The sequence below is a fragment of the Salmo salar genome, chromosome ssa14 (genome assembly GCF_905237065.1).
Source record: "Salmo salar chromosome ssa14, Ssal_v3.1, whole genome shotgun sequence".
Classification (NCBI taxonomy): Eukaryota; Metazoa; Chordata; class Actinopteri; order Salmoniformes; family Salmonidae; genus Salmo; species Salmo salar.
Window position 1 is genome coordinate 16,001,779 of NC_059455.1, and position 121,896 is coordinate 16,123,674.

The window sequence follows — 121,896 nt, forward strand, 5'->3', positions numbered from 1 at the left end:
TGTCCTTATCAGAGTGAGTAAACAAAGAAGCGTACCTAGTCAGATAAAGGGAGGTGAGAGGTTGGGAAGGAACTTGGTAATGATGTTCACCTCTGATTAATGCTGATTCTGCCTCTGCCTAGACTACTGGACCTGAATACAGTAGTTTACAACTGTGCTCTAAAAAGTAGTCTGTTTGGTTCTCTCTTCAAATCCTATTGAGGTGATATGAATGTGCGTGCCATTGTGTGAGATAAACAATGCCAATGATCATGCAGATAATAATGTTGATGACAATGATGATAATGATGAGGACGTGATAATGATGATAATGGTGAAGATGTATTTAACCTTTATTTAACTAGGCAAGTCAGTCAAGAACAAAGTCTTATTTATGACGGCATACCCCGGCCAAACCCTAACCCGAATGACGCTGGTCCAATTGTGCGCCGCCCTATGATGAAGACGAGTCCTGTTGAGCAACAGTTTATGTAACCCCATGGTGCTATTACACCCATATTACTGCACTAAGCTCTCCTGATGAGATCAGCATGCCAGATGAAACCCCGTAATAGTTGTTATTTCATATAAATGAGTTATTTTTCCTGGAGCAGGGGAAGCTAGTAGGCCAACAAGCTGGGTAGATGAAATACTACTGTGCTACAATATGGCTTCCAATGCCCCCTGGTTCCTAATGTCATTATATTCTAGAACCCTAATGGAAATCTCTGTGGTTGGATGGAAATAATGGTATGAACCAAGAGAAAAACGTTTAAACTAACTATTACTTTGTGACCTACACTGTTTTTTTATATAATTTATTTCTTTCAACTATGAACTTCAACCTCGATCTTTAAACTCAACTGAAATGGTTATTGCATTATTTTTACAGTTTTTGAGTGTAATTTTGCCATGTATGACAGTCCACTCCAATCCAGTGATATCTGATTTCTAAACTAATGTCATGGGCGTCATAAGGATTGGACCAAGGCGCAGCAGGTAAAGTGCTCATTTTTCTTTATTTGAAGTAACGTGAACACTTAAACAAAATAAACAAAACAGTTCCGTAAGGCAACACAGGCTATACAGGAAAACAACCACCCACAAAACACAAGTGAAACAAACCCCAACTAAATATGGCCTCCAATTAGAGACAACGACAACCAGCTGCCTCTAATTGGAGGTCCTACCAAAACCCCAACATAGAAATAGAAAACTAGATTTAAACATAGAAATAGAAAACAGAACCTAAACCAAAAACACCAAAACACACAAAACAAACACCCCCTGCCACGCCCTGACCAAACTACAATGACAAATAACCCCTTTTACTGGTCAGGACGTGACAACTAAATACAGTGTAGCTCAACCCAGTGTGATGTGTGAACATTAGTAGCATAGGAAATCATTGTTAAGCCTTTCACAAATATTTCCACTGTACAAACAAGCCATCCCTGATGATGATATTCAAACACATCCCTGTTTATCTCTGCAACGTGTGTTCACAGCATCACAGGAAATGATTCTCCTGTCAACACAGCTTGTAGGAACCTACTCAATATGCGGAGTCTATTAGTTATTGGAAGTAAATACTCTGAAAGTATCCCAAATGGCACCATATTCCCTATATAGTGCCCTACCTTTGACCAGGGCCCTCTTGTCAGAAGTAGTGAACGATTTAGGGAATAGGGTGCCATGTGGGACACACCCAGAATGACACCATGCTAAACAAGATCAGTTATAATATTTTACTGCATATCGTGGATGCTGAGCAATTATAACAATGAGCTTTTTTGACTACCATGTCTAGAAGAAGAGATATCAGTGACTTTAAAAGAGAGGTCTCAAGGGAGCATAGGGAGTTCAAAGTGTGTGTGTGCGTGTGTGTGTCAGTCACCAGATCTCAACCCAATTAAACACTTATGGAAGATTCTGGAGCGGCGCCCGAGACAGCTTTTTCCATCACCATCAACAAAACACTAAATGATGGTTTCCCACTCCTATGGAAATGATAGATCATGTTATATGCCTAACACATAACTGTCAGCCTCTTTTGTCTCATCATCATTTTCATTATTGTCATCTCTTTCTCTCTCTCTCCAAATTGCCATAGTAGAATGCTACATTGTTATCAAAACAATACAAAGATGCATCATCCACCACTAAATTAAACTGTTTCTCAGAAAGATGCTATACGGCATTCATGTGAGTGAATGACTTTTGTTGAAGTTCATTACGTCAATTCCAGCTTATTATTTCCTTTCATGATTTTCTCTGTCCCTGTCACCCCTCTCTCATTCTCTCAGTAGCTTGATTATAAAGTATTCACACTTTTAAATAAGCTACAAGAAGAAGAAACACAGCGTCTCTTGCAATCGAACTGTGAGACAATAGTCAGGTTCAAATAAAGTGCAGCGGTGGCCTGAGCAAGCACGCTTCTAATCATCTCCCATTTCCTGCTGTGTGGGAGGAGCATGGGGTATCGGCCTGGTACTGGCTGTGTCAGTCACACTGGAGCATGGAAAGATGACAGGAGAGTTAATTACTGTAGAACCCTGTCTCGCTCTCTCTCTCTCGCACACACACACGCATACACGCACTCCCGTACAAAAATGCTTGCACACATGCATGCGTGCACAGGCGAATGCACGCAAAAACGCACACACAGAGACTCATTGTTCACAGATTAGACAGACGTGTCAGGTGTAATCTTAATCTCACATCCCTACACTGAAGAGACAGCAGGGCGCATGTAGGATCTAGTGCACTGTAACATTTACGTCTACTGTACTGTGTGTACAGGTAACTGCCAAAATGAAGGAAACACAAACAAAGTGTTTTAACAGGACCACGAGCAGCTTCAATGTGCCTTGGCATGGATTCTACAAGTGTCTGGAACTCTATTGGAGGGTTTTGACACCATTCCTCCACGAAAAAATCCATAATTTGGTGTTTTGGGGATGGTGGTGGAAAACGCTGTCTTAGGTTATTTTTTAAAATGTTATTTAACCTTTATTTAACTAGGCAAGTCAATTAAGAACAAATTCTTATTTACAATGACGGCCAGTCCAGAATCTCCCATAAGTGTTCAATTGGGTCGAGATCTGGTGACTGACTGACTGACTGACTGACTGACACACAACACACACACAACACACACACACACACACACACACACACACACACACACACACACAAACCATTTAAACCCCCTACACTCCCTTGAAACCCCTTGTCACTGAGATTTCTTCTTCTAGCCATGGTAGCCAAAATAATGGACAACTGGGCATTTTTATACATGACCCTAAGCATGATGGGATGTTAATTGCTTAATTAACTCAGGAACCACACTTGTGTGGAAGCACCTGCTTTCAATATACTTTGTATCCCTCATTTAGTCAAGTGGTTCCTTTATTTTGTCAGTTATCGGCACATACATGTGATGGATGAGATGAGTCACAACCCCTGAAGGTTGGTTCATTACAGTCCATTATTATCATTACACTAAAGTGTGTAGCTGCACATGTACAGTGTCTTCATAAAGTATTCACACCCCTTGACTCATTCCACATTTTGTTGTGTTACAGCCTGAATTCAAAATTGTTTACATAGATGTTTTTTCTCACCTATCTACACACAATACCCCAAAATGACAAAGTGAAAACATGTTTCTAGAAATTGATTGAAAATGAAATACAGAAATATTTTATTTACATAAGTATTCACACCCCTGAGTCAATATGTGGTAAAATCCTCTTTGGCAGCGATTACAGCTGTGAGTCTTTCTGGGTAAGTCTCTAAGAGCTTTGTACACCTGGATTGTACAATATTTGGACATTCTTCTTTCTAAATTTCTTCAAGCTCGGTAAAGTTGCTTGTTGATCATTGCTAGACATCCGTTTTCAAGTCTTGCCACAGATTTTCAAGCCGATTTAAGTCAAAACTGTAACTAGTCCACTCAGGAAAATTCAATGTTGTCTTGGTAAGCAACCACAGCGTATATTTGGCCTTGTGTTTTAAGTTATTGTCCTGCTGAAAGGTGAATTTGTCTCCCAATGTCTGTTGGAAAGTAGACTGAAACAGATTGTTCTCTAGGATTTTGCCTGTGCATGGCTCTATTCCGTTTCTTTTTATCCTAAAAATCTTCCTACTCCTTAACGATTACAAGCGTACCCATAACATGATGCAGCCACCACCATGCTTTTCACTCTGTCAATTGGGTTAGTATTGTGGAGTAACTACAATGTTGTTGATCCATCCTCAGTTTTCTCCTATCACAACCATTCAACTCTGTAAATGTTTTTCAGTCACCTGAGTGGTTTCCTTCCTCTCTGGCAACTGAGTTAGAAACGGTGGTGTAAAGTACTTAAGTAAAAATACTTTAAAGTACTACTTAAGTAGTTTTTTGAGGTATCTGTACTGTACTTTACTATTTATATTTTTGGCAACTTTTACTTTTACTTCACTACATTCCGAAATAAAAGAAAGTACTTTTTACTACTTATTTTCCGTGACACCCAAAAGTACTGGTTACATTTTACAGGAAAATGGTCCAATTCACACACTTATCAACAGAACATCCCTGCTTATCCCTATTGCATCTGATTTGGCGGACTCACTAAACACAAATGCTTTGTTTATAAATGATGTCTGAGTGTTGGAGTGGGCCCCTAGCAATTCCTCAATATATCTTTTTTGAATGGTTCCGTCTGGTTTGTTTAAAATAAGGAATTTTAAATTATTTATACTTTATCTTTTATTTTTGATACTTAAGTACATTTTAGCAATTCCATTTACTTTTGATACTTAAGTATATTTAAACCCAAATACTTTTAGTCTTTTACTCAAGTAGTATTTTACTATTAATGTATCTTTACATTTACTCAAGTATGACAATTAGGTAGCTTTTCCACCACTGGTTAGGAAGGACGCCTGTATCATTGCAGTGATTGATACACCATCCAAAGCGTAATTCATGTTTGCTGTTTTTATTTTTACCCATCTACCAATAGGTGCCCTCCTTTGCAAGGCATTGGAAAACCTCCCTGGAATTTCTGGTTGAAGCTGTGTTTGAAATTCACTGCTCGACTGAGGAACCTTACAAATAATGAATTGTATGTGTGAGGTACAGAGATGAGGTAGTCATTAAAAAATCATGCTAAACACTATTATTGCACACAGAGTGAGACCATGCAACGTTTTATGTGACCTTTTAAGCACATTTTTACTCGTGAACTTATTTAGGCTTGTCATAACAAAGGGGTTGAGTACTTATTGACTCAAGACATTTCAGCTTTTCATTTGTAACAATTTTTTAAAAAATTCTAAAAACATAATTCCACTCTGACATTTTTGGGTATTTTGTTGTGGTACAGTTAAACTGTACCACAACAAAATGGGGAAAAAGTCAAGGGGTGTGAATACTTTTTGAAGGTACTGTATGTACTAGAGTTGTACGAACTCTTTGACTCCCTCTGACTGAAGACAAACAAGGCAGATACTCTATACACTTCCACCCTCATATAGGATAACACAGAAGAGACTTAGGGCTGGATTCAATCTGTATCGTGGAAGTATCCCGGAAGATCCATATATGTATATTTCCGATTGAGCTGACATACAGCGTTTTCAGCGAACGCGGGAACATTGCCTTTACATTTCAGTCGAGCTACAACGCAGATCTTCCGTGATAATTCTGCGATACGGACTGAATCCATCCCTTATTATCATCTGAGTGTGCTTTGTATGTTAAATAGGGAAAGTTGGACCTCATATCATAAAGAAATGGGTCAGAGGGAACTTTAACATAGTAGATGTATTCACCATTTTCATCAGCAAAGAGCTTCGCTCAAGCTCAACTGTTTTTCCCGAATATGTTTTGTACTACAGATGCGTCATATGGTTAGCCATCAAAGGGTCTGCTCTATCTAACCAACCACTTTACACTGTTCCACTGCCCAGTTTTTAATAGAGGATCCTCTCTGATCACTCTAATGGTACCTTAAATGTCCTGAACACAATCCATTTCTATCGAAGGCGTCTGATTTGTATAATTGTAGTAACCTCAATTGCAGTCTTAATTGGAACCTTATTTAGAAATGCGGCTGTCTGTTGCCTTAATGTATTAATTCAAAGTTCAACATTTACATAAAAGATGCAATAATACCAAATCTGTATGCGTGCAGCACACAAATGTATAAGGCCCTATTGCCACATTTGCATTTGGGTCACCGGAGATGAGGGTCTATGAAAAGGGAAAGTGAAACATTAATTAACAGAAAGAACACGGTTCAGGGGATACTAAAAAGGAGTCAACACGATTTAATGTATGTTTTTTTTAATTCAACTGCCTGTTGGAATTCAGACTGAGGTGGGAAACCTTGCTTTAGAGTCTAGACTCCGGAGCTTTGTCCTAGCTTGACCAGATATATTCAGCAAACCCACTCACAAATAAAGAGAAATGTCACAGTGACACAGAGTGATTAAACTCCCCCAGTCTAATAGAATGTGAAAACAAGATGCCATTTGAGTAAGAGGCAGAACCTGAAGAACATATTTGTTTGAATCCTGATAATTAATTTGGGGTCAGCGACACTTAAAGACAGTTTGTGACTTTGCTGAAGGTTTTTCGGCCACACAGCTCACTCATGCATTATTCAATGTTGGGACATTAAATGCAATCCCAATCAATATTATATAATCTGTTTCAATTCGTAAACAAATTGATGCACACAACCTCTATACAGTATACTAACTTTATTCTGACAGGTTTCCACCTGCATCTCATGTTTGTGAATGACACTAAATGTGGAGATGGATGTTGGCATTAGTTGGTAGAAATATAGAAAAATGGATTGAGAGTTGTGAACTTGAGAGTAGAAAGCCCAGTTTAACAGATTATCCCTTACAGATAAAAGGTCCCCAGGGGCCACAATATCCGCTGCTTTCAGCTCTTGCCTTTGTATAAGTGGTTGCTTTAGACCTGAGAAATTAGGTGAGTTCTTTGCCTTATCTTGTTTCACAATTCCCAATAATGCATCTAAGGCGCAAGTGTCAGTACATGTTTAATAAAACATGTCTAAAACATTGGAACAAGGGTTTTGACCACTAACATGTGTTTGACTCTACATGTACATGCAACAACAAATTAGCATCAGGTTCCAGGTATTCCTGGAAACAGAAATCAACTTCTGTCAAGGCAAATCAAAACCAGGATGACCTTTATGAGATGAATTGGAATAGCAAAGTGCTACAACCTTTAGTTAAATGAAAACCCTCTATATCAGCCACTTTGACATTTGGTAAGGTTACCTGTCAGTCTGAATCCGGGACTGTCCACTGAGCTATGGCTGCCGGATAATTACCACACTGCATAATGTGCAATTAGATTAAATGAAATTAACAAAATCAACACCCACTTGGCACAGACGTCAACTCAACATCTATTCCACGTTGGTTCAACATCATTTTATTGAAATGACATGGAAACAACGTTGATTCAACCAGCGTGTGTCTCGTGGGCAGTGTCTATGATCACAAGGGATCCAATAATAAAATCAATTTCCAAAGTTGAATAACAACGAAGATTCATTGTTGCCTAAGTCTTTTTGCCTTAGTGCTATTTGCTTGAGAGCTACAGATCAACCGGCTGAGGGAAACAGGTACAGTGCCTTCAGAAAGTATTCATACCCCTTTACTTATTCCACATTCTGTTGTGTTACAGCCTGAATTCAAAATAGATTATGTCGATTTTTTTCTCTCAAACATCTACATACAATACCCGATAATGATAAAGTGAAAACATGTTTTTAGAACCTTTTGCTAATGTATTGAAAATGAAATACAGAAATATCTAATTTACATAACTATTCACATCCCTGAGTCAATACATGTTAGAATCACCTTTGGCAGTGATTACAGCTGTGAGCCTTTCTTGGTAAGTCTCTAAGAGCTTTGCACTCCTAGATTGTACAATATTTGCACATTAAACTTTTTTTATTTATTATTCAAGCTCTGTCAAGTTGCTTGTTGATCATTGCTAGACAGCCATTTTCAAGTCTTACCATAGATTTTCAAGCCATTTTTAGTCAAAACTGTAACTAAGCCACTCAGGAACACTCAGGAACACTCAATGTCATTTTGCTAAGCAACTCAGTTTATATTTGGCTTTGTGTTTCAGGTAATCTTGTGTTTTTGGTAATTGTCCTGCTGAAAGGTGAATTTGTCTCCCAGTGTCTGTTGGAAAGCAGACTGGATTTTGCCTGTGCTTAGCTCTATTTTGTTTCATTTTATCCACACAAAAAAAACTCCCTAGTCTTTGCCGATGACAATCATACCCATAACATGATGCGGCCACCACCATGCTTGAAAATATGAAACGTTTGCACCAAACATAGCACTCATTATTCAGGACATAAAGTACATTTCTTTGCCACATTTTAATTTAGTGCCTTATTGCAAACAGGATCCATGTTTTGGAATACTTGTATTCTGTACAGGCTTCCTTCTTTTCACTTTGTTATGTAGGTTACTGTTGTAGAGTAAGTACAATGTTGTAGATTCATCCTCAGTTTTCTCCTATCACAGCAATTAAACTGTAACTGTTTTAAAGACACCATTGGCCTCATGGTGAAATCCCTGAGTGGTTACCTTCCTCTCCGGCAATCTCCAATAGGTGCCCATCTTTGCGAGGCATTGGAAAACCTCTCGGGTCTTTGTGGTTGAATCTGTGTTTGAAATGCACTGCTCGAATGAGAGACCTTACAGATAATTGTATGTCTGGGGTACAGAGATGAGGTAGTCATTCAAAAATCACGTTAAACACTATTATTGCACACAGAGTGAGTCCATGCAACTTATTATGTGACTTTTTAAGCACATTTTCCCTGAACTTATTTAGGCTTGGCATAACAACTTATTGACTCAAGATATTTCAGCTTTTCATTTTTTATTAATTTCTAAAATATCCCTAAACATAATTTCACTTTAATATTATGGAGTATTATGGGTAGGCCAGTGACACAAAATCTCAATTTAATCCATTTTAAATTGCGGGAAAAAGTCAAGTGGGGTGAATAATTTCTGAAGACACTGTCATACCTAAATGATCTATTAAGAGTAATGACAGTCATCCTCAGCTCGGAATGAGACCTGTCTCAGTGAAAACCATGATAATAGGGAAAAGTCAAATGGAACTTTAGATTTGCATAATTCTTCTATCAAGAGTGATTGGGCAAAAAATCTTCCTGGAACATTTCTCTATTCATTTAAGGACATGTAATTGCTGGGTTTGCTTTCTGCAGCCTCAGATGACTAAGTTTCTTTATCTTTCCTCTGTCTTTTCCTCCACTTCTTGAATATGTATGAGGAGGAAAACCTTTCACTGTTTTCTGTCTGTCAAATAGGTACAATTACCGTAGAGACAAGTGATGGCTGAAGGACAGCCACCATCCATTTACTTCTACATTTACACATCTACAAAGACAATTTACACATGTACCAAGACTGAAGAGTTCTTGGAAATTCACACCACTCTCAATTCAACACAAAAAAATAAATAATCATGTTTAAAGAGCAGAGATTACGGCTCGAGTCTGATTTCTTATTTTTAAATAGAACGTACTGGGCTGAGAACATTATTTTGTATATAGTTAACACCTTTTGATCGAACACAAACAACAGTAACAATGACATAACAAATTCAAGAGGTGGAGGGTACAAGGTTATATCTAATAATAATAATTTATTACATTTGTATAGAGCTCATAGTTACATAAAATAAAAACCAAATAGAAAAGAATTATGGACACAACTAGACAGTGCAATTGACACAAAGAACCCAGCTGACACTACAAGGGACAAGGACAGCAAGGAATACAGCTATCAACAGAATGCCTTCCTAAAGAGAAAGGTCTTTAGGCCCGTTTTAAAGGAAACCAGAGTCTACGGTGCCTTCATGTGGTCCGGGAGGCCATTCCAGAGGATCGGGGCAGTCGAGCTGAAGCCCGATCCCCCAGGGAGCATAGCTTGGTCCTGGGGGAGTGGAGGAACAGGCTATCGCTTGAAATTAAGGGTGCGATTCGGGTTACGGAGGGAGAGCAGTTCTTTGAGAGAAGGAGGCGCATTGTCATGAATACACTGGAAAGCCAGCAGGAGGGTTTTGAATTCAATCCATAATGAGACGGGGAGCCAGTGCAGAGATGCCAGGATCGGGGTGATGTGATGGTGTTTCCACACTCTCATCAGGATCCTGGCAGCACTGTTCTGGATGTATTGGTGCTTCTGGAGTCTCCTGACAGAGATTCCGATGAAGAGCGATTTGCAGTAACCCAGCCTTGAGGAGATAAAGGCATGGGCAAGCTTCTCTGCGTCAGACTGATTGACGGTGGGACGAAGTTTGGCAATGTTCTTGACGTGATAAAATGACGCTTTACACAGTTGTTTGATGGGGTTGTCAAAGGTCAGGGAGGAATCAAGCTTTACACCCAGAGTGGAAACTGAGGGGGAGAGAGGGATGTTCTGTCCTGTAACGGTGAGGTATTGGTGAGTGCTGGACCTGGTGGGAGGTGCCAACAAGTATGGCCTCACTTTTGCTGCTGTTCAGTTGAAGGAAGTTATAGTATATCTACACTGAACAAAACTATAAGTGCAACATGTAAAGTGTTGGTCCCATGTTTCATGAGCTGAAATAAAATATCCCTGAAATATTCCAAAGGCAGAAAAAGCTTATTTCTCTCCAATTTTGTGCACACATTTGTTTATATCCCTGTTAGTAGGTCGTCATTGTAAATAAGAATTTGTTCTTAACTGACTAGCCTTGTTAAATAAAGGTTAAATTAAATAAAGGGTATACAAAAGTTTCCTTATCCATCCACCTGACAGGTGTGGCATATCAAGAAACTGATTAAACAGCATGATCATTACCAGTGGCGATTTTAGCAAGTAAATCTTGGTGGGGCAAAAAAAAAAAAGTGGGATGGATGCACAATAACGGTGACAAACGGTGCCCACAAACTGTTAGGGCCTACAAAAAGCTGTCCCACTGTAACTGATGTGAAATGGCTAGCTAGTTAGCGGGGTGCGAGCTAATACCGTTTCAATCGGTGACGTCACTTGCTCTGAGACCTTGAAGTAGTTGTTCCCCTTGCTCTGCAAGGGCCGCGGCTTTTGTGGAGTGATGGGTAACGATGCTTCAAGGGTGGCTGCTGTCGATGTGTGCAGAGGATCCCTGGTTCGAGCCCAGGTAGGGGCGAGGAGACTGACGGAAGCTAAACTGTTACACCAACAGCAGAGTCCCAACAGCAGTCCCAACACCTTATCACTGCTTCACCTGGCTATCAGTGGAGCCTTGTCTGGCAGCGAAACTGTTTATTCAGCCTCATTTCTGCCTTTAAAAAAAACATAGCTGATATGACTGACTTGCTTAAACAAATGTGGTTTCTACTGACAATTGAGATGTACAAACTATGGCACAAGGGGATGACAAGTGGATAAGAGGCAATCCGTAATTTCGATTAAGACATTATTGAGCGAGCTAGGACGGATGTAGTCAATATAATTATTTGTTTAGCATTTTTTAAATGTACAGCGACAGAATTCAGAATGTTCTTACAGTGTTCTCCCTGTACACCAAGTCAGAACCATAGGATAAATAAAGGGGGCATATAAGCAGACAATGAAAGCTCTTACAATATTCGATGATTACATTTCTCAAAAACTGGTTACATGTGCACCACCAAGTCAGAACAGTAGGTGAAATTAAGAGGTGAAAATATACCATATTATTAGGCACATGGGCTACTAATAGTTTACTACACAGCATACACTTAGTATTACTTTCTTAGCTACAGTATACATATCTCCCTGGCATATTACATAATTTATGCAGCAGCATATAAGACATTTTTGGACTCACTTTGTTGTGCTGTGCTCACTTGAACAGAAAGGTGGCGCGGCGGTCCTTCGTGGGCAAATTTTGTCTTCAAACTTTGTCATCAAAGTCTGGTATTCTCTGGATTTATGGTGCTGCCAAGACAACTGGGAACTTGAAGAAAAAAAAAGTTGAATCATGATGACGTCAGTGATCTTCAGGTCGTAGCTGTAGAAAGAGGCCTGAGTTCCCGATTTACAATTCCGAGTTGGATGAAAATTTTTGACGTATTTTCCCAGTCGTAACTCGTTTTCCCCGAGTTCCCAGTTGTCTTGAACTCACTAAAGTCAGATTTTGCAGTTCTGAATTAACAGTTGTTTTGAGAGCGGCACAAATCATGCTTCATTGACAGCCTGGCCAATGTTGAATGTTTATCATTTTAAACTAGAAAAGAGTCCCTTAATTATAGACTTAGACCACACAGACACCACTGAATAGCAGGCTAATGATTACTTTGCAATGCTTGCAGTTAGCCACTGATTCCTTCCAAACCACTCATTGTTAAATTTGCGATTTCCAACTTGTTGTGTAATGTTTATGTCCAATGAACGATGAGCACTGATACGTTTTATTTATAATTTCTCTTCATATGACAAGGATTAAAATAGATTTGCCAGTAGATTGTCGACTTGATTCATGATGATGACTGCTAGCTAAGATTTTGAATGTATGATGTTGACATAATCAGTCCAATCATAGCTACTGTAGATATAACGTGATTTGATGTAATTTTATTTGTGGCCAATGAGCCTTTTTGGATGGGCACTTCTAATGTAACTCTATGGCAGCACCCAAAGGGCTTGAATTTTCGAGCTCTACCCTTAGACTTGACAGTGACGTAGTGTCCCCATGAGTGACAGAACACTGAGCCAATCATGTGGATGTAGGACCCTCTGTGGAAAGGATTCTTCATGTAATCAAAAAAGGTTCTACCTGGAACCAAAAACGGTTCTCCTATGGGGACAGCCAATGAACCCTTTTTGGTTCCAGGTAGAACCTTTTTTGATTACATGAAGAATCCTTTCCACAGATGGTCCTATATGCAACCCAAAAGGGTTCTACCCGAAACCAAAAAGGGTTCTCCTATGGGGACAGCCGATGAACCCTTTTTTCTAAGAGTGTAATGTCTTTGTTCTGTGTAATTCACACTACTCACTCTCAACCATAAAAATATTCCTTCAAGATTAAGGATGTGGAGATTGAGCCCTGAGGGCCTCAAGAGCACCCGAACACTGAACCGTGCGTTGTTGATGTGTAAAACTGACTTGAATAAAGACATAGAGATTCCCAACAGAGCTGAGATTGACAGGTTTAAATTAATAGTATATAGGCTAAACTCCATTTTTAAATCTTACAATCTCATATTAGCAGTTGAACATAACAGTTCTGCACTACACAGTTAAAAGTCTTTCTACAGATGTGGGATCTTAATTTGAGCCAGTTTACTACAGCAGAAAAATAGTAGCAACAGGAAATGTGAATTATTATTTGTATTATAATTAATTGATATTATTGTAAGGGTTGATATATTTTTCCTTAGGACAAATCAAGTCTAAAATGTGTAAGTGAAAATTACAAACTAAAATACACAACAAGTTTGCATTTCCTGCTATGCAGGAAAATCCTCAGGAACAAAAGAATGATCAAGTTAAGATCCTACATCTGTAGCTTATAAACTGTTGCAATACACAAGTAAAGGGACTATGGGGAGACAATTTACTATGTGAAACTTGTGGCTCTGGGTTGTCATATTCAGAAGATAGACAGGTGTCTTAAATTTTGAACATTAATGTTCTTCCTCTCTATATATTGCCATGGTCCCAGTATAGGCTGAGTAAACAAACACCTTTGCTGTCTAGACTCGTTTTTCAAACTTAACAGGACAGAGAGGGTGAACTGTTTGTGTATGTGAGGTACAGACAACATTTATTATCACGTTATAACCTGCCTTTTAACCAAACCTTAAACAAAATGGATTTCAATATTTACGTTGGTTGTCAACTCAATAAAATCTACATCAATCAATATCAACGTTGATGACGTTTTTTCCCGGTGGGATATACGCCACATCAGTTAGTCAGAGTTACAGCCCTCATACTTTCTGAACAAAAGTGTGGCTTTTTGCTTTCAGTGGTATCCAACCCAGAGGAAGGCAATTAAGCAGAGTGGTAATCTACCTTAGGCAACACTGAGCCAATTAACAGTATTCTGTACAGGACATCCACCCTGGATACCTCCACACATAGACCACGGATTAACAGAGGAAAGTATCGCTGTCAGTCTGGGGTCTTAGTGAGATGGTGGAATGTTCTAGACTAGTGGTAATGATTGGCACTGCCAAAGACAAACACTTCTCAACAAAGAACACCCAAATATGTGTGAAAATATTGAAACATATTATAATATAAATAATATATGCCATTTAGCAGACTCTTTCATCCGGAGCGACTTACAGTCATGCATTTATATATTTTATGTACGGGTTGTCCCGGGAATCAAACCCACTATCCTGGAGTTGCAAGCGCCATGCTCTACCAACTGAGCTACAGACGATGTTCGTTTTTGGACTAACAGCAACATTTCAAACGTTCAAGACTGGACACTGGGTATATTCAAACCAGACTAGACATTCTATATCCTGTTAGGGCTAGGGGGCAGTATTGACACGGCTGGATAAAAAACGTACCCGATTTAATCTGGTTACTACTCCTGCCCAGTAACTAGAATATGCATATAATTATTGGCTTTGGATAGAAAACACTCCAAAGTTTCTAAAACTGTTTGAATGGTGTCTGTGAGTATAACAGAACTCAAATGGCAGGTCAAAACCTGAGAAGATTCTGTACAGGAAGTACCCTGTCTGACCATTTCTTGAACTTCTTTGCCATCTCTATCCATTACAAAGGATCTCTGCTATAACGTGACACTTTCGACAGCTCACATGGTCTCTCAGAAGGCGGCAAAAAGCTGAATCGTGGCTTTGCAGGCTCTGGCTGAAACAAAGTAGCGCGTTTGGGTAGTGGCTGGTCACAGTACTGTGAGACTCAGGCTCGTGCCCGCGTCGACCGAAAGCTTTCTTTTCCTTTGTCTGTTTACCTAAAAGGAGATTCCCGGTCGGAATATTATCGCTTTTTTACGAGAAAAATGGCATAAAAATGGATTTTAAACAGCGGTTGACATGCTTCGAAGTACGGTAATGGAATATTTAGATTTATTTTGTCACGAATTGCGCCATGCTCGTAACCCTGATTTACCATTTCGGATAGTTTCTGGAACGCACGAACAAAACGCAGCTATTTGGATATAACGATGGATTATTTGGGACCAAACCAACATTTGTTATTGAAGTAGAAGTTCTGGGAGTGCATTCTGACGAAGACAACAAAGGTAATAACATTTTTGTTATAGTAAATCTGATTTTGGTGAAGGCTAAACTTGCCGGGTGTCTAAATAGCTAGCCCGTGATGGCTGGGCTATGTACTTAGAATATTGCAAAATGTGCTTTCACCAAAAAGCTATTTTAAAATCGGACATATCGAGTGCATTGAGGAGTTCTGTATCTATAATTCTTAAAATAATTGTTATGCTTTTTGTGAACGTTTATCTTGAGTAATTTAGTAAATTGTTAGTAAATTCCCCGGAAGTTTGCGGGGGGTATGCTAGTTCTGAACATCACATGCTAATGTAAAAAGCAGTTTTTTTATATAAATATGAACTTGATTGAACAAAACATGCATGTATTGTATAACATAATGTCCTAGGGTTGTCATCTGATGAAGATCATCAAAGGTTAGTGCTGCATTTAGCTGTCTTCTGGGTTTTTGTGACATTATATGCTAGCTTGAAAAATGGGTGTCTGATTATTTCTGGCTGGGTACTCTGCTGACATAATCTAATGTTTTGCTTTCGTTGTAAAGCCTTTTTGAAATCGGACAGTGTGGTTAGATTAACGAGAGTCTTGTCTTTAAATAGCTGTAAAATAGTCATGTTTGAGAAATTGAAGTAATAGGATTTTTAAGGTATTTGAAAATCGCGCCACAGGATTCAACTGGCTGTTACGTAGGTGGGACGAATTCGTCCCGCCTGCCCTAGAGAGGATATACTGTAATACAATTGCTATTGATGTTCTGTAGCATATCACTAGTATGGCTTTGACCATCATGTACATTGGAATCCTGTTTGAAAACCTGTCCCTGACCTTGTGAGTCCTCTCACTTCAGTCTCGTGAAATACATGAGTTCACTCAACTTCTCCAGGAATCCTTTGTTTTATACCTTTCAGGCATAAACCCAGGGTGGGTTGGGCCTCCCCATCTGCTTCACAGCACATGCAGATGGTTTGGATAATTACTACACTATATGCCTGAGGAGTACACTGACGCATATATTCTACACCAACCTCTTTCTTCCTGCCTTTCTTGTTTCTCTATCTTTCTATGTATGTCTCTCTCTCTCTCTCATATACACAATAAAAAACTAGATCCACACAATATAAAACTACACTGAACAAAAATATAAACCCAACAGGCAACAATTTCAAAGATTTTGCTGAGTTACAGTTCAGGTAAGGAAATCAGTCAATTGAAATAAATGTATTAGGCCCTAATCTATGGATTTCATGACGGGGCAGGGGCGCAGCCATGGGTGGGCCTGGGAGGGCATAGGTCCACCCACTGGGGACCCAGGCCCAGCCAATCAGAATGAGTTTTTCCCCACAAAAAGGCTCTATTAAAGACAGAAATATGCCCAGGAGACAAGAGGTGCAAGGTTTTCTGGCTGTGGTGTATGGTAGTAGGTAGTAGGTCCAGGAAGGGGTATGTTGTACATTTCCAGGCGTAAACGATGACAGAATCTTCCCTTCCTCATCTCCATGGAAAAACAAAGAGTTGACCTGTCCCCCATTGCTAGTATCTCTTTATGGTTCCTCCCTATGAAGAGCAAACAGCAGCACAGGAGGAAGTTAATTACCAGTTGGAGTCAGAGGCCAATAAAGTGACGGACCGGCTATGTAACCTGTAGGATTATCATCTCCAAATGTGTAGCCAGGCAAATTAAAATGTGTGTTTTGACACGATCCTGTGATGATGTGGAAATGTGGGGTGACATCAACTATTGGGTCGGGGCAGAATTGAATTAAGCACAGTTAATATATCAGCACTTAAAAGCTGCCGTGCTGTAGTATTAAAAGGCACATCACCAGACAGATAGGACAGTGTCACTCCTCACTGTGCGAGGCCCTGGTATGGGGACAGTATTGTAATGTAGTCCTAATGAACTGTATTGTATGATAATAGGCAATAGTGTAGGGGCTCTATTCAGTCTGTAAAGCTGAAGCGTTACACATTCGGCGTTAGAAATGTACAGGTTACTCCGATCGAGCCGACATCTGCAGCATTTACTGGGAATGCAGTCTCCGCTAAAGACGGACTGTTGCTTTTCAATTTCAATCCCGCTGTAAAGCTGAACTTTGAATAGAGCCCTTAAGTAAGATATTTCCACTTTCAAATACAGTCACCCACCCAAAGCTCTGCGAATATGTTGCTCAGACAGGACTAATGTTGGATACAACCAAAGAACTGAAAAATAGACCTGACTGTACTTTGGCTGATCAGGTTGCTTATGTGGATCCCAGCAATTCAACAGAACACATACATACCCTGAAACGAAGAGAAGAAACAGGTTACACAGGTTCATAAAGGTTAACACATACATACCCTGAAACAAAGAGAAGAAGCAGGTTACACAGGTTCATAAAGGTTAACACATACATACCCTGAAACGAAGAGAAGAAGCAGGTTACATGGGTTCATAAAGGTTAACACATACATACCCTGAAACAAAGAGAAGAAGCAGGTTACACGGGTTCATAAAGGTTAACACATACATACCCTGAAACGAAGAGAAGAAGCAGGTTACACGGGTTCATAAAGGTTAACACATACATACCCTGAAACGAAGAGAAGAAGCAGGTTACACGGGTTCATAAAGGTTAACACATACATACCCTGAAACAAAGAGAAGAAGCAGGTTACACAGGTTCATAAAGGTTAACACATACATACCCTGAAACAAAGAGAAGAAGCAGGTTACACAGGTTCATAAAGGTTAACACATACATACCCTGAAACGAAGAGAAGAAGCAGGTTACACGGGTTCATAAAGGTTAACACATACAGTAGGTGCTCTTGATGTGTGATTTTATTCACACCAGTTTTGCATGAACAGGTCAACAAGGTCTTGATGGAGGAATGAAGGGTGACTCTTGGCCCTTAGGGAACCAGTAGCAGGGCCAGGGTAGCAGAGTGGAGGTTCTCTGTTGCCCCTCTCCCCCTTGGGCCACAGAAAGCTCCTCCACCCTCCTCATCCATCGGATTCTCCATCTCAAGAAGACCTCACTCTTTGATTGCACTCCCTCTTCAGATAGACACTTGGGGGTATTTCATACTTGAACATTTGAATGTTCTTCTTCCTTGGGAAAGGCCCCCTGAGGAGAAGTAGCGCTCAATGGAAGCACCTATAGCCACTTATGAATGCAGGATAAATAAGCAGTGTTGGGAAAGATACTGTGAAATCATAGTTCACCAAATTACCAATTACTTCACACTAGAAGCAGTTAAGCTACACTAAAGCTACCCTTAAGAAAAATATATTTTACTTAACCCAAGCTACTTTGTGATACATTATCATATCTAAATATTACATTTCATAGACTGCAAACTGCAAGAACATATCACTCTGGAGTCAGGTGTTAACAGAATGTGTAATTTACGCTATTAAACACAAAAACTGTTTCAAGTGAGAATAAGGCAGGTCTGATGCCGAAAAAGAAAGGAAATAATTGCCTATTTCACACATATTGAATTATCTTTTTGCAAAAATAAGTAGTCTGTAGTTCCAGTAGTTAGCTACACCGCTACATGGCTAACAAGTAATTAACTACTGAAAACACCAACATTTGAATTTAATTCAACTATCACCAAAGTACTGCAAAATGTAGTTGAATTACTAGTTAAACTACATGTAGTTCACTACTCCCCAACACTGTAAATAAGATACGATTAATAAATCAAATGCAACACCGTCACAACACCATGCACACTTGGGGCAAAATTGAGACTTGATTTTTGAATCACAGAAAACAAAAACATTCCCTCCCAATATGAGATCAGTTTAGATTGTATGTACATTCATTTGAACTGTTATTGTTACTGAAAGACAGAAGCGCAAGGTGTTACTCATCACTAATGTATATAATCTTACATAAATTGTGGTATTTTTTATTTCTTTTTTTACACTAAAGTACCTCTGGATAGGTGGATGAGATATAGAACTGGACTCAGTCATCTTAGATTAAGTAGATACATATTTCCGCAGCATGTAGCCATTTCATTGAGGAAAATGATAACGAAATGGACTGCAATTACAACAAAAACTCCCAGAATCTAAAGTAATTTGTGGTCAGGGATGATTTCAGTAGCCATAAAAATATATCTGAAAGCATACATCAATGTGCTGACATCAATGACAACAACAAAATGTCAGCGATAGAACAGTGCATGTTCAGTGACTGAAACATCTTTGGGAGCTCTCTCAGCACTAAATTGGATAGATTTAAGCATTAGCTGACAAAGTGACCTGTGTTTTGTTGCCAGGCAACAGATATTCACTCTCTGAGACCAGTCGATGGCTCCACCAGACCAGACCATTGTTCTGTGGTCTCTCGCCGTAGGGTTATAAAAACATGTTCAGGATTGAAACCCTGAAACTTTGAATTAAAGAGCATAGGATACAAGGTGTAACTCTCGACAGAGAGAGAGGGAACGGGAGAGAGACAGAGAGGCAGCGACAGAGACAAGAGAGACAGAGATGGACAGAGACAAAGACAGACGCAGACCGACGTAGAAAGAAGCCTTTTACCGCCACCGGAAAGTTTTGGGAGATGAAAGTTTGATGCACCTTTTTTTTGTTCACGATGTGAACAAAGACACAGTAGCTAAGCTGCTCTTTCAGGGCAAAGAGGGTACGAAAGACCAGGCAATTTAATTCAAGGAATTGATTCACTTAAAAGGAAGTACTCTCGCTCAACTTCAGACACAGCAGGAAGAAAACCACAGTGCTTTTGACATTCACAGTCAATCCATTCCAAGCAAATCCGCTCTATTCATACTTTCGGGCTCATTTTTAATAGGAAAATCTGTCCTCACAGTGGTTACTAATTCACTTTTTTCATTCCAGAGCCATTGAGGAAGCAGAGAATAATTGCACTTAAAAGTGAGCCCGGTTAAAGAGGGCGTGGGTTGGGGTTTGATGTGTAAATTGAAATGAGAGAATACAGTATTGAAAAATGTTACACACTGGGCACATCACGTCATTTCAACGTGGACAGTTGGGCAATATTTGGTTGAGACGTTGTGATCAATGAGATTACAACCTAACCACTGAAAAAGACAGGCAAAAGTTTTTTTAATTCCCAATGTGTTTTCACAATGCTTTCAAACATCTAAAAGCACAACCAAATTCCAATGGAAAAACGATGTCTGAATTGTGGTGTAGTTGTCACTTAAATGTGTTATCGCTGCGCGTTCAACCATTTAAAGGCACAAAAAGTTAAAATGGGAATACAATGTCAGATATTTTGTTTATTTATACAACAACATAAATATGTTATCATTGTGTTTCATCTAATAGCAGAACCAAATGACCTGGACTGCAGTTGAGATTACATCAAAAGTATATACATGGTGCAAGTGATCAATGCTGTTCGAGATTCTGCACAGATTATTGTTGCAATTGCCTCCACAGACCTACAACATTAGCATGCTATCTTGAACTTGCACTCTTTCTATGATTACATAAGAAGACATTTATAGCAACAGTAACCTTATATTGTGGCCATGGATGTATTGCTCATTTTAAGGTAGAAAAAATACTGTTACATTCCTTAACTTCAGGGTATTTACTGTGGGGGAGAGTGGGGTAAGTTGAGCCAAAGGTTTGTTGAGCCACCCCTTGTTTCTAGGAAACCATACAGAAAATGTATCATGTGACCAAATATTTTGGAAGAGGTTATAATTAATGGAGTGTGTGAAGGAAGAAACCACATGGGAAAAGTGGTAAGCAAGTTACACTCTCAAAATTAGGGGTTCAACAAGGGTTCTTCTAAGATGCTCAAAGTTCTTTGAAGAACCTTAGGGTTCTCGGAACTGAAAATGGCCCCCAAAAGGTTCTTCCAAGAACCCCATTAGAGGTGGGGTTCATCGAGGAATCTCCTTAGTTGGTGGAGGTTCTTGCAGGAACCTAACTGCCCAACTGAAACATTTGGATTTGAAAGGACAGCAGGTGAAGGCACTTAACTGAAAAATGTAAAGATCTCCTCAGTTTAAGGTAAGGTTTGTCCCTTGTATGATCTAAATGTATATTGTTTTATGATGATACCATCTATCTTTTCATATTTGTGGAAATCTTTCTAAAATAAAACATGGACACAATTCAGTGGATAACAATCAACAAAGGGGTAAGGCTATAAGAATATGTTGAAGGCTAGCTGTATTGGGTGCAGATGACTGAACTGATCACCTTTGTGTCTGTGTCTGCAGGTATACAGACGAGGAGGCATACAAAGGTATGTCAATTGGTATTGGTATGTAACGCAGATCACATTTACCATCCTCCTCCCTTACCTCTTCAATGAATATCCCATAGGCCTCTACATTATGGACAAGGTATGTGTATGAAAAACATTATCAAAACAGTTTTATTCATTCACATTTACCACAAAAACCAAGGTATGAATACTGTCTTGTGCACGTTTTGTTAATCATCTGTATAATTACATTTTGGGGGATTCAGACTTCACCCTCCCCACACCTCTGACGGAAATAACAGGAAACCTGTTCGATCACCATGCACTGCAAAATCATTCTGGCTGTGGATACAGAGAACATCAACACATTAACATCAACACGCCATTGGACTTGGGGCTCTGCTGGGAGTTTACCTCATATTTAGATTTTTTATTCTGCTTTGCCACTAAAATCCTAATAAACACTGAGAACTAAAATGTTGTGTTATTGTTGTTATGCATATTATTATTAATAATAATAATAATAACTGGGGGGGGGGGGTAGTTCAAAAACTAACCACAAAAGGTTCTTCAAAAGGTTATTTGAGGATCCATTAAAAGGGGTTCTTTGAAGAATTTATAGGGGTTCCCCTACAGTTTCAAGTTGAATAACCCATAAAGGATACTCAAGGAACCTTTTCTTTTTAGATAGGTCCAAAAAGCAGATTCTCACAAAGTCAAATTAATGTTTTGTGTTGTAGGTTTCATGATGCTTGTATCTAAACCAAAGTAGACATGTTATATATCAGTTGGGGTCTCTACACTCTAAAAAGAAAAGGTTCCTGGAGTATCCTTTAGGGGCTCTTCAAATTGAAACTGTGGGGGAACCCTTATAAGTTATCTGAAGAACCTTTTGAGGTTAATTTATTTAACAATAACACAATATTTTTGTTCTCAGTGTTATGATTTAAGTGGCAAAGGAGAATAAAAAAATCGAAATATAAGGTAAACTCTCAGCAGAGCCCCGTCCCTAAAATGTAGGGGTTCAACAAGGGTTCTTCTAAGATCCTCAAAGTTCTTTGAAGAGCCTTAGGGTTCTTGACACTGAAAATGGCTCCCTTGACGTAGTGATGCTGAATGTAAAAAAAAAATGTCTCAACATACCCTACTCCCCCCTACTACAAAAGTAATATTGAATTGTGTTTGGTTGACAAAGCAACCAAATATCAACATTTAAAGGAGATTATCTTCTCCTTGGATAGTTCCATCTGTACAACTGACTTAGTCTGGGTTTAATTCCAGTTTGGCTACAAATGAATAATTGATATGTTGGATTTACGTCTTAATCTCAACCAAAAAGGAAAGTTAAAGAATAGGACTAAATTGAATCAGACCAAACTTGAAATGCACTAGATATAAAGTTTTATTTAAGGCCTATTCTTTATCTTTGGTTTTTGGTTGAGATGGAGATGTGAATCCAACTAATTCTTAACTTGTAGATTAAATTTGAAATCAATCAAAGCTTAAAACCCTAGGCCTATATGTATTGTCTACTTTCATTGTAACTTTTTGAATCCTGAGTTGAATTGAAACAATAGCTGATTACATTCCATTTTCTCTGTTAAACCTACCCTTTCAAATGACATCGATGAATCTATTTCGTTTTTAAGTGGAGATCTCTCAATAGTCAGACAATAGTCAGACAGTGGCATATACTGTATCAAAGCTAAGCAGGGCTTAGTTAAAACCCTGGATGGGAGACCAACGGGATTGCTGTAGATCAGGGCTGTCAAACTCATTCCACAGAGGGCTGAGTGTCTGCAGGTTTTAGTTTTTTCCTTTCAATTAAAACCTAGATAACCAGATGAGGGGAGTTCCTTACTAATTAGTGACCTTAATTCATCAATCAAGTACAAGGGTGGAGCAAAAACCCACAGACACTCGGGCCCTCCGTGGAATGAGTTTGACACGTGCTGTAGATAGATCAATTCTCCAGTGGGAGGTGTTGCCCAGCCTATAGTTATTTGTTTTGATAGTGGATATAATGTTGAAGATCTGACGTCGTTTCAAACGTACAAGTTGTGCCATTGTGTGCCTATAGCGGGTCATGATGACGCCTGTGACTTGAATACAGAGTTCAATCTCCGACAACAAATCGGGTCAAACAATAGATGGACTCCAGTACACTCAAGAGAACTCGGATAAACCAATTTCGTCCTGACGAACAGAATGGCCATGCAAATGTCTCCCTCTTCTGGTAAAACAATACATGTTGTACTGTATTTTGGACTTTTTGAATCTACCTTCATGAGTTATGTACAGTGAACAGACTTGATGTTTTAGGGTTCCACCTTACTTCGACTGGAACTATGGAAGACGTGGTTGGAGCATTCTGCTTCTTTATTTTGCTGTAATCTCTTCAAAGATACATTATCTTTTCAAAACATGACAAGTGCTTATAGAAACGGTTTAAATTAATGGACAGGGACAGCTTTGAACCTGTAATTCTCAACAGCGCAACATACGTCAAACAGAAATTAAATGATCTAGATCACGTATGAAGTAGTCATAACCCAGTCACCGATGTCATGCACACCACCGTTTAATTTAAAACACAAGAGGGGAGTTTGAGAGACACAGCTACATGACAGCTATATGCACAGGCTTAGCAATCACATCCAGTTCAGACACACAACATATGCACATACTGCACAAAAATAGTCCTTTTGAGAAAGCACTGTTGGACAATACAGTTAGTATTCACAGTGTTAGCCAAGGGATATCCATGTATGAATGGTATATTCTGAATGTCAATATACAGTAGGGGTGTTCTGTTGACAATCTAAATCATTACCAAAGATCTCCAATATATTGTTGCTAAATTAGCTTGTTTAGCAAATAAGTATTTCCACTTAACATACCTACAAAAGCATGGTTTCTAGTAGACTTATTTACAAATGCATTGACTAAATAAGCCACATATGGATTTAACACACTGTATAGACTTTTACCAAAAGGTGGAGGCGAAGGAGGCTGCGATACAAAGTGAACTCTGACGATATTCATGAAAGAATAAGTACTGTACATTCACATGCATACAGAACAATCAAATGAATGTGAATCTGAAGGAAGTACCATGCATTAAAGGACAAATCCACTCAAACAATCTTTTGGTATTTTTTCCATTAGTCCACTGTACAATCCCAAAATGTCTTGCGTGTCAGCAGTTAAGTTTTCCAAGATGTAGGATTTTCACGTTGGGACTGTATCAAGCGGACTACTTAGAAAAATAAAGAATGTTTTTTTTTTAAAAGGAAAGATTCACTCAAACTACCATTCCAATATTCAAACTCGATTCGCATTGCAGCAGCCAAAACCCCGCCCCATCACGTAAGGTGTTAAGCTATAGTTAAACAATTTATCCCCTCAAACGGTTAACCTATCTAGCATAACAAACATTAAAAAAATGGTGAAAGGAGTTTGAAAAAGACTGGCGGGCTTTGTAATATATTGCATTATTGTCTTGTCCCAGATCGTGTTGTCCTCTCATCTGTGCTTGTTAGGTCTTCAAGGCTTATGGTCATCTTGTCCATTTGTCTCTGATCATCTGTGTGTGATGTGTGTGTGTGTGCATATATATATGTGTCTGTGCATATATATATGTGTGTGTGTGTGTGTGTGTGTGTGTGTGTGTGTGTGTGTGAGATCCTCAGTGTTTGTCAGAGGAGTCCCATGCCGGCAGTTTGGCCACCAGGTCTTGGTGGTCCACCTTGATGCTGGCCAGCAGACCCTCCCTGTTGCCCGCGGCCCCCGAGTAGTCTATCTCCTCGCCCTTCAGCGTAGTCATGTGACCTCCCAGGGCCGTGAGCAGGGCGTTGCCGGCACAGATGTCCCACTTCTTGATGAAGGTGACGTGGATGTACACGTCAGCCTTCTCAATGTCCTCATCAAGGGGGTCCAGCAGAGCCAGCACCTTATAGCCTGGGATCAATGGAAAATACAACAGCAATAACTGCAAACCATAGTAATAATGAGCTATATAAACTCAGCAACAAAAAAAAGACACGGCCCTTTTTCAGGACCCTGTCTTTCAAAGATAATTGGGAAAAATCTAAATAACTTCACAGATCTTCATTGTAAAGGGTTTAAACACCGTTTCCCATGGTTGTTCAATGAACCATTAACAATTTATGAACATGCACCTGTGGAACGGTCGTTAAGACACTAACAGCTTACAGACGGTAGGCAATTAAGGTCACAGTTATGAAAACTTAGGACACTAAAGAGGCCTTTCTACTGACTCTGAAAAACACCAAAAGAAAGATGCCCAGGCTGCAAGGAGGCATGAGGACTGCAGATGTGGCCAGGGCAATAAATTGCCATGTCCGTACTGTGAGACGCCTAAGACAGCGCTACAGGAGACAGGACGGACAGCTGATCGTCCTCGCAGTGGCAGACCACATAACAACACTTGCACAGGAATGGTACATCCGAACATCACACCTGCAGGACAGGTACAGGATGGCAACAACTGCCTGAGTTACACCAGGAACGCACAATCCCTCCATCAGTGCTCAGACTGTCCGCAATAGGCTGAGAGAGGCTGGACTGAGGGCTTGTAGGCCTGTTGTAAGGCAGGTCTTCACCAGACATCACGGGCAACAACGTCGCCTGCGGGAAAAAACCCACCGTCGCTGGACCAGACAGAATTGGCAAAAAGTGCTCTTCACTGACGAGTCGCGGTTTTGTCTCACATGGGGTGATGGTCAGATTTGCTTTCATCATCGAAGGAATGAGCGTTACACCGAGGCCTGTACTCTGGAGCAAGATCGATGTGGAGGGTCTGTCGTGGTCTGGGTCGGTGTGTCACAGCATCATCAGACTGAGCTTGTTGTCATTGCAGGCAGTCTCAACGCTGTGCGTTGCGGGGAAGTCATCCTCTTCCCTCATGTGGTACCCTTCCTGCAGGCTCATCCTGACATGACCCTCCAGCACGACAATGCCACCAGCCATACTGCTTGTTCTGTGCGTGATATGCTGCAAGACAGGAATGTCAGTGTTCTGCCATGGCCATCGGATAGCCCGGATCTCAATCCCATTGAGCATGTCTGGGACCTGTTGGATCGGAGGGTGATTCCCCCAGAAATGTCCGGGAACTTGCAGGTGCCTTGGTGGAAGAGTGGGGTAACATCTCACAGCAAGAACTGGCAAATCTGGTGCTGTCCATGAGGAGGAGATGCACTGCAGTACTTAATGCAGCTGGTGGCCACACAAGATACTGACTGTTACTTTTGACCCACCCCCCTTTGTTCAGGGACACATTATTCAATATTTGTTATTCACATGTCTGTGGAACTTGTTCAGTTTATGTCTCAGTTGTTGAATCTTATGTTCATACAAATATTTACACATGTTAAGTTTGCTGAAATTAAATGCATTTGACAGTGAGAGGACGTTTCTTTACTTGCTGAGTTTACATACCTAAAGTAATTTTATTCCAAAATTACATAACACTTGAAACCAATGTTCCCTCAAACTTTTTGCAAGTAAGTAGCAAAGTCTTGGTCTTGTGAGTGGAATTTTGTGCAACTTCCGGCACACGTTTACAGTGAACACTAAGGCTGTACCCTTACAGTTTTAGACAGTAGCCAATAGGCTATTGCGGCAATCTGAGCATAATGTAGGCCAACCAACAAAACCAACTGAGCAAATCAGATAACATTTTTGGATGGAAATACATTTTAAATGTACATGATATAGCCTACAGTAGCCTATATGTGGTGTTCAATGCAGGCCTACATTGCATGAGACTTTTAAACCCAATTTTACATTCATTTAAAAAAAAAAAAAAGAAGGTTTTACTTGGTCTAACACCATGGGCCAAATAGATGACAAAATTGCATGGTACTGTGTTGCATGATGCAAGAAACCCCTTTACAAAATACAATTACTATTACCATATAGAGAATTAGACAATGTAGGCTACCCCTCTGCCTATTGGCTTATTTGCATATTCAAGCCGGTCTCAAAATACAACACTACGCCTTTTTTATTAAAGGCAGCTTGAAATGTAGCCTACACGTTTTGTGCTCTTGTAGGAAGCAGTAACTCCCCATTGCTGACCTATACTGATCTGTAACAGGGCTAATAACTCACTAACTAGCAAAGAATGTCAACAGATGTGCACACGCAGCTCTGATATGAAGTGATCTGAAAAGCGTATTCCATCACAGGTGACTGAAAGACCGCTCGTGGGCTACCCCCCCCACTCCGGATCTGCCTATAACAAAATCACAGACTCAATCTTGCAAAGTTAGATTTGTTTTGGTTTGTTGCATTGAAAAGGGGCTGATATAATGCCGATATGATCACAGAAAAAACGTTGATCTATATAGTGCAAATTAATGGGGTGAACTCAGTGAATTTCAATGTCTTTCGTCTACGCGGCAGTCCTGGAGGTGTGCGGCCGCGCACAACTTAAGAGGGAACATTGCTTGAAACTAACATCCGCAGAAATACGTGTGCCTCTCAAAATGTTACGTAATGACTAATCATAGGTTGCATTCAATCATAGGCGACAGACTACTACCACGAGAACAAATGTGGGTGAACGCTTACACACAGCGCCGTACCTGCGCCCCCTGCTGGGAGAATAACTGTAGTGTTGCCGAAGGCCTCCTCGATGAAACCCTTCACCTTCCCGGCGTGCGACCGGGACACGATGACCTTGGGGGGGTTCATGTTGTAGGTGGTGCGAGGCTTCATGTTAGACCCATGACCAACCAAGGCCCAAGCTGTGGACAGGAACATATGCTTTAAATAGCTGGAGATGGACTTTTAGTTTTACACCAACAGGACTGGTTACATTTATGTAATATAGAATGCAAGAAACAGATGTAACTGTCAGGAAAGAAAAGGCCTGTGGGTAGAGGCTAGGCCATGACTTATTTCGGCTGTGACAATAAAGATTAATTGAAATCATTTTCTTTGGGCATGGACTAGACACTGCAAGTCAACACAAACCCACACTCTCCTGACAGTGGGTTCGCACATCCACTGTCTCGCCATTCAATGGAGACAATGCAGCCGTTCACAATCACCAATGAAGCCACCTTATCGTGAGCTCCCCTCCCGGGTGACTTCTCAAAGGAGTGACTTAGCCCCAGCTGTCACCAGTCCACTGACTGGTATATTTTACAGGAGAACAGTGTTGCTCTGTCCTGAGCCCCAATTATGTCTCTCCCCCTTCTCTCCAAAGCTTGCAATCGTTCACTCCCCTAACAGATTTAAAAGCATTAGATTGGTGTAGAAAATATGGTGAGCATTTTGCCTACTCAAAAGAAATCCCATGCTTTAAACCATTGAGGGAGCGTCACACGTACACACCTTGTATACAATCGGTGACTGAAAAAACACACCTGTGTATCCTGTGAAAGGTTTGTGGATCACGCCTATGACAGGTTTCCCGTCCACGGCCACACACACCATGGTCGTGACATACTTGAGCAGGTTCTCTGTCAATAGAAGATAGAAAACAATGGGCTCATTGAAACAGGATACAGCTTAGGAAACAGGACACTGCTAAGGCAACTACTCTGTAGCTGAGTATAGGTAGCCCCCACAGTCTCATTTCAAATCACCCACACAAAGAGGAGGGGAGATCAAACTTAAGCTGTGTCTAAATAGTATTATTATTATTTATTTTTTCCTCATCTTGTCCTACAGTATATATCTGTCCTAAAGTACAGTGCCTTCAGAAAGTATTCACACCCCTAGAATTTTTCCACATTTTGTTGTGTTACAAAGTGGGATTAAAATATTTACATTACATTACATTTAAGTAATTTAGCAGACGCTCTTATCCAGAGCGACTTACAAATTGGTGCATTCACCTTATGATATCCAGTGGAACAACCACTTTACAATAGTGCTTCTAAATCTTTTAAGGGGGGGGTTAGAAGGATTACTTTATCCTATCCTAGGTATTCCTTAAAGAGGTGGGGTTTCAGGTGTCTCCGGAAGGTGGTGATTGACTCCGCTGTCCTGGCGTCGTGAGAGAGCTTGTTCCACCATTGGGGTGCCAGAGCAGCGAACAGTTTTGACTGGGCTGAGCGGGAACTGTGCTTCCTCAGAGGTAGGGGGGCCAGCAGGCCAGAGGTGGATGAACGCAGTGCCCTTCTTTGGGTGTAGGGCCTGATCAGAGCCTGAAGGTATGGAGGTGCCGTTCCCTTCACAGCTCCGTAGGCAATCACCATGGTCTTGTAGCGGATGCGAGCTTCAACTGGAAGCCAGTGGAGAGAGCGGAGGAGCGGGGTGACGTGAGAGAACTTGGGAAGGTTGAACACCAGACGGGCTGCGGCGTTCTGGATGAGTTGTAGGGGTTTAATGGCACAGGCAGGGAGCCCAGCCAACAGCGAGTTGCAGTAATCCAGACGGGAGATGACAAGTGCCTGGATTAGGACCTGCGCTGCTTCCTGTGTGAGGCAGGGTCGTACTCTGCGAATGTTGTAGAGCATGAACCTACAGGATCGGGTCACCGCCTTGATGTTAGTGGAGAACGACAGGGTGTTGTCCAGGATCACGCCAAGGTTCTTAGCACTCTGGGAGGAGGACACAAGGGAGTTATCAACCGTGATGGCGAGATCATGGAACGGGCAGTCCTTCCCCGGGAGGAAGAGCAGCTCCGTCTTGCCGAGGTTCAGCTTGAGCTGGTGATCCGTCATCCACAACTGATATGTCTGACAGACATGCAGAGATGCGATTCGCCGCCTGGTTATCAGAAGGGGGAAAGGAGAAGATTAATTGTGTGTCGTCTGCATAGCAATGATAGGAGAGACCATGTGAGGATATGACAGAGCCAAGTGACTTGGTGTATAGCGAGAATAGGAGAGGGCCTAGAACAGAGCCCTGGGGGACACCAGTGGTGAGAGCGCATGGTGCGGAGACAGATTCTCGCCACGCCACCTGGTAGGAGCGACCTGTCAGGTAGGACGCAATCCAAGCGTGGATTGATGTGTAATTTTCTGTCAACGATCTACACAAACACGAATATATCCCGTGTGGATCAGTTGGTAGAGCATGGCTCCTGCAACTCCAGGGTTGTGGGTTCGATTCCCAAGGGGGACCAGTATGGAAAGAAAGTATGAAGATGTATGCACTCTACTGTAAGTAGCGCTGGATAAGAGTGTCTGCTACGTGACTAAAATGTAAATGTATCTTGATTAGATAAGCTTTCAACCCTCTGAGTCAATACATGTTGCGATTACAGCTCTAAGTGCTTTGCACACCTGGATTGTACAATGTTTGCTGATTATTCTTTAAATTCGTCAAGCTCTGACAAATTGGTTGTTGATCATTGCTAGACAGCCATTTTCATTTTCAAGTCTTGCCATAGATTTTCAAGCCAATTTAAGTTTAAACTTTAACTAGGCCACTCAGGAACATTCCATGTTGTGTTGGTAAGTAACTCCAGTGTATATTTGGCCTTATGTTTTAGGTTACTGTACTGCTGAAAGGTGAATTTGTCTTCCAGTGTCTGTTGGAATGCAGATAACAGGTTTTCTAGGATTTTGCCTGTGCTTAACTCTATTCCATTTATTTTTATCCCAAAAACGCCATAGTCCTTGCCAATGACAAACATACCCATAACATGATGCAGCCACCACCATACTTGAAAATATGAAGAGTGGTACTCCGTGATGTGTTGGACTTACCCCAAACATAACATTTGTATTCAGGACAAAAAGTTCACTTTTTTGACACATTTTCTTTACAGTATTACTTTAGTGACTTATTTCAAACAGGATGCATGTTTTTGAATAGTTTTATTCTGTACAGACTTCCTTCTTTTCACTGTCATTTAGGTTAGTATTTTGGATCTATGTTAATGTTGTTGATCCATCCTCAGTTCTCCTATCACAGCCATTAAACTGTTTTAAAGTCACTATTGGCCTCATGGTGAAATCCATGAGCGGTTTCCTCCTCTCCGGCAACTGAGTTAGGAAGTAGGCCTGTATCTTTGTAGTGACTGGGTGTATTGATACACCATCCAAAGTGTAATTAATAATTTCACTATGCTCAAAGGGATATGTGTGGTTCTTTTTTTTAACCATCTACCAATAGGTGCCCTTTGCGAACCATCGGAAAACCTCCCTGGACTTTGTGGTTGACTCTGCTTGAGATTCACTGCTCGACTGAGGGACCTTACAGATAATTGTATGTGGGTTACAGGGAAGGGGTAGTCATTTAAAAATCATGGTAAACACTATTACAGAGTGAGTCCATGCAACTTGTGAAGCACATTTTTACTCCTGAACTTATTTAGACTTGCCATAAAAAGGGGTTGAATACTTATTAACTCAAGACATTTAAGTTGTTCATGTTTTATGAATTTGTAAACACTTCTAAAATCACAATTACACTTTGACGTTATGGAGTATTGCATATAGATCAGTAACACAAAATCTCAATTTAATCAATTTTAAATTCAGGCTGTAACAATAAAATGTGGAAAAAGTCAAGGGGAGTGAATACTTTCTGAAGGCACTGTATTTCTTATCTTGACAATGGCTAACACTGACATGGTATAACGGGACTGGTGAAAGTAAACCCATCTGTTGGCCTCCTATTGCTTTGGCACATCTACAGTAGGGCTCCATTTTGACATGGCATCTAGCGGGAAAGCTTAGTATAAGTCTGAACATTAATATAGATAATCAAATCCTTGAGAAGGTTCGGCATTGGCCAAACCAGTGTATACACGTGTGGTTTCAGCGCAGGTTTGTGGGTTTGGCCGACGAAAGAAAAGGACTAGGGTGGGTTTCTTAGGGTAGGTTTCAAGCTCTGGTTATGATGAAGATTTGATGGCTTGTAATGCCAGTAGGTACGTTTGAGATACAAGTTATGATAGGAGGTTGTTCTAGAATGTTGTGGTTTTTAGTCAGGTCACGTACAACAAAGGAAAAGGAAAAAGGACTTGGGCCGCCCCATGCCACCAAACAGTAAGGTAAAACAAGCTGCTTATATAGGTGAGGAAGGGAGTGGAATGGTGATTATCAGAGCCAGTTCAGGCGCGGTGAGTTGGCAAGAGGTGGGTGTGTCCAGAGGGTAATTAGGGAATTGGTGAGGTGGCATGACCCTTCAGAACACCGACCATAGTGGGTTTCTACATGACACCATACCTGTATACTCCTGAGTGGCGTCCAGTGGGTCTATCCAGATGGTGATACTGTCAGCGGGCACATCCCTGCCCCCCTCCACGCTTTTTAGGATGTCAGCAGGGATGTCTCTGTTCCACACCCCCAGCTCATTGTTGGTCTCATCATGCTCTTCAGAGTTCACCTACAAAGGGACAGAACACATTTAAACATCACCGTGTAAAACATATTATCAATACTATGAAGACCAAGGCTGTTCTGTTGAACACGTGGATATGTTAGCATGAAAGAGACCAATGCCTATTATGGTGATTGACACTGAACAATACAAGGACAAATAAGGGTGTGCTTTACAATGCAAACTCTCTGGGGCGTAGACAATGGAACTACAATAAGTCATGGTATGTGTTAGTAATACACCGTTCAAACCAATATGTTTTCCCGCCAACTTAAATAAAGTTAACCTTTATCTACTATTTATTTAAATTCTTATTTACAATGACGTCCTACCGCGAACAGTGGGTTAACTGCCTTGTTCAGGGGCAGAATGACAGATTTTTACCTTGTCAGCTCTGGGATTCAATCCATCAACCTTTCGGTTACTGGCCCAACGCTCTAACCACTAGGCTACCTGCCGCCCAAAGGATCCTGCCAACTCTTTGCCGACTTTTCTTTATACATGAAAGGTATTGTCGGCGACAAAGCCTCTAATTATATTTCTGCTAAACGACCTAATCATGATTGCAGTTAAGTTCTGCCTACGGCTTAGTATGAAATGTAGCCGTAATGCAAAGGAGGCATTGGCACACACTACGCTCTTGATGGTTACTAGGCAGCGCCCGCTACTACTATCCTCCTGCTAGTTCTTAACTTTGCGAGGCATGTCACGTCACCCATCTCTTTGCATAGCCCACCATACACATTGTTTTCTTAACCACAGCTGGATGGATTTATAAAGAATAACTGTGGGAATAAATATTACTGAATGATACAAATATTGGAATAAAGTAGACTAATGCCATGGAAGGCATCAAATTGTTGCTTACTGAAACTCCCAGTCATCCAATTGTTATAACACATTTGAAGCAATAGCCCGCCCACGTGTTCAACTATTACAGCACATTTTCGCGCTGCTTTGAGACAAGTGTGGGGACTCGTTTTGATAAATCAATCAATTGTCAGAATGTTTTTCCCCCCACTGAATCTCCGTTTGTACATTGGTTTGGCTACAATTAGGCTGTAGAAATGTTAGCTGTAGAAATTTTGCTTCAAATGTATTACAACAATTGGATGACTTTTGGAGTATTTAGTGACATATGCAGGCTGCATCACATCCGGCCGTGATTGGGAGTTCCATAGGGCGGCGCACAATTGGCCCAGTGTCGTCCGGGTTTGACCGTCATTGTAAATAAGAATTTGTTCTTAACTGAGTTGCCTAGTTAAATTAAAAATGAAATACAAATAAAAATGTTCACTGTAGAAAAAAGTTGGGACCGATACACTGAAAAACTGCTTCTATCTCAAGGTCATCAGACTGAAATAGCCATCATTAGCCAGCCTCCACCCAGCACCCTACCCTGAACTTAGTCACAGTCACTAGCCGGCTACCACCCGGTTACTCAACTCTGCACCTTAGAGGCTGCTGCCCTATAGACATGGAACACTGATCACTTTAATAACGGAACGCTGGTGACTTATGCTTACGTACGGTTTTACCCGTTTCATATGTATAAACTGTATTCTAGTCAAGGCCATCCTATTCAACTATTGCTGTACATATACTATTCTATGCATTCTTCAGATATACTACATATTCTATCCACATACTGTTCATGTTTATCCACCCATCACACACACACATACTCCAGACTCAAATATTGCTCACCCTAATATTTCTAAATTCCCTTATTTTACTTTTAGAAGGGTGTGTATTGCGAGATATTACTGCACTGGTGGAGCTTGGAACACAATCATTTCACTACACCCGCAATAACTGCTACATTTGTGTATGGAGCAATACAATTTGATTTAGCATACAGGCTGCACAGACCAGTAACATTATTCAACTCAAAATATGACATTCTATTATTTAGAATATAAATTGTATTATTCTTATGCATCTGAGGACCTGTGTAAAAATAATTAAGAATGGACTTCTTTGTGATAGTGTATATTCAATGGATCTATTCAAATAGATGCCCAGCCAAATCGGCCCACATCGACTCAAGCTCCTAACCATGCAAGGAAGATATAAAAGGCTTATCCCGGTAAGAATGTGGTAAAAAAATGGTGTGTGTGAATTGGGCACTAAAAAACATTGACAGATGTGTTTTTTTTAATTAGTGTGTGTGTGTGTGTGTGTGTGTGTGTGTGTGTGTGTGTGTGTGTGTATATATTTTGTTTACAGGCAACATACCGTTAAGTCCATCTGTAAAGGGTATAAATAAACAATGTGGTACAGAGCTAAGTGTGAGCCTGATGACGTGGATGTCGATTAAGGCAGCCCCCGAATCAGAGGGCTTGGGTTAAACGGAAGACACATTTCAGTTGAATGCATTCAGTTGTACAACTGACTAGGTACCCCCCTTTTCCATCTACTCATGTACTGATACACATAAATATAATTTCCTCTTTACCTGTACATATGGATAAGTGTTCTTGATAAGATAATACATCTTTCTGTGAGAGTTTAAGTCCCCCTGAGTGAGCTTTTCACTCGCCCCTTCCTTCGTTTTCCCCTTGGTCTTCTCTTCTAACTTGTCCTCTTCTCTGACCCTCTTCACCTCCCGACCGCCCTGGACTGCAGCCTCCACTGACAGTGCGAGCAGGTCGCGGAGATTCACTGTCCTCTTCGACGTGAAAGCAGCTATGCGGTTGGATATAACTCCGGCATATAGGTGGTAGATCACGCCGAGTCCCAATAAGCAAAACACGGCCACTCCAAGTGGCGATAGACGGATTCCCATAGGAGCCATCGGTTTAGTTAATCAGCTAGCTAGCTAAATGTCACACACAACCACTGCCGGGGTTCGTAAATGCAAGACAATGATAATGCTTGCTAGCTAGTTTTCATTTCAAAAGTTATTTACATTTCTAGCTTATGCAGTTGGACAATTTACCTGTGTTTTTTAACGGGTTACCTAGCTAGCTTGCTAGCGACATTAGTTAGCTAGCTAACGTTACCTGGAGTGCTATCATTGGCTGTCAAGCGAATGTAGAAAGCATGACTTCTAAAGATAACATCAGCTTTCCCATATAGTTTGTTAAATAATATACCACCGGTCAGTACCTATTTCTCAAAAATTCTTGCACGACTAAGGACAGAAGAGAAAACGAGCAGCATATGAGTAATTGTTTTGCTCCACGTACACGGTGGGCGGGGTCAGAGTTCAAAGTATCTCATTGTTTCTTTTCCGGGTCACGAATATCACATGGCCTGTTCAATTTAGGTTCACATAAAATGTTTTGGAGTATTTTACATTTTGGCCATTTAGCAGAAGCTTTTATCCAGAGCGACTTTACAGTCGTTGCATTTAACTAAGGTAGGTAAGACAACCACATATCACAGTCATTGCAAGTAAGTAACGTTACTTCCTTCCCCCCAGAAATAGTAGTTTCAGTGAAACTAGTGCTAGTAAAAGACAAGTGCGAGTGTTAGTGCAATAAATACTTTTTTAACGAAATCATTCCATACTTTATATATGTTGTTAATTCCGAATGATCATATACATTGTTGCATTTTATTTAACTGCGTTTACCAACCACTAGATGTCAGCAAACACTACCAGCTCTGGTCTACCCCTGAGAGTCCTTTAGGTGCCTTTTGGCAAACTCCAAGCATGCTGTCATGTGCCTTTTACAGAGGAGTGGCTTCCTACCATAAAGGCCTGATTGGTGGAGTGCTGCAGAGATGGAGGTCCTTCTGGTAGGTTCTCCCATCTCCACAGAGGAACTCTGGAGCTCTGTCAGAGTGACCATCAGGTTCTTGGTCACTTCCCTGACCAAGGCCCTTCTTCCCTGATTGCTCAGTTTGGCCTGGCGGCCAGCTCTAGGAAGAGTCTTGGTGGTTCTAAACTTCTTCCATTTAAGAATGATGGAGGCCACTGTGTTCTTGGGGACCTTCAATATGCAGACATTTTTTGGTACCCTTCCCCAGATCTGTGCCTCGACACAATCCTGTCTCGGAGCTCTACGGACAATTCCTTCGACCGCATGGCTTGGTTTTTGCTCTGACATGTACTGTCAACTTTGGGACCTTATATAGACAGGTGTGTGCCTTTCCAAATCATGTACAATCAATTGAATTTACCACAGGTGGACTCCAATGAAGTTGTAAAACATCTCAAGGATGATCAATGGAAACAGGATGCACCTGAGCTCAATTTCGAGCCTCATAACAAAGGGTCTGAATACTTATGGAAATAATATATATATATATATTTTTTTTAACATTTCTACGGGGTATTGTGAGGATTTTAAAGTAACAAAATGTGGAAAAATTCAAGGGGTCTGATTACTTTCTGTATACCCTCCACAACACCACTTGCCCTTTGTGTTTTACAAAAAGTGCACTCTCCTACGTTAGTGCACTGCTGTCACACACTGAAGTCCTATAGGACAAACATATCTATAATAGATATAAAGGCTGTTAAGATATTCATGTTTCAAGAAAGGAGTGTATATATTTGGGCTGGAGAAGCAGTTTTATGCAGAGACTTAATGGAAGCTGATAATTATGAGTTTTTTACTCCGCTGGTCTCGGTTGGTCTCTGGGAAAAATTACAAGTCCTCACTGCCTGAGACAAAGTCAAGACCGAGTACAAATGTATCCGACACCGAGACAAGACCGAGACACTGAATATGTTGCCTCGAGACCGGACTCGAGTAATACAACACTGGTAGTAGTGGTCCGATTTTGACAGAAAGCAAACACTATGATTCATCATGATCCATATGTAGGCTTACCCCTTGATTTATTCCACATGTTGTTGTGTTACAGCCTGAATTCAAAATTGATACAATATATTTTTTTCTCTCACCCATCTGCACACAATACCCCATAATGATAAAGTGAAAACATGGGTTTTGAAATTTCAGCAAATGTATTGAAAATGAAGAAATATATAATTTACATAAAGTTTTCACACCCCCTGAGTCAATACCTTGTAGAAGCATCTTTGGCACTAATTACAGCAGAGTCTTTCCACATCCGCAGGTAAAGAAGCCGGATGTGGCGGTCCTGGGCTGGCGTGGTTACACGTGGTTTGCGTTGTGAGGCTGGTTGGACGTACTGCCAAACTTTCTAAAACAACGTTGGAGGCGGCTTATGATAGAGAAATGAACATTCAGTTCTCTGGCAACAGCTCTGGTGGATAATCCTGAAGTCAACATGCCAATTGCACGCTGCCTCAAAACTTGAGACGTCTGTGGCATTATATTGTGTGACAAAACGGCACATTTTAGAGTGACCTTTTATTGTCCCCAGCACAAGGTGCACCTGTGTAATGATCATGCTGTTTAATCAGCTTCTTGATATGCCACATCTGTCAGGTGGATGGATTATCTTGGCAAAGGAGAAATGCTCACTAACAGGGACGTAAACACATTTGTGCACAAAATTGTATAGAAATAAGCTGTTTGTGTGTATGTAACATATGTAGGATATCTAATTTCAGCTCATGAAACATGGGACCAACACTTTACATGTTGCTTTTATATTTTTCATCAGTATAGATACAATTCATTTAGAAATTTGTCAAGAATAACACCAAAAAATTATGTATTTCCATTGTGGTCCTAGTTCAAACAATAAACATGTTACACATTTACAGCTAATCTACATGAGAAAATATTATGGTGTACCATGGTCTAAATACTATAGTATTACTATATTTATATACTAGTTTCAAGTTTTAATATCACGTGCACAAGTACAGTGAAATGCCTTTTTTGCAAGCTCTAAACACAACAATGCAGTAAATCAATCAGTTCCAGTACCATATTTACAGTGTGCAGTGATACTGGAGTGATTGAGGTAGATATGTATAGGGGTAAGGTGACTAGGCATCTGGATATATGATAAACACAGTAGCATCAGCGTATTTGATGATTGTATGTGAGTGGGTGAGCATGTGTGGAGAGTCAGTATAAATGTACAGTACCAGCCAAAAGTTTGGACACCTACTCATTCAAGGGTTTTTCTTTATTTTTACTATTTTCTATATTGTAGAATAATAGTGAAGACATAAAAACTATGAAATAACACACATGGAATTATGTGTGGCTACCTGCCGCCCCCAGCACTCCATCCCTCTCCCAGCACTCCATCACTCTCCTTCTTGGTCAAATAGCCCATACAAAGCCTGGAGGTGTGTTGGGTCATTGTCCTGTTGAAAAACAAATAATAGTCCCACTAAGCGCAAACCAGATGGATGGCATGTCGTTGCAGAATGCTGTGGTAGCCATGCTGATTAAGTGTGCCTTGAATTCTAAATAAATCACATTGTCACTAGCAAAGCACCCCCACACCATCACACTTCCTCCTCCATGCTTCACGGTGGGAACCTGATAAGTGAATTTATATGCTTAAAGGTAATGATTAAAGAATTCCACCCTGAAACGTAACTATTAGTGATTATTAGTTTATGTGGCATGTATAATGAATAATTAAAGTACTAAACGTAAGTCCAATAAGGTTCAGTAGAGACATGTGAGGGAGAGAAATGTGTGTGTGTCTAAGAAAATACCGAGAACAATTCAACTGCGTATGACCCGACCTGGCTAGAACTCTGAGAAACTTACGATAGGACAGGGAGTTCTTTCATGGTTCCTCAAATCTCGGGGGAATGGAACTGTCGGCTTGGTAGTGATAAACAGTGGATACAACTCACCTACTGTTCATGTGTATGTATGTGCGTAGGATATCTACTGTTTGTGTGCGTAAGTAGGGAGTGAATTATAAAATGGATGTTTTTGTATTGTGGACTTTAGAACGTTCTCGTGAATAAACTGTACGAACCTTTTGCATAAGCTGAGTCTTTCCCTAATCATTATTAAACCCAGGGTCTTACAAACCTCGGGAATTAGTCAAAGCTTTAATAATTGTTAGTTATTATCATTGGGATTCAAAATTCTTGTGACAGAACCACACTTGTGGAGATCATCCGTTCACCTACTCTGCGTCTCACAAAGACAGGCAGATGTTCGTGAACAGGTCAGAGTCAGGCAGGTATAGGACGACAGAATGGTCAGAACCAGGAAAAACTAGGAAACAGAACTTGAGCAACAGGAAGACGGGAAGCACACTGGTAAGATCTGACAAGACAAGACGAACTGACAACAGAAACAGAGAACACAGGTATAAATACACAGGGGATAACGGGGCAGATTGGCTACAAACACAAAGACAGGTGAAACAGATCAGGGTGTGACACTGTTAATTGAAATGTATTCCAGGTGACTACCTCATGAATCTGGTTGAGAGAATGCCAAGAGTGTGCAAAGCTGTCATCAAGGGAAAGGGTGGCAACTTTGAAAAATCTCAAATATAAAATATATTTTGATTTGTTTAACACTTTTTTGGTTACTAGATGATTCCATATGTGTTATTTCATAGTTTTGATGCCTTCACTATTATTCTACAATGTAGAAAATAGTAAAAATAAAGAATTATGTGTGTGAGCAAATTATGTGTTTGTGTGTGTGCATAAATAAAAAACAATGGTCAACTCAGTCCATGTAGCCATTTTGTTAGTCTTATGGCTGTCCAAGTCTTATGGCTTGGGTATAGAAGCCTTTCAGAAGCCTGTTGGTGTCAGACTTGATGCACCGGTACCACTTACCGTGCGGAAGCAGAGAGAACAGTCTATAGCTTGGGTGGCTGGAGTCTTTAACAATTTTTCCTGATCCTGGATGGCAGGGAGCTCGGCCCCAGTAATGTTCTGGGCTGTCTGCACCACCCTCTGTAGCACCATGCCATCGAGGGTGGTGCTATTGCCATACCAAGCAGTCAAGATACCCTCAATGGAACAGCTGTAAAACTTTTTGAGGATTTGAGGGCCCATGCTAAACCTTTTCATTTGAACACCAAGGAAGTTGGAAGTTCACAACCCACTCCACTGCAGCCCCGTCGATGTTTCCTGTAGTCAACGATCAGCTCCTTGGGCTTACTGACGTGGAGGGCTAGGTTGTTGTTCTGGAAACACACTGCCAGGTCACTGACTCCCTCCCTGTAGTTGGTCTCATCGTCGCCAGTGATTAGGCCTACCACCATCGTGTCGTCAGCAAACTTGATGATGGTGTTGGAGTCGTGCGTAGCCACGCAGTCGTGGGTGAACAGAGAGTACAGGAGGGGACTAAGCATACACCCCTGTGGGGCCCCCATGTTCAGGGTCACCGTGGCGGAGGGGATGTTACCTACCCTCACCACCTGAGGTCGGCCCGTCAGGAGGTCCAGGTTCCAGTTGCAGAGGGAGTTGTTCAGTCCCAGGGTCCTAAGCTTGGTGATGAGCTTGGAGGGGACAATGGTGTTGAACACTGAGCTATAGTCAATGAACAGCATTCTCACATAGGTATTCCTCTTATCTAGGTGGGTGAGGGTCGTGTGAAATGCAATTGAGATTGCGTCGTCTATGGATCTGTTGGGGCGGTATACAAATTGGAGTGGGTCTAGCGTTTCTGGGATGATGGGGTTGATGTGTTCCATAACCAGCCTCTCAAAGCACTTCATGATTACAGAAGTGAGTGCTAAAGGGCGGTAGTCATTGTGGCATGAAGCCTTTGAGTTCTTGGGAACAGGAATGATGGTGGTCATCTTAAAACGTGGGGATAACAGACTGAGACAAGGAGAGGTTGAAAACTACAGTGAATGTGCCTGCCAGTTGTTCTGCGCATTCTCTCAGAACGTGCCCTGGAATACCGTCGGGCCCCGGGGCCTTGCGGGTGTTGACCTGATTAAAGACTTTTGCAGACTTTACTGTAGTATTCACTATAGTGTTTGGCGGACATGAGGGTAGTATACTATAGTATTCACTGTAGTGTTTTTGAGGACATGACTGTAGTATACTTAAGCAATAAGGCCCGAGGGGGTGTGGTATATGGCCAATATACCATGGCTAAGGGCTGTTCTTATGCGCAACGCGGAGTGCCTGGACACAGCCCTTAGCCGTGGTATATTGGCCATATATCACAAACCCCCGAGGTTGTCACACCCTGATCTGTTTCACCTGTCCTAGTTATTGTCTCCACCCCCTCCAGGTGTCGCTTGTTTTCCCCAGTGTATTTAGTGTGTTCCCCAGTGTATTTATCTCTGTGTTTCCTGTCTCTCTGTGCCAGTTCGTCTTGTATGTTTCCAAGTCAACCAGCGGTTTTACCGTTCTCCTGCTTTTTGCATTCTCCTTTTTCCAGTCCTCCCGGTTTTGACCCTTGCCTGTTTCTGGACTTTGTACCCACCTGCCTGACCATTCTGCCTGCCTTGATCAGGAGCCTGTCTGCCACTCTGTACCTCCTGGAATCTGATCTGGTTTTGACCTTTTGCCTGTCCACGACCATTCTCTTGCCTACCCCTTTGGATTTATAAACTATGTAAGACTACAACCATCTGCCTCCTGTGTCTGCATCTGGGTCTCGCCTTCTGTCATGATAATTTCAGTTGATTGATTGCCTTATATATCCTGTAACTCAGTAAAATCTTAGAAATTATTGCATGTTGCGTTTATATTTTTGTTCAGTGTATTTTTGCAATGGTGTTGTCTGGTGAGTTGCTCAGAACTAATGACCCAGCTCAGTAGGTGGTCTGTTACTAACATGTGTCTTTGTTCTGGTTGAGGTGTTCCCCTCATTGAACACTAACTGGCAGTTTGCCATTTTAGCTAACCCTAGTCGGCAGGTGTTACTACATTATACTACAGTCATGTCTGCAAAAACACAATACTGCCACCATGTCCGCAAAAACACTACAGTGAATACTACAGTATACTACAGGCATGTCCACAAAAACACTATGGTAACGGTTAAAATGTTGGTTTGACAGTAATGTCCACAAAACCACTACAGTAAATACTACAGTATACTACAGGCATGTCCACAAAAACACTATGGTAACGGTTAAAATGTTGGCTTGACAGTCGCTGGACCAGGGTTTGAGTCCCGTTCGGGGCTACCCCCTGAATTCTGTACAATATACTGTACTTCCATGGTTGGTTTCATTGACTCTCCTCTTTAACTGCCCCTAATTGACCCATTTTTATCTACATCCTCCGAGTCTGTCAGAGAGGTTTAATTGAGCAAAGTGAGGTGTAGAATCACTGATCTACAAATAGTATTCCCCGCCAAATAATGGGTTTTGTGCAATTTAAGATTCACAGAGCTACACCTCTCCTGGCTTTGGCAATCCCCCTGCCAAACACACATGCACAACCAGACATTGATTGGAGTCAGCTTGTCAATTAAAGAACATTTCATAGGATTTCTTACCTACAGCAACACTAGTGGATAATGGTGGAAATACCAGTAAAAGCACAGTGCCTCAAAAAGTGCCCCTAAACTTCTGGCCCTATATATAGGTTACTCCATGGGAATGGGGGCATGTTATTCTGTGGTAAACAGTCACTTGTCTGTCTCTGCCTCGTCCTGTCCTGCTGTCTGCCGGCCCCATACATGCCGGTAGGGTGTTGTGTTGAGAGGGGGTTTGATCTATGTGTGAATGTGTGCGTTCACATGTGTATGTGTGACAGAGAGAGAGGGGACCAGATGTTTGCTGGTGTGATCAAGGAACAGTCTTGAGTCATTGAATCAGTGTAGCCATCAGGTCTTCATGGTGATAAAAACTGTTGGTCACTAAATCCGACGAAAACTAGAACCATGAAAAAACAGCTAACTGGAGCTCCTTTGAGTGGTTGGCTTCGGAGCCCGCACCCGCTATGTTTTTAATGCTGATTGGTTTTGGTTCATCCCACTATAGTGGTGTCTGGTTAGAACTTGATGTTGAGCCCCATAACTATACCCTTGTCTGTCACTACCACACATACGCAAACACAGCTGTTTCATATGGTGCTTTCATGACAAATGGGAAATCATGATGTCAGTGACCTTTAGGTTGTAAAGTCGGAGCTCTAGAAAGATGCCCGAGTTTCCGACTTGGAATTCTGAGTTGTATGACCGCTGAAAACAAGCTCCAACGGGAAAAATGGTTTTCTTCCAAGTTCCCAGTTGTCTTGAATGCACTGAAGTCGGAAGTCAGCGATTTCCGTGTTCCCAGTTGTTTTGAATGCGGCAATAGTTCTTCATGTGATTGTGATTATGCCATTTGACGCCCAAAACACTTGGGTTTTGCCTTTCCTGTGGCTCAGTTGGTAGAGCATGGTGTTTGTAACGCCAGCATGGTGTGTGCAATGCCAGGGTTGTGGGTTCGATTCCCACGAGGGGCCAGTACAAAAAAAAAAAATGCATGAAATGAAATGTATGCATTCACTACTGTAAGTCGCTCTGGATAAGAGCATCTGCTAAATGACTAAAATGTAAATGTAAAAATGGGTTTAGGAAACAGCATGCGAACTGTCCATCAGCACAACACTTTCTTCTTCTTGCGGCAGCATGTAAACACAGGCACTAACGTGAGGTGTCGGGAGCGGAGCCTTGGAATGCGTCCAAGTTCCCTTATTGGTTGGATGAATCAGATTGAGAGGGTTGGCCTTTTGTACACATGGTATGATTGTACAAAGGCGGAATGAGGTGAAACATGCACCCCTACACCCATAGAAATGAGTATAGGTTTTTGGCTTACAATCCTTTCAGGTGATGTAATAGGGCCATATCACCATTGAAATTACTTGACACACAGGCATGGCATTGAAAATAGCTATGCCCACATGACTTACACGTGGGAGAGCTGTAACACTGCAGTCTAATATCATAAAGCACTCGAGGTAGTGCTGTATGAGATGCTTTTCCTGAAAAGCAGGCTCCACTCATTAGTTGACTAAGACACCATTTTTTTGGGAGTTGTACGCATCCTTACTGGCCTACCAAGCAAAAGAGCATTAACTGTGCATTTGGTCAAAAAGTATATATATATTTTTTGTACATTAAATACATGCTTTATCATGTGGATAAATATCCCGCCTCCATTGTGTTGTGGTATGGAGAAAATGGGGGGGTCATGTTTGCAGTAACTGCAAAAAGCTACAGCGAAACCAAGGAAAAAGGCAGTAACTGTCATCACACATCAGTAACTGCCTTTTACCTTGGTTTCACTGAGCTTTGTGCTGCAGGGTCTACGGTTGACCTTGGTATTATTTATTGTTCTTCGCTGATACAAGTGTCAAACTATAGGACACTGATAGCCGCATACAAATAAATATATTAACACAAGTTTGTGTTAAAAACAATCGTCATGGAAATGTATTCCAGTGAGTGTACCAAGCAAGAAGGCAGTAACTGCCGTCTAGGGACAAAGGTCATGTCAGAGGTCAGGGTCAATATGAATAAAAAATAACCTCATAGTAAGACAACAGATAACCATATCTCCAATGATCTGCCTACAATTCATTTGGCTGGACAATACATTTTTTTTTCTCAGTTTCACTCTATGAACAGTTATTGCTCTTTTGCTTGGTGGGGCAGACTACAGTAGCTAGATTTCTTTACTACACATTTCCTCTATCCATTACACATAGGAATGGTATGAAACACAAATCCTTAGAGATTCAACTTTTGAACCTGAGACCTTCGATTTCCTAATTGTTTCCGTAGAAATGACAATGGAAACAATGGGTGCAATGGGTGCAACGAGGATCATAAAATATCAACCGAACACTGGTATTGCCTACCTCCCATGGTTCACATGACTTGCTCACCTGTTGGCAAAATACCATATAACTAGGACCTTGAGTTTTGCCTGGCCAGTTCATTTGATCAGGCAGAACTCCTGGCTCCACTTACAAGATGTCTATTAATATGGAGCCTTGCCAACAGCTAAAACCTGACTGAGTGACTGCGGCCCTAAAGTGATAGTGCAGGGAACCTCATAATGGTTAACATTGGGAATAGTAGCCTTATCGAAAAAACAGACCTTTTAGGCCTTTTCCCCCTCCAGTTAAGTGCTGCCTCACAGAAAGCTCCATTATTTTAACCACTTCACACACAACTGCGGCTCTGAAGCTCAGTGGAGGAGACTCCACGATGGTGGTGGTGACAGAGCGTTTCTGAGTTAAGGAGTCTGTCAGCTCTTTACTCAGAGCTAAACGTCTCCTCTCTGTTTCGCACGGCGAATGGGCTTCGGCTAAGCTGCCGCAGTTGAGTAGAATGACTCAAAGGCTTAAAAGGCAGCACAGGCGGTTCTCTACTGTGTGTGGAGGAGTGCGGGAGGAGAGAAGCTTCCAAATCCAATACAAAATCCAGAGATGTTAGAGTGAAGTCCAAAGTTCACTTTTTATCGGGCTAGTTGGCCAAAAATCGACTTTTCCGCACACAGACATGGTGTAGTTTTTAAATGCATTGGGGTCATGCAGGGCCTATACGTTGGCATGCTTCTCTCTATATTAAGCTATTAATAGGCTACATTTGGTTATTATGATATCAATATATGTACAAAAGTATGTAGACACCCCTTCAAATTAGTGGATCTGGCTATTTCATCCACACATGTTGCTGACAGGTGTATAATATCGAGCACACAGCCATGCAATCCCAAGAGATAAACTTTGGCAGTAGAATAGCCTTACTGAAGAGATCAGTGACTTTCAATGTACCTTTCTAATAAGTCAGTTTGTCAAATGTTTGATTGCTAGAACTGCCCCCGGTCAACTGTAAGTGCTGTTATTGTGAAGTGGAAACGTCTAGGAGCAACAATGGCTCAGCCGCGAAGTGGTAGGCCACACAAGCTCACAGAACGGGATCGCCGAGTGTTGAAGCAAGTAGCGTGTAAAAACCGTCTGTCCTCGGTTGCAACACTCACTACCGAGTTCCAAACTGCCTCTGGATGCAACGTCAGCACAATAACTGTTCGTCTGGAGCTTCAAGAATATGGAGTTGTCGAGATCGGCGTGGAAGAACTTGACTGGCCTGCACAGAGCCCTGACCACAACCCGATTGAAGACCTTTGGGATGAATTGGAATGCTGACTGCGAGCCAGGCCTAATCGTCCAACATCAGTCCCCGACCTCACTAATGCCCTTGTGGGTGAATGGAAGCAAGTCCCCGCAACAATGTTCCAACATCTAGTGGAAATCCTTCCCAGAAGAGTGAAGGCTGTTATAGCAGCAAAGGGGAGACCAACTCCATATTAATGCCCATGATTTTGGAATGAGATGTTTGACTAGCAGGTGTCCACATATTTTTAGTGTATGTATTAAAAAGCTGTGTAATATAATTTAGCAATGTACAGTGCATTTGGAAAGTATTAAGACCACTTGTGTTTTTCCACATTTTGTTATGTTACAGCCTTATTCTAAAATGTATTAAAATGTTTTTTCTCCTCATCAACCTACACACAATACCCCATAATGACAAAGCAAAAACAGGTTTTTAGAAATGGATGCAAATGTACTAAAATGTATCACATTTACGTAAGTATTCAGACTGTTGTCTTGGCTGTGTGCTTAGGGTAGTTGTCCTGTTGGAAGGTGAACCTTCGCCCCTGGAGCAGGTTTTCATCAAGGATCTCCCTGTACTTTGCTCCGGCCATCTTTCCCTCAATCCTGACTAGTCTCTGAGTCCATGCCACTGAAAAATATCCCACAGCATGATGCTGCCACCACCATGCTTCACCGTAGGGAAGGTGCCAGGTTTCCTCCAGACGTGACGCTTGGCATTCAGGCTATAGATTTCAATCTTGGTTTCATCAGACCAGAGAATCTTGTTTATCATTGTCTTAGAGTCTTTAGGTGCCTTTTGGCAAACTCCAAGTGGGCCTTCATGTGCCTTTTACTGAGGAGTGGCTTCCATCTGTCCACTCTACCAAACCAGCCTGATTGGTGGAGTGCTGCAGAGATGGTTGTCCTTCTGGAAGGTTCTCCCATCACCACAGAGGAACTCTGGAGCTCTGTTAGAGTGACATTTTACATTTTATATTTTAGTCATTTAGCAGACGCTCTTATCCAGAGCGACTTACAGTAGTGAATGCATACATTTCATACAATTTCATACATTTCATACATTTTTTTTCTGTGCTTTTCTGTGCTTTTTTTCTGTGACCATCAGGTTCTTAGTCACCTCCCTGATCAAGGTCCTTCTCCCCCGATTGCTCAGTTTGGCCAGGCCGCCAGCTCTAGGAAGAGTATTGGTGGTTCCAAACTTCTTCCATTTAAGAATGACGGTGACCTTCAATGCTGATGGGGACCTTCAATGCTATAAACATTTTTTGGTACCCTTCCCCAGATCTGTGCCTCGACACAATCCTGTCTTGGAGCTCTACGGACAATTTCTTCGACCTCATGGCTAGGTTTTTGCTCTGACATGCACTGTCAACTGTGGGACCTTATATAGACAGGTGTGTGCCTTTCCAAATCATGTCCAATCAATTGAATTTATCACAAGTAGACTCCAATCAAGTTGTAGAAACATCTCAAGGATGATCAATGGAAACAGGATGCACCTGAGCTCATTTTCGAGTCTCATAGCAACAGGTCTGAATACTTATGTAAATAAGGTATTTCTGTTTTAGGTTTTTAAACATTTTCAAACATTTTTAAAAACCTGTTTTCACTGTCATTATGGGGTATTGTGTGTGGAATGATGAGGATTTAGTAAAAATGCACTGTAAGTCATTATTCTTTTGAATTGCACTACATACATTATTTTTCTAAAGTGCGTCATTTTGAGGATCATTTCTTTACATTTCAAAATGGGCGCTGCCGCTTTTAAGACAATTGCGTTCCAGGCTATGGTAGACTAGCCAAGGCTAATGCTACAGTGTCTTTTTGTAGCTTTCTTTTATTGCTAGTATGTTCACTACTGAAAGTTTACTTTTGTAAATCACTTTCCCTAAAATAAATAACCTCAGGGAGTAGATTGTTGGGCGCTTCTTTTTGCTCAGGACAGCGCGCTCATGCAGTTTGAATACTTCGACTTCTGGACTGCTAGGGTGCTTGAGAAGTTGTAGCCCAAAGGCTGGCAGTTGGCGATGTTAAAGTCGTTTCATCTTACCTTCCAAAAGCATTGTATGCAACATTTTCCACCACCATGCTAGAGTAGCTAATGCAACTTCCTAATGTTGCGCCTCACGTTCAGCCAGGGGTTAACAACAGATTGCTGCCAACTGATTTTCTGAACGTGACACACATCATTTGAGACTAGCATTCCTAGATATTAGTCACTCTAGCGAATGCACGCATATTTTCTCCGTTTTTTCCCCCACCTTCTCGCCATTATATTGAGTTAAAGAGGAAATCAACGCTTTGCAGACTGAAAGGAGAATGTTTTATGTACGAACCGGTCCACGGAAGATACGAGTGTATAGCAGGCTGCATACAATGCCTTTGGACGGTAAGATGAAACGGCTCAAATTCGCCATCTGCCGGCCTTTGGGCTAGAGAAGTTGTGACTTGCGGGAGCATGTTGGTGCATGAATAAACGGCCAATCGTATTGCTCAAATAAAAATACTTTTCTGTGTGTAGTCTTCAATGGTTTTCAATGGTAGACCGACAGAGTAGGTAAATTATTGATGCCAATGACTGAAGAGATCCACTAAGAGGAGAACGACTGCCCCCTCTCATTTTAGCTACGGAAGTTTAAGGCCAACCACAGTACTGCCGGCATTGTTAGCAGAAAAAAGGATCCCCCGTGAATGGAAAAATTGCAATCTTTGAGCTCAATCTTTGTAAAAAATAAATAAATCGAAGTCAATAATGGTATCAATAATTGCTTCTAATTCACCAAATTTATGTGCTTGAACTGATTATTTTTTAAATCACACACAGAATAAGGTATAAGGATAATTGAGTTGCTAATAACAGCCTGCAGTACCCCGGTGGGCCTTCAAATTGAGTTACTCATTGAGAGGGGGCAGCACTGAGCTAGCCTACAACGTCACTTCCTGTAGTAGCTCAAACTGCTCATGATTTGTCTCCATGAGACACCATCTTAACTGACTTTATTTGGCTTCAATGTGGTATTGAGTCTTCACAAAATAATAAATGGTGTCATGTGATCGATGGCTTTTTACATTCCTATATACAGTCACTGGATACACTAGCCGGACACACATTTTTTTACCGGCCCTGGGCCAGCAGGCCCTCGTTAATGTTTTGTATTGGGTTTTGTGAGGTTGTTGTTGTTGTTGTTTGACACCATGGCTTTGAAATAAACCCTACTTTAACTGAATGTACAGTTAAAGCTGCAATATGTAACTTTTTGGGCAACCCGACCAAATTCACATAGAAATGTGAGTTATAGATCTGTCATTCTCATTGAAAGCAAGTCTATGAAGCGGTAGATCTGTTCTTTGTGCGTTATTTATATGCTTCCCGTTCTTATGTTTAAGTTTTGCATCTTTTACTTTCGGTTTTGTACACCAGCTTCAAACAGCAGAAGATACAATATTTTTGGTTATGGAAACAACATTTCACAGTGGTTTAGATGTTACAATGATTATCTACACCCCTCAAACTCAACTCTGGACCTCGAAGCCAGTTCCACTGCATTTTTACATTGTTCCCCTCTAGTCAGGGACTGATTGAGACCTGTGACACCAGGTGTGTGTGCAGGGGTATTATGTTCTACCTTTATTATCAGGTAGACCAGAGTACCCCTGATCTACACTATAATTGCTTGTTTTGACACATAAACTGACATTTTGCAACCAGGAAATGGCAGAGCGATTTCTGTATAGTGCATATTTAACAGAAATATATATTTTTTTCTGGGAATCCAAGCTCAGGGGCTTGTCAAACACTCATATTTACTGTCTTGGCAAATGTCCTGTTCCAGATTCTAGGCCATCTAAAAGGTACCCTAGAAGTATCCTGGCAGCACATCAGCAGACAGACACTAACCATTTGTGACTCAAGGGTGAGGCTAAGGTCATGCTTGGTTTTGCTGGAGATCATGCTTGGTCATGCTGGAGGGTCATACTGTTTTTAAAACAACCAGGTGTGGGGGATGAAGACTGGAAATGCTTCTCCTGAGAGCACTGTAGAAACTATAACCATATTGTCTATCTAGCAGTTGTAGATTCATAGTGTGGGTATGTGCGTTCATACTGACCCCTTAGTGAAACATGTTAGGGTGTGGGGACTAGACTTGTGGTTAAAAACCTCTGACAGACCGACCGTCTTATCTTGGAGGTTTCACCACCCAATTACAATAGAGAAATAATCTGAGGGTGAGCACTTTCTTTCATTCAATGCAGGGGGGGGGGGGTGTCCATCAGTGATGTTTCACTGTGTAACGTGTGACCTTGTGCTTCAAGGGTTGATTAACCCCCTAGAGTCGAAACTGCCATAAAAAAGCCAGACTACGTTTTGCAACTGCACATGGGGAGAAAGATCGTACTTTTTGGAGAAATGTCCTCTGGTCTGATGAAACAAAAATAGAACTGTTTGGCCATAATGACCATCGTTATGTTTGTAGAAAAGGGGGGAGGCTTACAAGCTGAAGAACACCATCCCAACCGTGACGCACAGGGGTGGCAGCATCATGTTGTGGGGGTGCTTTGCTGCAGGAGGGACTAGTGCACGTCACAAAATAGATGGCATCATGAGGTAGGAAAATAGTGGATATATTGAAGCAACATCTCAAGACATCAGTCAGGAAGTTCAAGCTTAGTCGCAAATGGGTCTTCCAAATGGACAATGACCCCAGGCATACTTCCAAAGTTATGGCAAAATGGCTTAAGGACAACAAAGTCAAGGTATTGGAGTTGCCATCACAAAGCCCTGATCTCAATCCTATAGAAAAGTTGTGGGCAGAACTGAAAAAGCGTGTGCGAGCAAGGAGGCCTACAAACCTGACTCAGTTACACCAACTCTGTCAGGAGGAATGGGCCAAAATTCACCCAACTTATTGTGGGAAGCTTGTGGAAGGCTACCCAAAATGTTTGACCCAAGTTAAACAATTTAAAGGCAATGCTACCAAATACTAATGGAGTGTATGTAAACTTCTGACCCACTGAAACTGTGATTAAAGAATTAAAAGCTGTACTAAATCATTCTCTCTACTATTATTCTGACATTTCACATTCTTAAAATAAAGTGGTGATCCTAACTGACCTAAGACAGGGAATTTTTACTACGATTAAATGTCAGGAATTGTGAAAAACTGAGTTTAAATATATTTGACTAAGGTGTATGTAAACTTCCGACTTCAACTGTAGATACTTTTGTACTTGTTCCCTCCAGCATCTTCACAAGGTCCTTTGCTGTTTTTCTGGGATTGATTTGCACTTTTCGCACCAAAGTACGTTCATCGCTGCGTGGTCCCATGGTGTTCATCTTGGCTGATTTCTTTTGATTTTCCCATGATGTCAAGCAAAGAGGCACTGAGTTTGAAGGTAGGCCTTAAAATACATCCACAGGTACACCTCCAATTGACTCAAATGATGTCAATTAGCCCATCAGAAGCCTCTAAAGCCATGACATCATTTTCTCTAATTTACCACGCTGTTTAAAGGCACAGTCAACTTAGTGTATGTAAACTTCTGACCCACTGGAATTGTGATACAGTGAAATAATGTGTTTCTAAACAATTATTGGAAAAATGACTTGTGTCATGCACAAAGTAGATTTCCTAACTGACTTGCCAAAACTATAGTTTGTTAACAAGACATTTGTGGAGTGGTTGATAAACGAGTTAATGACTCCAACCTAAGTGTATGTAAACTTCCGACTTCAACTGTATGTGTATGTGTCCAGGACTGCTGCTTTCTTTTATCTCCTAAACATAGGACAAACACTTCAAAACCTTGTTTCTTATGATCGATTTTTTTAACTGTCTTTTTTTGCCATTTATTTTTGCCATTTATGAATGTGTTTCTCTGGGCTTTAGTAGTAAAGGCCAAATCCAATATTTTATACCTAAAGGGGTCCTACAATTCAAACTCAAATAGCTAAATGATCTATTGTATGAACGTCTAAACTGTATTTGAAAGATGAGAGAATCTGTCCTTTCCACATTGGTTTTAGATTAGGTCACTTCGTCTCTGAGCTCAGAGAGGAACAATTTACATAAAGAAACTGCGTTACCCACAATGAATCACTCTCCTGACATATCCCACAGCCTTTTAAACCTGGAACATGAACAGTGGCGATAGGAGTAACTGTAAACATACTCTTTTTCAGTTTTACATACTAGCTCAGGTTCATTGTACAGTCAGTGGAGCGATACATAGAAGCATGGAAAATACATCTTGACAGCTTTTTTGCTTTATAGGACCGCACAAGGAAGGTGATATTGGTGACCTCTGATCTATGAGCTAACATCAACAGACTACACTCACATGGGTATTCTTCTGATCCTCCAGCGGTTAGATGGGTGATGTAACGGTAATGCAGTAACCATAACTATTGTTGTAGTGAAAATGAACAGAGCTCAATGTTTCCTCATCAAATATAATTTTAATGAAATAATACTCACATTTTTTCGACGTAGATGGCAGATGGCAAAACAAGCCATTTATTGAAATAATGCAAAATAACTAACATTGAAAACAATTAATTGCCTTAATTTTTAAGTACTGTAACAGTTCCAACTCCCATACACTGAACCATGTATGTCATCATAACAACGTCATACACATTTGATCATGAACAGGGCTTGACGCGGTCTCACAGTCAAGCCCAGAGAGAAGACTGAACAATGTAGTAAGTTACCTTGACAGGCGTCCTCTGACAAAAATCAATAAAAAAAAAAAAATATGTATATACATTTTCTTACAGCATTTACACACATCTTAAAGAAAAGCCAGTATCACAAAATCCAACTGTCAATAAGAACATTATGGACAACAAACTAAACAGAAGCAAAAACCACGTAATGCTGAATGGTTTCATGATGCTGCCTGAACGTTATCGCCATAGTAATGCTGAGAGAGGGGTTAAGCTGGGGTTTCCCCAGGAAGGGGGCAGGGTCTGGGTCTGGAATGTACCAAACAAACTCTCCAGGTACCAAAGGGGTGAGGCAGGTTTGGACTGTACCATGCTTCCACAGTCCTTTTTTCAGGGGAGTTTTTTTTTCACACACAAAGCTCAGATGCATCAGAGAGAATTATCAGACTAAAGACTGGTTACACACTGAAGCGCTGCATTCACACCCGTATGGCTTCCAGGCTTAGTGTTGTTCAGAACGAAAGGACATTAAGAAGACACACCTAAAAAGAGCTGGCATCATAATGCTGGTCTAAACAGGGAAAGCAAAACAATGAGAGAGAGAGCTGCGCTGCTCGAAAAGACGGCACTGAACGGCAGCCATCTTGAAAAAGGCAATTTTTTCCTAAACCTGCTGCTTTAGCTGGAGGCCGCACTGGCGGGTTTGGGTGGAAGGAGTCATGCAGATTCAGAGGACAACAAACACTGAACGCGAAAGCGACCGCAAGAGCCATCCACGGGCGCCTTGCCTGATCAATACTTTGACATTCAGAGAGATTCAGTGCGCAAGTGTCCAAAGATCTTCATTGCATCGGTAATATATATTTTTTTGTTTCTTCCCTCTCTTTTAGACATGAGATACTTTCTGCGACTCGCGTGCCTGTTTGATGCTGTACAGCCATTTGATGACGCGGGCGTTGCGTTCTACGGCCGAGATCCCGTAAGGCACGCGTTCGCTCGCATCTTCCTCCTCGTCCGTCATGTCCTCGTTGCTGTGCCGTGATTGGTCGCAGTCCGAGCTGATCATGCTGGCGCTGCGGAAGTTGAGGGAGATGATGTCGGAGTTGGCACGGGCGAAGCTCTCTACGCCCACACTCTCCAGCTCTTCGGGGTCCAGCCCACAGTAGTTAAAGAAGCGCTCCACGTCGGCACCGGCTCGTGCGTAACGGTCGCTCAGGTCCGACTTAGAGCGATGCAGGGACGGCCGGCGGGCCACAGAGCTCCCCAGCTCTAGCTCCAACTGCTCAGCTGGGGCGGCAGAGGAGGGCGGCGTGGGGGTGGCCTCGCTCTCAGGGGCCTGGGGGACGTTGTCACAGAGGGGGGCAAGGACTTTGGGGCTGGGCTTAGGGGGTACGGGAGGTGCGGAGCTGCTACTACTTCGGGCCACCCTTAGAGGCTTACCGTTGCATAGCCTGCGAATGTCGGAGGAGCTGTGGGAGGCGTGGAGGGGTGAGCGGTTGCCCTCGCCCCGCTCCTCCAGCAGGCGGCGGCTGAGGTTCAGGTTGCTCCCCTGGCCGTTGCCCCCCTGTGGGCTCCGTCGGCCGGGTACAGGGGGAGGCACCTTGAGGGACTCGGAGAAGGAATGGAGGCTGGTGGGCTCAGAGCAGTCCGTAGTGGTGGGGATAGAGCGGTGGGGGGCCCAGCTCCTGGCCCCGGGCTTTAGAGTAGCGCTCTTAGCGTGGCCCTCAGAGGTCGAGCCGGAGCTGTTCAAGAGGTTCTTAAGGATCTCCAGATTGAGGTTCTCCCGTTTGCTGGTGGTGGTGCACGTGTCTGACTTGGAGTTGTTGTTGGATGCCTTGAGGTCCCCCCCACCGCCCCCATTCGCCCCTCTCTTAGCCACGGCAGGGCAGACAGGCGGCTTGGCCAGCAGCGGGGGCTTAACAGGCTCTTGCTTGGCGTTGATGACCTCCTGGCTCTTGACGTACTTCGACTTGTCCGCCTCCAGCCGCTCCACAGCACTCAGCCGCTTAGGGTTGGGCTCCACCTGGCGCCGGAAGTAGTCGGGCCCTTTGTTGAGTATGCGCAGTGGGACGGTGGAGGCAAAGGCCGCCCCATGGCCGGGGGGCTTGCTATCTGCCAGCGGCGTCAGGGTCTCGGTGGGCATGTCTGGGTGGCTTGGGGTGGCCGCCGTGGTGGCTGACGCGGGGGGTGGCTCTGCTGCTGCGCGTAGGGCAGCCTGCAGGCACGCACATGAAGCCAGGCGAGCGGAGAATGGGGGCCGTCTCCACTGGCCTTCAACAGCCAGGTCTCATCCCCACAGAGCATCAATCAGCCCCTACTGCTGCCCTGCTCCTACTGCCCCAGAGTCTGCCCGCCCCAGGGTGGAGCGACAGAGACAGAGAGAGAAACAAGAGGAGTGAGAGAGAGGGAGAGTGGGGAGAAGGGAGAGGCAGAGCGAGTGCAGGGGCAGTGGTCCGGATCAGTAGGCCCAGGGGTGTAAGATTGTGGGAAGGAACAACCTCGTCTCACCTCCTTTGTTCACCCACGACTGGAGGCAGCAGATCTGAAACAAAAAGAGACCAATCGCATTAGGGGATCAGGTGACATCACGGTCATAGCAACAGCATGAAGAACTGGGTCACATGCATGTACTTGACTGTTGAGGGGCACACTATATAGACACACACCTATAGGAACACATGCAGACGCAAACATGCACACACACACACGCAAACGCACACACACAAACACAGAGGGAAATATGTTCCTAGTCAAAAGGAGAAAGGCTGAGTAGAAAAGCATACAGTTAGCGATGTCTTTTCCCTGCATTCTGCTCTAACATCGCAAGTGTTATGAAGAACCTCATTGTCTGTCAAAAGTCAGAGGAGTGTGATTATTCCAGCTCTCCCTCAGATACACACGCCACACGAGAAAGTGCTGACACAGCCGCCAGTGGTCTGTTTTTTTCCCACCACAGAGCCAGAGAGAGAAGGGACTACGAGAGTGCGATCAGATACAGGAACAGAATGGCAGAAAAAAGGAATGAGACAGAAGAGCGAGATCGAGGAAGTGCAGAGTGAAATATAGGGTGCAGAGTGAAATGTAGACCGAAGAACCTCAAGGCTGTTGGGGGGGGGGGATCATAAATAAAAGTAATTACAGTGGCATCAGGGACAGGGCTGTTTGTGTGCCGGCCAATGGACAGGGAAATTGCAGTGACAAAGCAGTTTTATGGCCCCACTGTGTGTGTGCGCGCGCGAGTGTGTGGTTGCTCTGCCTGCGACACGTCATACATTACTGAGGGGGAGGGAGGGAGTCTGTGGCGACACGGGGCAGACGCCTGGACTGATTCAGTAAAACGTAAAACACATGGCTGGCGGTGGCCCTAATGTCTGGCTTACTAAACAGTAGATTCATGAATTCATTTCAAAAGGCGCAACCTGTACGTTTCACCCTGCCTGGGACTTGTGTGTAAACTGATGGTGCGATGGGGTCTTGGACCAGGGCGGATAATAACCATTTGGTTACAAAAACATCATGCAACACCCAAGTAACAGATGTGATCACCTTCAAATCAGAGTTCAACTTCACACAATAGAACAAACAGTCCATCCAAAGTCAAATAACAACCCTTACGGGGGGGCGACGACTTCAATTAACCGAGGCACCTTTTGACTATTATTATCGTCTCAAAATCAGTGACATTAACAGGTTTGTTACTGCATCAGCTACAACATAATGTAATCGCATTCTGCAAACATGTGACTATCCCCACCCCATCATATCAGGAATAATTTTTTCATAGAAATGCCTGAATCCAATATCTCTGACTTTACCCAGCTGAATCACTGTGATTATACATGTTTTCTCAAAATCAAAATAATCCACAAACGGGATGGGGGTGGGAAAGGACTAGTTCCAGACTAGATTTAGATCATCCAATACTCACTCCCAATTCCCCCCCGTCGTGCGGTGTAGAAACACACCACTACAGCTTATATCCTGACCCGTCAACCACACAAAGACCTGAAGTGAGCCCGCATCCCTCTATTTAGAAATATAAGTATATTGTTAGGGGCCTGGGGAGTCCCACAGCAATCTACACAGACATATTTGCAAAACTCAATCCAGCAACGGCACAGAGTCCCAGCTCCAGCCGAGACACGCCATTGGCCACAGGGTAACCATAGGGACCCAATTTCACCATCTAACGGTAAGACACTCCAGGTAATAAACCAAATTAGGCAACTGCCTGCCTTGCCCATAGGCCCATTGCCCCACCTACATTTTTTTCAATCAAATTCGTTTCAATGAAAGACATTTGTTTGGTTTAGCCTCGGATACAGATTCAGGGGCCTCAAACCCGGCTATATGAAAACACATAGCAGGACGTCTGAATGAACAGAAACACTGCCAGGCTCAATTTCCTCAAGTCTTTACTATAGATAAGGTCATGCTTAGACCTTAGATCTACAGGACCCTGTAGATCGCCTTTATTATAATGTAAACACAAGAGAGGCATATATAACTATGACCTATGACTGTTACGGGAGACAGAGGACCATGTAAAACAGCAGGACAACAGGCAACTGATCTCTCATTAGAAGGGGGTGGGTCGATGGCAGGGCCCATACAACGAGGCTGCAATCTGCCACCACACTGTCTGCAGTCACACACACACACACACACACACACACACACACACACACACACACACACACACACACACACACACTTCCCCATACTGTAATTAAGGAGCAGGAGGGGGTCAGAGCCAGCACTATACACAGTAATAACAGTGAATAAAGCCAGGCTCTCCTCTACCCAATATACCAAATGACTATGATCCTCCCCCTTGACTACTAGGCTAGTCTTAATAGGATCGGACCCTTTTTTTTTTTAATGTTCCTCTAAAATGACATAACCAAATCTAACTGCCTGTAGCTCAGGACCTGAAGCAAGGATATGCATATGCTTGATACCATTTGAAAATGAAACACTTTGAAGTTTGTGGAAATGTGAAATTCATGTAGGAGAATATAACACAGGTCTGGTAAAAGATAATACAAACAAAAAAAAATGCGTTTTCTATCATTTTTTTGTTTGTTTCCGTCTTTGGGAAAGAGAGAAAGGCCATAATATAATATTGCAGTTTAGGCGGAATTTAGATGTTGGCCACTAGATGGCAGCAGTGTGTGCAAAGTTTCAGATTGATCCAGTGAAGCGCTGCAATACTGGACAAGTATTGCCCAAATGTGCCGAATTGGTCAATTGATACATTTAAGTACATAACTAAAGAGAACATTCAAAAATGATATGGTAATACTAAATTTAAGTTTATACACTCCCAGGAATGTCATACATGGATCATTTGCTTATACACTAACTTTCACACATCTAGATGGCCGGGCAGGGTGGGTATGGAGCCAAAGACAGCAGGGGTTCAAACTTTAGAACCCAGTTCCTACATTTGAATATAAAAAAATATTTTATCAAACAAAACAAAAGGTTTTATCTCTTGGACCCTCAGGGTGACAAATCAGAGCAAGATTACTGAATGTAAGTTCATTAATCTACCTTCAGAGGTGAATGTATCAAACCAGTCACTGTGATAGGTTTTTTGTTGTTGTACACTCTCAAAAAAATAGCATGGTATTTTCACTGTAATAGCTACTATAAATTGTATAGTGCAGCTTTTAACAATATTTGTATTTATTTACCCTTTATTCAACTAGGCAAGTCGGTTAAGAACAAATTCTTATTTACAATGACGGCCTAGGAACAGTGGGTTAACTGCCTTGTTCAGGGGCAGAACGACAGATTTTTACCTTGTCAGCTCGGGGATTCGATCTAGCAACCTTTTGGTTACTGACCCAACGCCCTAATTACTAGGCTACCTGCCGCACCAATGGAATAAAACATGTCTATGTCCTGGAAAGTTTGCCGTTACTTACAATGTCATGCTAATCACATTAGTGCATGTCAGCTCAACCGTCCCGGTAATAGAGACAACGATCCCGTAGAGGTTAACCTCTTACCCCTTACCAGCTGTGGTGGACTTTTGTCCCCTGCCTGCCCTGCAACACCCTCCTTGTTTAGTGGGGGGGGTGAGTGAATTTGTATTGTATGTACTGTGCAGTATATGCATGATGTCATCACAGAGTTCAGTACCTTTTCTAACGGCATTCAATCACCACCTAGAGAATGGAGAATGTATGATAATTGTTTTCAGTCAGTTACCTACAGTCATGATTCCGGTAATCAAAGAAAAAGTACCTATATCAGATAAGTCCACACACAAACGTGACGCGTACACACAAACCGCTCTCTCCCCCTCTTCCTATGTCTGAAGATGCCGATTCCCCCTAATTAATACCATGCGCCCTGTCTTTCTCCCTAATAGGCCATCTCTATAACAGACCTATATTCTCCATAGATCGTATTATGATAGATCAACACAGAGATGCATAGTGTCCTTTGACCAAAATGACCACATCTATAACAGCGGTATGCTCAGAATGTTCGACCCAACGGAATCCTTCATTCTCAGAACCGCATCAGCCTAACATTCCATTCTCCTCCTTGAAAATAAATGAAAGGCCAATAGAAAAAACCCACATAAGCTGAGAGGTCAAATCCATTGCTGGTTCTGGGAGACAATCCTTTTCTTTTTTCACCCCTAGGCCCCAAACAGCCTGAAACACATGACGGTCATACGAGAGGGTGTTACGTACTAGGCAGTCAGGCATTATGGAATGACTGGACTTGTATGGCTAGAGGCCCATGTTCAGTTAAATCATGTTATTGTTGTGACGAAGTGAGATGGAATAAGACTTCAATCCAGTATAGCTGCAGGACTAATGCATCATGCACAGGGAAGTACTGAATGCAAAATCCTAACTCATTTCAAAGCAAGGGTGGCCTGGTGGATGCAGACTACAGTGAAGTACACAATGTTACTACTTGGCTACTCAATTATACTGTAACGAGCTAAAGCACCTTCCTCAATCACTTTGGCTTGATAATAAAACGTACGGTCAGCTTTAAGGCGCAAGGGGTTAGACAAATGTTTTGCTATCGCTAATTCTCAAGACTCAGATGTTTGCAAATCTATTGTGTTTTAATAATAGAAGTTAATAGGTCTCTCTGCATTCTGATTGTTTTATACTGTTCAATTAAACTTCAACAAAAAAAAAAAATTCAGCATTTTCATAAATATTTGCATTTCCTGCACTCATTTGAGATAATTTTCGCACGGCCAAGTAGGGCTGCACGATATTGGCAAACAATCTAGGCCTTATTTTTAACCAAATGTTGCAATTGCCATTTGACTTGCGATTTAGGTCAAAACACTTGGGTGAACTGTTGGAATCATGGAAAAATAATGATTATTCTAGTTCTATAGTTAGAATTTAAGCGGTTACTTTGAATACAGTATTGTTTGACATGACAACAAATAAAAATGCCAGGGAGGAGTTACTGTGACTGGGTAGTAACCAAAGTGTTGGTCAGTGTTTCTTAGCGGACCCTAAAATCTTTGTCAATATTAAATGCTTTCTCTTAGCTACTCCATGTAGCTAACATATTCATGCATTTCCAATTCCTCTTTGATTTAGAAGATACTGGTGCACAAACATGCTGATTTAGGCCTACACCGTTACTGGTATCAGGCTGTATAGCTAGCTACGTTTGCTCTGACTCAGTACATATATTTGCCAGCTAGCTAGCTAGCATGACTTAGCCACAACTTGCTAAGAAAAGACAAACTAGCTGTTTGCAGATGTAAGAAACACAAACTAATGGTGTAATTATAGAACGCTAGTGGATTTATATTAAGAAGCATGTTGCATGTGCTGCATTGAGCATGTAGACTGAAGGCAAGTGTCTCATGGTCGAGGAACAACAAATGTGCTCCTTGAGTGATGGGGCGGGGCTAGCTCGTGTGGAAAAAAGGCATTGGGAGAGAGCAGAGAGAGATGATTCAAGTAGCGGAGTAAACTATAGAAATGGACGTTACACACGGCATATCACATTTAACAAACCAAACATTCAAATACTGTTATAGAAGGTAAAGTAAAAACCCAAACTGGTCCGTGCATCAATACCCGTATATTTTGTAATTATTAAGGATCAACCATTAGCTCAGCTACTCTTCCTGGGGTCCAAACACACCAAAGCACCCACATTACCTATAAAACAACATATAAAACACTGAACTATGTTTGCACTGAATGAGCTAAAGATAAAAAAAAGTACATCATATAACATCCCTACACCACCACATATCCACAACACAAAATGTTCAATACCACCATACAACAATATCACAATGTGTGCGCATTCATGTGTCGGTACCTTCGGGTGTATATATATATAGTAAAATACGGTATACCGCCCAGCCCTACCCCCACATAATGACAGTCTCTGTGTTGAGTCATTCAACTGGTGGTTGAATTTTAATAGGGTTTGGAACCCTACCCATCTGTCAATGTCTTGTACACAAATCGGCAACAGACAGCGGAGATTGTGGGCCAAAATATGGGCCAGATTATCATGTCATTTTAAAATCATTTACATTCACTTTAATGCAAAAGACACCCTGTGACCCAAAACATGTGTCCTTATTTCCCCAAAATGTTTACAGATTTATGCAAGCCTTCCTTTTCCAGATATCGGGTTTCATTGAAGATGTGCTGGCACTGCTTCACTGGACTCCTGAGAGAGGTAAGACCCCATCCCCCATCACCTCTGTGTGTGGTTCTCAGAACATGGTTCAAGCCATCTACAACTTCTCCATCTGAAGTTCACATGCAGATGTTGTTACCACAGGAAACAGAACTGTCATTCCCGGGTTTCTCATCTCGGTGAGGTTAAGGGGGACTGTTTTTTTTAGAGGGGGAGGGTTGTTATTTCTTGGCTCCAGGCCCAGAAAGGTGCTTTTGGAATGGGGGATTGAGACAACCCTTTTTGGCCGGGGGGGGGGGGTAGTATGTGGTAGATTTTTTGTGGGTAGAATAGAAAATTGCTTTATTTCCCCCCAAAATATTGCTGTGTCGGTTATGAACCGTCAATACTTTTTAATCTCAATACAAGGCTTTGGATGATCTCTATCGCTCTGAGGAGATATTGACGGCAGCCAGGACTTTGTGTGTTCGGCCAACAGACACTAAAATAGATCTGTAATAGATCGGTTGTTCTTGTACACTGCAGCTATCCCGTTACATCTTGGCCATCCCCGCAGCGTAAATAAACGTTCAACCATCCAGTCTGAAAACGCTTTAGAATTTCACATAAATCTTACAACAGGAAAAGACTGTTTCAGGCCGTCTGCTATTTTTAGCAAAAAGAGGAGTCTCAGTCCGTTTAATTTGATGCTCTTTGGAAGAACGGAGAGAATGCCGGCTAAAAATGTTCCGCGAAATGTGCCAGTTTTTCCATTAAAGCATATTTGTGCTGATACGACTACTAGCAGTCCTATGTTACTTGTTTTGGATGTTGAGATAATCGATGTTGATGGTACAGAAGGAGGTAAAGCTATGAATGAATCATCTGTGGTCCGAGGCAAACAGATGTAAAGGGTAGACAGACAGGGTTTCCTAGAGAGACTGAGAGAATGACAGAGAAAGAGAGAGAGCGAGAGAGAGACAAATACACACGCACCATAGTCTCTATGGGAATAACACATACGCGCACACACACCCACACGCGGTGACCCACTTTAAACTGAGTCTCATGTGGCAAAGTAGTGAGACTATCGTCAACAATACTGTGTACTACACCAAGTTGATGGATAACATTGTCACTCCTAGTCCCACAGGATGTTGAGGCTTAGTCCCACTTTAAAACTAATTTACAAAGGCTTTATATAGCATGCATAAAGTCAACAAGTCCTTGATTAGATTCATCAGCTGTGTTAGTGGTGGGCTACACTCTTAGCACCTTTATTTCTATCTAGAACCTAAAAGGGTTCTTTGGCTGTCCCCATAGGAGAACCCTTTGAAGAACCCTTTTTGGTTCCACGTAGAACCCTTTCCACAGATGGTTCTACGTGGAACCTAAATAGAGTTCTACATGGAACAAAATACAGTTCTACCTGGAACCAAAAAGGGTTCTCCTATGGGGACAGCTGAAGAACCCCTTTGGAAGCCTTTTTTCTAGGAGTGTAAAACCGAAGCCTAAATAACCTGTAGGTCTCCAGTATCAGGACATAGGACTTTTTAATACGTGTACTGTTTATGTGTAGTGGGGTTATGTGTACTCTCACCCTGGGTGATTTATGTGTAGTGGGGTTATGTGTACTCTCACCCTGGGTGATTTGATGACCCTCTCTCCTAAATGAATGCTGACCATCTCTCCCTCTCCTCTCTCGCACACACAAACCCCCCCCACACACGCACACACACCACGCAGGCTAGGTGAATGTTGACAGATATTGCTAATGGGATTGCAGGGGAAGAGGCTGTTTTGGGACAGTTTGTTCAGCACAGACACTTCTTCTTTACAACGCTGCATGCTGCCAGCACATCACCTTCGACAGCTTTATTCACGCTAGCAGTAATGTTTATTTACTCAAACTGGTCTGGGTGAATGTAGAGACTAGTCGGTGTAAGACTAATGGAATCAAACAGCGCATTGCTTAAACTTTACTGCTGGCTAATTCTGCATTGGTTATGGCGGACCACTCTTCTGGAAAAGCATTGAGAGATATCGTATTCTATCTCTCACCACGTAGTAAGAGCGTGTAATGGAGTCGATAGCCTAGATAGTCCATTGCTTATCCATACTGATTTTAAGCCATAAAGACAGACTAACTTGAACACAATTATTTATTTTTTTATTTAACCTTTATTTAACTAGACAAGTCAGTTAAGAACAAATTCTTATTTACAATGATGGCCTACCAAAAGGGAAAATGACCTCCTGCGGGGACGGGGGCTGGGATTTAAAAACAATATAATATAGAACAAAACACACATCACGACAAGAGAGACACCACAACACTACATAAAGAGAGACCTAAGACAACAACATATCATGGCAGCAACACATGACAACATGATAGCAACAACATGGCAGCAGCACAAACATGGTACAAACATTATTGGGCGCTGACAACAGCACAAAGGGCAAGAAGGTGGCGACAACAATACACAACACGAAGCAGCCACAACTGTCAGTAAGAGTGTCTATGCAAGTCCCATCCCAATACCTTCAACATCAGCAGACATACTAAGTCTTCTACTGCATGAATACACTCTAAGACACACTAATTAACATTCTGTTTTGCAGCTGCTGTACACAGCATAACCTAATCAGCACTAGGAAGCAGACTGCACTGTAGACAGGCTATATAGTAATATAGGCCTAGCCCTACCAAATCACAAAACGGTAGGCTATATTGTGTCTGCCCTACACTAACATTATTTTGTAATTGATAGATCTGGTCCAATAGACTGACTAAGATGAAGTAATCTAGTTTGAGGGAGGCTGGTGCTGCGACTCAGGAGGCTGCTGCAGCTGCCTACCAGCAGGGGCTGGCAGGCCGGCTGGCTAGACTCAGTTGAATCAGGTGTGTAGGCATGGGTGGACATGGAGACGGGGCTCACCTGTTCAGAGCTCAGGTGTTGTCAGACTCTGGTCCATTGGCCAACTCTGAGTCCCCCTTGTCCTCCAACCGCTGCAGGTTGTCAGCAGGGGAAACAGCTGCGATAACACATAACTCTGGTTAGATCAGGAACCACTCTGAGGTAACACATATAGGCTATATAGTACTAGAGACATACTCCAGCTCTAAACAGCAAGTAGTAGAATCGTTTTTCATTTAGGCTATACAACAGATGGTGTGGGACATGGACTCATGTCATTAGACCATGAGGTCTGGAAAATCATCAGACAAACTTTGAGTAAACAATCCCTTTAACGAAATCCAAGGAACTCATTAGGTCTATGGGTACAACCAAAGACAATATGAAGATCGGAAGAAACTGCTTCTCCGATAGAAATCCCTGGTCACGCTTGTGGATGATGTCATGGTGAGGATGGCTAGCTACGTTCACGCGCAGAAACATGTCACCGGGTCTAACAGTCGTCTCACGCCAACCTGCGCATGTGCAGGCCGTCAAATCAAAGCCACTCCTTCGGTATAACGTTGTTTTTGATGAAAATGAAAACGTGTCAGTTTGTCACTTCCAAGTGGTTGGAGTAATAACATGTTCAACTACTTAAGACATTGGCTGGAATCTAGGTTGAGAAAATTAACAACTAAAAAGGAAGGTTTCACTTCTCTCACTGACTTCTCTAACCTGGTCTGTTTTGGTCTGCTTCGCAAGCGTTCCCGGAAGTCTTGCGAAGTTGCGCCTCTGGGTTTAGAAACTCTGATATACAACTACTGCATCTTCATTATCTCAACTCGGGTCTAGTCAGGTTCACTGACATAGTCCATCAACCACTCTCCTAGATGCAGATGCTCTCGCTGTGTGAGCAGCACTTGTGCAGACCGATCAGACACTAGCGCTGCAAGCTGTCTAGATGCAGGGAGCACAGAGATACATCAAACTCCAAAAGGAAGACGAAAATCTCCACTCTCTCATCAGAGGCATTTCAGAAATCAAGTTAGACAACACATTTCACAGGGAATGTTGTGGACAGGTGCTATGGCTTGCGTGTGACATTCTGAAAGCCTGTCACATTTCAAAGCTGAGTGTTAGGCCTCAATCACAGGTCTATAAAAAAAAGAGATTATTTATCTGAAATCACAATCTTTCTGCACTGCTGAAAAACAGGGGAACTAGTGTGCTGGGCTGGAGCAAAAAAAGTGGGCTATCACCAAGCAATGAGGCCCTCGAGGACTTCAGTTGCTTACCCCGCTGGAAGAGAGGAGACATAGCCTGTGGAAGAGTACACTGTGTACTTAGTGCTCTACTCTTGAGAATCTACATCTGGAACATTGAGTGAAACAGTCACAGTGTAGTTATGTTTATTAGGATCCCCATTAGCTACTGCACAGCCGGTTGCTACTCTTCCTGGTGTCCACATAAAACGTTCAAATACGTGAACAATGTACAGAACAGTTATAAACAAGAAAAACAAATAGGAGTTATATATTGAAAAGACGCCAAGAGACAACAAAAATACTATTTACAAACAATCGTATATAAATATTCATATTCTTATATACAGTACAGTTAAATTAGATCTTTAGAAAAACGAGAGGCGCTCTGATACAATACGTTTATCTGTTGTTTTTTTTTTAAAGCTAAACTTGCTTTTTGCCTGAGTAACCTCTGGTGGCAGAGCATTCCATGATGACATGGCTCTATACATTAAGTGTACAAAACATTAAGAACACCTGCTCTTCCATGACAGACTGACCAGGTGAATCCAGGTGAAAGCTATGATCCCTTATTGATGTCACCTGTTAAATCCATCAGTGTAGATGAAGGGGAGGAGACAGGTTAAAGAAGGATTTTTAAGCCTTGAGACAACTGAGACATGGATTGTGTGTGTCCCATTCAGAGGGTGAATGGGCAAGAGAAAAGATTGAAGTGCCTTTGAACAGGGCATGGTAGTAGGTGCCAGGCGCACCGGTTTGAGTGTGTCAAGCACTGCCACGCTGGAGTTTTTGTTGTTATTTTTTTTGTATTTGTATTTTACCCCCTTTTTCAATCTTGTCTCATCGCTGCAACTCCCCAAGGGGCTCCACCACCCAAAGGACATCCAGCTAACTTCACACAACTGTGGGAAGCATTGGAGTCAACATGGGCCAGCATTGGTGCAACTCAATATTAGGATGGGTGCAACTTGATATACACATACAATGCATTCAGAAAGTAATCAGACCCATTGACTTTTTCCATATTTTGTTACATTAGACTTATTCTAAAATGTATTAAATAAAAAAAAATCCTCATCAAGCTACACACAATACCCCATAATGACAAACCCAAAACAGGTTTTCAGACATTTTTGCAAATGTATAAAAAATAGGTACCTTATTTACATAACTATTCAGACCCTCAAAATTGAGCTCAGGTGCATCCAGTTTCCATTGATCATCCTTGAGATGTTTCTACAACTTGATTGGAGTCCACCTGTGGTAAATTCAATTGATTGGACATGATTTGGAAAGACACACACCTGTCTATATAAGGTCCCACAGTTGACAGTGTATGTCAGAGCAAAAGCCAAGACATGGGGTCGAAGGGATTGTCCGTAGAGCTCCGAGACAGGATTGTGTTGAGGCACAAATCTGGGGAAGGGTACCAAAACAATTCTGCAGCATTGAAGGTCCCCAAGAACACAGTGGCCTCCATCATTCTTGGAAGCAGTTTGAAACCACCAAGACTCTTCGTAGAGCTGGCCGCCAGGCCAAACTGAGCAATCCGGGGAGAAGAACCTTGGCCAGGGAGTTGACCAAGAACCTGATAATCACTCTGACCGTGCTCCAGAGTTCCTCTGTGGAAATAGGAGAGCATTCCAGAAGGACAACCATCGCTGCAGCACTCCACCAATCAGGCCTTTATGGTAGAGTGGCCAGATGGAAGCCACTCCTCAGTAAAAGGCACATGACAGCCCGCTTGGAGTTTGCCAAAAAGCACCTAAGACAATGAGAAACAAGATGAACTCTTTGGCCTGAATGCCAAGCGTCACATCTTGGCATTCAGCCAGAGCCCGGACTTGAACCCCATCAAACATCTCTGGAGAGACCTGAAAATAGCTGTGCAGCGACACTCCACATCCAACCTGACAGAGCTTGAGAGGATCTGCAGAGAAGAATGGAAGAAACTCCCCAAATACAGGTGTGCCAAGCTTGTAGCATCATACACAAGAACACTCAAGGTTGTAATCGCTGCCAAAGGTGCTTCTACAAAATACTGAGTAAAGGGTCTGAATACTTACATTTATATACATTTGCAACATAAAAAAAAAAAGTTTTTGCTTTGTCATTATAGGGTATTGTGTGTAGATTGATGAGTGGAAAAAACAATTTAATCCATCTTAGAATAAGGCTGTAACGTAACAAAATGTGGAAAAAGTCTAGAGGTCTGAATACTTTCAAAATGCACTGTATATACAGTACCAGTCAAAGGTTTGGACACACTTACTCATTCCAGGATTTTTCTTTATTTTTACTATTTTCTACATTGTATAATAATAGTGAAGACATCAAAACTATGAAATAACACATATGGAATCATGTAATAACCAAAAAAGTGTTAAACAAGAAAATATATATTTTAGATTCTTCAAAGTAGTTACCCTTTGCCTTGATGACAGTTTTGCACACACTAGGCCTTCTCTCAACCAGCTTCACCTGGAATGCTTTTCCAACAGTCTTAAAGGAGTTCCCACATATGCTGAGCACTTGTTGGCTGCTTTTCCTTCACTCTGCTGTCCAACTCATCCCAAACCATCTCAATTGGGTTGAGGTCAGGTGATGCAGCACTCCACAGCCTAGAGGTGTGTTGGGTCATTGTCCTTTTGAAAAACAAATGATAGTCCCACTAAGCGCAAACCAGATGGGATGGCGTATCGCTTCAGAGTGCTGTGGTAGCCATCAAAGTTAAGTGTGCCTTGAATTCTAAATAAATCACTGACAGTGTCACCAGCAAAGCACCCCCAAAATCACTGACAGTGTCACCAGCAAAGCACCCCCACACCTCCTCCATGCTTCACGGTGGGAACCAGACACGCAGAGATCAAACTTTGTGATATTACATAGTTGATGTATTCACTATTATTCTACAATGTAGAAAATAGTACAAATAAAGAAAAACCTTTGAATGAGTAGGTGTGTCCAAACCTTTGACTGTTACTGTATGTTAGAACTTATTTTGAAGTTAGTATTTGCAATTCAAAAATAAATGTAATATTTCAATCAGCATTCAGGGCTCAAACCACCTAGTTTATAATTATTCATAACTTATTTTACTTTAGTTCCACATGGAGGACTTTTGAGAGAATACAATTAAATCAAGAGAGTAAAATAGCAGTATGGGCTATTTTGTTGACAAACAAGCCTAATAAGAAATACTTTTTCAATTTTGATGCAAATTAAGTAGGCTAAAGCTTTTTCAAATCTGTTCTCTAAATTTTGTAACAGTATGGTGGCATAGCCTCATAATATCTGTTCTTCTTCCCTCATAAGAAACAGCAGATTATCTCACACACTGCAAAGAGCACAATCTCCACACAATTTGCCTCAGCATCCCACGATGCAGCAGTGTAGGCAGGGCTATTTATAAACAGGGTTCCTGGCAGACGCCCCCACACACGCACACACATGCTGCCTCACCTTGAGTTGCTAACCCGCCTGACTACATCACACCCCAACTCATCCCCATCCCTAACATCTCCCAGAATGCTGTGTGTGTCGGTGGTGTTAATTATGGCCACAGAGAACAGGAGGAAAAAAGCCCTCCCCTCTCCTTCTTGACCCCACCTCCACAAAAACACCTCCTCATCCTCCATCGGATATAAGTAGGACAGTGGGAGTCATGGGAGAAATAAGGTGGCTGAATAATGTCCTTGATGTCGAAAAGCAGGTCCGGGATCTGTATCTCCAAACATTATAGAAAGACCATGACTTTTAGCAGTGGGGATAATGAAACTGGCACTAGGACTCACCCTTGGGGCACTCCATCTGATAGGTTACAGCTTAACTTTAGCTACTTTAACTCTCTGCTGTTTAGCTACACACAACAGTAAGCCTAGTTGTCGGAGGGTGTGCCATTTAGGTGGTTAGGCCTACACTGACCCTTCCCTAACCAGCAGGCCTCTGTGATCGCTTAATCTAGGCTAAATCTAATCTTGGCCGTAATAATTTTTCAGTGTACAATTAGACAATGTAGGCTAAAGGTTACTGTGACTTATGACTGTTTAGAACCGAGCAAGGCAGTGATCCTTTTGGAAATTCTAGTTTTTGGTTTCACCGTAGCACCTGATTCAACTATTCATGGTCTTGACAGAACTGGTTCAAAACCACAACTAGTTGAGTCAGGTGTTTAGTGTTCTGGAACAAAGGAAGTTGCACTACATGTACCGTATGGCTCTCCAGAATCATTGGCTTCCTCTGTTCCCTGTTCTAAACTCTAAAAAGGTAGAAGATAATGGGCCTACCTGATCAAATCCTAACCAAACGCAGAACTAACTTAGATCAGTAGCATTCTACTCTGTTCATAACAGCTTTCCTTGTCACAGTTAAATCCATCCTGTTCTTAGCAGCGATAGTCACAGTTGGGATACATTATCTATCTGTTTGTTTACTAACACCAGCAGATGCAGCAAGGTGGGCGTGTTTGAGAATCCCTTCTTCTTGACTCAGTGGGCGATCAGTGTATTGCTCTGTCAGCGATACCAGCTTACGGTACAGATACCAGTTTACAGTACAGATTGACAGGAAAGCCTTCCCAGCCATAGATAGAACACTGTTTCAGATGAAAGCAAATGCATCCCAAATGCAAGAGAACTCAGCTGGCTAAAAGGAGAACTTCCAACCAGCCTCAGTGTCTAACAGTGGAAAAATGTCATCCTCATCACCAGTGGGTGACAAACTTAGAACAGAGGACAAACACCAGTGGACTAACAGCCTAAATACACCAGGATAATGTTTGGGTCTTCGTTCTTTTTCTTCTTCTTCTTCTTCTGCAGAAGCATGCTGCTACCTTGCTGCTTGCCTGGTAGCTGCCTGTTGGCCTTGGTGGTAGAGTGGAAAAACACTGTAGCAGTGAAAACACTGAAGCAAGGAAGGAACATCTGGGATGATGCGCCTTTGGCCAGCAGCACTAGGCCTAGCTAGCTACAGTACTTCAGGGTTTGGCAGGAGAGGGTGTGAACTGTGAGAAAGGAATGAGGGCTGCTTACGATCTCTGAGGGAATGTTAAATCACAACTACTTTTTAAGGTGTTTAGTCGAAGAGGCAAACAGATACGGTTTTCGGGCTGATGGACGACACTGAATAATTTATCCCTGAATCCTGTGTTTTGAATTAGGGAACAGTTTGAGTACGATAGTGGTTGGATTTGATAGATTGCTCTTTTTCATGGTTTTGATCAAAGGGGAGAAATGTGGAAAATGGAGTTTGAATAGGCACCACATCTCCAGTCATTAATATTTTTTAGTGCTGTTTGAGGTCGATTCGGTAAAAAACTAATTTACCAAGGTTTTTGATTTCAATAAAATACATTATGAAATATGACCTTGCAATTATTACAAAGCCAAATAGCCCCATGATGGTAGTGACTGCTCGTTACTGTGTACTTATCACCTATAACCATCATTTATTCACATTACAAAATATTTCAGTTGTGTATATTCCTTTAATTATTTAAATAACTTTAATTTCTTAAAGTCATCATCTCATCTCTGCTCAGGCGGTAGCAGCCAGCCAACCATCTAACATTATCTCTCTTCTCCCCAACGACTCATTGTATTTAGCTAAGCTAGTATCTAGCTAGCAGCTGCCTGTGCAGCAGAGCTGTCTGACTAAATCCCTATTTCAGTGGTTCTTCAGTTGATAAGGCATACTTTTAAGCCTGCTGAATAACAAAAATCAATCAATTAGATGTATTGTCAGGTAGAGATACCTAAGCAACTGCTCACTATCCATCGTGTCTATCACGCTTGCTCTCCTTGTCTGTCTGCAGGCTCCACACAGGCTTGCCCGGGCATGAACCGATGAGAACAGGCAGCTGTAGGCACAATGGATTCCGGTCATTGCAGTTATTCAATGTTTTCTGCCCTAAAAGCTGAAATATGTAACTTTTTGGGCGACCCGACCAAATTCACATAGAAATGTGAGTTATAGATTTGTCACTCTCATTAAGAGCAAGTCTAAAAAAACAGTAGATATGTTCTATGTGCGCTATTTCTATGCTTCCCATTATGTTTCGATTTTTTGCGCATTTTACTTTTAGTTTTGTAGACAGGTTTCAAACAGCTGAAAATACAATATTTTGGTTATGGAAAATATATTTCACAGCGGTTTAGATGGTATAATGATCAAAACTATGAAAAAACACATGGCATCATGTGGTAACCAAAAAGTGTTAAACAGATCGAAATCTATTTGATGTTTGAGATTCTTCAAAGTAGCGACTCTTTGCCTTGATGACATCTTTACACACTCTTGGCATTCTCTCAACCAGCTTCATAAGGTAGTCACCCTGAATGCAATTCAATTAACAGGTGTGCCTTTTTAAAAGTTAATTTGTGGAATTTCTTTCCTGAATGCGCTTCAACCAATCAGTTGTGCTGTGACAAGGTAGGGGTGGTATACAGAAGATAGCCCTATTTGGTAAAATACCAAGTCCATATTATGCCAAGAACAGCTCAAATAAGCATAGAGAAATGACAGTCCATCATTACTTTAAGACCTGATGGTCAGTCAATCCAGAACATTAAGAACTTTGAAAGTTTCTTCTAGAGCAGTCGCAAAAACCATCAAGCACTATGAAACTGGCTCTCATGAGGACCACCACAGGAAACTACACCTCAGATTGCAGCCCAAATAAATGCTTCACAGAGTTCAAGAAACCACTACTAAAGGACACCAATAAGAAAAGGAGACTTGCTTGGGCCAAGAAACACGAGCAATGGACATTAGACCGGTGGAAACCTGTCCTTTGGTCTGATGAGTCCAAATGTGAGATTTTTGGTTCCAACAGCCGTGTCTTTGTGAGACGCAGAGTAGGTGAACGGATGGTCTCTGCATGTGTAGTTCCCACTGTAAAGCATGGAGTGGGGGTGCTTTGCTAGTGACACTGTCAGTGATTTATTTAGAATTCAACGCACACTTAACCAGCATGGCTACCACAGCATTCTGCAGCGATACGCCATCCCATCTGGTTTGCGTTTAGTAGGACTATCATATGTTTTTCAACAGGACACTGACCCAAAACACACCTCCAGACTGTATAAGAGGTATTTGACCAAGGAGAGTGATGGAGTGCTGCATCAGATGACCTGGCCTCCACAATCACCCGACCTCAACCCAATTGAGATGGTTTGGGATGAGTTGGACCGCAGAGTGAAGGAAAAGCAGACAAGTGCTCAGCATATGTGGGAACTCCTTCAAGACTGTTGGAAAAGCATTCCTCATGAAGCTGGTTGAGAGAATGCCAAGAGTGTGCAAAGCTTTCATCAAGGCAAAGGGTGGCTACTTTGAAGAATCTCAAATATATTTTGATTTGTTGAACACTTTTTTGGTTACTACATGATTCCATGTGTTATTTCATAGTTTTGATGTCTTCACTATTATTCTCTACAATGTAGAAAATAGTAAAAATAAAGAAAAACACTTGAATGAGTAGGTGTGTCTAAACTTTTGACTGGTACCTTGTGTGTGGTACCTGCTAATCTTACTACATTTGCACACACTGTATATAGATTTTACTATTGTGTTATTGACGGTACGTTTGCTTTAGCTTGGCCAGGTCACAGTTTTAAATGAGAACTTGTTCTCAACTGGCCTACCTGGTTAAATAAAGGTGAAATATATATATTTTGTTAAATACACAAGTCATCAAAATAAGACATGCTTTGGCATGGAAACAGTGCTCTGTCTTATTCAACCAAGCCTTGATACATTTGGCGTATCCTCTAACATGAGCCTGCAGTCAGAGTCACACGTCTAGGGACATTTAAAGGGGCAATCAGCAGTTGCTACATCCATTTTTGGACTTATAAGTGAATGATATGTAGGCCTACTCATTGATTCTTGAAGAATATAACTTATAAATGCCTCATGAGCTTAGTTCAACTGTCGTACCCCATCAGAACCCAAAACATACGCTTGTTTTAGTGCCGCTTTAAAGAGGAACAACACGCTCAACTATGAAATAGCGGGGCAGGTAAAAACATCAATGGTTCAATCCATAAAGTGGTACTCGTATTATGCTAAGGCTTCATTACATCATTTATGACAACACTGAAAGAAACAAAATAACTAGATAAATCCTCAATGAAATTCCATTACACAGGTTCCGCTGCTTTAGATTGACCTCTGCAGCAGTATTAAGTAATACGATTAGGGCCTACTCCGCATCCCACCAACACAAACACACAGAAAACATATCAGCACCCTCTGAAAAGCTCTTAGGGTTATTCATCTACAAGCTCCCAGTGCTGAAACACACACGTAAACAACAGTCACTTGACACACACGTCTGGAAATAGGCACCCACTCAGACACGATCGCACACACGGGCATTGCCAGATCATGGCGTGTGCCTGATTACATTTCATTGGACACAGTGATGACTCGGGTTAGACAATCAATGTGGCCCAGAATCTTGTTACGGAACACACACACACACTTTAGGCATTTAGCAGACGCTCTTATCCAAAGCGACTTACAAGAGCAATTAGGGTTAAGTACCTTACTCAAGGGCAGATAGAAAAAAAATCTGACTCTCACCTTGTTGGCTCTGGAAATCGAACCAGCAACCTTTCAGTTACTGGCCCAACCGTCTAACCGCTAGGCTACCTGACCCTGCTCACACCCACCCCTACACCCACCCCTACACACACACACACACACACACTTCTCTTATTGCCGCTGCTGAATACTTTTTGCTGACCTTTAGGGAGAGATGAAAACAAAGTCACCCCCCTTACCCTCCCTCCTCCCCTTTCCTGCCCATGGTTTCCCCGCAGGCACCGAGATGGATGGCCTGCACCAGCAGCAAGGACCCGCAGTGTCAGGATTAAGGGAGGGGGGAGCAGTCCACCTGTCAGACCGTGACATCAGCTGACGCGTGCCACTGACACCTGCAGCACCAGGCAAACACATGCTGCTGAGAGTTAAGATGTTGTAGACTGCAGCCAGGCTGGGCTCCCGCGTGGCGCAGTGGTCTAAGGCACTGCATCTCAGTGCAAGAGGCGTCACTACAGTCCCTGGTTCAATTCCAGGCTGTATCACATCCGGCCGTGATTGGGAGTCCCATGGGACAGCGCACAATTGGCCCAGCGTCGTCCGGGTTTGGCCATCATTGTAAATAAAAATGTGTTCTTAACTGACTTGCCTGGTTAAATAAAACATTTAAAAAAATGTTTTTAAAAGCCAGGCCTAGGCAATATATTCCACTGATAGTGTTTTCAGTTTTTTCTAAGTAATATGACCTCTGTTTAATACAATAACTCTTGATTTTACCTTCTCTCGCTCCCTTTCTGTAGGATGTTTATAACCCCTCTTTCACCCCTTTCCCTCTCTCCTCTCTAATCTGATTATAGGCATTCAGTGGACTGTTACTATAGTCAGACATGAGGGTGAGCCAGGCAGGGTATCAGCAGCAGTATTATATTTTTCAGAAATGGAATCATCAGGAGACGACGCGAAGCAGCCATTCTTTTAATAACGCTACCGAGAGGACAGACACAATGATCTCAATCCAGCCCCGTAGACAGACCGAGCCTGTCCTTACGGTGTGCGTACATGCGTTCAATGTTTATGCGCTAAGTGCGGCAGGCTTACTAGTGTTGTTCATGTGATATCAGAGCCTTAGTAGGGTAAGACTTTTTGTTCTTATTTGGGTTTTTGCGTGCTCTGATTCCAAACTATTTTTATTGCACCCAAAAAAGGAATTCAAAACCCAATGTCAGCCCCAGTGTCCCTATATGTAAGTGTGTGTGTGTGTGTGTGTGTGTGTAGACTAGTCAGCCAAGACATAATGGCGACGGAAAGTGTCTGCCTGCCATGACCTCACGAAGCAGTGAACGCTAGTGTAACAGCACTCCACAGCACGTGTGTGGGGTGTCGCATGTGCATGGGAGTAAGTGGGGGAAAGATACAACACGACGATGCAGGATCGGCTAGGTCTACGTAAAAACATTTTTCCCCCTCTTCTTTTAAGATTTTCATTTTGCACAACATTCTCAAGAGTCATTGCACTAGTTCATGTAAGCAGTAAGACGTATGCCCAGAACATCTGTCTTAGATTGTCCCTAACAGTAACCGTACCTGATGGTTCAGTTCATTATGAACATGTGTGAGAACTGGGTAGACTTCTGTGCAACAAAGGACCTACAGAACCACAGGAAAAGAACCATCTGTGTAGTAAGAGCCAATACAGGGATCCCTTAGTGAGGTAAGTCATGTTATTTAGACTGGAGGCCCATGCAGGCGGATTATCTTCTCATGTTAAAAAGGAGGTTAGTCCCGATCAATCAGCTGCATGGTGATTCATCCGTCATGTAAACCAGCGCAGACACTCAACAATAAAAGAGATCAATCTCCGCCTCCGTATTTTATGACGTCTTTAACGGTCTGATTTGATTGAAAACTGAAGGAGAGAGGGACGCCCCCTTGGCCATGACAGTTGTACTGGTCACATATTTGATCCACACTGAAATCGAGATCGACACGACAGTCAAGTGGTATCTAGAAGTTAAAAGGGTATGAGAAAATAACACTTCTCGCACATACATAATACAGAATTCAACAATAGGCTGTGTCAATTTCATGCACTTTCTTGCAATGTTGTTGCTATTTTGCCTAAGACTGAAAACCCCTGAATATTGGTTTGAACATGGCCATTCTTGGAAAGGGACTTAAGGCTTAGCCATAGATACTGGTACACTGGCAGGAATTCAAGGGTGAAGATGGGCCTATAGCAATTGCTAAATAGTCACAACAGCTCTACTAGTCTGTATAAAAATAAAAACTTTCCACACCGTCAAACTATGTGCCACATCTTACTAGGGAAGAAAACCCATTCCTAACTGGTTGTTGTCCTAACACCTTGCCTGATACAAGAAACAAGCAAATTAGCAGACAAACTTACTGCTTGAGCAGCTCTTCTTGGCAGCCCAAATGTTGACAAGCACTTTCCAGAGCTGCCGTATCAGGAAACACAGAATCACGGTACACATCGTAGACTGGCGTCCTTCATAAGGGTGCCCGAATTGGAGCCTTTTACAACCCAAATGGTACAACCACACATAGGAAAATAACTGAGTCGGACATGAGAACCTGCTGTCAGACCCCATTAAACTAATACAGTCTGATCTACCTGCCACCTTAATCACAGCTTAACATCCTGCCTCGGGCCAGCTAATGCTAACGTTAGCCAAAGCATGTGGCAAGACCCTTATGACAAGATTCGGCAAGGCCCTTGTTTAACCTCAACAAGTCAACACAGAAAAGACAAGCAAAGGTATCGTATTCTTTATTTTGAGCACGGGAAGGATAAGATCACTTGGACATTCTGATAAGGTGCACGAGAGAGAGATAATCCTCTTGCTGCAGCCCTCAACACAGATTAGGCCAATGACTCTCAGGGTAATGTTCTCTCCCAAGTGGGACGATGAAGAGTTAACGACATAACAAAAGGCCAAAACTTGAGTTAACCTTGACCCTGTCCACAGGTCCGAAAGACTACATGAGGTGAAGCCTGTGGAACACACCCACATCAACAGCCAGATAAGAGAACACTCAGACCAGAGAATGAGGATCCCAACTGAGTTATGACGCACAATGCAAACCGCTTTCTATTTACACTGGCAAAGTTAGCACGGTTCATTTGAAACAAACTGGTGTGGGCTAATATCATTAGAAAATAACAGAAATCTTGAAAATGAGAAACTTAAAAACGCGGTCATTCAGGCCACCCTGTACCGGACCTCGCTAGCCTAATTGCTTCTCCAAATTCAGCAATCGACTTTTTGCATAACCTGACCCTGCTTTTTTGACTACCCTTCAGAGCCATTTCACTCTAACACTCAGGGTAAATGTTGCCCATAAGCACAGATCTAGCAGCAGCTGGCTTCCATAAAACCTAACCTGAAGCATTTTGGGGGTAATGCTTAAGTCAGTGTCTGTACGAGCAACTGCATCCTACTTAAAGCCCTACTGCGCTAACTATGAGAGACAACCTGATCGACCAAGGTGGACCCATGTACTAATGTACTAGCCTACATTTAGCCTTCCCTCCAGACATAGGGTCCGTTAGCCAAAATAGTTGAGTATTAACTTGGACAGGATCTGTTTTTTATGGCAGAGAAACCAATTTGGCTGAGGGGAGCTATATCCACCAACCTGAATAAGTGTAATCCTCTTGTTTTGGATCCCCGGGAAAGTCTGTAGTCTGGACGACAGTCAGTCTGCATCCCAGGGGACGTCCAAGCAAAACTGAAGATAGGCGTTTTCACATATTGAGGGTGTTGCTGAGCAAAATATACTGTATATGGTAAACATTTACAGGGAATACTTGGCCTCCAGTCAATTCATATTTTCAACTATTTTGTCGGCGTCGTGCTTGTTGCAGCAGTTTACCTCAGGAAAACCAATAGTAGATGGACAGTGGTCAGTGGACACCACCTAAAAACTAACCATTGTCTTTAAAGACAACTGGCCTCGTTATGACCTACGTAAGAGTGACTGACTGAAACAAAGGTCAGATGATGCGGAAACAAAACAAAAATAGTTAAGAGTACTACTGTACCAGGTACTACGTCCCCACCCCCGTGCAGAGGATTTGGGTCACCCTTTAATCCCATCGTCAGACTGATCTCACTGACCCTGGGGTTAATTCACCAAGATCGACTGTACAGCACCGTAATCAGTGCCTATTGTCCCAATACACCGGGTTACAGAGTTCACGGAGGAAGATAAGACAAAAATGGCCCATCCACAAATAATAGGCTAAAAAAACAACCCTGGCTCAACTCAGAGGGCTAATAACTAGGGACAAATGCACACAAACTCAAAAAGAAAGGCGAGCCTTCCTGAAACAGCCGTGGTCTCAGTCTAAAAGTCTTAGAGAGCCAACCGGATCATGGACCCAAAAGGTCTTAAGATTAATAGGTTACGATGCTATACCACAGATAAACATTATGGGTGAAGCAGGGATACTGTAGTGTACCATGACGTGACCTCAAAGTAATCCTATGACAGGGTTGGGGACAAGTCAGTTCGGAGGCTGAACAGAAACAGCTAATTCCTTCTCTTTTTTTATTGAGTTCAAATGGAAGTGAGCCCAATCCTGTCCCAGGAAGACCCGTCTCCATTAAGAGCAGTTCTGTCAAATATTTTGACTACAGAGGATGCACACTTGTAGGCGGAAGGTGGGTTTTTGTCTGGGTTCTGTTATATTTCCCTGCTAAGTACTGCAGAGATCACAACCCATCGTCATAACAACACCAGCAAGAATCTCTTTGTCCCTGTGTTACTGGATATGGGCAGGTGGAGTTGTGACTGGAAAAAGTGAGGGAGGCAACCTTAGGGGGCAGAGATACTGATACTGTTCTTTGGGCATCTTTATTTTACAGCAAAGCACATGTAAACAAAATAGGTTTATGGAGGAGCAGGCTGGGTCAGGGAGGGGGCAGAAAAGAACAAGTTCTAACTGGTTCAAGGTCAAGTGCTCTATCAGCTACAAGTCCGCTACAAGACGGAAAACATGAAAGTCATAGTTAGGACAGGTCTTCAGTTGTCAATGACACCTGGAACGAGAAGACCAGTCCTACTGAAGATAGGAGTCCATTGAAGAGCATGTGTGTTCACCTGTATGCATCCACCTGAACCTCACCTGCCACGACAGGCCCTTTTGTTCTCTGATTCGCATCTGAGATTCTGCTGCTACAGCTGAGGTTACAGGATGCCTCAGGTGCTGAAGGAAAACAATAACAACAGATTTAGGTTATTTGCCACAAATTGCAAGTCATTTTCGTCAATGGACAAAACATTTGTAAAATCAGGCACCATTTTTTTCCCTCCTGTATTTCATTTATCTGCAGCAATGTAGAGTCTGGTTTCAGCAAAAATGATAAAGACTGTTCCAACAATTGGACAGGCTGACTTAATTCGAAACCTAAATCAATACGCCCTTACAGGTAGAGAGCAGTTAGTGACTTTATCCAAATACTGTCAATGTCACAATCGTCCGCAATGCTACTGTAGACGCAGCTCTTCTCTATCCCTCTGCACTGCTTGTTTGCGTTTGGGAAATAGGGAACTGCTCGTGACCTGGCACCCTTCAACTGTTCCTGTGGCGACCTTTGGTTGAGACCATCTGCTCAGGCTTGGTACAATAGGGCCGTCTCATCAGTACCTTCTGGTGGGTCGTTCACACTCACAGCAGTGCTGCTTTATAATCCCCCTTCATTCGACTTGATGTTGGAATAATCTCACGACTCCGGTAGCAATCCCAGCCATCTGTAAATAAGCCTTTACACCATACCCAGACGACGACGGAGGACAACAAACAAATACACCTTACAGGGTGCAGATAAATAAAAGCAGAGTTCAGGGTAATATTGCTACTTCCTGAGGACAGTTTGGCCTATCCTTTGTAAACAAGACGTTTAATTTCAATGGAATCACCATAAAAAGAAAAAAAAAGGTTATATGAATGTCACAAAACATCTAAGACAGGGGTTCCCAATCCTTTTCACTCAAAAAAGTGCCACGTCCATTTGGCACAAGTACTGTCGATGACAAACTGTTCACACCCCTCTTGTTGGCGGAGATAATGTTGCCATTTTAAAGCAAACTTCCTGCAATTCTACACATCTTGCCATGTCTTATGTGTGTTCATGTGATATCGGACTCAAAACATTACAACAACAAAAAATCAATGGGCTAAAAGACCTAGCTAAAAAAACGTTAGCTGACATGGACTAGTTGATCTGGATATTTCTGACAAGTTATAAATAGCTCACCGAGGTCTGCAGTGACAAGATGAACTGATGATGCACTACCCAATTTCAAAATTGCACCTTGTGCATTCTACTATTAGAACGGCAACATTTGTGAACCACTGACCTAGGATAATACACAGCCATGAATGTCACACAAATCGTCCAGCCCTATGTAGGCCTATCAGGGTTTGTTGTTTCTTAGAGGGTGAAAACAGTCGAGAGTGGCATTTTACCTCATGCATATGAACAGGTCTGCCTGAGAGACCTCTAGAGAGACAGCCTGAGACCCAGGAAGGGTTAACGCCAAGCAGAAGCAGGGCAAAGGTGAGGCATAAGCACAACCTCAGCAGGACAAATGTCACTCCGGATCTAATCCTAAGACTATACACTGCCAAGGCTTCGGGACTTTGAAAATCAGTCAGTGTGTGCACAAAGGGACGTGATGTGCACCCTCCTCACATAACAGCACAGCAGAACTCAAGCAGCTTAGAAGTACACTCACTAAAATGAAAAGGTCTTGGCCTACCTCACAGAAAAAAGGAGGTTCCTGAATCCTGAATGTCCCTGAAAGTAGCTCTCTTCACAATCAAGCACAAACGAACAGACTGCGTCTGCCTAGGAGTCCTTGTACAGGGCTCTACACTAGTCCTGAGCGATTATCCAAAATGTCAAACTACAAACTGACAAATGTGGTTCAATTATTTGAATTCCATTTTGTTTGGGGTTTTTCTGTGAGCTCAATGCACACATTGCACGGTTTCTCTAGATATAAATCAAATCAAGCCCAAACTGTGCGATGTAGTAGGGAGTTGTAGTTTCCCCACAGGCCAATATTCTACATAGTTTAGCAGAGAAAATGTGGTAATTAACTACACTGACCAGAATCCATTGCGCACCTACTTGTACGGTCTGTGTGTTTCCTTTATGGCTGCTATGTTAGGTTAGTGAGGGGCAGACAAGGAGAGGGAGAGAAGAGACATCGAGAGGGATAGAGAGTGGTTGCTTCACGAGGTATCTCTACCTGAAATAATTATCTAAGTGACTGATAGAAGGAACTCAGTCATAAAAGTATACCTTATTTACTTTGAAGGACTACTGAAAATCAGACAGCATAGGAAGCAGCTCTATAGAGATGAGATGACTTGGAGTGAAATAATAAAAGTAATCTAATATACACAACAAATGAAAGATTTTATGAAAGATTTGTGAATAAATGATGGTTAGTAAATGATAAGCAGTCATGGGCAGTCACTACCATCATGGGACTTTTATTTTTGTTTTAGAGAATTCAAACCACATTATACATAATGCGTTTCATTTTTACTGTGATCATTTTTATATAATCTAACCGAAACGGACCTCAAAAAGCACTAATGGCTCAGCACTACTCTACACCAATGTGTTAGTACAATACGCAGATGTTCAGTAGGCCTAATGGCTCAGCACTACTCTACACCAATGTGTTAGTACAATACGCAGATGTTCAGTAGGCCTATTTGCCAGGGCTCAGGTGTGTTTGATTGGCATGTTATAATGTGTTGGATGGTTATTAGAGGTATCTGGGTTTTTGTAGTCAAATTGCCTTCTGGGATACCTCACACTGGTGAGTGTTAGGCCACATGATCAGGCCAGCTAGTTTTCTTGTTTCTCTGCAGGCAGACGCACTCGACTAAAAAAAGATTTAAAAAAAACTGCAGGTAGGGCAACCGTTGACTGGAGGCAAAAGACAGAACAAACAGACATGTTCACAGAGTGTGGAAAAGGCCTGCTGGGTCCACGACGCAGCTGCATCTCCTCTCCATTGATGTGTCAGGAATCAGACAGATGGGTTTCATGCGAATCCTCCGCCTCCAGAGGATTCACATGAGCCGGGAAACATGAGACTAGGGCCACACTATCACAACCGAAGAGACGAAACGACCGCCACACTATCCCAAACTAGCCTATAAATGGACAGACTACCATAAACGTGATTTAGTAGGCTACACACGAACATAACAGAAACATTATCGGAACTGAAACGGCCACACTATAATTAAGCAATAAGGCCAGAGGAGATGTGGTATATGGCCAATATACGACAGCTAAGGGTCGTCCTTAGACACGACAACGCGGAGCAGTGAAAAGTACTTGGTTTGGGTATACGGTCTGATATACCACATCTTTCAGAAAAATCTGCATTCTGGGCTCGAACCGCATGGATTATAATCTCTGATATGATAGGACATACACAACATGACACAGACATAAGCTACGCTATCACAACCAGTAGCTGCAGTACTACAACCCTAACTTGACACTACACAGCCACATTTTCACGTAGCTTAACCTTCCGGAAAATTCTAATGATCCAAAATACATGTGATCACCACCGCAATCTCAGAATTAGCCCAGCTAACTCAAACAGCCCAGACATAAAACAGGCTAGCTGAGATGACAGGCACACTCTAACAACTATAACAGTGGTACTATTCAACCTAGCCATTATCATACACTTTAAAGAGTACATTTACTCAGGTCTGAGATAACAGCCACCATACTAATTTACAACCAGCAGAGAACATTCCCGAACAACAGCAGCAGCTGCGAGGTTTTATCACAGCTTGTTTTAATGCATTAAGCATCCGCCAGATAGCCGCTATCACACCAGGCCCATTGTAATTAGTGTAGTTAGAGATGATTCTGGTCAACCTTCAAGGCCCCCACCGTCTACAGTAAATGCCCCCCCCCCCCCAAAGTGTTTGTACTCTCTTCCTCCCCCTCTCCCTTCTGAGTGCCAGCTTTATACCAGTCTCAGTAAAACCCCACTGCTACTTTAAATCCATTTGTGAGAAGTGGGGGTCCAGCTGAAACCTGACATGCTTTATTACATTCACCCTCCTCCCTCGCTCTTTACACTGCCCTCTCTCCCCGTTTTTCTGCTCCCTCATGGCTCATATCAGTGAAGCTGTCCTAGTGAACGCTGTCTGACCCAGTCCATCTACTGCTCCTCAGACTGCAAACTAACATACCTCAGCCACTGTACCATGTAGGCCTACTCGTGTACAAGAGTGCACTATTGTTTGAGTACAGAAACTAAGGTTTTTTTTGGTTAGCAGGATTGACCCCCCACTGTACTTACACTGACAGAACATAACTTCTCTAAGAGATGCTGCTATGCCTGTAATTTGTGTACATTTCCAGGAACCTTGACTATTTAATGCCACTGCTAGTGGCAACCACAGTTTGACTCCAAATGTTCATGACACAAACATAGCCAGCTGCACACTCAACAAGTAAGGCCCAAATAATTAAGTCTTAACAAATGTCCTCATCAAAACGTGTGACGTCTCGCTGACCACCACATCATGTCTGATTAGTCACGGCTGACTTGGTCTCTCAAACATGTCACTGCCAACCTCCAGTCCTGGGGCAGAGAAAGGACCTGCCTACATTATAGAAAAGAGGACATGTGGTATAGGTGCTGTCGAACATAGCAATCCACTAGCTATTTAATGTCTGATATGTATTTCAAGGACCCCAGACTAACCTCCGTACCAGTCACCATAAGCTGCTTTGTGTCCCTTGAGATCAGTAGTAGATGGAATGGACCACCATGTACATCATAGATTTACCTCTGCTATTTCATATAGCTAAGGCATAATCTGTTAGGCCTAAACCTTATTGAGTGGCAAGTGATTGTGCTACAATCATTTGTTCCATTTTTTGTATAATAACCAAAATCACCACAGGCAAGTCTAAACTTCAGATGGCTACTATGGTCTTTGGTCCTGATCTGAAAGCTCTGGACTGGTGAAAGATAATTTCCAGTAGGCATCCAGCGTCTTCCTTTCACGATTCACCTACCCTATCTTTTCAGACTAGTGCAGATGAAGAGGAGAGTGAGGGGGAAAGGAAGCTTCTTACAGACCATTAAGATGCACCCAATTTTACATCAGACAAGCAGGATGAGGGGGATCATGGGGGATACAAGTAGTGATGGAGAGAAAAATCGCAATATTATTTTGGATGACATCGATACTTTGACTCCATGTCAATTATTATAATATTGTTTTTTGCTAAGTAGCGTTAGCTAGCGCTAGTCGGCTGTACCTGAGACAAAACTCCGGTATTTTTCATCCTATAGTTTATCCTCCATCTTCTTCTTAAATTGTGAGCCAACAGGTTTTCAGCGCTTTTATTTCCATGACTGATCAAAACACATTTTCTCGTGCTCTCTGGTCCCTCTGCAGCAGACATATATAGTGAGCAATATGTTTGGAACATCGAATCGCAATACATACAGAATCGTGAGAATCGTAATACACATCGTATGGGCACCTAAGTATCGTGCTAATATCGTTTTGTGAGGTCCCTGGCAATTCGCAGCCCTAGATACAAGGCCTGGCTGTCTCTGTTCAGGCTGTCTCTTTAAAAAAAAAAAACAGCAGAAACGCAACCTTTTACAGCTGGAGCAGATCTTACTACTCAGCAGGACGCCAAGCAATAAAACACAATGTTGAACATAAAACATCACCATCCCAAAAGACCTGCCCCTCTCTTCTGAGGAAGAATATGAACTTGGGAGAAAAAAAAGAAGGAAAAAAAAGTGGCTAACTAAGGTTCTCAACCCTCTGGTCCGTTGACCAGCGCCGATCCTTGTGATGTTGCTTAGGGAGCTGACGTTATTTCATCAGCTCTCAAGAACTAGGTTTAATCTCAGCTACAAGGTTGTGAACCAGAGTTTGCCGGTCCCTGGCACAGAAAAGGTTGATAAACACAGGTCCACTCAGCCCCTCGTTGGAATGCTGGTCTTATACATAATACTCTTACTCTCTGCTTTAGTAGTCTGCTGATTCTCAGAGTAATATGATGTAAAGATTCTCATGTGACTTGCAGATTGTTCCAGGTCAGGCATTTGCAGCAGCTGAGAGCTTCACTTCTAAAGATCGCTTCAAGCAAACTAAATGTCATCAAAATCCCGCTCCATCGTGTGAATCAGACTCACCTTCGCTTCGCATATCGCTGGAATGAAGACAAAGCAGGGAGATGTATCCACGTTTGACAAAGAAACTCACCCTGGCTAACCTATTGGATAATCCATCTACGGCTGGGTTATATGAACAAAAAATAATATCTTGATTTTTTCAAACTGGGTGATTCACGATATACAGATGAAGTTGGAAGTTTACATACACTTAGGTTGGAGTCATTAAAACTCGTTTTTCAACCACTTCACAAATTTCTTGTTGACAAACTATAGTTTTGGCAAGACGGTTAGGACATCTACTGCATGACACAAGTCATTTTTCTAACAATTGTTTACAGACAGATTATTTCACTTATAATTCACTGTATCACAATTCCAGTGGGTCAGAAGTTTACATACACTAACAACAGCAGCAAAGGACCTTGTGAAGATGCTGGAGGAAACGGGTACAAAAATATCTATATCCACAGTAAAACGAGTCTCATATCGACATACCTTGAAAGGCCGCTCAGCAAGGAAGAAGCCACTGCTCCAAAACCGCCATAAAAAAACACCAGACTACGGTTTGCAACTGCACATGGGGACAAAGATCGTACTTTTTGGAGAAATGTCCTCTGGTCAGATGAAACAAAAAAAGAACTGTTTGGCCATATTGACCATCGTTATGTTTGGAGGAAAAAGGGGGATGCTTGCAAGCTGAAGAACACCATCCCAACCGTGAAGCATGGGGGTGGCAGCATCATGTTGTGGGGGTGCTTTGCTGCAGGAGGGACTGGTGCACTTCACAAAATAGATGGCATCATGAGGGAGGAAAATTATGTGGATATATTGAAGCAACATCTCAAGACATCAGACAGGAAGTTAAATCTTGGTCACAAATGGGTCTTCCAAATGGACACTGACTCCAAGCATACTTCCAAAGTTGTGGCAAAACGGCTTAAGGACAACAAAGTCAAGGTATTGGAGTGGCCATCACAAAGCCCTGACCTCAATCCTATAGAAAAGTTGTGGACAGAACTGAAAAAGCGTGTGCGAGCAAGGAGGCCTACAAACCTGACTCAGTTACACCAGCTCTGTCATGTGGAATGGGCCAAAATTCACCCATCTTATTGTGGGAAGCTTGTGGAAGGCAACCTGAAACGTTTGACCCAAGTTAAACAATTTAAAGGCAATGCTACCAAATACTAATTGAGTGTATGTAAACTTCTGACCCATTGGGAATGTGATGAAAGAAATAAAAGCTGAACAGACCTAAGATAGGGAATTCTTACTAGGATTAAATGTCAGGAATTGTCTAAAACTGAGTTTAAATGTATTTGGCTAAGGTGTATGTAAACTTTCGACTTCAACTGTATATCTAGATTTTATGTTCTCTATAAATAAGCTTTGTTATACAACTAAAGGTCAAATACACTGCATTTCAAACAGTCAACAATAATCTAATGAATTCAGGGCTTCTTCAATTATACCTAGGCTAAATATAAGCCTTCCACAACCATAAGTCTGCCTATGTAAATGCCCTTTTTGTTACAAATTTAACCAGAACCATACAACCATTCACATCTTGTAGCAGGCATTACATAAAATGAACAGAGGTCTCAAACAATCTCTGAAGCACAAGCTCACCTGCTAGGACGTAGCCAGTTAATCTTTATATTTCAAGATTAGCCAACTTGGATCTATTTGCTAGTTAACAAGGCAGAACAGTTTAATTGTTATGAACACACCCTTCTGTCCTTCTCCAACTGTTTGAACAGCAGGCTAGCTTGTCCACTTTGTTCAGATGTTGAAATCAAGTGGCCTACATTCTTTCACAGAATGAGTTGCCAAATCCTTTGTGTTTTATAAATATGCAATAAGCATTAAAAAAAACTGACTAGGCTTCTTGTACAATAGTCTTTGGCTAAAATGCTACAAGCGGTACGTGGTACCCCAATGTCGTGCGTGACATACTGACCATTCATTTTCCAGAATTAGTGTTCATTGATACTCCTGTTTTAGTAGTGTCTACTCTGTGCTCAATTTGAGCAGTTGAGGGTATCGTTAGAAAAGTTAACGCCTCCTCTGTTACAGTAAAATAATGTCTCAATGTGTTTGTGTCCATATGACCCATTCTGTTGGACCAAACCTCAAATGCAAATAGAGAGTTGAAACCGCTTGTCAGAGAGGAAGAAGTGATCCCTCATCTTTGTTGTTGTTGAGTGGCAGGGGCTTGATGTCTGTGTGTAATCAGAGAGGAAGAGGTGAGGTAAGGTTTCACTCTCGCCAAAATCTGTCCAAAATAAGCCCAATGCATTTCTATGGGCTTATTTTGGACCTAACCTTGTCGCCTGCCTTGCCGCCTTTGGAACAACGACTCCCGTTGTTAGGGCGGAGAGATGAGCATCTCGTCATTATATACAGATCTCTGGTGTAAATGGGAAGGTGAACACAGCACAGAAGGAGCAAAGAAGACGACAGCAAAAAGACAACATGGGATCAAGCGGACATAAATGCTAATTAAAAACAAAAATACGATACAGGTACCTTGCAATATAGATATTTGGAATATCGCGCAAAAAACATACATTTGAATGAATCTAATTCATTCGATATATCTTGCAGCCCTAGATCCCATCGCTGCAGGCACAAGGTCAGGCCTGGAGGATGATGACCCACTCATCACTATCAAGATACATTTTCACACTGTGTGACCAATTCATCTTTCGCATGCTCTCTACTTGTCAGTGTTCCAAGCGGGGACATTATTTGTCTCTTTACCTAAACATGCAAACGCCATCAGATAGAATCCATAGCAAGCAGTGTACTGGAATGACATTCTGATGAAATTAAATTTAATTCACTCTCATGTTATGGGTGCCCCAAAATAACTGAAAGCCACACATGGCCTTAAATTGTACCAATTGGTCGCCCATGATATTTCAATAAGAAATCTTTAGATTTTTCCATTGTGTTTTTCAAGATGAGAAGTCCAGCCCTTTGGGTATCTCACTACACCCTCATAATGCCATGTCTTGAAATGCAAACAGACAAATTAAAAATATGTTTATATTGTAATACGTCTGACAACTTTCCAGCTCCGCCCATAACTTTTGGACTTTATAGCATTCCCAAAAAGCATGGATTATTGAGTCATTGTTAGTTTTACACTGAAGACATGACTCTGCCGTTGTGCTGTAGAATTTGTGAATGTTGTCTCTCGTATAATACATTCTATACATTAGTTTATACTGGATTATGCAAGCGCACATTTTCGTTTACTGTAATTTTGTTAGTTATGTTCCAACATTCCCTCCAACTTGTGCCAACATCAGTTTGTTTTAAGTCTTGGTTCCAAAAGTGTATTTTTTTTCTAATAGATTGTCAGTTGGATAGGCTCTCTGAAAAGTTTTGCATATCTTCCCTGTCATATGAACATCCTTTTCTGACTCAAATAAGTTTCCATCAAGGTTGCTCTGATATCCAAAAGAATTCTAATCGAAATTTCCTGATTTGTAACTTTTAAGTTGCATGTATTTGAAACTATCTACATTGGTCAGTCCAAAATTACTTTAAAATTCTGTCATGGAAATACATTTATATTTTAGCTTTAAAAATAATAAACTTGCTCTCATCCTCATGGCAAAATGTGTACAATAGCATGAGATTAGCTATAAAACTGCAGATTTCCCTTTGCCCTGTGGCAAAATGTGTAGAATTGCAGAAAATTCCCAAAACATGTATGGGACATGTCTTGATTGATGCATGTCTCAGTGGACTAATCCATTGCGGAAGCCGCAGGGATGGCATACCAGTAGTATGTTTACCGTTAATTCACATAATTTCTAATCTACAATGTTTGTTTGGATACCGTAATTTCTGTTAAGGCATTCAATATATTACTATTCTTTTACTGTTCTCAATTTTGGAGTGGACATGTTGTTTGCAGAGAACACAACCTAGGCTACACTTGTGAGAAACACATGTTGGTTTATTTCATTCCATTTAGGAGGTCAATTTATTCATTGTGTTTTGTTTGGAGCGCTCCTGTCAATGTTGAATAAGGACGCACACCTGATTACACATACAACTAGACCTAGGCTACCTGGCTTGAGTGCACATGTAGGCTTATAAATGTGCCCATTTGGGGATCTGACAGCTTCTCAGTATTTTTTTCTTCACCTCAAAACAGGAAGTAAACTAAATCTGTTTTTATATCCATTGAGAATGACAATAGTTCCTTAATGTAGCTTATTTGAAAAATCTTTCCAGCTCGCTCCCTTTCGATAACCAGTCATAAAATAGGCCTACCTGATTAATTCTTATCCCGTGCGCAAATAGCCTACAGCTGTGTCTGTCCAGAGCTCACTGGCAGGGGAAACTCTTGAGGGTCCATAATATTTTATACAATGTTGCAAGTTTGCTAGCTTAGGGCTGGACAAAGTTGATACAATGTTTCAAGTTCATACATGAAGGGACGCAAGTGGCATTTCCCGTATATTTGATGAGGATCTCCAAATTACAAATGTATGGTCCCTTACTAGACGTCCGTGGGTGGTAAAATTAACCGACCGCCTCTCGGTGTCCCCCAGGGTCCAGTCTTCCGGGAAGTCATCAAATGAAGTCTCTAGGACATTTGGTTTCCGCGTTATATTTTTTAATTTGGGACATTTTTCTGCTGTACCGGAAAATTCCACCAGATGGCGACTGGCTGTATATTGCAAATTGACAAAACATCACCAAATGGACATGGCCATTTCTCGTAAACGGAAAAGACTAAACTCGGTGAGCACAGGTTTGGCCAAATGTACTTTTAGCCCAGAAACAAGATGTCGTTGAGGCCTCAACGCTCTTTGAGTTAATGCCCATTTTCTGGGATTAAAGGTTGAAAATGGTAATACAGTGCTAATTTGACCGCTTCATGTAAAAGTACATAAACCTACAGTGTAAGGAAAAATAGAACCAGCCATGTATCCAACATTCATTTGATGATGGTTAAACAAAAGTTATTTTTTTTTAAGTTATAGATCAAGTTGCGCGTGTTAACCTGTCTGGGCTAGGGGGCAGTATTTTCACGGCCGGATAAAAAAACGTACCCGATTTAAACTGGTTACTACTCTTTCCCAGAAACGAGAATATGCATATTATTAGTAGATTTGGATAGAAAACACTCTGAAGTTTCTAAAACTGTTTGAATGGTGTCTGAGTATAACAGAACTCATATGGCAGGCAAAAACCTGAGAAAATTCCAAGCAGGAAGTGGCCTGTCTGAGAAATTGTAGTTCTTTCTAGTCCCTTTTGAAACTACAGTATCTCTGGGGTTACGTTGCACTTTCTAAGGCTTCCATTGGCTCTCTAAAGCCTTCAGAAAGCGGATTGAGGCGTCTCCTGTCTCTGGGCAGAGTATACTATCACAGTTTATCAGTGGTCTGCCTAGTGACAAAGAGATTGGAGATGCGCGGTCCCGCGACCATGCTATTTTTTCTTTTTCTCTTTGAATTAACACACTATTGTCCGGTTGGAATATTATCGCTATTTTACGAGAAAAATACCATAAAAATTGATTTTAAACAGCGTTTGACATGCTTCTAAGTACGGTAAAGGAACATTTAGAATTTTTGTCTAAAAATGCGATCGCGCGTTACCCTTTGGATAGTGACCTGAACGCATGAACAAAACGGAGGTATTTGGACATAACTATGGATTATTTGGAACAAAAACAACATTTCTTGTGGAAGTAGCAGTCCTGGGAGTGCATTCTGACGAAGATCAGCAAAGGTAATACAATTTTTCTAATAGTAATTCTGAGTTTAGTGAGCCCCGAAGTTGGCTGGTGTCAAAATAGCTAGCTGTGATGGCTGAGCTATGTACTCAGAATATTGCAAAATGTGCTTTCGCCGAAAAGCTATTTTCAAATCTGACATAGCGATTGCATAAAGGAGTTCTGTATCTATAATTCTTAAAATAATTGTTATGTATTTTGTCAACGTTTATGGTGAGTAATTTAGTAAATTCACCGGAAGTTTTGGGTGGGAATGCATGTTCTGAACATCACATGCCAATGTAAAAAGCTGTTTTTGGATATACATATGAACTTGATTGAACAAAACATGCCTGTATTGTATAACAATGTCAAAGGTTAGTGCTTCATTTAGCTGTGTTTTGGGTTTATGTGACATATATGCTTGCTTGGAAAATGGCTGTGTGATTATTTGTGGCTATGTACACTCCTAACATAATCTAATGTTTTGCTTTCGCTGTAAAGCCTTTTTAAAATCGGACAATGTGGTTAGATTAACGAGAGTCTTGTCTTTAAAATGGTGTAAAATAGTCGTATGTTTGAAAATTTTTAATTATTGCATTTCTGAGGTTTTGTATTTCGCGCCACGCTCTTCCACTGGCTGTTGAATAGAGTGGGACGGTGACGTGCCACCTAGCCCATAGAGGTTAAGGCAGGTTTCGGAGCTCTACGTGATTTTCTGTACTCTCTCTCTCACACACACACACACACACACAATGTGGAGTGACACTGTGGGGCTTACAGACACACAGAGCCTGCAATAGTTACCTGCGTTTGAACCATCAAAGAACCGTCAGACCTAGAGCTCTGAAACGTCATAAACCTGTTATAGGGCTTAAGTCGGTAGTGCACGGTGAGTTATGTGGCTCTAGAAGGTTCTCAAGCCGAGAAACAGCTTTGTCCATTTGCAATAACTTCGATTCATTTTTAACGTCGCGAAAATGACGACATTTAGAGAAGTCCCAGAATCACAAGACTAGGTGCATTGATACCTCCTCGGCACATAGAGACGGACCCTAAAGTTTCTGTCCGATAGCCCTTTCAGGGACCCCGTAGCAAAGCCCGGAAAATGTGAATTTTCTCACTAATTAAGGTCGCTGGCCGGTCTACAAATGACCTATCGAGACAAAATTCGGGATTCGGGGTCAGTATGTGAGATTGGGAGATTGGTGTCAGTATGTATACGTTTGGTGTCAGTATGATATCTTATTGACTGATGGCTGACCTAATGGCAGTATAATATATTTGCATTGTACATTTTATATTGCAAATGGACAGTGTACATTTCCAATATATTTTATGAGGGATTTACCATCACCAAATGGACAGGTTGAAATCAACATCAACAAGGAACCACTATCACTGCTCGGCCATCCTGAGTTCAGCGAGCCAGTCAATTGGGCATTTCTGCAGTATATTAGAGCATGTCCAATTTGTCATGGTAAATGCCCATTGTAAGACATCGCAAACGGACAATGTACAATTGTACATTTCCAATGTATTTAATGAGGGATTTAACATCAAATGCACAGGCTGAAATCAACACCAACGAGCGATTGGACAGTGTCCATTAGACATATGCTATATTGTCAGTGTGAACATGCTCTTCTGTAAGTTGACAGTGTCCATTGCCAATGTATATCCATAACGACTTCCCATTAGGAAATGGACATGCTGAAGACGAGAAATTCTTGCTTCCTATGATCAAACATGACAAATAGACCTAGGTTGATTCAGGGCTTAACATAGTGATATATATCATTTGGTCAGTATATATGCCATTTAGACATTTCCTATGCCATTTGGACATGGTTCACTGATTTGTGGGTTCGGAAACTGACTTCCTATGATCATATATGACAAATGGACATAACATCCTGATTTGGTACTTTCAATACTTATATATGCCATTTGGACATGGTTCACTGACTTTTGGGTTGGGAAGCCGACTTCCTATAACCATATACGGCAAATGGACAAAACATAGGCCTTATGGACAAACTCAATCAAATAAGACAAACGTATGTCCATACGGCTACATATGTATAATTGACAAAAAAGAAAAGGAAAATCTTTTTTTTTTTTTTTGATTTTGGAAATTTCACCCTTGGGACCAGACTTTGTGACCATTTCCCATATGAAAATCTACGGTGGAGCGCACTCGCCACCTTTGGGATTTTTGGAGTATGACACTTGGCATTTGCCATGTTCCACTTCTAATATGTTTTTGATGAACTGCCGTCCATTTGGGTGGTATTTGCGATTGTGTACTTGGTTTGCCCAATGCCAATAAGATGCCATTCATTTTTGTCCATTTCATGGGGGTCTTCCCTTACCTTGCAGACAGGCCATGCATAGCCAATGTGATTTATTTTTATCAGGATATCGTTTTTATTTGTTGGCTTTATGTAGGCTATTTTTACAGAGTTGGCTATGGCAATAGAAGTTACTTTTTGTTATGAATACTGAAAAGTATCTCTACCTCAGTCACAGGGCACCCCACCCCACGTCCTCTTTCCCTCCCTGTCCCTTAACTCTCTCTCAGGCAGAGCTGCATGCTGACTACTGTTCATGTTCTGTCTGTCTGACTGACTGCCTGCCTGTGTACTCAACTGTTCCCGCTTCACAGCATCCATTTCCACTGAGCCGCTCTGCTTTGACCATCATGGCATTCCTCAGAAAGCCAGGGCTCCACCATCCCCTGATCCCTGAGCTAGTACCACACATGACAGGGACTTAGACTACTGGTCTTTCACTATAGGCAGGCTAATATGGGGTTGAGTATTTAGGCAAATAGTTAGGCTACATATCTGAATATGTCCTAAATGTGTAGGCTTCAGAACATATTTCATGTGACCTATTGATTTTTTCCTGCGCAAGCAAATTTGTAGGCTAGTTTATCATCTTCATGCTTTGTTTTCTTCGTGTAAACTGACAGATATTATGGTGGTCATGTTGAATCATTTTGATGGGATGGAGAGGCAGCAAGCACATTATTTGTGTTAGCATGCACATTGTGTTTTCATCTTGACATTGGCCCTCGCTGCTGGCCATTGCAAAGAGTGTAGGCTAGCCTAAATGATATCCTTTTGCAGGGGGGCAACAAGCATGTAGTGTATTATAGCACAGCACAGAGTAGCCTACTACTCTCAACTAGAGGTCGACCGATTTCAACGCCGATACCGATTGGAGGACCAAAAAAATGCTGATACCGATTAAATTGGACGATTTTTATTAAAAAAAATATGTAATAATGACAATTACGACAACACTGAATGAACACTTATTTTAACTTAATATAATACATAAATTAAATCTATTTAGTCTCAAATAAATAATGAAACTTGCTCAATTTGGTTTAAATAATGCAAAAACACAGTGTTGGAGAAGAAAGTAAAAATGCAATATGTGCCATGTAAAAAAGCTAACGTTTAAGTTCCTTGCTCAGATCATATGAAAGCTGGTGGTTCAATATTCCCAGATCTTCAATATTCCCAGCTAAGAAGTTTTAGGTTGTCGTTATTATAGGAATTATGACGCGTCGACTATTTCTCTCTATACCATTTGTATTTCATATACCTTTGACTATTGGATGTTCTAATAGGCACTTTAGTATTGCCAGCCTTATCTCAGGAGTTGATAGGCTTGAAGTCATAAACAGCGCTGTGATCAAGCATTGCTAAGAGCTGCTGGAAAACGGAGTAAAGTTTGAATGAATACTTATGAGCCTGCTGCTGCCTACCACCGCTCATGTCAGACAGCTCTATCAAATCATAGAATTAATTTAAATATAATAAACACAAATACGAGCCTTTGGTCATTAATAGTGTCAAATCCGGAAACTATCATTTCAAAAACAAAACGTTTATTCTTTCAGTGAAATACGGAACCTTTCCGTATTTTATCGAACGGGTGGCAACTAAGTCTAAATTTGGCTGTTACATTGCACAACCTTCAATGTTATGTCATAATTATGTAACATTCTGGCAAATTAGTTTGCAACGAGCCAAGCGGCCCAAACTGTTGCATATACCCTGACTCTGCGTGCAATGAACGCAAGAGTAGTGACACAATTTCCCTAGTTAATATTGCCTGCTAACATGAATTTATTTTAACCAAATATGCAGGTTTAAAAAATCTATACTTCTGTGTATTGATTTTAAGAAAGGCATTGATGTTTATAGTTAGGTATATTCGTGCAATGATTGTGCTTTTGTTAAATCACCCGTTTGGCGAAGTAGGCTGTGATTCGATGAGAAATTAACAGGCACCGCATTGATTATATGCAACGCAGGACAAGCTAGTTAACCTAGTAATATCATCAACCATGTGTAGTTAACTAGTGATTATGTTTAGATTGATTGTTTTTTTATAAGACAAGTTTAATGCTAGCTAGCAACTTACCTTGGATCCTCGCTGCACTCGCGTAACAGGTGGTCAGCCTGCCACGCAGTTTCCTTGTGGAATGCAATGTAATCGGCATTCAAAAATGCCGATTACCGATTGTTATGAAATCTTGAAATCGACCTCTACTCTCAACTTCATATCCATTGTTGTGGGAATAGTGGGATAAATATAATTTTACCACTGTGATCCCGAACATCATTGACCTGGCATTGATCTCGAGGCCCATATGTTAGAGATCTGGTTTTGGACCCAGAACACAACACTGCAGTCTTTTCTCTCTCTGTCTCAAACAAAGGCATGGTGTCTGTGCCAGTCATGACCGTAACAAACCGTATTCTTCACTGTTCAGCGTTCCTCACAGCTAACAAGTTTTTGTGAGAAACACTAGAATCAACAGCTGTGGTTGTCTTGACTGTGCCAGCCTGGGTGTGTGTTTGGTCAAGCCAAAAAGGGGAAGAGTTTATCGGTGAGAGACTGGGAAGTGTTTAATCTTAATGTGATCAACAGGGGAATTCAAATTGGTTAATTACACATCAGGGATGGAATGTGTTGACGTTGTCATAAAGTGTTGCTTTGAGTTGGTAAACTACATACACAGTCAGGGTTTTAGCCTAAATGTTTAGCTATTGATGTTATGCAATATGCATCACAACAGTGTCCAGCTTTAAAACGATAAGGCCTGGGCCAAATGCATCTGTTTATGACCACTTGCTTCACGTCGCTGGTCTCTGTTATGAACCTGTTATGAGTGTATCATGCTTCACATACTGTCATTAGGCTACTTATTCTGTCAAGCTAAGTCATGTTTATGACTTATGCAGGCAGTATGATGGAACATCCAAATAATGGGTTCCTGCTAAAGTCATCCAAGCCTAATGCCTTTCCCTCGTTTTGTCATGACCATCTATTCACACTGACACTTACCAAAATAATTTTACCACCCCAGCCTCCCAACGAACACACCGACACAGACACACACTCCAATCTCAATATTCATAAACCTGTTGTGTGTAGCTGTGTACCAGGCTCTGTAGATCAAATGATTCAGACAGAGTTTAAGGGCCCAGCAGCTATTCACTGTGAAGTGTGAGGAGTGGGTATACAGACAGGTGCACTAACGGATATGACATGTCAAACAGAACAAGTGAACATGGTAGCCTATATTTACTCGTTACTATATGCATTCCATGCTACAGGCCTAATGCTAATATAATATTACCTTGAAGAATAATCAATGCAAACTTACACTTGCTCTTAATTTCCCACTTATCTCATGATGACACAGTGTCTCAGCCTAAAAACACAGACAAACCAGACAAACACCACAATAATATCTCAGAGGAGCCATAACATTGCCATGTACCCAGTGGACTGGCAAGTCCAAGTGTTCTTGCTTGTTAGTGGGCAATTACTAGAATTATGTCACATCTCATATCCCCATACAATAACGATGCCGACTCTGCAATCCCCCCCAGCGCTCGAGCCACCCAAACCATCATCATGACAAAATGTTAAAACCTCAAGGAGCGACATTGAGGTTTAGGAGCATAGTTTCATTGTGACCTGCTGCTTCAGGCTGGTGCACAATGCAAAGATGCAACGTTGTATCACCAGTTTAGCTAAATGACAGCCACCTGTATGGTGCAATGTGAGCCAAAAAACAACCCGAGTCGGCTACGTACGAACGTTGGCTCGTGATTGCATGGCAGTTGAAACACGACGTCGCACACTTAACATTTTCATTCAGACTGACCTTTTCATATTTCTGTCGTAAAAATGTAAGTGACTAGCCGACATCATTAAAACAGCCGTGTTGATGTATAGCCTACGTTGGTGGATAATTCTGGGAAAATAACGACGGGACCTAAGTATGTATGTCTACGTCAGTCAGTGCGGAAGATATAATCGTAGCAGGTAAACCATAGGTAAAACACTTACCTTGATACCCAGCGGAGGAAAACAAAAGATGCTGCGGTATCTTACCGTTAGACGGAATGTGTGGGGATGGCCTCAAAGCTTCAAGAGAAACGCCAAACAAGCTCATTCAATGCAATCTACAAGCGACTGTACAGTCTGTATCCCTGCGCCATGGAAGTGTGGGGGGGGGTGCTAGGACAATATTCCGAGTTGTCTTGCATATAAATCATCAAAGAATGATTCAAAGTCTTATTCCTACATTACTTCGTGTTAATATTGATGGATTGTTAACGATAAATGATTGTGTTTGAGATTCGAGAATATGATCTATTCTCAGTCGATCTGTGCACCCCTACCATCGTATATGATGTGTTCCATTTTCTCTTAAAAGATACACCTCCTTTTTATGAACGCAAGGCACAGTTAGATCCATAGAAATAGAATGAATAGAACGGCCTTGGAACCTCTAACCCTGAGCCTTCGCTAAATCCCGCTTCACAATGTTGGGCAACCAATCGCAGCGCTCCAATGGATCGAGTCAGACACCTCGGTCAAGCTCACGTTTACATCGTGAGGGCTTTGGCAAGAAAAAAATACATGTTTAAATGGCTAAATAATTGAACACTGCACCAGGAGTACTTACTACTGTGACTCTTGAAATGCAGCCTGTTGATGGAATATTTTTCTAATATGAAATTATACGTTTGTTATTGTTTGTTAGCTCAGTCTCACTAACCACTTAAAATACCTTGTTTTCTCAAAATGTGTGTTAGCTAGCTAACTTAGCAATGTTATGATTAAAACTCCCATCTGCTGTTGACATCAGCATACGATTTGAGAGCACTAGTTAGCTCCAAAAGTGGTTATAGCTTTGAATGCATGCTGACCAGTGGCGACCCGCAGGTAGGGCAGAGAGAGCCCCATCTGTTTTGAGCCCCACCTGTTTAGCTAAAAAAAAAAAAAATGTTGCCTGTATTGCATGTTATTTTGGCATTAATATTTGTCACATATCAGTTTGAAAACAATGTAAAATATATATATATATATATATATATATATATATATATATATATATATATATATATATATACATATACATTTAGTTAATAAAGCCGCATACAAACTTGGACTCTTTTTTACTTTCTTGATTAAGGCAGCTCTAAAATGCAGGTGTTTCAGCCTAGCTCAGTGCTTTCTGTGCTGGTGGGGCAGCCAGGGGAAAACACGGAGCGTTGGGGTTGGTAATGTTTTTTAGTTGCTCCGTGATTGGCTCAGTGTTCTGTCACTCACGAGGGCACTACGTCGCTGCAGTGAGCTCTACAGGTAGAGCTAGAAAATTCAAGCCCCTTGGGTGCTGCCATAGAGTTACATTAGAAGTTCCCATCCAAGAAGGCTCAAGGTCATTGGCAACACATAAAATGACGTCAAATCACATTATATCTACAGTAGCTTTGATTGGACTGGTTAGAGTGCTGGGCCATTAACCAAAAGGTTGCTGGATCAAATCCCAGAGCTGAGAAGGTAAAAATCTGTCGTTCTGCCCCTGAGCAAGGCAGTTAACCCACTGTTCCTGGGGCACTGTGGATGTTGATTAAGGCAGCCCCCTGCACCTCTCTGATTCAGAGGGGTTGGGTTAAATGGGGAAGACACATTTCAGTTGGAGGCATTGTACAACTGACTAGGTATCCCCCATTCCCTTTTAAAATCTTAGCTAGACAAGCAGTCCTCATCATGAATCAAGTCGACAATCCTTGTCATATGAAAATTAATAATGAATAGAAATTATAGATAAAACGTATCGGTGCTCATCGGCCATTAGACATAAACATTACACAACAAGTTGGAAATTGCAAATTTAACAATGAGTGGTTTGGAAGGAATCAGTGGCAAACTGCAAGCATTGCAAAGCAATCACTAGCCTGCTATTCAGTGGAGTGGGTGTTTGGTCCAAGTCTGGGTTTAAGGGTCTCTTTTCCAAGCTTAAAAAGGACAAACATTCAACATTGGCCATGCTGTCAATCCAGCATGACTTCTGCCATGTTCAAAACAACAAAACTCAGAACTGGGAAATCTTAGACTTCTGAGACCTCGGGAAAAAATGAGCTCTGACTGGGAAAATAAGTTTTGAACAGTCATCCAACTCGGAATTGCAAGTCGGGAACTCAGGCCTCTTTCTAGAGCTCTGACCTGAAGATCCCTGATGTTATCATGATTCCACCTTGTTGTTTTCCTGAGTTCCCAGTTGTCTTGAAAGCACCATACATCCAGAGAATGCCAGACTTTGATGACAAAGTTTGTCCACGAAGGACCGTCACGCCACCTTCCTGTTCAAGTGAGCAAAGCACAACAAGGTGTGCCCAAAAATGTATTTTATGCTGCTGTATAAATGATGTAATATGCCAGAGAGATATGTATACTGTAGCTAAGAAAGCAATACTAAGTGTGTGTTGTGTAGTAAGCTGTTAGTAGCCCATGTGCCTCACCCTAATAATTTGGTCCCTTTTCCCCGCATAATTTAGCCTACTGTTCAAACTTAGTGGTACACATGTAGCTTATAGCCTGTTTTAGAGAAATGTCATCATCAAATTTTGTAAGAGCTTTCATTGTCTGCTTATATGCCCCCTTTATTTATCCTAATACTTTCAGAAAGACCCATGTTCTGAATTCTGTCGTTGTATATTTCAAAAGTGTTGAACAAATAGTTATATTGTCAACGTCCGTCCTAGCTCGCCCATTAATGTTTTAATCAAAATTACTGATTTCTTGTTATCCGCTCCCTTATGCCATAGTTTGTACATCTCAATTGTCAGTAGAAACCACCTTTTTTTTTTTTTTTAAGTCAGTAAATGAGGCTGAATGAACTGTTTCGCTGCCAGACAAGGCTCCGCTGATAGCCAGGTGTAACAGTAGTAACGTGTTGGGACTGTTGTTGGGACAGCTTTATGTAGCCCCTAACAGTTTGTGTCACCCTTACAGTGCAATGAATGTATTGTTTAGTGTTATGTTGTGTAGTTTTTTTTTTGCCCCACCAAGATTTACATGCTAAAATTGCCACTGATGCGGACAGTGAATTCATAGTCATTCTACGAATGTACACTACAACATATTACCAGGTTCATGTGAAGCAATTTAATGACAGTTCACCACAACATACCCAAGGGTTTCCTGATTAGCAAGGGGTAGTCTGTGTTTAGTTTAATTGTGTATTAGAAGCACAGCTTGAGATAATTGTGAAGGGTTTTCTCCACTAGTTAGAATGGGGAATTGGGCTTCCCGGGAAAATGTTGTCGAAGGTTGCAACAGTAACTAAAGGGGTGGGGCTTAGTGAAGAGTCAACTCATGGGTACACTCGCTATGGCTACCTGGTATTGTGATGCAATAATTTCCCATGGTAATGTAGAATGCTAATTCAAATGATGTTAACTGATGTGAAATTGAATGTTTTTTTTTAACAAATCACAGCACATATTGGTTGGGTACACTTTCTGCTTTTACTTCCTGCTTTGCTCCTATAAGTACACTTGCAAACGTTGCCAGTCCACCCATTATGCCATCATTGACTTGAATGTGGAGGCCCCTTCTATCCATTTTATTTCTATGGGCAAATCATGCTGGCCTGGTATGCACATTAATCAGAGCATTAAAGTAACTGTCCAGTGTTTCCAGATTTCTATTAAATATGAGTGATTACAATTTAATTACAATGAGTGAAATAGTTTTCCTTCTAAAAATTATTAAGTATATTAAAAAGCTGTTTTTCTGTGTTTAAATGATTGGGGTGTACCCTAAAAACAGAATGGTGTGGGCATATAATGGTCGTTAAAAATATTAATATTATACCTCTGATTAGCCAGCTCATCCTCCTCAGGAGGATGACATCATCCTCTATGAGGAGATAGCAAGCAGTCTGTTCGAGATAGGTGGGGTTTATGAAGTGTTTTTCTCCATTTTATGCTTTGGCTACAAATACGATTATAGGACGAGTCAACAACATTATTTGTGTATGAGTTAACAGTATATGAACTTTTAAAAGTGTGATTTTCAGTAGGCAGTTACTTTAATAGAGGAAGTAAAAAAAGAAATAAATATATATATATATATATATATATATTTGACACTATCATTTAATGGTTCAGTTAACCTTTTCCCTAACCATATCCCAGTGATCCTCAGGCATTGGCATATACATTACTTTGCACATAAATTATTCTCTCCATCTCATGCTAAATTGAATTCATTAGGGAGCATGATCCAATCTGTGCCTTGAATTGAAAGAAGTACCTTGTGATTTGCCTTTGTGTGGTGTGCATTTTAACAAGATATGATAATGTCAGTGTCAGTCAGTGCCGTTTAAGATTAGGGGGGACAATTATATATTTTTTTTATGAGCATGGCCTTATTTCTATTACAGCAGAGGTGTCAAACTCATTCCACACAGGGCCGAGTGTCTGCAGGTTTTTGGTTTTTAGTTTCAAAGCCCTAGACAACCAGGTGAGGGGAGTTCCTTACTAATTAGTGACCTTAATTTATCATTCAAGTACTAGGGAGGAGAGAAAATCCACTGAAACTCGGCCCTTGGTGGAATGAGTTTGACAAGTATTATAGCAAACTGGATGACTGTCATTCATATTCCATTCTAGCCTACAAATGAAAGTTTATATCGTAGGTGCACAGGTCTAGAGACAAATTGGAGTAATCAAGGTGAAAGACAGTGACACATTAAACACCACCTTGCAAACTCTTGCCTGCGTCTAGCTGTTTTGGGGTGTATTCATTAGTCCAAACAGTTGCAAAGCTTTTTGTTTAGCAACTAAAACAAGTTTATTTTGGACAAATTCAGGTAGGTCCATCCCTGTTTGCTTCCGTTTAAGAAATATTTTGCAACATATTCGGCAGAATGAATACACCCTTGATCACCCACACACACAGTTCACTTTCATAGCAGCCACATATAGCATCATCATTTTGCTTGTTGTGTAATTCCTTCTCACATCTACGCGCTCTCCTCCTTTCACCATTTCCCTTCGTTTGTGGACTTTCAGTGCACAACAGCCGTCTGTGACTAGGCTCAAAACCCTATCCAAGCCAAACCTTCATAATATAAACGCTAACCGCTAGCCTACATCATTGTCACCATAGTAGCTAACATTGTGGCGCCAGGGTAGCTTAGTGGTTAGAGTGATGGACTAGTAACCGAAAGGTTGTGAGATCGAATCCCCGAGCTGACAAGGCACAAATCTGTCGTTCTGCCCCTGAACAAGGCTGTTAACCCACTGTTCCTAGGCCGTCATTGAAAATAAGAATTTGTTCTTAACTGACTTGCCAAGGTAAATAAAAATAAATAAAATGTCATAGTTAACAAACTATAACTAACACATTAGGAAACCCACAATCTAATCCATGTGTACAATGACACAGTCTACAGCAAGCAGTTTAATAAATTAATCAAACTGAATTGTACCTTGACTTGGTAGAGTTGCGATGGTGAATAGCCTTAGCCAGCTAGCTAACATAACTAGCATTCCTCTCCTGTTGAGTAGGCTGTATTAGCTAAGTAGAATAAAACAAATACAACAAAATATAGCTAACTCTCACTTTGCTGCTTCTCTTACATTTTTTAAAACCTGTTCAACTATTGTCTTTCTCTCTCTTTGAGTCAACAACTCACCACACTTTATGCAAAGCAGTACTAGCTAGCTGTAGCTTATGCATTCAGTACTATATTCATTCTCTGATCATTTGATTGGATGGACAACATGTCAGTTCATGCTACAAAAGCTCTGATAGGTTGGAAGATGTCCTCCGGAAGTTGTCATAATTACTGTGTAAGTCAATGGAAGGGGTGAGAACCATAAGGTCCTAGGTTTTGTATTGAAGTTAATGTACACAGAGGACAGAAAATAGCTGTCCCATGGCTGTACCATGGTGCTACCCTAGATGGTGCTGTTGAGGCTACTGTAGACCTTCATTGCAAAACAATGTGTTTTAATCAGCTATTTGGTGACATGTGAATGAATATATGTTTAGTATAGTTTTATCTAAAAAGTGAAATCCTCAAATTATATCACTGTGAATACAAGCAGACTCATTTGAAAACTCTTAAGAGTCTGGTTTCCTTGTCATTTAGACATGCCAATCATACATTCGTACAAATTACCTATTTTTGTCTCAGGGGCCTCAGTAAACATCCCATCTGCCTTTTCACCAGCCTCTTTGATGTTAATTGCTGCAGGATTTATGGAGATGCAACAGGATTACAGCTCCTTTATTCCCCCTCTCACTAAAGGGATCTTCAGAAACACATGGCGGTAAGCTCTGTTCCACTGTCACACAAATAACCATATAGGACGCCCTCCCCTGTGTGTCCCATGCCAGGCCTGCTGGAACCCTACCAGTGCCAGGCTTGTCCTACAATGGCATCAGCTCCCTCTGAGCTGAGGGGGATGAGTACCATGGGCACAGACACTCCAGGGGTTGCCATGACTGCATGGGGGGCGGGGGTATTGTTGGGAGACTGTCAGAGTGAGGAACAATGAAAATTGAAATGTATTAAACAATGCTTGGACTGAAATCAACAAAAGGATCTTACTGGATTTTCAGACTCAATGAGCCGTTCCTTTGACGGGGATATCCTTAGATGCTTCTCTGACAGAGGACATCTCAGGACAGACATTGAGGCTTTTGGTATTGAATATCTAATATAATGGGAAAGGGTGTCAGATACTATTTTCTCATTCTGCATCTCAATTCACAACATATTGTGTATCTTATAGTGCACTACTTTTGACCAGAGTTACATTAGAGCTCTCTACTGAATTATTTGGGCAACAAGGTGTTATGTGAGATTTGATGTCCATCTGGAGAAATGGGAACAATAGATCAACAGGAAGTGGGCCAACCACATCTGATGGCTTACAGGTGCATGACAAAGAGTCAGGACATTTAAGGTGGTACCATGACACCACTGATTCTCCCACAAAACACAGCAAGAGAGCAAGGCATTGACAATAACTGCTTCTCTCAGACGTACAGTATAATGTCCAGTATGATGTCCGGTATAATGTCAAGGGTTTGCACTCAAAAAAATTATGAATCAATCATAAAGAGATCATAAATTGGATGTCAAAGGACCTTTAATACGTCAAGCATCAACAGTTTGCCTGGTATCACATCCCTTCAGTACAACACCTCAGAGACCAGACAGTGAGATCACCCCCTGCAACGCTACTATCTCACCTCCCTCACATGTGACTGCTGGCATTACCAGGTCTGACCTAGGCTTTGTCACAAAGCACCCAGGGTGTTATTGTAATCATTGTGACCAGCTGCTGTGTGGGATAAAGAGGGGGTGGACGGGTACGTGTGGGGGAGTGGAACCCTTTGAGAAAAAGTCAAAGATTGTGTGGAATTTAATCAGAAGTGAGCCCCCGCACAACCACCCCGTTGGTCTCATTGTCCTCCTTGTCAGGAGGAGGGTCTTGAAAATCAATCCCGCTGGCATGCTGCCATGTCTAGACCGTGACTGTGCAGTGATTAGAGAGAGAGGGGTAGCGTGAGGGAGAGACGGTGAATGTGAGGGATGGAGAGAGAGAGGTGGAGAGAGATAAAGGGAGGGAGAGTTGGAGAAGAGAGAGGGTGAGAGAGAGAGAGAGAGAGAGAGAGAGAGAGAGAGATGGGTGGTGGGGGTTTCTCCAATTACATTGAATGAACTACAGGACAGAAATAGAAACCCTCCAACCAAAAAAGGCCTGTTGTGTTGATGCTATCCTCAATGAAATGATCAAATATACAGACCACAAATTCCAATTGGCTATACTTAAACTCTTTAACATCATCCTTAGATCTGGTATCTTCCCCAATATTTGGAACCTAGGACTGATCACCCCAATCCACAAAAGTGGAGACAAATTTGACCCCAACAATATGTGGGATATGTGTCAACAGCAACCTTGGGGAAATCCTCAGCATTATCATTAACAGCAGACTAGTACATTTCTTCAGTGAAAACGATGTACTGAGCAAATGTCAAATTGGCTTTTTTCCAAAGTACTGTACGACAGACCACGTATTCATCCTGCACACCCTAATTGACCAACAAACAAACCAAAAAAAGGCAAAGTCTTTGTTGATTTCAAAAAAGCTTTTGACTCAATTTGGCATGAGGGTCAGCTATACAAATTGATGGAAAGTGGTGTTGGGGGAAAAACATAAGACATTATAAAATCCATGTACACAAACAACAAGTGTGAGGTTAAAATTGGCAAAAAACACACACATTTCTTTCCATGGGGCCGTGGGGTGAGACAGTGATAAAGCTTAAGCCCCACCCTCTACAGCACATATCAACCCTACAAGAATCTGAAGTCAAATCTACTGTTTGCTGATGATATGGTTCTTCTGTCCCCAACCAAGGAGGGCCTACAGCAGCACCTAGATCTTCTGCACAGATTCTGTCAGATGTGGGCCCTGACAGTAAATCTCAGTAAAACTAAAATAATGGTGTTCTAAAAAAGGTCCAGTTGCCAGGACCACAAATAGAAATTACATCTAGACGCTATTGCCCTAGAGCACACAAAAACCGATACATACACGACCATTCAAAAGTTTGTGGTCACTTAGAAATCTCATTATTTTTGAAAGAAAAGCAATTTTTTTAAATCCATTAAAATAACATAAAATTGTTCAGAAATACAGTGTAGTCATTGTTAATGTTGTAAATGACTATTGTAGCTGGAAACGGCTGATTTTTTATGGAATAGGCGTACGGAGGCCCATTATCAGCAACCATCACTCCTGTGTACCAATGGCACGTTGTGTTAGCTAATCCAAGTTTATCATTTTAAAATGCTAATTTATCATTAGAAAACCCATTTGCAATTATGTTAGCACGGCTGAAAATTGTTGTTCTGATTAAAGAAGCAATAAAACTGGCCTTCTTTAGACTAGTTGAGTATGTAGAGCATCAGCATTTGTGGGTTCGATTACAGGCTCAAAATGGCCAGAAACAAAGAACTTTCTTCTGAAACTCGTCAGTCTATTCTTGTTCTGAGAAATGAAGGCTATTCCATGTGAGAAATTGCCAAGAAACTGAAGATCTTGTACAACGCTGTGAACTACTCCCTTTACAGAACAGCGCGAACTGGCTCTAACCAGAATAGAAAGAGGAGTGGGAGGCCCCGGTGCACAACTGAGCAAGAGGACAAGTATATATATATATATTTATTTAACCTTTGTTTAACTAGGCAAGTCAGTTAAGAAAAAATTCTTATTTACAATGATTGCCTAGAAACAGTGGGTTAACTGCCTTGATCAGGGGCAGAACGACAGATTTTGTCAGCTCGGGGATTCGATCTAGTAACCTTTCGGTTACTGGCCCAACACTTTAACCACTAGGCTCCCTGACGCCCCATATTAGAGTGTCTAGTTTGAGAAACAGACACCTCACAAGTCCTCAACTGGCAGCTTCATTAAATAGTACCCGCAAAACACCAGTCTCAACGTCAACAGTTAACAGGCGACTCCGGGATGCTGGCCTTCTAGGCAGAATTGCAAAGAAAAAGCCATATCTCAGACTGGCCAATAAAAATACAATCTTAAGATGGGCAAAAGAACACAGACACTGGACAGAGAATACCTGTCCACTGTCACCAACCCACACTTAAGATAAGCTTTGACTATGTACAGACTCAGTGAGCATAGCCTTGCTATTGAGAAAGGCCGTCATAAGCAGACCTGGTTCTCAAGAGAAAACAGGCTATGTGCACACTGCCCACAAAATGAGGTGGAAAGTGAGCTGCACTTCCTAACCTCCTGCGAAATGTATGACCATATTAGAGACATATATTTCCCTCAGATTACACAGACCCACAAAGAATTTGAAAACAAACCCAATTTTGATAAACTCCCATATCTATTGGGTGAAATACCACAGTGTGCCATCACAGCAGCAAGATATGTGACCTGTTGCCACAAGAAAAGGGCAACCAGTGAAGAACAAACACTATTGTAAATACAACCCATATTTATGTTTATTTATTTTCCCTGAAATATTTGTATTCTTTTGGAACTTTTGTGGGTGCAATGTTTACAGAACATTTTTATTGTTTATTTCACATTTGTTTATTATCTACATATGTTTCCCATGCCAATAAAGCCCTTAAATTGAAATTGTATTGCATTGAAAAAGGGATGGATGGATGAGAGAGAGAGATGGCTGCAGTTACTGTCTATTAACGCTGTTGTATCTATTAACGGATAAGTCAGGCAGCCTGTCTACAGACTTGATTAGACAGCAGGGTATTTAAGGAAAGGCGGGTGCTCTCATCTCTTTTAGACAAATCACAGAGATGGTCTAAAATGTTGCATAAACCGAAAAGAATTAGACATGCATTTGTCTTGGTTTACATCACCAACACAAATGCCTCATTGATCCTATAGACTGCAGTTGAGCGCAAGGAATGGCGACATCTAGGATTCTGATCTTGTGGCCTCGTCTTGTGCTTGTGGTTTGGGTGTCAGATCACATTCATTGCATAGTATGGCTCTCACAAATCATGTTCTCCCAGTGCCTATAAGCGGACTTAATAAAGAGAGATCACAATTTTGATCAAATTAATATTTGTTCAAACAATAGACATACTGTAGCAGCTACAGATCTAAATCCCTTATCTTCTAATATTGTAGCATGACTCACTGTGTTATTGGATGTTGTGAAAGCAGACAATATACTGTACAGACAGGAAGTCCAATAGTATCAACACAATATCTAATTTAATTTAGATTTCCCCTCGTAGCCATTCAGTGTAGAGCCCTGTTTATTCATTTTGGTAAGGGAGATGTAAAGGAATGGGGAATGTGTCGAGATTCATTACAGTAAGTACATGCACTGGGCTGAAAGGGAGGGCTGTTTCCCACCCAATACACTGTTACTTAGCAATGACACAACCAGGCTGGAACACCAGAGTTATTGTCATGACATTGTTACTCTTTTTCAGTTTTTCTCTCTGCATTGTTGGAAAAGGCCCATAAGTAAGCATTTATTTTACTGTTAGTCAACACCTGTTGTTTACGAAGCATGGGACAAATACACTTTGTTTTGATTTGATTTGATTTGACAGCCACATACCCCAAAAAAAGGCCAAACATTATTCTGATCAAGGAAAAAAAAACATGCCACATGATGTTAGAAATATGTAACATGGGTGTTAGGGGGACATGAAAGACACTTGAGCATAATTGACAGGTTCAAATGAAGAGGATCTATTTTCAAGGATACTCCATTGAGGCTTACACAACAAATAATGAATTCAACTAATTGAAGTTGGTCAGTGACCATATTGATATCAGGATTAATCTATTCTAAACGTCAGAGCCGAGGGGTCTGAGTGTAGACCAACACGGTTGAGTGAGTTTTCCCATATCGATTGGCCCAAAGCACGTGTTGTTGGTTCATTGAACACTAATATGGAGAGCAGGCATTGTCAGATTAAGTCTGCATTCAGGAATGCAGTGAGATATACAACAAAAACAATATCAGACACCCTTTAAACCGACGCATAAACCTTAGTTAGTTAGGAACCTCAATCTAGTTTTTTTTTAAATCTGGAAATGTTATTGAGTGATGTCACTTCATCCAGGTGTGGGGTTTACTGTATGTTGTGAAAGGTGTGTTCCTTATGTGAGATGTTGTTTCAGTTTTCCCTGGCAAAGCAGTTCATCCGTGCAGTCTGAACGTGTTTAAAAGCCCTGAAACTATGGTGGTTACAGGGGCAATTAGATAACAGTGACCGCACCACCATTAGCTGTCAATCGTCATACTACAGTAGATTAACTACAGTGTGTGGTACATTCCTGGCCCCATTCCCAATCCCGTCCTTTTCCATGGAAGACGGGCCCAGGTTCGTTTTGCCGGCGGATAATTGAACTCAATGGCAAACCTTGTTAAAAAGGCTGAGGTCCGTTTTCATCCGAAACGTGGAAACAACAAGGCATGATAAATGATGTCACCGTCACTACCGTCACCTCTACAATAAGCTGTTTATGTTGTTGCAAAAGCTGTGAAGAAGTTGTTTTTTTACTGTGTATTTTTGAGGAGATGTCTCACTCAGTCTCACATGAGTTGGATGCAGGAGGTTTATTTGTGATAAAGACAGAAAAGACAGTGTTTGGAGGATATATAAGCACAGGTGTTGTTAGGCCCGAGACTATTAACATATTTTCCTTAAAAACGTTATTTTGATGAATTTATTCATATTATTTCATCCTTCCATGAGATATAGTCTCGCAACAAATGTAGGACTCCTACCCAAGCCAGCTGGTTGTTCATTCTATTGGTTCGGTTGCCAGAGACGCGACCCAGTTGTTAAGTCTTTTTGTTCTGTATCTATGGACGCGACCCAGTCGTTTGTTCTAAATGTTCTGTTGCCATGATGGCTGGCAACGTTCTTATCCCTTGCTTGCTAGCTAGCCAATTTTGGCTAAGCCAGTCATGTCAAACTGTGCAGCCAGAATAACAGTAAAGTAGCTGCATTTGCGTTTGTGTAAGCTGTTTTCTAGTTATTGTTTTGGGTACATCCATAACAATGAGCTAATGATGTGCGCTTTCGCCTGACATAGAACATTTGCTCTCTTGCCAGGCCACTGTTCCGAAGACATAGCCAACTACACAGCTAACACAATCACTTCTAACTGAAGCTGGAATGATAGCAAACTAACTGCATTTTCTATTGACATTTCTTTGTATATATCCATAAAAATGATGCTGATTAATGATTTTGACTGGCTGAGAAAAGCTGCCAGCCTGTCTGTCTTGTCCTGACTCTCGACACGTTCAACACTGAAGTGGTCCAATGAAGAGGACGCTAAACTACAGGACTGTTTCTCTAGCACAGACTGGAAAATGTTCCAGGATTCATTCGATAACATTGAGGAGTTTACCACATCAATCACCGGCTTTAGTAGTTAATAAGTGCATCGACGACAACGTCCCCACAGTGACTGTACGCACATACCCTAACCAGAAGCCATGGATTACAAGCAACATACGCACTGAGCTAAAGGTTAGAGCTGCCGCTTTCAAGTAGCGGGACACTAATCCGGACGCTTATAAGAAATCCCGTTATACCTCCGACAAGCCATCAAACAGGCAAAAGGTCAATACAGGACTAAGATTGAATCCTCTGACGCTTGACAGATGTGGCAGGGCTTGCAAACTATCATGGATTACAAAGGGAAACCCAGCCACAAGCTGCCCAGCGACGTGAGCCTACCAGACGAGCTAAATGCCTTCTACGCTCGCTTCGAGGCAAGCAACACTGAACCATGCATGGGAGCATCAGATGTTCTGGATGACTGTGTGATCTCACTCTCCATAGCCAATGTGAGTAAGGCCTTTAAACAGGTTAACATTCACAGGAATGCGGGGCCAGACAGAATACCAGGACGTGTACTCAGAGCTTGCACTGACCAGCTGATGAGTGTCTTCACTGACATTTTCAACCTAATCCTGACCTGGTCTGTAATACCAAGCAGACCACCATAGTCCCTGTGCCCAAGAATGCCAAGGTAACCTACCTAAATGCCTTTTGCCTTCAACACTCACATCTATAGCCATAAAATGCTTTGAAATCTGGTCATGGCTCACATCAACAACATTATCCCAGACACCCTGGACCCACTCCAATTCGAATACCGCCCCAATAGATCCACAGATGACACAATCGTTATTGCACTCCACACTTCCCTCACCCATCTGGAGAAAAGGAATACCTATGTAAGTCTGTTCATTGACTACAGCTCAGCATTCAACACCATAGTCCCCTCTAAGCTCATCACCAAGCTCAGGACCCTGGGACTGAACACTTTCCTCTGCAACTGGATCCTGGACTTTATGGCAGGCCGCCCACAGGCAGTGAGGATAGGAAGCAACAGATCCGCCACGCTGACCATCAACACGGGGGCCCCTCAGGAGTGTGTGCTTAGTCCCCTCCTGTATTCCCTGTTCGCCCAAGACTGTGTGACTGCGCACGACTCCAACACCACCATCAAATTTGCTGACGACACGACCTGGTAAGACGGCACGACAGCAGCTCTTCCCCCTTAAGAGATTAAAAGATTTGTCATGGGCCCTCAGATCCTCAAAAAGGTTTACAGCTGCAACATTGAGAGCATCTTAACTGGCTGCATCACCGCTTGGTACAGCAACTGCAAGGCACCCGACCACAAGGGGCTACAGAGGGTGGTGAGTACGGCCAAGTACATCACTGAGCCCAGCTTCCTGCCATCCAAGTCCTCTATAACAAGCAGTTTCAGAGGAAGGCGCAACCATTTTTCATAGACTACAGTCACCCAAGCCATAGACTGTTCCCTCTGCTACCGCACAGCAAGCGGTGCCAGTACACAAAGTGTGGAACCAACAGGCTCTTGAACAGCTTCTACCCCAAGCCGTAAGCCTGCTAAATAGCTAATCAAATGGCTACCTGAACTACCTGCATCAACCCTTTTTTGAACTACCTCTCTTGCACTGACTATGCACACAAACTCACACATGCAGTACTTAAATCAAAATCAAAATCAAATCAAATGTATTTATATAGCCCTTCTTACATCAGCTGATATCTCAAAGTGCTGTACAGAAACCCAGCCTAAAACCCCAAACAGCAAGTAATGCAGGTGTAAACTTAAACTTAAACTGACATACAACATACATGGGCTCCCGAGTGGCGCAGCGGTCTAAGGCACTGCATCTCAGTGCAAGTGGCGTCACTACAGTCCCTGGTTAGATTCCAGGCTGTATCACATCCGGCCGTGATTTGGAGTCCCATAGGGCGGCGCACAATTGACCCAGTGTCGTCCGGGTTTGGCCTGGGTAGGCCATCATTGAGAATAAGAATTTGTTCTCAACTGACTTGCCTAGTTAAATAAAGGTTACATTTAAAAAATGTAAAACACACACACACACTACATACGCCCACACACACATAACATGCACACACACATGCATACTGATGCTACACAGACTTTCACACTCACCCCATGCACTGCTGCTACTGCTCCACATACGCTACAGCTTAGTCTATTTATTATCTATCCTGTTGCCTAGTAACTTTACCCCTAACTACAATATATGTACATAGCTAACCTCAATTACCTCGTACCACTGCACATAGCCATGTTATTTTTACACATTATTGTTATTTGTTATTCACTGTGTATTTATTCCTCATGTCACTATATATATATATATATATATATATATATATACACATATTAACTTTAACTCTGCATTGTTGGAAAAAGACCTGTAAGTAAGCATTTCACTGTTAGTCTACACCTGTTGTGTAAGGGGTGCGTACTGGCGGCAGAGAAGTCAGACACGGGAGAGCAAAAACTGTGTTTCCAACGGCGCAGTTTAATCATAAAAACCCACCGGAAAACAGAACAATCAATAAATGGGTACAAAACCCGACGCACACCAGACATAACGTGCACAAGCACTTACAATAAACAATTCCGGACAAGGACATGGGGGGAACAGAGGGTTAAATACACAACATGTAATGAATGGAATTGGAACCAGGTGTGTGGGAAGACAAGAAAAAACAAATGGAAAATGAAAGGTGGATCAGCGATGGCTAGAAGACTGGTGACGGCGACCGCCGAACGTCGCCTGAACAAGGAAAGGGACCGACTTTGGAGGAAGTTGTGACATGTTGTTTATGAAGCATGTGACAAATAACATTTGATTTGATTTGACTGTATATATTTCAATGAACGACCTCATATCAAATGGATGAAATTACAAGTGACTTGTGTATTAGACAGATATCAGTGTGAGGGCATTTCCCGCAGCGGTGACATATAATATGATGGAAGCTCTCTCTCTCTATCTTTCTCTCACCTGTTGTTTACAATGCATTGAACGGATAAAATGTGATTTGATTCGTCTCCCGCATTCTCCCCCTCCCTCTCTCTATGTCCCTCTCTGTCTCTGTCTCTCTCGCTCCTCATATCCCGTGCAGAGTAAGACAGAGTACCCATAAAGAGACGCACAACACCTCCTCCCAGGGAGAGAGCTCGTGCTTGGGGGCAAACCTCAGAGGAAGCCTGGGTTTTGCTGATTCAATAGCAGCTCCCTGCTACAACGGCACCGAGGCTGCATCTGCAACCAATCCCCAGTATAATGTAGGTCATGTTCCCACACTCTCTTCTCCCAGAGAACTGGCAAGACAACAGTACTGAACGGACCCCACTCACAGAAACTCACGCATCCACCAATCAGGGCCGGTGCTGGGCTCTGTCTGGTATTTATAAAGTAGAGATGTTCTCTAAGGTCACAGTAAACTAATGATTTGTAAGTCTGGAGCATTTATGATGTATTATTCATAACCTTGGGTATTGCTCGAGACCGGAGGAGAACATTTGAGGTTGCTCATCATATCGCTGCTTGGATGTTGTTTTTAGAAAAACTCACTGACACGGGAGTATGACTACACAATGCAAAGATATGGTGCCGTTGTGCAGTTCTATACCAGAAATACCAGGTGGTTAGAGTAGTTCAAAGCCAATATTCACAGTGTCCTGACCATGCAGTTCATAAGATCAGAGTAGCATGTGAGGTAAAGAAAAGGAGAGAGCAAGAGAGGAAAGGGAGGGTAGAGAGCGTAGAGGGATTATATAGAGCGATGAGGCGAAAAGGAGAGGGAAAACAATGAGAGAGGGGAGAGTGAAAGGGAACGAGAGAAAGAGAGAGAGAGCGAGAGAGAGTGATCATTGTGCTGATGCTCTCCTTCTTTCCACATTCCTCATAACAGCCGCCCCACTGATCACAGGGCCCCGAGGAGGAAGTGCTCATTCAGGAAGGAAGCGTCTGCTGAACTAGCACCAGGAGAGAGAGAGGGAGGAGGGCAAGAGGGAAAGAAAGCTGGGAGAGAGAGATAAGGGAGAGAGGGAGTGTGTGTGTGAGAGCGAGAGAGAGAGAGAGAGAGAGTGCAGGAGGCATGCATGTTACAGTGATACACAAGATTTATCTAAGTAATCTAGATTGTATCCATGTTAATCTCATTTGGAATAAAACAAAATGAATGAACTACAGTCAAAATGTGTTTTGTTTTGGTCTGAAAACTATCATATTGGCCTCTTACAGGGTTTTTTCATTTTTATTTGACCAAGTTAAGCATCTCTCTCAGTCTGTGTAAAATAACTGAAACAACTAGGACAAAGGTCATAGAGCTGGGTTAAAGGTTAGAATTACAGTAACAAAGGAAAAGGGTGGTTGGGGAGTGCTAAACTGCGTGGCCAACATGAGGAACTGTACCGTGCCTTCTCCCTCAGCTTAGCAGAGATGATGAGTTTATAAAGAGGGGTCAGAGAGTACAACCAGAGGACATTCAGGGAAGAGAGAGACAGAGTGTATTGAATCATGAAAGATTGATATCAAAACAGTATTGTGGCTGAAAATTGAATAAACCGCCCGCGATGCACTCACTAAAGGTTTGCTTTTAGCGGCACTCTAAGCCTTTTCACTCTTTTATTCATTGCATGCTATTTGTCTTGCCCTCCAATAAAGTATACATTTGGTATTTACACTGTGGTAAATGGTAGCTAAGTGAAAATGTGTTTATGTGAGAGACAGAGGGCATTTTTTGGGGCCAGTTCTTTTCTGACAAGAAAAACTCTGAGGCGAGGTTAGTCATAGGGCCTATGGCAGCGGTTCTCAAACTTTTTGGGTCCGTGACCGTATTTTGATATCACCTGGTAAAAAAAAAGGTGATGAAATCAACAGTGAATGTTAACTTTTTTATTTGAGGCTATGACAGTCTATTACAAATCAGTCTGACTGTAAGACTACTTTACAATCTGAAAAGAACGCCATCATTGCTTTCAATTATGTTAATTTTTCCCCCAGTGTGATTTGATGCCTGGCCTTGTCCAGTCTCTTCTAACGAATCCTGTGTGACTTGTGAGCATTGCAGAGAGAAACAGAAGACATGTACACTACCGGTCAAAGGTTTTAGATCACCTACTCATTCAAGGGTTTTCTTTATTTTTGCTATTTTCTACATTGTAGAATAATAGTGAAGACATCAAAACTATGAAATAACAAATATGGAATCATTTAGTAACCAAAAAAGTGTTAAATAAATCGAAATATATTTAATATTTGAGATTCTTCAAATAGCCACCCTTTGCCTTCATGACAGATTGTACACAGCTCTTACACAGCCTGGAGGTGTGTTGGGTCATTGTTCTGTTGAAAAACAAGTTTAGTTCCACTAAGCCCAAACCAGATGGGATAGCGTGTCGCTGCAGAATGCTGTGGTAGCCAATCTGGTTAAGTGTGCCTTGAATTCTAAATAAATCCCTGACAGTGTCACCAGCAAAGCACCCCCACACCATCACACCTCCTCCTCCATGCTTCACGGTGAGAAATACACATACGGAGATCACCCATTCACCTACTCTGCGTCTCACAAAGACATGGCGGTTGGAACCAAAAATCTCAAATTTGGACTCATCAGACCAAAGGACAGATCTTCACCGGTCTAATGTCCATTGCTCGTGTTTCTTGGCCCAAGCAAGTCTCTTCTTCTTATTGGTGTCCTTTAGTAGTGGTTTCTTTGCAGCAATTCGACCATGAAGGCCTGATTCACGTAGTCTCCTCTGAACAGTTAATGTTGAGATGTGTCTGTTTCTTGAACTCTGTGAAGCATTTATTTGGGCTGCAATTTCTGAGGCTGGTAACTCAAATGAACTTAACTCTGGGTCTTCCATTCCTGTGGCGGTTCTCATGAGAGCCAGTTTCATCATAGTGCTTGATAGTTTTTGCGACTGCACTTGAAGAAACTTTAAAAGTTCTTGAAATGTTCCGTATTGACTGACCTTCATGTCTTAAAGTAATGATGGACTGTCAATTCTCTTTGCTTATTTGAGCAGTTCTTGCCATAATATGGACTTGGTCTTTTACCAAATTGTCACTTCCTGACCAGTAAAGTGGTCATTTGTCATTGTAGTATGGTCAGGGCGTGGCAAGGGGTGTTGTTTCTGTGTGTTTTGGGGTTTGTTTGTTTCCAGGGGATATGATCTAGTTTTCTTTTTCTATGTTCATTTTCTATGTGTGGCCGAGTATGGTTTCCAATCAGAGGCAGGTGTCCTTCGTTGTCTCTGATTGGAAGCCATACTTAGGCAGCCTGTTTTTTCCTTTGGGTTTATGGGTGGTTCTTTTCTGTATAGCCTGTGTGCCTTATGGAACTGTTTCGTCGTCTGTTTATTTTGTTTTGAGTGTTCTTTCAAATAAAGAAGAAAGATGAGCACTATACCCGCTGCATTTTGTTCACCGTTCATCGACACCTATGACACAAATAGGGCTATCTTCTGTATACCACCCCTACCTTGTCACAACACAACTGATTGGCTCAAATGCATTAAGAAGTCAACAAATCCCACAAATGTACTTTTAAGAAGGCACACCTGTTAATTGAAATGCATCCCAGGTGACTATCTCATGAAGCTGGTTGAGAGAATGCTAAGAGTGTGCAAAGCTGTCATCAAGACAAAGGGTGGCTATTTGAAGAATCTCAAATGTAAAATATATTTTGTTTTGTTTAACACTTTTTTGGTTAGTACATGATTCCATATGTGTTATTTTATAGTTTTGATGTCTTCACTATTATTCTACAATGTAGAAAATAGTAAAAATAAAGAAAAACCCTTGAATGAGTAGGTGTTCTTAAACTTTGACCGGTAGTGTATATGTTCCCGAGAGTCCTAGTTTTCAGGAATGGGTTCATAGTAGCTTATAGCAGACATACTCAACAGGCGGACCAAATCAAATCAAATCCGGATTCGGACCCAGAACGGGGTCAATACAGACCGCCGGTTGTTTATTAATTTTTTGTTTTTTTGGGGTGGGTGGGGACTCAGTGGGGGCCTCGACCACTGGTGTCATATAAGCCCACATAAGACAAAACATGTAGAATTGCTGGAAATTACCTTTCAAACTGCAACATTTTCTCCCCGCCCCATGGCAAAATGTGTAGAATTACAGGAAATTAGTTTGAAAACTGCAAAATGTTCTCTCTGCCAACAAGAAGGGTTTGAACAGTTTGGGGTCGCATGGGTTGCGAGGTGGGGGTTTGTTACTACGTCGATAAATGACAATATTCACCCGGACCTTTGCCACCTAGGAAATTTGTGTGACTGGACCTTCTCAAATAGTACTTGAGTACCCCTGGCTCCAAACATTCAAAAGTTAGAGCCACATTTGTTGGAAGATAACAGAACACTCTGTGTTTGTCACAACCGCATTTAGTGGATATCTATGAACCAAGTGGCACATTTTAGAGAAAATCTGAGTTTCTCTTGCGACCCCATTTCCAAATCAGGCGGTGTCACGCCCTAGTTTGGGAAAACGCTGCTCTGTGGGCATGGAGTTCAACCTTGTCAAATCACATGGTCAGAAACAAATCTGTGTATTCGTTTCTTCTACACCAGAAGTTCAGGAATTTTTTCACTGGTGTTACTCCCTATAGTTAGTCAGAACAGGAAGTGAGTAAAGCGGCATGGAGCTGCAGTCACCCCATATGGAGATCATTAGTGATGATGAGTTGTGAGACCCTGACAGCCTCACTCAAAAACTTTCACAGCATTTTCCACAGAGGAGAAGAGCACGGTACAGTACAGTCAGTCAGTGCCAATCCAAGAGAGAGGATTGTAATTATGTTAATGATGAATGTAGGTAGTCCAACAGCAAAAACACTATTCAGAATGATTTAGTGTAATCTCCCCTCTACAGTAGGACTTGTTCCCTTGTCAGTATCACCAGGATCAGGGCTCATCCAGGGCCAGGCAGATCCACACAGACCCCAATTCAACCAGACTAATAACATTGGAATGCTATGAAGAGTGGAAAGGACGTTATTCTGTATGTATGTATGTATGTATGTATGTATGTATGTATGTATGTATGTATGTATGTATGTATGTATGTATGTATGTATGTATGTATGTATGTATGTATGTATGTATGTATGTATATATACACACACACACACACACACACACACACACACACACACACACACACACACACACACACACACACACACACAGTGTATTTGGAAAGTATTCAGACCCCTTGACTTTCCACATTTTGTTACATTACAGCCTTATTCTAAAATAGATTAAATAGTTTTTTTCCCTCATCAATCTACACACGATACCCCATAATGACAAAGTACAAACTGTTTAAAAAATTTTTTTGCAAATGTATTACAAATAAAAAACTGAAATATCATATTTACATAACTTTTCAGACCCTTTGCTGAAGCACCTTTGGCAGTGATTACAGCCTCGAGTCTTCTTGGGTATGACGCCTCAAGCTTGGCATACCTGTTTTTGGGTAGTTTCTCCCATTCTTCTCTGCAGATCCTCTCAAGCTCTGTCAGGTTGGATGATGTCGGTGCACAGCTATTTTCAGGTCTCTCCAGAGAGTTCAATCGGGTTCAAGTCTCTGGCTGGGCCACTCAAGGGCATTCAGAGACTTGTCCCGAAGCCACTCCTGCGTTGTCTTGGCTGTGTGCTTAGGGTCGTTGTCCTGTTGGAAGGTGAACCTTTGCCCCAGTCTGAGATCCTGAGCGCTCTGGAGCAGGTTTTCATCAAGGATCTCTCTGTACTTTGATCTGTTCATCTTTCCGTCGATCCTGACTAGTCTCCCAGTCCCTGCCTCTGAAAAACATTCCCCACAGCATGATGCTGCCACCACCATGCTTCACCGTAGAGATGGTGCAAGGTTTCCTCCAGACGTGAGGAAACCATTCAGGCCAAAGAGTTCAATCTTGGTTTCATCAGACCAGATAATCTTGTTTCTTACGGTCAGAGAGTCCTTTAGGTGCCTTTTGCTAAACTCCGAGCGAGCTGTCATTTGCCTTTTACTGAGAAGTGGCTTCCGTCTGGCCACTCTACCATAAAGGCCTGATTGTTGGAGTGCTGCAGAGATGGTTGTCCTTCTGAAAGGTTCTCCCATCTCTACAGAGGAATTCTGGAGCTCTGTCAGAGTGACCATCAGGTTGTTGGTCAGCTCCCTGACCAAGGCCCTTCTCCCCTCATTGCCCAGTTTGGCCCAGCGGCCAGATCTAGGAAGATTCTTGGTGGTTTCAAACTTCTTCCATTTAAGAATGATGGAGGCCACAGTGTTATTGGGGACCTTCAATGCTGCAGACATTTTTTGGTACCCTTTCCTAGATCTGTGCCTCGACACAATCCTGTCTCGGGGCTCTAAGGACGATTCTTTCAACCTCATGGTTGGTTTTTGCTCTGACATGCACTGTCAACTGTGGGACCTTATACAGTCAGGTGTGTGCCTTTCCAAATCATGTCCAATCAATTGAATTTACCACAGTGGACTCCAATCAAGTTGTAGATGACCAATGGAAACAGGATGCACCTGAGTTCAATTTCGAGTCTCATAGCAAAGTATCTGAATGCTTATGTAAATAAGGTATTTCTGTTTTTATTTGAATACATTTGCAAACATTTCTAAAAAACTGTTTTCGCTTTGTCAATATGGGTTATTGTGTTTGGATTGATGAGGAAATAGTTTTATTTAATCAATTTTAGAATAAGGCTGTAACGTAACAAATTGTGGAAAAAGTCAAGGGGGTCTGAATACTTTCCGAATGCACTGTACTGTATGTAATTTTTGTGATCATTCAACAGATTATTTTTGTTTGTCTTCATTTCTGTATACTTTTCTGTAAGTGTGTCTGCATAAGTAAGCCTATCTATTTGCTCCTTTAAGAGGTTTGTTTGCCGATGAATATTAGTAGCCATTTTGCAACATGATTTACATATAGGCCTTTAACTCATTGCATTGGGAAATTATGGGGTTTGTTCAGATTTGTACGATGATTTTTTCAGATTTCTACGATGATTTGTAATAATCACAGTTGGCCATCATATCAATTGATAGTTTCAGCTTGCTTTTCAGTTAAAAGGCATTCAATATTGTCCGTCTGCTCGTTTATCCATCAACAACTCCATTCTGAAGGAGAAAGGTTAACCTCAAAAAGGCTAAATGACTTTAACAGATGAGTGCTATAGATCTTCCATCGCTATGCAAAAGCCTCAGCAGATATTTCACTCAGCAGCACGCCTCCTTTGTGTTGTTCCCGTAAAACCGACGGACGGACGGACGGACGGACGGACAGACAGACAGGTTTGCGGGCCTCACCACTGACAATGCCATGACACACAATGGGTCTATAAATCAGTTGATCAGATCCAATATGGTGTGAAACTTTCCTAATGGAGTGAAGTATTGAACTGTTGCTGTAAACATTGCAGGGAGGGGAATTAACTATTGAATTCATCAAAAGCCGTTTGGCTCCAATGCTGTTGAAGGGTGAAGCTGTGGAGATGGCAGCCCCCATGTGTCACGTCGGTTCTGCTGTAAATGTTTCTGTCACCAGAGGGATAAACTCAAGTTTAATGTGACGTCGCCGTGGTTACTGTGACACACGTTTATCCAGCAAGGAATACATGGAGATAGAAACAGCACAATAATAACTGCATGGCTAAGACTACCATGATGTTAGATAGTCACATCACATGATTGAGATAATCCATGTGATTTAGAAAATAAACATATAGATGATTAAATACGGTATATAGATGTGATATACATGTTAATACAGATGATGTAATATGAGTGTTTGTCTCTATACTTTAGGTTGGATGCAGGTGCTGTAATTCCGTTATGACTACCGGCATATGATTATGGTTTATGTAAAATAATGAATTGCATTAAATCAAATGACTGTTGGGTGAA

General features: G+C 41.8%; 2 protein-coding genes across 7 annotated transcripts; both read right to left on the reverse strand.

Annotated features, from left to right (window-relative positions):
• Positions 1-24,053: 24,053 nt before the first annotated feature.
• bpnt2 (3'(2'), 5'-bisphosphate nucleotidase 2) lies at positions 24,054-35,996 on the reverse strand. Its single transcript, XM_045693978.1, has 5 exons — positions 35,262-35,996; positions 32,650-32,809; positions 28,888-28,983; positions 28,102-28,263; positions 24,054-25,450 (listed from the first exon to the last, which is right to left on the reverse strand). Exons 1-5 carry the CDS (start codon positions 35,598-35,600, stop codon positions 25,179-25,181), a joined length of 1,029 nt encoding a protein of 342 aa, XP_045549934.1. The 5' UTR covers positions 35,601-35,996; the 3' UTR covers positions 24,054-25,178.
• Positions 35,997-53,155: 17,159 nt separating this feature from the next.
• LOC106568877 (protein FAM110B) lies at positions 53,156-98,241 on the reverse strand. 6 transcript variants are annotated; one of them, XM_045693981.1, is made up of 5 exons: positions 98,139-98,211; positions 79,890-79,970; positions 64,971-65,067; positions 55,894-55,927; positions 53,156-55,731 (listed from the first exon to the last, which is right to left on the reverse strand). In XM_045693981.1, exon 5 carries the CDS (start codon positions 55,526-55,528, stop codon positions 54,272-54,274), a length of 1,257 nt encoding a protein of 418 aa, XP_045549937.1. In that variant the 5' UTR covers positions 55,529-55,731; positions 55,894-55,927; positions 64,971-65,067; positions 79,890-79,970; positions 98,139-98,211; the 3' UTR covers positions 53,156-54,271. The 6 variants fall into 6 exon arrangements, with proteins under 6 accessions (XP_045549937.1, XP_013995126.1, XP_013995127.1 ...); XM_014139651.2 differs by lacking the exon at positions 79,890-79,970 and adding an exon at positions 97,402-97,449 and having other exon boundaries at positions 53,156-55,927; positions 98,139-98,239; XM_014139652.2 differs by having other exon boundaries at positions 53,156-55,927; positions 79,865-79,970.
• Between the last annotated feature and the right edge of the window lie 23,655 nt (positions 98,242-121,896).

Excerpts from the sequence above, each read along its gene's own strand:
- bpnt2 (XM_045693978.1), bottom strand. The coding sequence starts at position 35,600 with ATGGCTCCTATGGGAATCCGTCTATCGCCACTTGGAGTGGCCGTGTTT. Across the intron at positions 28,984-32,649 it reads CGCCACTCAGGAGTATACAG|AGAACCTGCTCAAGTATGTC; the intron begins GTATGGTGTCAT and ends TTCTATTGACAG. Across the intron at positions 28,264-28,887 it reads ACCTTTCACAGGATACACAG|CTTGGGCCTTGGTTGGTCAT; the intron begins GTGTGTTTTTTC and ends TCCTGTCCACAG.
- LOC106568877 (XM_014139648.2), bottom strand. The coding sequence starts at position 55,528 with ATGCCCACCGAGACCCTGACGCCGCTGGCAGATAGCAAGCCCCCCGGC.